Source organism: Pinus tabuliformis, chromosome 8 (assembly GCF_031772625.1).
Source record: "Pinus tabuliformis cultivar Carrire ecotype Pingquan chromosome 8, CPIR1, whole genome shotgun sequence".
Classification (NCBI taxonomy): Eukaryota; Viridiplantae; Streptophyta; class Pinopsida; order Pinales; family Pinaceae; genus Pinus; species Pinus tabuliformis.
In genome coordinates, this window is record NC_142294.1 from 1,723,935,929 (window position 1) to 1,724,080,107 (window position 144,179).

The 144,179-nt window shown below is 40.6% G+C and overlaps 1 protein-coding gene across 1 annotated transcript; it reads left to right on the forward strand.

Annotated features, from left to right (window-relative positions):
* The first annotated feature begins 57,052 nt into the window (after nucleotides 1-57,052).
* On the forward strand, nucleotides 57,053-117,765 carry LOC149242970 (Thioredoxin z). Its single transcript, XM_089374391.1, has 4 exons — nucleotides 57,053-57,521; nucleotides 59,084-59,206; nucleotides 117,106-117,186; nucleotides 117,392-117,765. Exons 1-4 carry the CDS (start codon nucleotides 57,303-57,305, stop codon nucleotides 117,506-117,508), a joined length of 540 nt encoding a protein of 179 aa, XP_089230517.1. The 5' UTR covers nucleotides 57,053-57,302; the 3' UTR covers nucleotides 117,509-117,765.
* Nucleotides 117,766-144,179: the final 26,414 nt, after the last annotated feature.

Below are 144,179 nucleotides of genomic sequence, written 5' to 3' on the forward strand. Positions count from 1 at the left end.
ATAACCAACAATTAGAAAACACACTTACCTCATCATGATGACCTCCTCATACCATCAATATCCTCATCAACCATCTCCACTTGAAACTTCCTTCATGCATCAGAGTGCCCAAGGATCGAACTTGATTACCAAGTTACAACTTTTCTTCTGGCGATTTATACTGTATGTTAATCATTATTTCCACACTCTAGAGAAAGTCTTAATCTTTTTTTCATCCTAATGTAAGTAAAATTCTATCCTTTTCAAGCATCATATATCCATATACTTAAGCATATTTTATGATCAACTTTATTTTCACAAGATTCTATACATATGAATATTATCCAAAGTTTTTGTTGAAATTTGGTACCGGAGGACAGGTGGTTCCCTTAGGCTTTGATCTTTGGCCTAGAGAAAAGTGTCCAAAAGAATTTAATTTTTTCTCCTAAAGTAACTTTATATAAATCTAACTTAAAAGTGACTTTAAGTGATAAAGTTACTAAGTCTAATTTTAAAGTGACTTTTATAAAGTCAATGAAAAATTAGAAAGGAAAAGTGACTTTGGAAATAAATGACTAAGTGGGTCTTTATTAAAGTGGGGTGAATTAAAAAAATAGAAAGTGAGATTTAAATGAGCATTTAATCTCAGCCATTGATCTAAATCTATTTCAGCCATTGGATTTAGGGATCACCCAAAAGTCACTTAGGGTTGGGTTAAGGGAGGAAAAGGAGGAAAAGATCATTCATTATTTCATGAGCAGATTGAGAGAAGGAGAGCAAGAGAGCAAGGGAGATTTCTGGACAGCTGAAAGCGGAGTTTTAGCAACTGAAGGCGGAGTAACAGCAAAGCTGAAAGCGGTGTAACAGCAAAGCTGAAAGCGGAGTAACAGCAAAGCTGAAAGCGGTGTAACAGCAAAGCTGAAAGCGAAGTAACAGCAAAGCTGAAAGCGGTGTAACAGCAAAGCTGAAAGCGGAGTAACAGCAACAGCCACGATGTAACAGCAACAGCAGCGGTGTAACAGCAATAGCCGCGGTGTAACGGCAATAGCTGCGGAGTATCAGCAGTGGTGTATCAGCAAGGCTGAGATAAGTTGTAAAAGTCTGTTTGTTGATTTTTGCTGAACATTTTCTCTCACTGTAAAAAGGCATTTTCCAAAAATAAAGAAGAGCTCTCAAACTGGTTTTCCCCAAGAGTTGTAGGGGGTTTTTCCAGGGTCACATTGACCAAAAATCTCAGTGTTTAAATGTGTTTTAATGGCTGTTTATTACTGCTGATTTTTATTTCTGCAATTTCCAGCATTCTGTAAAATTTCCAGAATTTTTGTTTTCAGCAAATTTATTTTTTCCAGCTTGTTAAATGTATGGTTATGGGAAAGGGCATTTAACTATATGGGAGAAATAAGGAGAAACTGAAAACCGGGGTGGAAAATGAGAAATTTCTACATGGTATCAGAGCTTGAGTGTTGAAGGGCAGTTTGGGACAGCAAAAGGAAAAATTACAGTTGCTGATTTTTCACTCAGAAAATTCCAGCAAGCTGATTTTTCATAGACAACAGTTTTATCTTTACCACAGCAGTGCTATTTTTCAGTTTTAGGACAACAGGATGTCATTGGGATTGAGGGTGGAAGATAGGTTGGATGGGCATACGAATTACAGCGTTTGGAAGGAGAGAATGCAGAGTATCTTTGAGGAGGCAGAAGTCTGGGATATCATGGTGCATACAGCACAGCACCTTGTTGTTGTGCCTACTGATGCAACTCAGTTGACAGCTTATAATAGAAAGAACAACAAGGGTAAGAGGCAGATTCTAGACGGAATCAAAGACCATTGCATTCCTCATGTGAGAAGAAAGAGCAATGCCCATGAGATGTGGACAACATTGTCCAATCTCTACCAGAGTACCAATGAGAACCGAAAAATGGTCCTGAAGGAGAAGTTGAAGAACATTAAGATGGGTAATGATAGTGCAGCTGGATATCTCACAAAGATTACTAATGTGAGAGATGAGTTGGCAGCAATTGGAGAGGCCATTCCACCCACTAAGTTGGTGCGGATTGCAGTGAATGGCCTCCCCCGTTCATGGTTGAACTTTGCTGATGGGGTTTGTGCACGTGAGACCCTTCCCACATGGGAGAGGTTTTGGGATGAATGCATTCAGACAGAGATCAGGAAAGGACAGCTTGGGGTAGCCAAGCCAGTTGAGCAGGATGAGGACGTAGCACTGGTGGCAGGAGGCAAGAAAGGCAAAGGGAAGAAGCAGGCTTCCACAAGCGGTGGTGGGGGCAAAGGCAAAGGTAAAGGTAAACAGGGGAACACACAGAAGGACTATTCCAAGGTGAAGTGTTGCAATTGTCAGAAGATGGGACACTATGCAGTTGTGTGTCCGGAGAAGAAGAAGAAGAAGGGGAAGAACCAGGACGTGGCAGCTTCAGCAGAGATTGAGGACTTTGCAGGTCGGTTTGACCGGGAGTTTGCGTTCACTACATGTGAGTCCTCTAGTGCAAGATCACCTGCCACACAGGTTCAGAGGGAGCATGCTTTTCCCTCGATTAGTGGAGCATCTTCAGGTATCTGGTATGTGGACAGTGGGGCTTCACGTCGTATGATAGGAGTCCGTGAGTACTTCTCAGAGCTTTCAGAGAGTGGCACTGATATTGAGGTAGTAATCGGTGATGACAGAGTTGTTAGAGCAGTTGGGGTGGGGACAGTGACATTTCAGAGGGAGTCCAAACCTCCCTTGAAGGTGTCAAAGGTTCTTTATGTGCCAGGGATGAGGAAGAACCTCATATCCGTCTCAGCTTTGGAGGACAGAGGATATGAGGCACTGTTCAGGGGAGGACAGGTGTTGATGTATCCCAGGGGCACTCCAGCTGATTCAGCTAGAGTGATAGGTGTACGCCATGAAAAGGTGTACAAGTTTGCATTCCAGCCCCTTTTGGCATTGAGCAGTAGTACCGACAGCAGAGCTAGCAGTTCTGAGCTGTGTGAGATTTGGCACCGCAGGATGGGACACATGTATCATGGAGCCTTGAGGACATTGCAGGAGATCACTACAGGTGTGCCAGATTTCAGTACTGATCACTTTGATACTTGCAGAGGTTGTGCGATGGGCAAGTTTGCCAAATCCCCTTTTCCCAGCAAAGCAACGAGGATACTTGATTTGATTCATTCCGATGTGAGCGGTCAGATGTCTCATGTTTCATTGAGTGGATATGAGTACTATGTTTTATTCATTGATGATCACTCCAGGAGGACCTGGATTTATTTTTTGAAGACCAAGAGTGAGGTCTTCAAGCGGTTTCAGGAGTTTAGAGCTCTTGTGGAGACACAGACAGGTCAGAAGATCAAGTCCCTGAGGTCGGACAATGGATTAGAGTACACCCTTAGAGAGTTTGTTGACTATTGTGCGGAGGTAGGCATTAGGAGGGAGTTCACTGTTCCTTACAACCCCCAGCAGAACGGGGTTGCGGAGAGGAAGAACAGATCCATCATAGGGGCTGCCAAAGCCATGTTACATGATCAGGGGTTGCCATTGTTCTTGTGGGCAGAGGCCTGCAACACAGCTGTTTACTTGCAGAACAGGAGTCCGCATCGTGCCTTGGGGCACATGACTCCGGAGGAGGCTTTCTCTAGGAAGAAGCCTGATATTGGTCATCTTCATATCTTTGGATGCATTACATACTCCTATATACCCAAGGAGAAGAGGACCAAACTAGAGCCCACCGCAGAGAAGGGTATCTTTGTGGGCTACAGTGAGACCTCAAAGGCCTTTCGGATTTACATTCCTGCACAGAGGAGAGTTGTTGTCAGACGGGATGTGAAGTTCGAGGAGGACAGGGCCTTTAGGAGGTCACGGGAGTTAGAGTATCTGGATCAGCCAGACCCTCAGCAGCAGTTGAGTCAGTCGCAAGGATCCAGTGGGCAGGGATCAGGAGGATCCGGAGGTACATATATGAGGATGTCAAGTCCATCAGTGAGCAGTGGCTCGCCGAGCCAGAGGGGTGGTGCTCTAGGCAGCATGCAGAGCAGTTCACAGAGCAGTTCACTAGGGAGTCCACTGATGGACAGTTCACACGGTACCTCAGCTTCTACAGGTTCAGGTGCAGGCAGGAGGACAGCAGACAGACAGTCAGGAGTTCAGGCTACTGATGGTGATGAGGAGGAGGAGTTTCATTCTCCTATGGGAGAAGCATGCTCAGGGAAGAGGAAGCCCAAGTGGCTTCAGGACACCTTGAGAGATGCCACATCTGTTGCTGAGCCGAAGAGGCCGGTCAGAGAGAGTAGACCACCTGAGAGGTTTTGTAGTTATATGGCGATGGTTACCAGCATCCTTGACTCTGAGCCTTCTAGCTATAAGGAGGCAGCTAGCCAGCAGGTCTGGAGAGAGGCCATGCAGGAGGAGTATTCTTCTATCATGAAGAATGATGTTAGGGAGGTGGTGCCGAGGCCTGAGGGCAAATCCATGGTTACTTCCATATGGCTTTACAAGGTAAAGCATGCTGCAGATGGCAGCATTGAGAAATTCAAAGAAAGGTTTGTGGCTAGAGGGTTCTCCCAGGTAGAGGGAGTTGATTATGAGGAGACCTTCGCTCCCGTGGCTCGATATACTTCGATACGCTCCATTATATCGATAGCAGCAGAGATGGGTTGGAAGATCCACCAGATGGATGTGAAGACCGCATTTCTCAATGGCTTCATATAGGAGGAGGTGTACATTGAGCAGCCACAGGGCTTTGAGGTGCATGGGAAGGAGTCCCATGTGTGCAGACTGAAGAAGGCCCTTTATGGCCTGAAGCAAGCTCCCAGAGCTTGGTACTCCAGGATAGATACATATTTGCAGGGGATGGGTTTCACAAAGAGTGAGGCAGATCCGAACCTTTACTTTATTGTGATTGGTGAGGAGCCTCTCATTCTGGTGTTGTATGTGGATGACTTGGTCATTACAGGTGCAGAGAGACTCATAGAGCACTGCAAGAGAGATCTTGCGGCGGAGTTTGAGATGAAGGACATCGGCTTGATGCATTACTTTTTGGGTTTGGAGGTGTGGCAGGAGGAGGGGCATTTCTTCCTGGGGAAGGGGAAGTATATTGTGGACATCCTTAGCAGATTCCACATGGAGAATTGTAGACCCATGTCAACACCGATGATCACCAACTGGAAGAAGCTTCATGCTTCGGATTCCGAGTTGGTGGATCCCACATTGTACAGGCAGCTGATTGGTTCCTTGATGTATTTGGTCAACACTAGACCAGATATCTGTTTTGCAGTCAACACGATGAGTCAGTTTATGTGTGAGCCTAGGAAGGTTCACTGGGTGGCTGCAAAACACATTTTGCGGTATTTGCAGGGCACAGTGGATTATGGTCTGGACTACAGGCAGGGAGATGGAGTGAGATTGGCAGGATACACTGATTCTGATTGGGCAGGTTGTGCTTCTAATAGGAAGAGCACTTCAGGGTGTTGTTTTGGGTTGGGTTCAGAAGTAGTGTCATGGTTCAGCCGGAAGCAGCAGTCAGTAGCACTGAGTTCAGCGGAAGCAGAGTATATGGCAGCCAGTCTAGCTAGTTGTGAGGCCATCTAGCTTCGCAAGATGTTGTTTGGCTTATTTGGTCAGCCGTTGAGACCTTCAGTGATTTACTGTGATAATCAGAGTTGCATTAAACTCACGGAGAATCCAGTATTTCATGACAGGTCAAAGCATATCGGGATCAAATATCATTTCATCAGAGACTATGTTCAGAAGGGAATTGTGAAGCTTGAGTATATTTCCACTGATGAGCAGGTTGCAGATATTCTTAACAAAGCCTTACCACGGGGCAAGCATGTCTATTTCAGAGACAAGATGGGTGTGGTGAGGAACACCTTCCTCGGTAAGAGGGAGTGTTGAAATTTGGTACCGGAGGATAGGTGGTTCCCTTAGGCTTTGATCTTTGGCCTAGAGAAAAGTGTCCAAAAGAATTTAATTTTTTCTCCTAAAGTAACTTTATAATTTTTATAAAGTTAAATCTAACTTAAAATTGACTTTAAGTGATAAAGTTACTAAGTCTAATTTTAAAGTGACTTTTATAATGTCAATGAAAAATTAGAAAGGAAAAGTGACTTTGGAAATAAATGACTAAGTGGGTCTTTATTAAAGTGGGGTGAATTAAAAAAATAGAAAGTGAGATTTAAATGAGCATTTAATCTCAGCCATTGATCTAAATCTATTTCAGCCATTGGATTTAGGGATCACCCAAAAGTCACTTAGGGTTGGGTTAAGGGAGGAAAAGGAGGAAAAGATCATTCATTCTTTCATGAGCAGATTGAGAGAAGGAGAGCAAGAGAGCAAGGGAGATTTCTGTACAGCTGAAAGCGGAGTTTGAGCAGCTGAAGGCAGAGTAACAACAAAGCTGAAAGCGGTGTAACAGCAAAGCTGAAAGCGGTGTAACAGCAAAGCTGAAAGCGGTGTAACAGCAAAGCTGAAAGCGAAGTAACAGCAACAGCCGCGGTGTAACAGCAATAGCCGCAGTGTAACAGCAACAGCAGCGGTGTAATAGCAATAGCCGCAGTGTAACAGCAACAGCTGCGGAGTATCAGCAGTGGTGTATCAGCAAGGCTGAGATAAGTTGTAAAAGTCTGTTTGTTGATTTTTGCTGAACATTTTCTCTCACTGTAAAATGGCATTTTCCATAAATAAAGAAGAGCTCTCAAACTGGTTTTCCCCAAGAGTTGTAGGGGGTTTTTCCAGGGTCACATTGACCAAAAATCTCAGTGTTTAAATGTGTTTTAATGGCTGTTTATTACTGCTGATTTTTATTTCTGCAATTTCCAGCATTCTGTAAAATTTCCAGAATTTGTGTTTTCAGCAAATTTATTTTTTCCAGCTTGTTAAATGTATGGTTATGGGAAAGGGCATTTAACTATATGGGAGAAATAAGGAGAAACTGAAAATCGGGGTGGGAAATAAGAAATTTCTACAGTTTTATATCCGGCATGAATTCCTATGCTTTCACCTGATCATCTCGCTCTATGTTCTGAAGTAAGCTTGCAACATGACCCATTGCATTCTTTCATCCCTTTACTAGTATTGATTCCACATTACATGGAATGAATACTAACCTTGTCATGATGCTTTTCCCAAGGACCTTCCAAAATGATGGTCCTTCCTGAACCATGATGATTCAACTAAGCAATATGACAACTTCTAACATGAAGTTAGATAATACTTGGATGAACATTATGCAACAATGGTCTATCTATCTATCTAGATGATCTTTACAAAGTGACTTAATCATGTAAATTCTAGACCTGTTACTATCATATGCTTCTCTATATGATGATTTACATTATCATATTATTTAAAGGAAAGAACATATAAAGAACTTGCCAAAAATAGTGACTTCTTTAATGGTAAAGATCCTTCACTTCTTCCTTCTTCGACTTCTTTTCAATTTGTCCCACTTCCTCGACTACAAGAGCTTCACTTCTTTCCTTTCTCTTGTTGTTCTGCTGACTTGGAAAGTCCCTCTTAAAGTGTCCAAACTCATTGCACTTGAAGCATTGAACCTTGGACATGTCTTTCTTCTTAAACTTTCCAAACTTTCCTTTCTTTAGCTTCTTGACTCGGGCTAGAAAGGCTTGAGACTACTCATCTGATTCGATGTCATCCTTGACCTTGATTCTTCGTTATTCCAATATGCATTGAGCCCAAAACTCGTCAAAGGGAGTTGAATCTTTCTTGGAGTAGATGCTTGTTGCAAAGCTACTCCATTCTGGTCGCAACACATTTAGTACACAAATTCTCACTTCTTAATCAAAAATTGATTCCCCAGGTCCACGCAAATGGTCTCTTAGCTGAGAGACTTTGAGAAAGGATGTCATAGTATCATCCTTTAATTTCTTCATTCTATATAACTTATTCTGCAAAGACATCTTTTGTCCTTATGTACATACCTAATACAAATTCACTAGCTTGTCATACATAGCCTTGGAATTTTTCAAGTTTGCAATAAATGGAACAAGAGAATCTTTAATGGATTCAACTATGATCCTTTGAGCCTTACTTCCCCTTTCTTGTACTTTTCTAGTTCTTGTCTCTTGTCTTTGTTAAGTTTAATAATTTCCCCAGTAACATTGTCCATTACTTCATATTCAATGAGTATCAAGTCAACCTTTTTCTTCCATGCTAGAAAAGTTGATGCTCCAACGAGCTTATTGCTCTCCATGCAAAAAGTACCCATATGACTTGTAGATTCATACATGAGTTAATAATATGATACTTACTTGATAACCAAGATTATTCTTGAAGATGTCTTCAACCTTTTCTATGCCTTTAAGATTCTTTAAAGAGACTTCCTTGAAAGATGTTTCTCTAGGGTTCCTCCAATAATAACTTCCAAGATCCTTGATGCTTTTTTCAAACATGTCTTCTAGATATATCTTCTTTCAAGAGAGATCAATAACCTTTTTGTAATTTTTCTTTGATGTAGTCTTGATCTTCTTTAGTGTGGAAACCCTCCTTCTAGATTAATAGTTCTTCTACTAGATCCTTAGAGAGACAATCCTTCTTGAAGACTTCTTGATCAAGCTTTCTTTGAGAGTTTATTTTTTCCTTCCCCTTGACAATCAACCTCTTCTAATGTCCTTCCAACTGTCTTCTCTTTTTCACCTTAGCTCTAATACCATGTTGGAAAAATGCAAAGTGGCGACTTATTAATTCATATTTTCCTTAACCTTAACATTTGCTTGTTAACTTATTTAATCTTCTTCTATTATTTAGATAAATATTTTCATCATATAAATATCAAGAGAAAAATAAAGACAAATGGCATAGAAATTAGGCTCCAAGCCAAGGCAAAACCCCTTCAAGGGGAAAACCCAGTAAACTTTTCTCTTCTTATAGAATCTACTTCAATTGAGACACAAATACCCAAACCCTAGACTAAGTCATTCTCCAAGTACCAAGTTATCCCTCCAACAATTATTTCCTTCATTATGCATCAACCAACTTCAACTTGCAACTTGGATCTCCTGCAATTATACGCTTATTCCTGTAATCGTGAAATTCCTACAATCTCACTTAAATTCATATGATCGTGAGTTCCTGCAATCGCAATTGAATTCATATAATCACACTTGAATTCATGTAATCGCACTTGAATTCTTGTAATCGTACATGAATTTCTATAATTTTGAATTCTTGTTATCACACTTGAATTCCTGTAATGGCACTCGATTTCGTGTAATCATGAATTCCTGTAATTGCACCCAAATTCCTATAATCTCAAACTCCTTCTAGAGATTGAACTTGAGATTGAGTGAGTGCTAAATGAGGTTGAAATTATTCTTTATATATCCTTCTCAAGGGGTCAAATTCCTTCCTTTATGATGACTTGTAACTATTAGGGCCAACTTGAACTTTTGGAGTTTCCAAGACTTTCTAGACTAAAAAATAATTCTTTTTACAACTACATTTTGCCCAAAAGGTCTTATAAGCATGTTGTTGACTTCTTCGACTGATGACAACAAATCCTAAGACCTCACAAACCCTAGAAGCACGAAGAACATGATTTTAATTAGAAGACCATCAATAAAGAGCATGAAACCCATGCTTTAATAATAATAATTGTTTATTTTCTTCTCTTGTTTGTTACATATTATATATTTTGAAATGACTAAAACAATTATGAAGACCAAAACTAGTTACATTTTCAATAGGTGGTAATTTAATTGATTTGTTTGAGGGGTTCATATTTTCTTTAGCTTTCTTGATGTCTTTAGAAATGTCTTTATTTTTGTATTCTATCCCTTTGAAGACCTTACTAAGGTGGTCCAATTCTTAATATAAGTGATCATTATCATATATCCTCATAGCCCTTAATGCTAACGTATTGAGGATCCCAAATTTTTGAGTTGGGTAATGGTGACAGTCTGCGTGAAATTAACTTTTAGTATGTCTCTTTTTTTCTGAATACTTGATGCCCTAAGGTCCCATCCTCATTTATAGTAATTAATACATCCAGGAAGGGAATACAATTATTGTCTTCTAGTTCCATAGTGAATTTTATGTCATTTGATATTCCATTTAGATGTTCTAGGAATCTATCAAGTTTTTTTTTACCATGTTGCAATTTTACATTAGTGTCATCAACATACCTTTACCATCTCTTATGTTTCAACGAGTAGGAATCAATTGTTTTTTTTCTCAATTTTTTCCATGTAGAGATTAGCTACAATAGGAGAAGGGGGGAGACATTGCAACGCCTGAGACTTGTTCATAGTATTCTCCTTGAAAGTTAAAGAATGTTGAGCATAGGAAATCCTCTTCAAGCTTAGCAGTCTGTAACATCCTCCGATAAACCTCGTGTAAAAATACATAGGATTATAATTTTTTTACAAAATTTACTAGCATGTAACTTTATGAATTACTTATTCCATATTCCCTCACTAACCATTAGATAAAATCTTCATCATTACATAGATTAAATTTAGAAATGGAATAATAAGTCACATAATATTACAACATATTAACATAAAACTCCCTGTTGTAACCTTGCATTGTTACCATTGTTCGTCAATTAGGCTAGTTAATCATGTATTTGATGTTGTAAGTATTAACGTCATGCAAGAATGCAACATCATTAGAATGACACAATAGACAAACACATCAATGGACACTAATATACCTTGGAAATCCAAACATTTTTTATTATCAAATGTGTTGTGAGGGTGTTCATCCCTCACTCAATGGTTGTAAGGGAATCCATCTGATCATTGACATAAAATTTTATAAAGAAATATCATTTTAAATACAACATGACTATCCAAAAGTTATTACATAAATCGCGATGTCATTTACCCACAAATCCTCAAACATTATGTCATTCTGGCCTAATTGTTTCCATCAGTGGATTATCTTGTAGTTTTCATTCCTTCAATCTACATGGACCACTAGTTCTTTGTCTGCGATAATGTTAAATACAATTCGTCCTTCGAATGAGTTATAATCCTTTCCTACAATTACTATTATCAGCAAACTCCGACATCCAAATAATAAATCTTTCACTAGTTATGCTTCAAGCATCTTTTCATGTGCATAATTAAAATGCATAAAAAATATTGAGACATACCTATTTATTAACATTACACGTGCATTAATTAAAAGTACATAACTACCAAAAATCGTATGTTCATCATTACACATGTATGGTTATGACACATGTCGATCCATCCCCAATTCACATGCACAAGGTAAAGTACATAGAGATTACCAAGGTATGCTCACTTGTCCCTACTTCACATGTATCATAAGAAGGGAAAATAACACAATAATATTTTAAAGAACCTCCATGGTTATCACTGGTGATCTCTTTGTACCAGAAGAGGGCAATCTTTCGGAAGATAAACACCACGCTAACTATCATTCCTTTGCATGAGACACATTATTTTCCTAAAGAACCACCACAACTACCCATATTTGTTTTAAGATAACTTAGCACAATAGTTGTTATTGTTGTGCATGCAAATACGTATTCTTCTCCAAAATAAAGCTAACACAATAGTTATTATTCATGCATGCAACTACATATTCTTTTCCAAGAGAAGCTAACGCAATAGTTATTATTCATACATGCAAATATATGCTCTTTTAAAAAAGAAAGCTAAGATAATAATTATTATTTCTTGCATGAAAATACATGTTCTTTTTCAAAATAAAGCTAACATAATAATTATTATTTATTTCATGCAAACACATGTTATTTTTCAAAATAAATCTAGTATAATAGTTATTATATCATTGCATAGCACTGACATCTAGTATCCATGTTGTGATATTAATTTTAATCGTACAATTTGTTTTACATAAATTTTCCTCGTTTCAATAGTCAACTTTCAAAAACTTTGGGTTTTGAAAGATTATGTATGCACCACTACTACGGTACGGCTCCTGAACCCGATGCATGGCATCATCCTTGGACATCAAGTAGCGTACCATGAGACTTGCTTTATTATTAGACTAGTCTTAAAGCCTTTTACTTATATAGGTGGAAGAATATTGTGTGGCAAGAAACACAAAACTTTTATGTGAAAATATTTGGTTCTTCTTTCCAGACGATGACCCACATGTCACAGGTGCAACTCAATCTTTAAGCCCTTTATTTCTGCAATTCAATGTATTGCTTGGCAACTAGGAATATACATTAACTTTTCTATGACAATATTTGAATCTACTACTTTTTTCTTGCTTTCCATACGGACATATAAGTGATGCAACTTAGTAGCCTTGTCAAATATGAAGAGGTAGATAACAACAGTAACACCAAAAAAAGAAAAACAAATTATGAACATGCTAGTAAATTTAACTTTTAAGTTATTCATTGTGACAAGATCAAATTTTTATAAGGGATGAAATCCTTTTGGAAATATATTTATGAAAGAAAATTTTGATAGGAGGAAGCAATTTAAGAGAATTGAACTTCTCAATAGTAAAGACCTCATGTAGAAGCCATGTCTCATAACAAATGTTTATTACCAATGTGAACGGACTATTTTTTGTTATTAAACTTAAATAATCAATAGATGTGGAAGTGAGATTTCAATATTTGGTTAGGATCTCTCAACATCATAAATGACGAGGCTGATAAATTTCCACTACTCATGTTCTGTAAATGTGATCCTCGTCGAGCAGTTCATTAAAAGGTTGCGAGGAGTGAAGCTCTTTACTTGTAGATGGCTACCTGTAGATAAGGAAGCCCAATCCCTCATATGTCTCTACCATGGCCAACATCACATAAATTTGCAATTCATTGTCCATTATCCACATCATAACAAAACCTTAGTCACGAATCCATAGATATATGAGTTTTTAAATTCATAAAGGGATTCAGGTTTCTATTGTGTAATTTGTTTCCTTCTCATGCCTATAGGCTATGGTATGGAGTGCAACATTTTCACGAAAGGTACTTCTAACTTTTTTCTCAGGAATATAAGTAAATATGACCAAGAGGATGTTCATGAATGAAAAATATTCATTAATGTTTATTTCAAAAATTTCGTATTAATTTAACTCTAAAAGTAATAACCCAACTAAACCTATTATTAGACACAAGAGTGAGGCTCACAAAGGCCGGGTACACAGTGTTTAGTATAAATTATGAAGGACATGGAAAATTTGCTAGAACACGTTATTACATAAAAAACTTTGATGACCTTGTAACGAATTGTACCACTTTTTCATGAGCATCATTGGTATATATTTTTCAAACTTTCTATTGTCACTCACTGCTTTATAAGGTTATCAATTGCCCAGAGTGCGGAAAAGCAGTGTATTTTGAAGCCATTTTCAATGCCACAAAAGTTCTCAAAGATAAATCAAACCCCCTCCATTGCCTAGTGCTCAGAAAGATGTTTCCAACGGTATATGGAAGTCCAAAAATGGACTCTTGGAGCAGAAGTTAGAGCATGTCGAAGTTACCCTTGGGAAAGCTGGAAAACAAAGGGAAAACACCAAAGGAGTAAGGCAAATCACAATCACAATCGGTCATCAGCGGGGTCTTGCGGCACAAACTTAAGGTTATCAGTTGTTATGGTACTGATCACCGATATCACATTCCTGCCCTCACAATCCAGCGTCATCGACACACCGACGTATCGGTGATTGGCAGGGTCCTAACTTTAAAGCCTCGCGATGTTGTGATTTGCGATATAGTGTAACATCACCTAGGGAGACTGAAAGAGTTTATAAATAAAATGTATGAAAAAAATAAGGTAGGTTCTCCCCCTTCTCTCTCCTCCACATGGCGATACGATTTATCCGTGATCGACAATGGGCAGCCCTGCATATCAGCCATATCGCATCTCATAGTCCCGCATCTCGCAAGTCCCGTGTCCCGCATATTAGCAACCCCGCAGTACCGTGATCCAGCATCCCGCATATCAGTGACCCTATAGTATTGCCATCCCGCATATCAGCGACCTCGTAGTCCCGTGGTGGGTCATTCTTAAGGAATTGCGGGGGTGAAACACGCCGATAGTGCAAATCACCGATAATTCGAGCCCTTAGTGTTAAAGTGTCGCAGGAGGTCTAAATCAGTTTACAAAGGAAATGTTTGCAAAAATAGGGTCAGGTAGGCCATATTCTCTCTCCTCTAGGGGGCATGTGGTAGCATATGATTGGTCCTCAGAGATGACATGGAAGCTGACGTCATTACTAATGTGGCAGTACAAGTAGACACATGTCACTTAGTTTCGGCATTTTCAGGGATCTTATGGGGCCATTTCCAGGTGACATGTGTCACCACTCACCGAGTTACACGTGGTAGTGATGACATCACCCCACAGATCGGTGAACGTACAAAGTGTAAGATTCTTTCCCTCGCCGATACTCCTCCCTAGTTGCGATTGCGATAAGGAAACGGGTCCCTGGATGTGATGCTTCATAGGTTATATTTTATAAGGATTTCACGTGTAGGATATCAACCAATGCGATATAAAGAGTTATCAAAGGCGTTCCATGTTACAAAGGAAAAGGTTCCCCAGACAAAAATTGAGAGCCTTAGCCCTCAAGGGCTAAGCGCTTGGTCACATCCCATGGTTAGGTGATATGAATAAGTAGAAAGGGGCTAAAGCAAAGGGGGCCCAACGAGAAATCAGAACATGCATGTTTCATGATATTTCAATGATAGAAGCCCACATCCAAAGGACTGCTTGTTACGTCATAAACGCAACCCCAGGTGTATTAGAGCGCCGAAAGGATTGTGCAAAGCTCTTAAGGTGGATGGGTCGGAAGTTGTGATATTTAATAGAGTATGGGCAACATTAAAGCAATATGGGAGGCTCATGAAAACATAATGACTCGGCATGAAGCCTCACTCCTCTACACAACAAAGGACTGCCGAGACAAGCACTTGTAGCGAGCCACTCCCCATTCCACATAACTAGTCGTTGTTACACAATATTTTTTCATGCATCCTGCACTTCCCTATGACATACCCTGAAGTGCCTAAAACATGATCATTATACAATATACTCATCCATGTATACAGTTCAAATCCCTCCTTTAACTTTGCTTGGAAAATGTCTGGAGCTTTCCATGAAGAAATAGCTCTTAAAAACCTAAAATGAGGGTCATCACTCTTATGAAGCTCAAAACCGCAATGGTCGCCTGTTGCACCGTGTTTGACCCGCGATGGCATCACTCTATTCCCTTCATACCTGCGATGATCCCGAAAAGGTAATTTTCCCAAAGAGGATGAGAAGCTTCGTGATCTAGAAGCTTCCAGAGCAGCGAGCTAGAGGTGGTTTCGCATAGAGGAGGTTGAATCCTCCTAACTTGACCTCTTTGTCTTATGTTATGAAACCAGCTCACAAAAAGATAGAAAAGATAGATCAACACCTTAGAAATAAGCTTCTTCGAGGGGGAAACCTCCTTTACATTACACAAATGAACAATTCTTTGATGATACAAATGACAAGACCTCCTTTCTATATATAGGAATCTGAGGGGTCATAATATAATCACAGTCGACATAACAATAATAATGTAAGGGCACAACCATAACAATAGTGAGCTTCTATGGGGCACAATAATAAAAATATGGGGACTACATGGGCACAACAATATAATAAGGGGGTTGCACTAATAACAATAAGGGGTTACACTAGTAGTATAGGGACCTAACATGCCCCTCTCCTTCAAAAAGTGTTGTCCTCAACGCTTGAGTAGTTCTGGATGATTCCGTATAAAATTATCATCCTCCCATGTGGAATCTTCAACGGGTAAGTTCTTCCACTTTATGAGATAATGTGAAATTGATTGATTTCGTAGCTATATATTTCTTGTTTCTATGACTGCTTCAGGTTCCAATATGATTTTTCCATCCTCATCAAGTTCTAGTAATATTACTCGGATCTTCTACAACTTTCGAATGAGCGGCCGCACTTCTTCATCATTCTTCCATTCATCCCTTTCTTGGTTTATCCAATCTAGCTGGATAATAGAAATGGAACAAAACAATGCTTCCACATCCTCATCCTTTCTTGAGAGTGCATCTGCAACAACATTTTGCTTCCCTATTTTGTAGATGATTTCAAAGTCATAACCCAACATCTTTATGACCCATTTTTTATTTTCTTCTAAAGATAATCTTTGTTCTAAAAAGTATTTAAGACTATCATGATCTGTTTTTACCTTGAAGTGTCTTCCCATTAGGTAAGGTCATGCATGTAGTATTTCCAACATTTCCTTCTCATAAATAGCTTGCTTGAGGAACATTAATTTGTATGGATGTAGCCGTGAAAATACCCAATCGCCTACATCAAAACTTTTTCACAGCGATGTTGATCTGCCTGTTGTTTCATTCGATTCTGCACCAAAATGTCGTTATCCTTTAAAAGTTGGAGAACTTGGTGTTGATGCTCGATGTGATCTTTCACTACTTGAATCTTTTTCTTCCTGATATGTCCTTATATATTGAGAGTTTGAGGAGTGGTAATTTCTTCCAATGCATTACAAGATATGGTCGGATTCATTTCTTAATGCTTGATGTGATCTTTCACTTATTAAACATTTTTCTTCTTTATATGTCCTTCTATCTTGAGAGTTTAAGGAGTGGTAATTCTTACCAATGCTTTACAAGATATGGTCGGATTCATTTCTTCTTTCTCTGGGGTTGATTCCTGGTGTATATACTCTTCTTTTGACGTTTCTTGATCCTTTTCTTCCTCCTCTTCACAATCTATGTAAAATAATTTCTTCTCAGCACACGTATGACCTTTAGAGTATTTGTTATCAAAACTGTAACAAAGCCCTTTTTCTCTTTTTTCTTCCAATTGTTGTCATGTAAACCTTGTAGGTTGTGAAAGGCTAGGGGAAAAAACACTTCATATTTATAGTTGTGAGTGGTAGGATTCCTTGTTTCCGTAATTTTGCTTTCAATATTTCTTGCCAACCTAAATGCCTTCTCTAATGAATCAGGTTCCCAAAGACGAACCTCATGTTGAATGTTATCCTTTAAAGTCCCTATGAAGACATCAATCCTTTGATTCTCTAGAATATCATTTAACCTTATATTCATTTTTTGGAAATCCTATGCTCTGCCATTGAACCCTTTTGTTTGAGATTTATCAATTGGCTAAAGAAGGTGTTACTCTTTGTATCCTCATAATGTGTTATCATTTCTTCCATGAAAATTGACCAAGTGACAAGTGGTTTATGAGAACAAAGCCCTTTATACCATAAAAATTGATTTGGTTCTAAATATAAAGATGCAATATGTACCTTTTGTAACAGTTGTACACCATGTAGATCAAAATATTGCTCCATCTGTAGTATCCAATTTACCGGATCCTTGCCATCAAACTTCCTCATATCGCTTTTTCTTGATTTTAGGAGCTCGATCTTGAATCTGTTGTATCTCTGTAATTTCGGATCTCCAAGGTCTGCAATTGCATCCTGCATGAGTCCTTTGTGTCTTCTTTCCAATGCCACCAGTCTGATCGAAAGTGGATTCTCCAAGAAAGAGTTATGCCCAATCTCCTAAGATGACCTGCTTATATACTTTTTCAGTAGAGCTAACTTGTGCGAAGTGCCACGTGTTACTGTTTCGACCTTCAGACCTGAAAACAATATACAGAAAAGAACAATTTGTCATATTTATGTATATTCTTAGGAAATTTAAATCTGATGCTTAGAGAGAAAGTTATGATTATTTTCCCCAGGTCACCTGTTTGGGATGTAATTCGGGGGCCTGTAGAAACCCTACATTTCGTGGACTATATCTCCGAAAATATAGCTAAACAAGATCTGAAATTCGGGGTCGAGCTTCACCACGATTTTGATTGAAATGGGTTTTAATTTCAGAGTCTGAACCTTTGTAGAAAACAAATTATAGCGAAAATTCCACGATGACCTGTTTGAGATTGAATTTTGGAGCTTGCAAAATCCCTAACTACCTCAGATCATATCTCCAAAAATATAGCAAGATAAGATCTGAAATTCAGACCCGAGGTTCAGAATGATTTTGTCTTAAATGGGTTTTCTTTTTATCTTCTTAAATGGTGCAGAAAAAAATGTTATAGCGAAAATTCCACGAATACCTGTTTGGAGCAGCGAAATCCTAGAATCCAAAGCTTTGATACCAAATGTTATGAAACCAGCTCACAAAAAGATAGAAAATATAGATCAATGCCTTAGAAATAAGCCTCTTTGACGGGGAAACCTCCTTTACATTACACAAATGAACAATTCTTTGATGATACAAATGACAAGACCTCCTTTCTATATATAGGAGTCTAAGGGATCATAATATAATCACAGCCGACATAACAATAATAATGTAAGGGCACAACAATAACAATAGTGGGCTTCTATGGGGCACAATAATAACAATATTGGGACTATATGGGCACAACAATATAATAAGGGGGTTGCACTAATAACAATAAGGGGTTACACTAGTAGTATAGGGACCTAACATCTTATCCCTATGAGCTACCTCCTTGAGATGTGGGCCTCATCCTATATTTGGAGGAGTTCTAACTCCCTTTCCCAACCTATAAATTCCTCCTCTCCCATTCCCAAATGGTCGGTCTGTTTCCATTTGTACCCCTACGTTAAGCTTGTGGTTAGAGGCTATTAATTAGACTTGGAGGAGTGTTTGGAGAGTTTCTTGGCTTGGACATGGATTACCACTCAAGGAGAGCCTTTCAACATCAAGGCTATGGTTGTAAGCTTCCTTGATCAGCTAAGTAGGTTATTATTGTATTTTCTATTAGTTTTGGCATGCTTTGTTGTCTCTTAATCACTTGTGCAGGTACATAAGTGCTGAGAGAAACAAGCACAAGTCCGTGACACAAGCGATTCGAGGATCTCAACAAAGGAAATTGGAATAGCATTAGAACAAAGTAGGTCGTCTCTCTCGTTCTACTTTTCAATTATAACCTAGGAAGATGTCTATTCGATTGTCACTTCAGTTGCTAGAGTGACTCATTGGGCTAGAGGGATACTCTTTGTCTGCAGAGAGGGTTAACCTTGTCAACAAAATGACGACTACATTGGGGAGCCTATGACCCTTTCCTTCCCTTTCTTCACCTTGTCTTTTGACGAGTTTGATCAACCATTCATTTTTAGACTTCATTGCTTGTTTGTAGTCAGTGTCACTTTCTAGTAGATGTCTGAAGGTCGTTAATTTGAGTTGTTCTGGAAGATTTTGAGTTTCTTTTTTGTTTTCCTCAACCATCACGGGTTTGACCCTGACAGTCGTGATGATATTGCGGGTTTGCTAATTACAGTAGCGATGATCGCTACTTTCCTCCTAACAGGTACGATGATTACAGAGGATTACCAAATTTAGGGTTTTTCTTCTCATTTTCAGTTCTGTGTACCTTCTCCCAGTGATTTACTAGAATGATCTTCATTGACTCTTTTATTGTCTGATTGTAATTGTCTTTTAACTTGGTTTGAGTGTGCTTGAAGTTTGATTAGCCTTTTAGGGTTTCTAGATCTTCTAGTTCAACCTTCGTCCACTTGTTGGTCTTCCCATCAACTATCAGAGATTAATTACTTGTGCTAAAGAGCCTTTGTGTGTTCAAACATCCATTGCAGATCACTTTTGGTTCTTATGTCTTAAGTTGTTTTCATGAGTAGATACTGTGGAAGTTTCTTAAGCTCTCTTTGACAAACAACAAATTACAAATTGATTGTCTCATTTGAGTCAAAAGAAAGTGTTTGCTTTGAGTTTTGTGTTTCAAAAAGTGAATGTGAAATTGTTATTCTTTTCATAATTTTAGAAGCATTTTGAGTTGCATTCAAATCATTGATGTGAAAGAGATTTTCATATTTGTTGGCTTGCTTGCATTCTCTTTTACTTTTGCACTAGATTAAGTTAGTTGCATTTTGAAAAAGAGAAAAAGTCATCATTATATCCTAAGGAAATTTTGCTTTAAGGTTTGTTTTGGCATTGCATTTGCTTATCATATGAAAGATATGATTTCATATTTTGCATTTAGCGTTTGAAGATTGTCATGGGTACACATTTGCATTTGGTTTGATGCATGATTTGAGTGATCTTCTTCCCTACATCGATAGCTTTCATCGAATTGAAGGATTTCATTTCATCATCTAGTTTGCATTTTAGGAATAAGTAACATCGTTAAGGCCTTGAAATTGAAACATAATTCGAAGATCAACTTTAAAAGTCTATCAATTAATCTAAGGAGCATTTGAAACATTAACGTTCATATATAGTGGTCTAGGTTAGAGACGTGTTTCGGCGTCTTTAAAACTTAGCAGTTGTTGTTCACTTCAGCATTAGACATCGCTAGCATGGACTTGTGCTACCCATACTGTCGTGTATATAAAAGGATACCCCCATAGGTTGCAAACCTTTATCCATAGGAAGTCGAGTCTACCACCATGTAAACGTGATACACCGAACACAACATTTGGGGAGATTTCCTGCACGTATGTCAAGTCCTTGGTAAATTTATTTGTTGAGGTGTATATTGCAATTCACGGTTACTTGGTACTCCTTTTACCTATTTTTATCTGAGCAGTCATTTCGATATTTTCTGACTCTTTAAATTTGAAAATATCATCGAGCAACTTGTCCTTTCAAGTTCGCTAAACCATTCAAAGCAACTAGAGTCACCTTTTCACCCTTTTCTTGAATCTTAAAAGATGAAAAGGAAAAGTTTTTGTTTCTAAAAATAACTTCCCACGATAAACATGTCGAACCCAAGCAGTTGGTTCTTAGACCAAAATTGAGTAATTCCCTATTAATTTTAAGATTGTTAAAATCCCTAAATGAATCTCCTTCCGTTTTTTTCATTTGAGAGGAAGCCATCGTGAATAAACCATTGAGTTCATCTCATAGGTCCCCTTCCTTGTCTGATACTGAAGCGTCCTCCCAAGGAGTCAATTCAGAACTTCATCAATCACTTGAGGATCAAGGTTTTGAACTTGGAATTATTCTGAGCATCCAACCTTTGTCTTCTCATCCGCCTCCATCAGGTTCTTGGTCATCTCAAGAATCTGATCCTGGTTCCTCTAATAATACTATTCAAACCCCTGAGAGTCCATAGGGCCTGGTTGTCTATTCACCGAATCCATTGTTCGATCATGTTGTGATATCTCCTCAGTGCCCTTATAGTTCGTATGATCGGCCTAGTATTCCTTTGGAGTTATCTCCTCATACATCTCAGGTTCCTTGTCACCAATTGTTTCCATCTATGGAGTCAGAAGGTGAAATTCCAATCTCTTCTCTGGGTCATTCGGAAGTTTCTGCTACCCATACTCCTCACATCGATGATGAGCAAGGATATGAATTTCCTCCAGAAGGATTTCCTTATATAGGAAGAGTCTTGTCTCTCACCTATCCTGAAACTAGTGGACCCATGTTGCCACATGGCTATACCACTCTAGCTCAGTTAGTTTCGGGCACTCCTAGTGCCTCATCATTGTATCAGAACCCCATTTGGTCTTCCAATGCTATGCCTACATCAGGTCTGTTCATTCTGAACATGACCTCTCAAACTATTGTACAAACTGCAGTCACTTCAATTCCTATTCAACCTACCATTCCGTCACAACCTATTTTGTCATTTCAACCAACTCTTCCGATTCAACCAATTGTCTTAGTTCAAGTCTCGGTAAGTTCTTCTACCCCTCCATCAAGTGGATAGAATGTGCCACCTCCTGGGGGCAAGATCTGAATACTCCTCTTGTGTTAAGCGAAACCAATGTGAGTGGATTACAAACTCACATGGTTGGAGTTAATCAACCTTATTATGGTGTTATTCCTAACCCTGTTGGTCCATCTGGGTTAGGTAACGTCCAATATCAGCAGCCTTATATGGCTCAGGTTCCACTCCAGTCGGCTTATGTCCCATATGGTTCGCAAGCCTTGGTTAATTCACCTTACATTCCTCAAGCTGGAGCTTATGTCCAGCCTGGTCAATCCAATATCCTTGGTGGATATGGCTAGATTCAATTCAGGAACTGTCAATACCCTCGGGGTATAACCCAAGGAACTGTCCAGCTATTCTTGTAGCAACAAGGACAACCTTTGCAGCAGTAAGGGCAACCTTTGCTGCAATCGCAACAACCTTTGCAGCCACAAACTCAGTTTGTTCAGCAATATTCCCAACCTTTGTCCTCACAAGGGCAATCGTTGCAGCAGCAAGGTCAACCTTTGCAGCAATAAAGTCAACCTTTGCAGCAACATGTCAGCCTTGGTAGTGTTAGTTCGACTATATAACATCGATGTTCTAAAGGTTGGAGGCAAACTTGGCCCCTAGTCATGCTCGAAGAAGGCCTGTAACAGTTGCCCTCACCTTCTCCTTTACTTCCCTCACCCTCCCTTCATCTCCATTTCTCGAGCTTTTTGGTTAAAAATCATATAAAAGACCCCCACTTTTAAGTCCCGAGCGCTAAAACCTATACCCCATATAATTGCGTACCTTCACAAAATCCCACTGCCGTGACCTCAGCCATTGATCTCCACCACCCCCGATCCAACGTTTCCTTGTCACATCCGACGAAATCCGCGTGATTTAGCCCCCGTCGTCCGATCATCTCCGATGCGATTGGACGGCATCCGCTCTCCCCGCGACCACAATGTAGTGGCACGTTAACGCGCTATGGAGGGCGGTTTTCTCCTCCCCTCCAACGCCACGTGTCACGCACTGAGTGGGATCACGCGCTTTCATCGCTTACCACCCAACCCCAACGCTGGTGCGAACGATACCACTTACCACCCATCCTCCGTCCTCGCCCAATAACGCCCGTATGATTCCAATGATCGTTGGATCTGCCCACTAGAGATCCAATGGCCCACGATCATTCTGCTCCCGCCTCCTCCGATATCCCTGTTGACTCATCTCCACCATCTATCCGCCCAATCCGACGGCCAATATTACTCCTTCATCTGACTATTCCACCTGCTACGCAGTCCACGTACCTTGATTGTTTCGAGCACCCGAAGGACGAAAGTGACCAGTTGTCAGTATTGTTTGCAGTGGATCCTCAACAACCGCATTCAAGGGACAGTATGGATAAGAAGGAAAAGGACAGAGTTTGAGCAGCTACCTGCATTTAACAGTTATGGTATTTTATCTTATACGACACTCCATCCGCCCGAGAGGACAACAGAGTATAGGAAAAGATCATATTCATCCACTACAACAAGAAAATGCACCAGAAACTCCATCAAGCAATTAAAGCGGTTGGTGGTCAATTATGACCCCTCCATACTTAGAATGGTCGAGTGCCTTTGTAATGAAACTCTATATATACCCAGAAACAAGATGTAGTTAGGGTTGATGGTTGTTGTTTTGATGTAAGGTTCAACTTCTAGAGACTATAACTACTTTGATACTTGCAGCGTCACATCTTCATTTTTAGCTAATGCAAGCTTCTTTTGTTGTTAATTGCTCACTTTCCACTCTCCTTCTGTTCCAAGTTGTGCTTGATATGTTGCATTTCTGAACTCTTGATGTTTAGCATTGGAGGAGCTGTCATCCTACCTCTGTGTTAAAATCTTGCATGTATCAGTGAATGAGTTATTCAATTTTCTTTCCACTAGTGCCAGAGAGTTGTCATCATGTCTGTGCATTAGGGAATTAGATTTGTAGACTTCTTTACTGGTTGCAGCCGGCCATCACGGGGTCCTGTGTATCTGCTGGTGTGGTCAGTATTCTCCATATCCACCCAATCCTTAAACTGTGAGTAATTGGTGGTCTAAAGCCTTGTAATCTGGGGGTGTTCACGCATGTCTGGAGTCAAGCAAAGTAGAAGTGGTTATCTGGCTTGAACAAGCATCATCCCTTCCATTCATCCATTTGCAACAATAAGTTGAATTTGTAATGTTCCCGAGCATCTCCGAGCTACAACCTAGGAGAGTTTCTTGGGGTGATAACAGGCAACAGTAAGCTTTATATGTGTATCTGCAAGGTTAGCCTTAGCAAGGCCAAGGTCAACCCCTGCAGCAACAGGGTCAATCTCCTTACGTCCAGGGTCAACAGGTTCAACAACCTTATAACCCGTATGTCATGTACAATGCTTATCAGCGGCCTACGGTAGGGCAATACCAAGCCTACCCTAGAATGAATCCACCTTACGGTCAAGGTAACCCTCTGTGGGGGAAAATTCCTTATCAATAAGGATGGACTTTGCAATTTGGGTCTCCTCAAAGGCCATATATGCCCTTTAACACGCAATTTCCTTTCTTGGCTACGTTAGAACTACCTGATGTCTTAAGGATCATGAATGATCCCATTCTTTATTCGCCTTACTGGCCTCCAGTTCTGACGAAAATTCCAAGCGATTGCCCCAAATTCAAGGGAAAAGCTAAGGAGGATCCGCAAGCCCACGTGATGACATATCACCTATGGTGCTCCTCCAATTCGTATATCGATGATTCTATCCATCTTCGACTCTTTCAGAGAATTATCACAGGTGTTATCACTAAATGGAACATCGAAATTCCTCGAGGTACCTACGGTGACTTCAACTCTCTCGTTATGGCCTTCCTCACTCATTTCCAATTGCCAATTCGATATGAAACTGGCACTCATTTGCTTACATCCCTTAAGCAAGACATTGCAACTCACATTTCTGATCATATCCATAAATGGAGACATCAGCATCACCTCATCAAGTTTGAGATTTCTGATGAGTTGCTGATAGAATGCTTCACAAAATCATTCGTTAGCAAGATTTCTAAGGACATAGCTATGGGCGGATGTGTTACTGAAGAGCAAGCTATTGCCCGTGCCCAGTATTTAGAATTGGTCTATTTTCAATCTAGCACATTGTACGAGTTACGTGATGCTCCGAGACCATCATCGGATCTGACAGCATCAAAGTCTCGGGATGCACCACTTGTCGATGGTATAATGGTTCCATGTCTCAGACTTCTACGAAAGCTTCTTCGAAGCATAAATCTGTCTCGAATACTGGTTCCAATAATCCCTCAAAAAATTCATCCAGTCCTGGTAAAACCTTTGAGGTACATGTTGTCCAGTCTACCACAACAGATAAGGCCTCTAAAGGTAAAAAGAAGGGCAAAGGTAAGGCCAAAGCCGATGCCCCAAAACAGGACCCTCCTAAATCATCTACTGATGATGCTTCTAGAAGAAAGCCGAAATATCCTTGCCTCATCTGTGAGGAGGATCATTACACTAAAGATTGTCCCTGACGATATGAAGTTAGTCGCTTGTTGAAAGGGACTCCGACTGTCTTAAAAGAACCCTTTCCATCCCAACAGACATAGTTGGTAGACCAACTGCAACCCTCTGATTCCTCAGGTTCTCAAGTGTTGATGATGCAAGGTTCATCACCTATCTCGATCGCTACTCGAACTAAGGACTATAAAACCACATCTAAGAAAATGATGGAGAAAGAAGCTATTGATGCTCCTTCTACTTCTACTTCATCCAGTTCTGGTCCACTCCATATCGAGCGCCCTAATAGCGAGTCCGTCATTCGACCACGTCCCAAAGGTGTTCTTCGGAAGTCATCTTTCAATCTGAATGTTAGAGCTGCGCAACATTACAATATTTTTGAGGATTTAGCTCAGGCACCTTCAACGATGTCTGCCTTGGAGGTTCTCCAATCTTGTCCAACGTAGTAGAATTCATTATTGTGTGCCATAGGTGTTATTGATCCTTCTGATTCGAGTCTGATTACTTTCGATCTAGAAAATCATGTGCCTCGTCTTCCTCATCAGATTGCATTTCTGATACAGGTCCTTATCAAAGGAAAGACAATTCATCGAACGGTTATTGATGAAGGTGCCTCTACCTGCATCATGTTAGTTTCGTGTTGGAAAGCCATTGGCTCTCCTTCTCTTAACCAGTCTCCGAACACCCTGGAAGCCTTTGACGACAGAGGTTCACGTCCTTATGGTATTCTCACGAGTTTTTCGATTACATTAGAAGGAAATATTGTTGAATTAAAAGTAGAAGTTGTAGATGCAAATCTCAACTACAACCTTCTTCTCGGGCGAAGCTAGACTCGTGCCATGTTTTGTGTGGTGCCTTATTTGTTCCGCGTACTTCGTTTTCCTCATGAAGAAAAATTATCATGGTTGATCAACTATCCTTCTTTTCTTCTGGCTCATCAAACATCAATGTTCCTTACGTGGGAAATACTAAGATTCCTTACAAGAGCGTGGGGGCAGGTCTCTTCAAAGAATCTGCTTTAATGGGTACTTTCACTCTCCCACCTCTGAATGTTCATTTAGTTAAGATGATCTCGAACTCTACGGATCCTTGGATTATCCCTATCGTAGATCATATTGATTCATTTGATGATGTTATGCCTTTAAGTCCATTGGAGCTAAATTATCAAGAAATTGTCTCACCTTCAATAGTCGCTTCAGAAAGTCATACTATTTTCAATATGAACCTGAATACTTATGTGCCATCTCCTTGGCTTGGTTCTTGGGATTCTCCGGATCCTTTCAATAAAACATTCCCCACCAACGAGAGTATCGTTGAGGTCATGTCTATGGATGAAACTCCATGGAACGATCTACACCATTGTTCTTATTTTCTTCCTAGCCTCAATGAGGTGCCTTCCTATCTTGAAGCATTTGTTTCTCATTATCCTACACCTCCACTTCAGACACTTGTCCTGGTTCATGAAGCCTTATCGGAGGTTAATGTGGGGAATATCACTGCTACAATGCCTCTTGACATTTCCGTTAAACCGGGAATTGTCAAGAACATTCATATTGGGGTTTCCTGTTCTCCAGATGAGATCAGGATTTATACTCAGCTTTTTAAAGAATTCTGAGACATTTTCACTTGGTCATACGAGGAAATGCCTGGTATCGATCCAACAATAGTGGTGCATGAGATTCTGACTTATCCTGGTGCTAAGCCTATTCGACAACAGCTTCGCCCTGTGCACCCTCGAAAGGCTGCTGCTATGAAAGCAGAAGTTGAAAATCTTTTAAAAACGAGGTTTATTTATCCTATTCCATTGACGAATTGGGTGTCCAATATTGTCCCTATTTCCAAGAAGAAGGACACTATATGTGTTTGTTTTGATTACCTCGATATCAATCGCGCGTGTCCTAAGGACAATTATCCTACTCCCTTTATCGATCAAATCATCGACAAATGTGCTAGGAGTGAGATTTTTTCGTTCATGGATGGTTTTTCTGGTTATAACCAGATTAACATTTCACCCGCTGATTAGCATAAAACGACCTTTATCTGTCCCTGGGGTACTTTCGCTTATAAAAAGCTTCCTTTCGGTTTGAAGAATGTTGGTGCTACCTTCCAACGAGCAATGTATTATGCATTTCACAACATTCAACACATTGTTCATCCATACCTCAATGACTTACTAGCTCATTTTGATAAGCGTCATGACCATCTGGATCACTTAAGATCCATCTTTTTACGATGTCGACATTACAATATCCGTCTCAATCCACACAAGTGTGTGTTTTGCGTCGATTCTAACCGGCTCTTGGGTTTTGTGGTGTCTCGTGAAGGTATCAGGATTGATCCCTTGAAAGTTGAGGCCATTGTCAATTTACCCCCCCCCCCCCCCAACCACATCATTATTGCAACTGAAGAGCCTACGAGGAAAGGCTAATTTTCTCCGTCGATTTGTCCCTAATTACTCTGAACTTACCAAGGGCTTCACTCGCTTACTTAAGAAGGGGATCCCTTTTATTTGGGATAAAGTTGCCCAAAAATCTTTCAATGCTTTAAAAGACATGTTGATCAGTGCTCCTTCATTGCATCCCCCTAATTATCGACGTGATTATTTCTTGTACCTAGCTGCAACTGATACTACTATTGCTATGGTATTAGTTCAATACGATGATGATGGAAACGAGCACGCGGTTTATTATTTGAGCTAGAATCTTCTCGTTACTGAGTCTCGATATGCTCATGTCGAGAAGCTTGCCTTGGCAGCAATTCATGTCGTTCAAAGGTTTCAACACTATATCCTTTTATGGAAAAAAATAGTGATTTATGATTGTAACCCCATGACATATATACTGACTCGCCAGTTACTGGGGGGAAAATACTCTAAATGGATCGTAATCCTGCATGAGTTTGATTTGGAATTTACTGCTACCAAATCAAATAAATCGCTTGTCTTTGTTGAGTTAATCTATCCTCTTCCATCTACAAGCACTCCAACTGATTTTACTGAGTAGATACTCGATGAAACTCTGTTTTTGATCAGCACTCTTGACCCATGGTATGGAGATATTATTGTTTATCTCCAAACCTAGACTTTCTGATCTGAGTTGTCTCAATCTGATCGATGCCTCATTCAGCATCGGCCACAACCCTATCAGATCCTTGGTGATACATTGTATTGGGTCGGTGTGGACTCTGTCCTTTGTAGGTGTCTCACCCTATAAGAGGTTGAGCGGGTCTTAAATGATTGCCACTCTGGTGCCTATGGTGGTCATATGTCTGGATATGTCACTACTTAGAAAATCCTCTGTGTCAGTTATTTCTGGCCTTTTATCTTCAAAGATTGCATTCTAGCTATCCAAAAATGCCACGAATGCCAGATTTTCAATCGTAAGCAACGCGCCAAACCCGCACCCCTACACCCAGTAATTACCGTTGGCCCATTTGCCAATTGGGGCATTGATTTCATGACATGTAAACCTCGCTCGACCGGGGAGCATGGTTATATAATCGTCATCGTCAACTATTTTACTAAATGGGCTGAGGCGATGCCTACATACAATGTTGACGGTATTATGCTACTCAATTCCATTTTAACCACGTCATAGCATGTTTTGGTGTCCCTCAAGCTAGCGTGACTAACCATGGATCACATTTTCGTTAGCACATGATGGCGGAGTTGACTACTCAGTTGGGCCTTCGACATGATAGCTCAACTCCTTATTATCCACAGGCCAATGGCCAGGTTGAAGCAATTAATAAAGTTTTGATTATTATGCTTCAGCGTACCATCGGGAAGCACAGAAAGGATTGGCATTTAATGTTATTCTAATCTCTTTGGGCTTACAAAACTTCTACTAAGACAACCACAGGATTCACTCCATTCCAGTTGGTGTATGATTTAGAAGCAACTCTTCCAATCAAATGTGAAATCCCTTCGCTTAAGCTAGCTATCGAACTTCTCCCAAATACATCGTCTAAAGAGGAACGACTACTGTATCTTGAAAGGCTTGATGAGACTCGTCACATTTCTATGATGATCATCAAATCTCAAAAGAAACGACTCAAAGATCATTTTGACTAAATTGTTTCTCCTCCCACTTTTGTTGAAGGCGACTTGGTCCTTCTTTACAATCAAGCCAACGATAAATTGGGAGCAGGAAAGTTCGAACCCATGTGGCATGGGCCCTATATCGTTAAGCGTGTTTTACAAAAAGGTGCCTATGAGCTATGTGATTATGAGGGAAATGCATTATCACAACCCCGTAATGGGTTGTATCTCAAGAAGTATTATGTGTGAAATTCGTGTAATAAATTTTGTACATTAGTCTGTTAATTCATTAGTGTGTGTTTTTTTTTTATTTTTGGCGTGTTTGTTTACTTTGCAGACATGTGTTTTCTGCTTACCCTGTGTTCCACTCGGTTTGCATATGTCATTAGGCCATTACATTGGTTTTGTTGATGGTTCTTGTCGTAGCACACAGAATCTGTCTTCCGCAGCATGGGTACCCTGTGACCCTGATGGCGAGCTGATTAACTTACAAAGTATCTTCCTTGGTTGAACAACCAATAATATTGTTGAATATAGTGCAGTTATTGAACTCTTGTGAGAAGTCGTTGCTCTTGGCATTAGGGATTCAGTTGTCAACTTGGATTCACAACTCGTTGTGTTACAATTAAACAATCATTACTTATTGAGAAATCCTCAAATATTGCGTATGTATCTACGTGTTAGATTGTTGGAAAGAAATTTTGATTTCACTACATATCAACATATTCCACGTAAATTAAATACATTAATAGATGCATTAGCAAATTTTGTTCTTGATAGGAATTTGCGTCATTTATAAATCTGATCATTGTTATGGACACATGAGTGTTTACATCAAAATATCAAAAAATAGAGTGTTCTGAGACACTTGGCTTTCAAAGCCTACAAAATGTGTAAAAGACCTAGATAAACTATCAGCCTGCACGGTGCTCATGATAGCACGAGACCGCTTTGATCACTCGGCCTAACAACCGACGTAGTCTCACAAAGACTCCTACTGTGTGTCTCTGAAAACATAATGGAACATCATCAATAGTGGCATACTCTAGGACTCCACGAGTTATTGCCTCGAGATTATGCTCCATCTCAGCTAAGGGGTCTGCCCCTTCCTCGTAATCTGCACCCACTGCCCAATGTGCAACTCGTCGTGCTATTGGCAACATGCCTGGTGGTATCTCTGGTCCCACATCTGCACATTTATCATAAGTTGAGTCTCAATTTACACTTTTATAAAAATCATAAAACTTGAAAAAATCCAAAAAAAAAAAAGTTTTTACCTGCATCGATCCACTGTTCTCTTGGTGACAGATGCAGATTTGGATCCCACCTGAAATATGTGGCAGCATAAGCATAGTCATCCACCACAGGTAGTTAGCATTCTAACCAAACAAAAAATTGTGGTGGATAATGCATATGTTGACCTGTAACCCCTCGAGGCATGAGGTGACTCCATCGCACGAGTCTCGAATCTCAGGGGGGTGGGGGTGGGGGCAGGATATGGTACTTCTGCCCATTGATACTAGAATAGGGGCACTCACTCCAAAAATAAGGTCACTAGTACAGAACCGAACCCAAATTGCTTCAGGTGTTCGTGCTTCCCCTTGGTCAGTTTTTGTTTCATGTTTGCCAAGAGGCCTCCACACCAATTGAAGACGGTGGGGGTCAAACATGCGATAGCATATTGGAACTGGGATTTTGAAGCCTCATGCAAGGCTTGTGTGCCAAATACACATGCCATGGTGAACAAAATCATTCTCAAAACGAGGTTGTTGGTGATTGTCGCTATCTTCACCTTACCTCCATTGGTTATTTCGGCACCGGGATAATACCTGTGGACTAGACTCCTTGTACTCTCACCTCCTGGGCAAGATCCAAAGAGTTGGATTGCTTCTCCTCATCGGGACAATCTCGTGATGAAGTAGATATCCATCTCTTCTAGTTCTAATTCCTGGCCTTTTATGATGAAGATCTCTCGATCTACATCCCAGAGACTGATCAGATAGGGCAGCAATTCCATTTGAGCCCTTAACCCTATGGTCCTGAAGAATTTTAACAGCCCACAATTCCTCAGAGCGTTTATGCATTCAGGATCTTGAGCTGCTTGATGGTCTTCGGCCTCATGGCCTCTTTCTTTCCACTCCAAGACCATATTCTCCTACAAAACAACATTTAACACTCATTAATGCCTTTTTCATGGATCAAAATCATCAACTTTTGCTTAAAAAAGAGTTTTATTTCGTAAAAATTTGCCCTTGACGTCAGCGCTTGTTTTTACAAATAGTGCGATGGCATCACACGAGCCTTTAGGCTCAAGCACGACCATCATAGGTTTGATGACCATACCCGCGATGGTCATCGACGCCCTAAATTTTTTAAATCCTCCTTTCTAGCATCAAAATTACTGTTTAAAATGCATAAAAAAGTGATAAAATGCAAGCGCAGGGATGAGGCTCTTACCTATTGCAGAAAGTTCGTGAAACGGTACCCTGGATCCCACAACAACCATTGGAAAATTAGGAGAATTAGGGCACAAAATGCACTTTCAGAACTCACTTTGGTAAAATGGTAAAACATAAAATTACTTTTGCCTATTTATAAGTTTTGCAAGTCATTTTTGTCGATATTTTCGTTATATTTTAATATTTTCTCTTGATATCAGTGATGGGTGTGTTTCTTGTGCAGTTACAGGTGCCTTTGATATGAACAATGATCATCATTGACCGATTCTCATGAGTTTTATTTTCTCTTTTTCGGATTCATTAAATAAATGAAAAAGGAACCCCCTTGGAGTCATCTTTCAACTTTTTTCTAATTCTCGAAAAGTGAAAAGATCATCGAGTACTTGTTGTTTTGAACTCGTTAAAGTAAATGAATCGACGTCACCTCAGTATATGTTTACCCCTTTTCAGGCTGATATTGATTATTTATGAAAAAGGTACACCTTGGTCGACATGGTCAAGAGGTTCCCTCGGATATTATTTTCTACCTTTTCGGGTTCGAGGGACAAATTACGAAAAGGGACATGATGGAGTTTTCTTTTCCGTTTCTTTTTCAAACTCTCTAAATATGAAAAAGATACCAAGTTATTCTTACGTCGAACTTGTTAAAACTTTATGACGAAAGACTCGTCAATATAATGAGACCGAGCTTCTCCTTCCTAGGGCTCGTCAAACTTACTAGGATGGATTCATTCGAAGAATGATCTTACATAACAAGCATATGATATCCCCTTCAAGCTTGTGATAAAAATAATTGGGGTACTCGCTAGAAATAGCAAGGGAAAAATGAAGATGGGACATCCTTTGTATAGGAAGCATGTCGCTCTTGAACATGACACTCTTCTGCTCTTGTGTTGGGTTTGGGATATCCTCACTCAGTCACTTGTCCTCCTGGGTTTGGGTGATCCATTTTTCCTCTCATTTGACTATTCCATACTGTCATCATGACCTTTAGTCCTATGTAGAGTTAGATGCTGCCACACTTCGGAGTCGTGTCGACAATGTTCAAGAGAAGTCCAATCTGTAGTTATTTACCTATACATTTTTAAGTCTTTGCTACAGTCCTGAATATTATTCCACTTTATTCCTTGTTTTGTGTCAATGATGGGGGATTCATCATTGCCTCCTTCGATGGGTCACTTCCTATCGACTTCAGCTCATTATCCAGGAAGATGACGTAGGAACTCCCTTTCAGTACCTTAGAGCTGGCATGCCCTAATGGCCAGTTCTTCGCATACGACAACAAGTCTTCATTATTGGCTTTCGATTGGGTGATTCTATGAGTGCTCGACCTAAGCTTCATTATCACATTCATGGATTGTGTTGTTGTACCTTGAGATCCATTGTCATTATTGGTGTTTTCTCTTGTACCTGTTAACGGTCCACATCATTGGCTGATAATCAAGTGGTTTTCTAGCATGTTCGAATTCAACACGTTTATTCGCATGTTAGAATTCGTACATTGATCGAATCAGGATGGAGCACAAGACCATTAGTCTTGTCTGTTATGACTTAGGCTACATGGATTTATATGTCATTCATTATTGTACACATGTTTCTACTATAGGTATGGTTGTGACCATAATGTGAGACTTTATAATTATGATGATCCTTGTTATCTGGATGGCTGCGCCCATACCATGGATCTTTTCGTATAGTCTTCATCATCTAGATGGTTGCGTCCATGCCATGGATTCATGTCTTGATCTCAGATATGTATATGTATATGTGTCCTTGATTTGCAGGTCTCTTCATAGTGCGTGTCCTCATCCTTGCCAAAAGCTCGTAAAGCATCTCAGTCATCACTCCTCGTTCTGCCTTCATGCTTTAGGGGGCATTTGTTACACAATATTTTGTCACGCCTCCTGCACTTCCCTGTGACATACCCTGAAGTGCCTGAAACATGATCATTATACAATATACTCATCCATGTATACAGTTCAAATCCCTCCTTTAACTTTGCTTGGAAAATGTATGGAGCTTTCCCCGAAGAAATAGCTCTTAAAACCCTAAAATGAGGATCATCACTCTTATGAAGCTCAAAACAGTGATGGTCGCCTGTTGCACAGTGTTTGACCCGCGATGGCATCGCTCTGTTCCCTTCCATACCTATGATGATCCCAAAAAGGTAATTTTCCCAAAGAGGATGAGAAGCTTCATGATCTAGAAGCTTCCAAAGTGACGAGTTGGAGGTAGTTTCACATAGATGAGGTCGAATCCTTGTAGGTTTTAACCCCGTACAGAAATTACCTGCATATGAATTCTAAAACACAGAAAATAAACAATGCGAGATCATAACACAAAACACATATACACAAAGATTTTCCCCTAGATCCCAAAACCGGGACTACCAGCTTGATTTTTCATTATGTTCCTTTCAATGTTACAATACATATTTATACATGCCGAAGCATCCAATACCATGGACCGAAAACCATCGCGTCCAATACCATGGACCGAAAACCATCGCGTCCAATACCATGGACTGAAAACCATCGCGTCCAAAAAACATGTGCGAAAATCATGCACAAAACCATAGGTGGGTCCGCCCAACCTAACATAGGGTCCAAAACCAAAATTTTTAAAGTGGGGTTACGGGTGCCCTTCAAACCCCTTGTTAACTACGTGGAAAGAATATAACACAACCCAACAATCCTCCTAACTTGACCTCTTTTTCTGAGATAGCTCCTTGAGATGTGGGCCTTATCCTATCTTTAGAGGAGTTCTAACTCTCACTCCCAGCCTATAAACTCCTCTTCTCCCATTCCCAAATGGTTGGTCTATGTCCATTTGCACTCCTATGCTGAGCTTGTACTTAGAGGCTATTCATTAGACTTGGATAAGGAGCGTTTGGAGAGTTTATTGGCTTGGACTTGGATTACCACTCAAGGAGAGCCTTTCAACATCAAGGCTATGGTTGTAAGCTTCCCTTTATTCTTTAAATAATATACAACTGCTGGTTCATCTTCCCAAAATATATATGTTCATGTATGTATTAGCTTGGCATTCCTTGATCAGCTAAGTAGGTTATTATTGGATTTTCTATTGGTTTTGGCATGCTTTGTTTTCTCTTGATCACTTGTGCACGTACATAAGCACTGAGAGAAGTAGGAACAAGTTTGTGACACAAGCGGTTCGAGGATCTCAACAAAGGAAATTGGAATAACATCAGAACAAGGTAGGTCATCTCTCTCGTTCTACTTTTCAATTATAATCTAGGAAGATGTCTAGTTGATTGTCACTTCAGTTGCTAGACCCACTCATTGGGCTAGAGGGATCGTCTCTGTCCGCAGAGAGGATTAACCTTGTTAATAGTTGTTCACGCAATAAAGGTGACAATGACAGGAAACGACCCCGTAACAAAGGAACGCATCACAACAGGGGTGTGGCTTGATTAGGGGCCTCCACTAGAAAACCAGGGGGACACCTCCTCCTTCATCTTTCCTTTTTCCTCCCTTTTTCTTTAGTTTTGCAATTAGCATTTTTTTCCAAGAAAGGGAGAAGATCCCTATTGTAATCTTTGGGCAATAGGAGCTATCACGAGCCAGGGAAACTAGTACATCAGGCAGTTAGCCTTTGGTTGAGATATTCTGTAACATCTATTCCAGCTCCCACTCTTCTTATAAATAGGGGGACCCATTATTATACATATGTTCTGGAATTTCTCACCAGAGAAGTCTGAATTCTGAGATGCCATTTTGGTTCAATTTGTTTTTTCATGGGGGCTTCACTGATATCGTGTTGAACATATAGACTAGTTTTTTTTCCTCGGAAAAAGCGTAATTTTCATTAAAAAGATAAGAAAATTACATGTTGTATGATACTGCATGTATGAAATGTTGTCACAAAAAAGGAAACAGTCAGAGCTATTATAAGCTTTACAAAATCCATTATGATGCATATTAATAATAAACTTCAGAGAAGTCCAATAAGTTTTAAGAAAAAGTGTTAAAGAGTTCTGTCCAAAAAACTGTAGAAGACAAAATTATGTACATAGAAAAGGATAGTACAGAAAAATTGTTGGATGATCTAGTGATCATTCAGTGAAGAACCATTCATATCCATGAATGGACGATGATAGTAACTGTAGAAAATGCCTTCCCTGAATTCCTATATCTGCCATTGACCTCTGTTCAGCTGCACTGCCTCTTTGGATAGACATTCAGCGATCTCATTCCTTTCCCTATATATATGTGAGCATGCAAATGAATCAAATTGAGACTTTAGAGAAAAGATTTCAGTCAGAATATCTCTAAGTGTGTGCAAGTGACAATGATTAACTTCATTTGTCCAATTAATAGTGAGTTGTGAGTCTCCAAATATCTGAAGTTGTTGGCAATTTTGTTCTTTTGCAAAAAGGAGAAGGTATTTTAGACTGCTCAATTCAGCATAGTTGTTGGTGCCTCTGCCTAGGCCGACCTTGATTCTAAAAGACACTATATTATCAATATGCAACACCGCCCCACCTCCACAGCCTTCGGCTTGTGCTGAACCATCAAAATAACCCCAGGGGGAGTTTATGTCTATAATTTCCTGGGTAATGATCCGAAAGGGTCAATTGTCCAGGTCCTCCAGGAGAAAATTGTAAATTGTAAATGGCCAACAGCGAAACACTGGAGGAATCCCAATCTATTTTGGCATTCATGAATATGGATTTGTTCCTGTTGAGCCAGATTCCCCAACAAATAAGTAGTGGTAGGCATCTAATTTTCTGTGAGTTGGATTTTATCCACCATATTTTCCAGGCCTCTTCGATGTCTTGTCCTGACCAATCAATATGTAGATTCAGTGAAGTGAGGATCCTTAACCAAAATGATTTCGAGGCAGGACAAGTAAGGAAGAGATGAGTAGAATCTTCCTCATGCTACCTACACAGACAACATCTAGATGGACCGCAGATTGCACGACGCATCAACATTAGTTCAGTGGGTACCTTGTCTTTTAAAATGCACCACATGAAAAGCCTGGATTTAGGAGGGGCTTTTAATTTCCAGATGTGACCCCACCACCAAGAAAAATCACCAGTGTGTCTGGCTGCCATTGCGTAAGCATAACCTGTTTTGGGGGAGTATCTGCCATGGGAATCCAATGCCCAGATAAGGTCATCATGATTGTCGCTAATCTACACATTGGCCTCCTCTAGTGAACCAATGAATCTCTGCCAGTCTTCGACCCAAACATCCAGAATATTGAGCATTCTATGATCCTTCCAAGTCTGGTTTTGCCAACTGTCCTGATTTGCAATTGCTATATGCGATAAGTGGGTGATGCCAGAGGCCTGAAGGAAATTGCAAAGAGGTCGAGGAAGTATGTGGCCATTCCCACAACCACTCCAAGCATCCAAACCAATCCTCACTTGAACTCCATTGCCAACTTTCCAAGCCAGACCTCGCTTGATAAGAGAAAGAGACTGTGATATTGCTTTCCAAATTATGGAGGAGCCAATCGTAGGAACTGAAGGTCTACGGATCCATTCCAGAACTGAGAGCAGATATATGTATTTATAAAAAGTAATTTCCTACCAAAGACTTCTGGAGTTTATAAGCTGCCAACCCATTTTTGCAGCCAAAGCTTCAGCGAATAACTGCAAGTTTTTTATGCCCCATCCTCCCAGTTTTTTGGGCTTATCAATGCTATCCCAACGAACCCATGCAAAGGTTCTCCCTGGATTTTGTCCTCGCCAAAGGAAACGACAACATAGTTGTTGAATTCTTTTTAATATGCCTTTGGGAATCCAGGTCAACGACATCCAGTAAACCAGAATAGCTTGTAGGACAGACTTGAGTAGAGTGAGCCTACCTGCTCTAGATAGTCATCGTTGTTGCCAAATGTTGATTCTGCTTTCAATCTTAGCTATAAGCCAAGCCCAATCTACTATGCGATAACCATTTGGTTTCAATCTGAAACCCAAATATTTTATTCCATCATCCAAGTCTTGTCGCTCATATTCAAAAAGTTGGCAGGCTAATCTTGCTTCATTCAGCTGGCAGGAAACTATGATAATAGTTGATTTCACAAAATTTGGCTGCATACCTGTAGCTTTACAAAAAAGGGATAGAATAGCCTTGAAAGCATAAGAGTCTTGAAAAGATCCATTTAAAAAAATAAGAACATCATCTACAAATAAGAGATGGGTTATAGAGGACATATCTGAGATCCTGACACCAACCAAGGAGCCTTCCTCTCTGCCTTTTTTTATCAGCCTGCTAAAACCTTCCATAATGAGGAGAAAGAGCAGCGGGGAGAGAGGGCATCCCTGCCTAAGACCTCGTTCCACATGAAAGAACCCCGAGGCCGCTCCATTGATGAGTATACTGTAGGAGACTGATGTAAGACAACCCATGATCCAGTTGATGAAAGCAAAGGGAAAGCCAATGTGAGTGAGAGTAATCTTGAGATAGGACCAACAAGCTTGATCAAAGGCTTTGGAGAGATCAATTTTTAGAATGACTGATTTTTTTTGGAGCTTCTTAATCGAGTGAAGAGCTTCCTGAGCGGTACCAATTGCTTCGTGGATCTGGCGATGGCTGAGAAAGGCAAATTGTTCCTTGGATATCATTCGGGAGAGAAAGGGCTTAATGCGAAGAGCTATTGTTTTGGAAATGATTTTGTAAATGCTATTGCAGAGGGATATGGGTCTATAATCGTCATAAGAGGAAGGGTTGTCAGTTTTAGGGATAAGGGCCAGGAAAGTCGAATTGAAGGCCCCCAAAATTCTGCCAGTTTTCCGACTTTCTTCAATGGTCTGGATGAGATCATCTCCAATTAATTCAAAAAAGGAACTGTAGAATTCAACTAGCCACCCATCAGGTCCCGGGCTCTTATCCTTATTAAAGCACTTCAGCACTGCTTCAAGCTCTTCTCTAGTAACCTGGGAGTTTAGGTCTTCAATTTCATCCGGCTCGATAAATCTGGGCAGAGCTTTGGCAGTGCGAATGATGCTTGGAAGGGTTATTCCAATGGGGGCTTTGTAAATATCAGAGAAATGTCTAATCCCCATGTCAGCCAATTGCTCGAAATTACCTGCTTTCCTTCCTTTAGTATCTTGTAATTCCCATATTGTGTTAATGGCTTTCCGACCCCTTGCATATTGTTGAAAAAATTTCGAGTTTTCATCACCTACTTTGAGCTAGATTGCTCTACTCTTGAGCCTCCAGGTTTCTTCTTTAGAGCGAAGAAGTTTAATTCTTTCTATTTCCAGCTGAACCAACTACAGCTTTTGTTCAGTCGAGTTTGTGCCATTGGGGACTGATTCTTCGAAAGCTAAGAGAGCCTTTTCAATCCTTTGTAGTTCTTCATCTTCTTTTCTTTGTTTTAATCTAGCCCAGGTTATTGTTTTGCCTTTTAATGCTGCTAGATTCTTTGCAAATACCTCCCCTAGAGAGGAGGTTTCATCTTGAGAGCAATGGATCCATGTAGCTGTGACCAAATTCCGGAAACTCGGCTCCAACAGCCAAGAGGAGTTGAATTTGAAAGGTGAAGGGGGTTTAGAAAAATTACCCTTGAGCTCCAAAAAAATGGGAGAGTGATCAGAGATCCCACCGCTCCCCACCCATTGACAAAACATATTTAAACTTGCCATGAGAGGGGCTTTGATCAAGAATCAGTCCAATCTTCTAGCAAGGGCATCTACCCCCAATCTACGATTCCTCCAAGTTGGCTTGAGCTTAACAGGGTCAATATTTAGAAAGTCATGGGCATCCAACAAGTTTTCAAAAAAAGCCGTGAGATGATCACTTTGACCCCTGAAACCCCAAGATTCTGTTGATCCGAGAGAGAAATTTAAATCTCCACCAATGATTATATTATCTTGATTCATAAAATCAGCCTCCATAAACCTATTCCAGAAGACTTCTCTATTCTGACAAGGGCCATAGATGTTGATAATCCTAAAAGGTCTATTGAGCTCCCCAAACATTGAGGATTTTTGTAGAAAGTTTATTAAACCCCAATGCACAACCACCAGAGCGGCCCTTCACATCCAAAAAGTGAAATTCCCAATCTGGGAGAAAACTTAAAAGGAGCTTATTGATTTGATGACCTTCCCCCAGAGTTTCTTGAAGGAAAATAACATCCAGTTTTTCAGATAGACAGAGCCTCTTAAGAGCCAGCTTTTTGTCTGGGTTGGCTAGACCCCTACAATTAAAAGAAAGACAAATCATGGGGGGGTGGTGAGAGGGTTTCTCTTTGCTCTAAGAACCTAGTCAATTGGGGATTGGACCCCGAAAGCTACTTCAACACTAGCCCTTTTTATTGCCTTAGAAATTTTTGATTGGTGGCCGCGAGGGGGTTTCGAAGTAGTGGTAGGGGGGGGGGGGAGGGGGTTTCTATGTTTAGGCCAAGGACCGATGAGGGTGCAGTAGGAAGGGACCCGAGGAAGTATCGGTGCAACCCACTTGGTAGCGCGCGATCATCGAGCGGGTAGATGGTCCTATCCATAAAGGGGTGGGGAATGGGGGAAGAGCAAGTGGGAGGAGCAGAGGGAATCAAACATACCAAGGAGCACAACTTGTTAACCTCAGCTTGAGAAACAACACAACTCATAGAAGAAGTTAAATTAACAGAACCTTCTATAGTATGAGAAAAATGAGGAAGAGAGGAGAAGGGAGTACCCGCAAAAGCCATATCCTGGGTTCGAGATTTTTCAGGAGGGCGATTTGATGCCCTTGCAGATTGGTGAGCAACGGCCTGCTGTGGAGTCCGACTAGAGGGCGGAGTAATCTCTTGGATGTCCACTGGAGAAGCAAAATCTGAATCCAGAGTTTGAGTGGAGGCTGAGACCAATGCTTTGGCTGGGATTTGATTTTGCCCTGAAATTCTTGGACAGTCTTTATATAGATGCCCCCACTTCATGACATTTGTAAAAATCTCTGTTTTCCCACCCCGGTTTTCAGTTTCTCCTTATTTCTCCCATGTAGTTAAATGCCCATTCCCATAACCATACATTTAACATACTGAAAAAATAAATATTGTTGAAAACACAAATTCTGGAGATTTTTCAGAATGCTGGAAATTGCAGAATTAAAAATCAGCAATCAAAAATAGCCATTAAAACACTGATATTTTTGGTCAAATTGACCCTGGAAAAACCCCCTACAACTCTTGGGGAAAACCAGTTTGAGAGCTCTTCTTTATTTCTGAAAATTGCCTTTTTACAGTGAGAATTATTCAGCAAAAAATCAGCAAGCAAATTTACAACTTATCTCCTTTCCCGTGCCTCACAGCAATCTGGAAATTACAGCAAACAGGACAGCAATAAATGCTATACGACCTCCGTTTTGTGTGCAGAAAAATCAACAAACTGCTCCTCGATTTTTGTGCAAAAATCTGCCTTTCATTATGTGCTGAATCAGTTGTACAAATCTGCTCAACTGCTGCCTTGGAATGTGTGCCAAGCTGCTGTCTCCTTCTCCTCCCTACTCAGAAATCTCTCTTGCTCTCCTGCTCTCCTTCTCCCAATCTACTCATGAAAGAATGAATGACCTTTTCCTCCTTTTCCTCCTTTAATATAACTCCAAGTGACTTTTGGGTGATCTCTAAATCCAATGGCTGAAATAGATTTAGATCAATGGCTGAGATTAAATGCTCATTTAAATCTCACTTTCTATTTTTTAATTCACCCTACTTTAATAAGGACCCACTTAGTCATTTATTTCCAAAGTCACTTTTCCTTTCTAATTTTTCATTTACTTTATAAAAGTTACTTTAAAATTAGACTTAGTAACTTTATCACTTAAAGTAACTTTTAAATTAGATTTAACTTTATAAAATTATTAAGTCACTTTAGGAGAAAAAAATAAATTCTTTTGGACACTTTTCCCTAGGCCAAAGATCAAAGCCTTAGGGAACCACCTGTCCTCCGGTACCAAATTTCAACACTCCCTCTTACCGAGGAAGGTGTTCCTCACCACACCCATCTTGTCTCTGAAGTAGACATGCTTGCCCCATGGTAAGGCTTTGGTAAGGATATCTGCAACCTGCTCATCAGTGGAAATATACTCAAGCTTCACAGCTCCCTTCTGAACATAGTCTCTGATGAAATGATATCTGATCCCGATATGCTTTGACCTGTCATGAAATACTGGATTCTCCGTGAGTTTAATGCAACTATGATTATCGCAGTAAATCACTGAAGGTCTCAACAGCTGACCAAATAAGCCAAACAACATCTTGCGAAGCCAGATAGCCTCACAACTAGCTAGACTGGCTGCCATATACTCTGCTTCCGCTGAACTCAGTGCTACTGACTGCTGCTTCCGGCTGAACCATGACACTACTGCTGAACACAACCCAAAACAACACCCTGAAGTGCTCTTCCTATCAGAAGCACAACCTGCCCAATCAGAATCAGTGTATCCTGCCAATCTCACTCCATCTCCTTGCCTGTAGTCCAGACCATAATCCACTGTCCCCTGCAAGTACTGCAAAATGTGTTTTGCAGCCACCCAGTGAACCTTCCTAGGCTCACACATAAACTGACTCATCGTGTTGACTGCAAAACAGATATCTGGTCTAGTGTTGACCAAATACATCAAGGAACCAATCAGCTGCCTGTACAATGTGGGATCCACCAACTCGGAATCCGAAGCATGAAGCTTCTTCCAGTTGGTGATCATCGGTGTCGACATGGGTCTACAATCCTCCATGTGGAATCTGCTAAGGATGTCCACAATATACTTCCCCTGCCCCAGGAAGAAATGCCCCTCCTCCTGCCACACCTCCAAACCGAAAAAGTAATGCATCAAGCCGATGTCCTTCATCTCAAAATCCGCCGCAAGATCTCTCTTGCAGTGCTCTATGAGTCTCTCTGCACCTGTAATGATCAAGTCATCCACATACAGCACCAGAATGAGAGGCTCCTCACCAATCACAATAAAGTAAAGGTTCGGATCTGCCTCACTCTTTGTGAAACCCATCCCCTGCAAGTATGCATCTATCCTGGAGTACCAAGCTCTGGGAGCTTGCTTCAGGCCATAAAGGGCCTTCTTCAATCTGCACACATGGAACTCCTTCCCATGCACCTCAAAGCCCTGTGGCTGCTCAATGTACACCTCCTCCTGTATGAAGCCATTGAGAAATGTGGTCTTCACATCCATCTGGTGGATCTTCCAACCCATCTCTGCTGCTATCAATATAATGGAGTGGATCGAAGTATATCGAGCCACGGGAGCGAAGGTCTCCTCATAATCAACTCCCTCTACCTGGGAGAACCCTCTAGCCACAAACCTCGCTTTGAATTTCTCAATGCTGCCATCTGCAGCATGCTTTTCCTTGTAAAGCCATCTGGAAGTAACCACGGATTTGCCCTCAGGCCTCGGCACCACCTCCCAAACATCATTCTTCATGATAGAAGAATACTCCTCCTGCATGGCCTCTCTCCAGACCTGCTGGCTAGCTGCCTCCCCATAGCTAGAAGGCTCAGAGTCAAGGATGCTGGTAACCATCGCCATATAGCTACAAAACCTCTCAAGTGGTCTACTCTCTCTGACCGGCCTCTTCGGCTCAGCAACAGATGTGGCATCTCTCAAGGTGTCCTGAAGCCACTTGGGCTTCCTCTTCCCTGAGCGCACTTCTCCCACTGGAGAATGAAACTCCTCCTCCTCATCACCATCAGTAGCCTGAACTCCTGACTATCTGTCTGCTGTCCTCCTGCCTGCACCTGAACCTGTAGAAGCTGAGGTACCGTGTGAACTGTCCACCAGTGGACTCCCTAGTGAACTGCTCTGTGAACTGCTCTGCATGCTGCCCGGAGCACCACCCCTCTGGCTCGGCAAGCCACTGCTCACTGACGGACCTGACATCCTCATAGATGTACCGCCTGATCCTTCTGATCCCTGCCCACTGGATCCCTGCGACTGACTCAACTGCTGCTGAGGGTTTGGCTGATCCAGATACTCTAACTCCTGTGACCTCCTAAAGGCCCTGTCCTCCTCGAACTTCACATCCCGTCTGACAACAACTCTCCTCTGTGCAGGAATGTAAATCCGAAAGGCCTTTGAGGTCTCACTGTAGCCCACAAAGATACCCTTCTCTGCGGTGGGCTCTAGTTTGGTCCTCTTCTCCTTGGGTATATAGGAGTATGTTATGCATCCAAAGATATGAAGATGACCAATATCAGGCTTCTTCCCAGAGAAAGCCTCCTCTGGAGTCATGTGCCCCAAGGCACGATGCGGACTCCTGTTCTGCAAGTAAACAGCTGTGTTGCAGGCCTCTACCCACAAGAACAATGGCAACCCCTGATCATGTATCATGGCTTTGACAGCCCCTATGATGGATCTGTTCTTCCTCTCCGCAACCCCGTTCTGCTGGGGGTTGTAAGGAACAGTGAACTCCCTCCTAATGCCTGCCTCCGCACAATAATCAACAAACTCTCCAAGGGTGTACTCTCCTCCATTGTCCGACCTCAGGGACTTGATCTTTCGACCTGTCTGAGTCTCCACAAGAGCTCTGAACTCCTGAAACCGCTTGAAGACCTCACTCTTGGTCTTCAAGAAATAAATCCAGGTCCTCCTGGAGTGATCATCAATGAATAAGACATAGTACTCATATCCACTCAAGGAAACATGAGACATCTGACCGCTCACATCGGAATGAATCAAATCAAGTATCCCCGTCGCTCTGCTGTCACTGCTGGGAAAAGGGGATTTGGCAAACTTGCCCATTGCACAACCTCTGCAAGTATCAAAGTGATCAGTACTGAAATTTGGCACACCTGTGGTGATCTCCCGCAATGTCCTCAAGGCTCCATGATACATGTGTCCCATCCTGCGGTGCCAAATCTCACACAGCTCAGAACTGCTAGCTCTGCTGTCGGTACTACTGCTCAATGCCAAAAGGGACTGAAATGCAAACTTGTACACCTTTGCATGGCGTACACCTATCACTCTAGTTGAATCAGCTGGAGCGCCCCTGGGATACATCAACACCTGTCCTCCCCTGAATAGTACCTCATATCCTCTGTCCTCCAAAGCTGAGACGGATATGAGGTTCTTCCTCAACCCTGGCACATAAAGAACATCTGACACTTTCAAGGGAGGTTTGGACTCCCTCTGAAATGTCACTGTCCCCACCCCGACTGCTCTAACAACTCTGTCATCACCGAGTACTACCTCAATATCAGTGCCACTCTCTGAAAGCTCTGAGAAGTACTCACGGACTCCTGTCATATGACGTGAAGCCCCACTGTCCACATACCAGATACCTGAAGATGCTCCGCTAATCGAGGGAAAAGCATGCTCCCTCTGAACCTGTGTGGCAGGTGATCCTACACTAGAGGACTCACACGTAGTGAACGCAAACTCCCGGTCAAACCGACCTGCAAAGTCCTCAATCTCTGCTGAAGCTGCCACATCCTGGTTCTTCCCCTTCTTCTTCTTCTTCTCCGGACACACAACTGCATAGTGTCCCATCTTTTGACAATTCCAACACTTCACCTTGGAATAGTCCTTCTGTGTGTTCCCCTGTTTACCTTTACCTTTGCCTTTGCCCCCACCACCGCTTGTGGAAGCCTGCTTCTTCCCTTTGCCTTTCTTGCCTCCTGCCACCAGTGCTACGTCCTCATCCTGCTCAACTGGCTTGGCTGCCCCAAGCTGTCCTTTCCTGATCTTTGTCTGAATACAATCATCCCAAAACCTTTCCCATGTGGGAAGGGTCTCACGTGCACAAACCCCATCAGCAAAGTTCAACCATGAACGGGGGAGGCCATTCACTGCAATACGCACCAACTCAGTGGATGGAATGGCCTCTCCAATCGTTGCCAACTCATCTCTCACATTGGTAATCTTTGTGAGATATCCAGCTGCACTATCATTACCCATCTTAATGTTCTTCAGCTTCTCCTTCAAGACCATCTTCAAGTTCTCATTGGTACTCTGGTAGAGATTGGACAATGTTGTCCACATCTCATGGGCATTGCTCTTTCCTCTCACATGAGGAATGCAATGGTCTTTGATTCCGTCTAGAATCAGCCTCTTACCCTTATTGTTCTTCTTTTTATACTCAGCCAACTAAGTAACATCAGTGGGCACAACAACAGGGTTCTGTGCGGTATGCACCATGATATCCCAGACTTCTGCCTCCTCAAAGATACTCTGCATTCTCTCCTTCCAAACGTTGTAATTTATATGCCCATCCAGCCTATCCTCCACCCTCAATCCCAATGACATCCTGCTGTCCTAAAACTGAAAAATAGCACTGCTGTAGTAAAGATAAAACTGTTGTTTATGAAAAAATCAGCTTGCTGTAATTTTCTGAGTGAAAAATCAGCAACTGTAATTTTTCCTTTTGCTGTCCCAAACTGCCCTTCAGCACTCAAGCTCTGATACCATGTAAAAATCTTTGTTTTCCCACCCCGGTTTTTAGTTTCTCCTTATTTATCCCATGTAGTTAAATGCCCATTCCCATAACCATACATTTAACAGACTGAAAAAATAAATATTGTTGAAAACACAAATTCTGGAAATTTTTCATAATGCTGGAAATTGCAGAATTAAAAATCAGCAATCAAAGACAACCATTAAAACATATTAAAACACTGATATTTTTGGTCAACTTGACCCTAGAAAAACCTCCTACAACTCTTGGGGAAAACCAGTTTGAGAGCTCTTCTTTATTTCTGAAAATTGCCTTTTTACAGTGAGAATTATTCAGCAAAAAATCAGCAAGCAAATTTACAACTTATCTCATTTCCCGTGCTTCACAGCAATCTGGAAATTACAGCAAACAGGACAACAATAAATGTTGTACGGCCTCCATTTTGTGTGCAGAAAAATCAGCAAACTGCTCCTCGATTTTTGTTCAAAAATCTACCTTTCACTATGTGCTGAATCAGCTGTACAAATCTGCTCAACTGTTGCCTTGGAATGTGTGCCAAGCTGCTGTCTCCTTCTCCTCCCTGCTCAGAAATCTCTCTTGCTCTCTTGCTCTTCTTCTCCCAATCTGCTCATGAAAGAATGAATGACCTTTTCCTCCTTTTCCTCCTTTTCCTCCTTTAATATAACTCCAAGTGACTTTTGGGTGATCTCTAAATCCAATGGCTAAAATAGATTTAGATCAATGGCTGAGATTAAATGCTCATTTAAATCTCACTTTCTATTTTTTAATTCACCCTACTTTAATAAAGACCCACTTAGTCATTTATTTCCAAAGTCACTTTTCCTTTCTAATTTTTCATTTACTTTATAAAAGTTGCTTTAAAATTAGACTTAGTAACTTTATCACTTAAAGTCACTTTTAAATTAGATTTATATAAAGTCACTTTAGGAGAAAAAATTAAATTCTTTTGGACACTTTTCCCTAGGCCAAAGATCAAAGCCTTAGGGAACCACCTGTCCTCCGGTACCAAATTTCAACAACATTTTTGGCAACGAAAGGGAATGCCTTCGTAATCCAAAATTTTCCTCCGAGTAATGTCACCCATCTGTAGCAAGTAGCTCTCAACCAAACCTTCTCTGGTATCTAGGTGCACTAGTATACGAGCCATCGCTAGACAACCTGTGTCTTGATAGGTTCTATCATGATCCAGATAGACACCCAAATCATCGCCTATTACCTTGAAGATCTCTTCCCCACAAAATTGTAATGGGAGAGCAGGCAATCGAACCCAGATTGGCCCAGCTCCATGGTTTTCCTTTTTTAGATCAAACATTGGCGACCATCATTTCAATAGAACTGGGGTCATCTCAATGTGCCAATACCGAGTGAGAACCCAGTCTACCTGATCCGGATGGGAAAAAATCAGAGCAAACCAGCCCCGGGAGAGCGAGAGGATACCTGGAAGCTGAATGAGGAGGTTCCCCCAAATTTCCGCTGTCCACTTTCGAAGGCGCATCGGAGTGTAATTTCGGCCTCTTACCCTTCCAACTAACACAGTGCTCTCTATGAGAGCCGCTTGTGCCATAGTGATTCCTTCTCTGAAGATTAAACGCCTGTCCCTTTCTCTGATTTTTGAATTCCTTGATTTTTTTGGTCGCTTTGGTAGCGTCTTGGCGGCCTGCTCACCTTCCGCTAGGCCAATGTCTTCTGAATCAACAAAACGATTTTCCTCCGATGCTTGATCCTTCCCAGGAATGCCTATGAAGTAGCCTGAAGGAGGGGTTGAGCCGACAGGTTGGAAGGCCGTATAAAATGGGGCAGTCCCGAGGATGCCTAATTGTTCAGGCAATAGTCCTTGTGTTGTTTGTCGAAGACCACTCGGTCCTTCTCCTGAAGCACCCACACCACCTTGGGCATTTTTCCCTGCCAGAAAAGCCTGCGACCATGTGTTTAGATCCGACAGAGAAGGGATGGGAAGGAAAGGTAACTCCGGGCCCTCTTCCGTGATAAAAATTCCTTCCGAAACTGCTGGGAGCGGAATCGAATCTAGGGTTTGTGGTGTAACCTCCATATCTTCCATTTGTGATATAACTGCCTCAACCCCTGTGACTGGTAAACTGGCTGTCACCGGCGTAATCAAAGCTGGAACCGGTCGGGTGAAATTGACCCAGATATCCTCAGCAGCAAGGGAGTCAGAAGTATAGTCTAGTAGTTGTTCGTCCATCCGGGAGCCAGCTGCCCAAGAAAATAGTGCGTCGTTCCTAGAATAGAGAATAGAAAACTGTTGACCAAAGGTAAGGAGGCAGTGAAGATGTCTTCATTCCATATTAACCCGCAACTGTCTTTGCCACCGCGTCTTCTTGTGAGGGTTACACTCTCCCGAGACCATCGGGCCTTGACGAAACCTCCCTTGTAATCTGCTTCAACCCTCTTACAAACGGTTGTTGTTTTGACACAAAAAAAACAAGGGTTTTATTTTAATGAGCCTGCCAAACTAACCCACAGTCCCGTAAACGTCCAGCAGAATGCTCGTGACCACAGATGTCCACACTTTGGTTAGCAAAATGAAACTGTAGTTAGAGTGGGATGGCAGGTGGTATCAATAGTGGTTTTTATCCTTCACGCTTCAACCATAGCCAATATTGTGCATCACCATAAGCTATAGAAACACTAAATCGTACAGAGCATATCCACCTAACTGAGAGCACCCGAGACAAGAAACTGTTTATCTCTTGGAGCTCGAGTCCCGCTCTCGATTGTTGCCATGTATGAACTAGTTATTTGGATCCTTTAAGATAAATGGCATTTCCCTGTTGATTCCAAGCATGACCAATGTGCAGTATGTTTTCCCTTCTGTAACCTCATTTCATATGTTGTTTTTCCTTTTCTGAAATAGTGTAATGAGATTGTTGGTTTCTCCTTGGTTCATGGATTTACCCTGGCTACTAAATAGAGAACAGTGCATGTGTGTATTACAGATTTACTTGTGTTGTTCAATAGCCTACAATACATGTAGTAACTATATATTTACTTGTGTTATTAGATTAGCCTACAGTACCTATATGAGCACAACCTTTCTCACACTATTTGGTGATAGAGGTACCCATGTCATAGGCATGAAACCTCAATAAGTACTCCATTGTTTCTATCACTCCACCTCCTCCCTCTTCCATATTTCTATTGGAAAATATTTGCTTAGGATTCTGTGTTGTTTACAACCCTATACATCAAATTCCATATTTCTACTAGAACATTGTTGCTTAGGATTCTGTTTGTTACAACCCTATGCATCTACTTCCCTCCTTCCTTTCCTCCTCTCCACCATTTCTACAACTTCAGTTTTAAGTTGTCTCATTGTTGTGTGTCGGCCACCAGAAGAAGAGGCCATTTCTCTTTGAGATTTCCCCAAATATACCCCCAGCATTTGGATCCATGTGTTGGCTTGAAACTACCTCAGTGAAGGCTTATTGAACCAAGCCCATCCTATTACCTTTTACGTGACAACTGGAGTGCTGAAAACCCCTCATAGATAATCTCTTAAGCACTCCTCTCTTTAAGATGTCTTAAACACTAGTCTACAATCAACCCAGAGGCTGTCTCTAGGAGGCTTTTTATCTCTCTTGCAGCACTTGTGTTGCTGGTGCGATTTGAAGCGACAACACTTTCCATGCATGTGATACATTTAGATGTTAGGGTAATTAATGTCCATTGAAAGAATTAAGTTGTGTAGTTACTCATGGTAATAATAAAGTATGATAATTATTGCAAAACACGCTTAGTATAAGAAGAAAACAAGGTTCCTTTATGGAGACTCAATGGGAGGAGGCAATGACACTTCTCATCCATAGAAATCAGTCTAATTACTAGAGTTGAGTTGTTCTTGTTGGACCTATGTGCAAGGTATCATTTATATAGTATTCCACATTGCATGATTGAATCTTTATATACCCACTCACCTTGTTCATACTTATTACAGATAACAAAAGAATTAAAGCTTCACCCTTTGTTTATAAGCATATTGAAGAAGTTAACTACAATAATCCCAACGCGGAAGCTTGTACCTAATGAGGATATTGTAGACATTAGCTTCAACGGACCAATAAAGAGGCAAAAGGTAATGAATTGTATTGCTGATTTGGTTCTTGTTTATGATTTGTACGCAATTTGTAGGAATTCTAATTAATTTTCATTGTTTGTTGTTTTATTTAATATCTACACCTAATCACGCATCTAATCACATATTCGGGCAAATCATTATGTTTGTTAAGGTTGACCTCATCTAAAACAACTTACAAGCTTCTCGTGATCAGTCCGGACATAGAGAAATAACTAGACAAGGTACCATATTCAAACATTTAATTTAATCTGCAACATTTTGTATTTGCCATTGTTTAAGTCCCTTTAACTACATGGGTTATCACAGTCATAATGAATTATATGATATAGGCGAGCTTGCCCTTTTTGATTGTTCATGATGAAGATAATAAAGTGACAAATCCATCTGTGAGCAAATTATTATATGCTTTGAGAATACGTTGAAACTATACCATGATATGTGGCATTGCTTGACTAGTGGCGAACCTATTGGGCACATTGAGTTAGTATTCTTAGACATCATTGCATGGTTGGGCAAGAGAAGTGAAGTAGTAGGGTTCCCCGAAAACACCCATGTAGAGAATAATATTGATTCTGTAGAGTCTGAGACGATGAGAGCAGAACGAGAATGGAAGGTTGCCAACGACAACTTATCCTCGTCACTTATTAGGTTCAAGTAAATGAATGACATCTAGCAAGGGGAATCAGGCAGGAGTGGTAGTGTGATAAAATTGTAGAATCAACGGTAAAGGAATGTGTCATGGAGTCCGTTGTAAAAATATTTTTGAATCCCAAAACCAATCATCTGCTGTGAATGACAACGAGTTGTCTACCATTGTCAGGGTTGAAATAACAAAACATATGCGCGTGGAAGTTATTTTAGGTGGTTTAATGCATTGAAGAGGTGTAATATTTATGTCTTGATGTTAGCAACTTCAATGAAAATAATAATGGGGTAATATTTTTATTATATCATATTAAAATGAAAAATTAAACAATATTAATGAAGTGTTTTTGTGAACCAGACCTAGTGGCAGTAATGTCATTGCCTTTGTATTTTTTGCATGTAGTATATATGCAAAAAATACATTTACATAATAAAAACAAAAACAGTGACATTGCCAACATGCGGCTCTTGTTATTTCTTGCATGCAAATACATGTTCTTTTCAAAAGAAAACTAACATAATACTTATTATTTCTTGCATGCAAATCAATGTTTTGTCCAAAGGAAAGCTAACATAATAGTTATTATTTCTGTATATAAAACACATTTTCTCCTTCTAGAAACTACTTTATTATCTATTACTTTTTTTATGCATAAACACTTATTTTTTTAATGGAAATTAGGAAAATGACCATTATTTATGTGCATGTGCAGATATTCTTTTTCAAGCAAACTAACACAGTACCTATGATTTTGTGCATAAACACATTATTCTTCAAGCAAAATAACTATTATCATTGTGCATATAAACACATCCTCTTTTCCTTCCAGGAACTAACAAAATAAACACCTATTCATTTTCAAGAAAATTGTCATAGATACTCATCTTTTTAGTGCAACTTCTTCTCTAGGCAAGGACTGCAACACAATGACTCCTTATCATCGTCGCCTGTCGAAGTCTATAGCGGAGTCTCCACGACATCCACATCCTCAACCCCGTGGTAATAATTGTAAATGATGCCTCATCCAACAGTTCTTTGACTACAAACTATCATTATCGCCATGGTAGACATTGACCTTGCAAATATTCACCTACTCTTACAATAGGTTCCCATTCTAGGTTTGCGCGTATTAGTTCTCTCCTAACCTTATCCTGCCTGCAATATATCGGTTCTATGATTCCCCTTTCATTCCATAGGGCATGCCAATGGGTTCTCTATATGGATCAACTCCCTCATGAATATTCCCATTGGTTCTCTAAATCCATCAAGACATTGTTGCCTCACCATCTCCTGAATGCATTCCCAAACACGTTAATGCCAAGGAAACTAAAGTTATCTTGTGAAGGCCTGCTAGTTCCTTAGCTTAGTTTTTATGCTTCTGCGATCGAAAGAACCCCAAAAACAAACATAGGGTAGAAGGAGAATATATACTAGAACTCCCATCCCCTCGATATTTGACTACCTTCTTGGATCGACGAGCGATATAGTTACAAACAATTTTGTAATTGTTTTAAAAAACCCTAATAAGTCCTTGATAACAAGGAATTCATACCACATCAATAATATACTTTATGTTAATTAGATATGCTACACAAATATGCTAGCTGGGGATATTACACAGTCTCTACGTCAGTTACCTCATAAAGAACTTGTATAACATCTTTTAAGGGAATCTTTGTGAATAATGAAACCACATCAAAACTAATGATTAAGTCATCCTTGTCCACTTTTTCATCCTTGATGAGTTTAACAAAGTCGTACGAATCATTGATGAAGGAGTCAATGTGGCCAACAAGGGGGCTTAATTTTCCTGTGCTTTGATTATTATTATTATTATTATTTATGTAATTTGACCAAATATGCTTAGATAAAATAACACAGCAATAACATGACAAAACATTACAACATCTCTTCCATACTAGGCTGGAAAGTGCCTCTCAACCCAATAATAATAAAAATAAAAAAATGATCCATGGTGATTTTACGGGAAGATTTATTTGAACAATATGACCCATAGTATTCATGTGGAATATAGCTTATTTAAAGGGGGGAATTAAACTAGCCTTAAGAGACGCTCTCCAACCCAAGATGACATAGATGTTGCAATGTAACGTCCTGTAAACATTTTGACTTGGATATAACAAAAATAAAAATAAAATATATATAGATGTCTTTCAGATTAAGCACATAATCATGAATTGGTCGACGTTTCGAACCAGCTAATGTGGTCCATTCTTAGGACAAGGTGAATAATCAATCGATCTTAAGGAATAAATAGTAAGGATGCATCATTGCCCAGAATTCGCTATTGAAAACTAGCCGTTGGCAAAGTAGTTAAATTAGTTAAAAAGGGTAAATAAAATAATAATATATTTATTAAAAACTAGCCGTTAGAAATAAACTAAATATAATTTATTAAAATATTATAAATTAGTTTAAAAACTAGCAGTTAGGATTAAATAAATATTATATTGATTTTAAACATTAATTAAGGTGTTAAAATAATATATATGTTTAAAATCAATATAATGCAATGACCCTCACCTCTTCAATGCATATGTGATGTTTTTTCTTTTTCGCATATTCTACCAAAGCAAAGGAGCGAGACCTTCCATGTTTGATATTAGTTGCATGCTCATGAATCCTCTGATTAATTGAGCAACGAGTTTCACCAAAGTATGAAGTCCCACATGAACAAGGGATGACATAAACACATTTCCCATATTTAGGGTTCACAGGGTCCTTCATTGATCTTAGGGAGCTTCGGATGGTGTTTAGGGCCTAAATGTCAAAGGAACCTTATGCTTCTTCAGGATCTTAGCAATCTTGTTTGTGGTTCCTTGGATAAACGGAAGATGCAAACTTCAAAACTGATCCTTAAGATCTTTTTTAATCCTAAGACCTTTTTTTCAGCCATAAGGAAGGCTCTAAAACATTGACACTTACTATAGCCATTCTTATTAAAACACTAAGGAGATGGGTTTTTTCATCGTTGAGTGGTTTTTATCAAAAACTTGTAACACCCGAGTGGCTAAGGTGTTGAGAACACCTAGCTTTTGAGAGGGGAAATGATGCAAATTTGCATGAAGATATTATTTGGTGTGAGTTTTCTTCTGGAAAACTTGGTGGGAGAAAGAACTATCATCTCTTTTTGAAATAAGAACGTCGAGGAAAGGGATGTTGCCATCAATTTCACATTCCATTGTAAACTTTATGGAACTAGATTGGTTGTTAAGATGTTGGAAAAAGAGCTCCAACTTTTCCTGACCATGAGACTAGATGGCGCAAGTGTCATCCACAAACCTTTTCCAAAGCTTAGGCTGGAATAGAGTTGAGGACAAGGCCTTGGATTCAAAGTCCCCTATAAACAGATTAGCCACTACTGGGGAAAGGGGGGAACCCATGGCAACACCATAAGTTTGTTCATAAAATTCACCTTCAAAATTGAAGAAAGTAGAAGTAAGATATATTTCAACCAAATAAGTTGTATCTAGGTCTGTAATGCACTTGATGACTTCAATGGCCTCGTTAATGGGGATATTAGTGTACAAGGAGACCACATCGAAACTCACCAAATTATCACCAAGATCTAGCCTTATACCCTTTAATTCATTGACAAACAAAGATGAATCTTTGACAAAGGATTCAGTCCGACCAACAAGAGGTTTTAGCTTATTGGCTAAAAAATTAGCAAGAAGATAGGTCGACCCTCCAATGGTGTTGACAATGGGACGCAGGGGAGCCCCTTCCTTATGTATCTTGGAAGACCATCAATCCTAGGAGTGAGAGGGCTACTCTCAATCAGCTTATGGCTAAGGGAGCTAACAACGCTACTAGATCTTATGGCTAGAGCAATTGTTTTAGAAATCTTCTTTAAAGGATTCTTATTAAGTTTTCTATAGCTCCCGCTATTACAAGGACGATTCTCTGGTAATCTTCCTTATCTAAGGTAGCGACAACTCCCCCTTTGTCAGCTTTACGAACAACAATGTCTTTGATATCATTTAAAGCTTTGAGAGCCTCAAACTCAGGTTTGCTAAGGTTGTTCTTAGGGACTTAGCCTTTCTCAGGACAACCACACAGTCTGTCTTTGATATCCTTTGTAGAGTCCGGTAAGTCCCTTATCCTAGAGAAAAATGTTAGATCACCTTTGTAATAGCGGAGCTATAGAAAACTTAATAAGAAACCCTTAAAGAAGATTTCTAAAACAATTGCTCTAGCCATAAAATCTAGTACCACTGTTAGCTACCTTAACAAGAAGATGATTGAGAGTAGCCCTCTCACTCCTAGGATTTATGGTCTTCCAAAGATACATAAGGAAGGGGCTCTGTTGCGTCCCATTTTCAATGCAATTGGAGGGCCGACATATCTTCTTGCTAAGGTTTTAGCCAATAAGCTAAAACCTCTTGTTGGTCGGACTGAATCCTTTGTCAAAGATTCGTCTTTGTTTATCAATAAATTAAAGGGTATAAGGCTAGATCCTAGTGATAATTTGGTGAGTTTTGATGTGGTCTCCTTGTACACTAATATCCCCATTAATGAGGCCATTGAAGTCATCAAGCACATTACGGACCCAGATACAACTTATTTGGTTGAAATTTGTCTTACTTATACTTTCTTCATTTTTGAAGGTGAATTTTATGAACAAAATTATGGCGTTTCCATGGGTTCCCCCCTTTCTCCAATAGTGACTAATATGTTTATGGAGGACTTTAAATCTAAGGCCTCGTCCGCAGCTCTATTCTAGCCTAAACTTTGGAAAAGGTTTGTGGATGACACTTGCATCATCTGGTCTCATGGTTAGGAAAAGTTGGAGCTCTTTTTCCAACATCTTAACAATCAATCTAGTTCCATAAAGTTTACTATGGAATGTGAAATCTATGGCAACCTCCCTTTCCTCAACGTTCTTATTTCAAAGAGAGATGATGGTTCTTTCTCCCACTAGGTTTTTCAGAAGAAAACTCACACCAAACAATATCTTCATGCAAATTCGTATCATTTCCTCGTTCAATAGCTAGGTGTTCTCAACACCTTAGCCACTTGGGTGTTATGAGTTTCTGATGAAAACCACCTCAACAATGAAAATCCCCATCTCCTCAGTGTTTTTAATAAGAATGGTTATAGTAAGTGCTAATGTCTTAGAGTCTTCCTTAAGGCTGAAAAATGTCCTAGGATTAAAAAAGATCTTAAGGATCGGTTTTTAAGGGTGCATCTTCTGTTTATCCAAGGAACCACAGATAAGATTGCTAAGATCCTAAAGAAACAAAAGGTTTCTTCGACATTTTGGCTCCTAAACACTATCCGAAGCTTTCTAAGATCAATGAAGGACCCTGTGAACCCTAAAGATGGGAAAGGTGTTTATGTCATCCCTTGTTCATGTGAGACTCCGTACATTGGTGAAATTGACCGCTCAATTAATTAGAGGATTCATGAGCACGCAACTGACATCAAACATGGAAGGTCCTGCTCCTCCACTTTGGCAGAACATGCGAAAAGGATGAAACATCACATCTGCATTCAAGAGGCGAGGGTCATTGCAAGGATTGATCATTTTCATCACTGTAAGTTTAGGGAGGCCTTGGAAATTGAAAAGAGGCCTATCAATCTAGTTGGAGTATTGAGTATTAAGAGGTGTTGGTTACCTTGTATTCCTAAGTTTTTATAGTATATATATATATATATATATTTAATTATTCATTTGTGTATTTATTTATTTTAATCAGAATTTCTGATATTCCTTTATTTCTTATTTATTTACTATTCATTTTTTTGGATTTAAATAATAAAATTGAGTTTATTCATTATTTTAATTTATTTTATTTTTTCATTTTCTTATTATTTAGTTTTATTGTTCAAAATAGTTAAATTTGATCTTATTATTTTTATTTTTTCATTTTCTTATTACTATTTTTCAGTTTTATTGTTTAGAATAATTAAGTTTGATCTTCGTTTTGATTAAAATTATAATAATAATAAAATTAATTTAATTTTTTATTTACAACTAATTTCTATCATTATTTTATTTTAATTAAAAAATTATTTATTCATTAATGATAGTTCTTAAATCAAAATTAACCATTATATTCTTCATAACACTAAATAATTCCAAACTAAAAATTCTTTTATGTAACTTTTAAGAAAAAAATTCCTCAACATTCCTAATAGAATTTATTTTAAATAGAAAATATCAACAAATTGTAAATTAAACCCCCCAAAAAAAATCTGCATGGAGAGCGCGTATTAACAATTTCTATGTCACGGTTATCCCACATGCAAGATCATTCCCAGCTCAGAAACATGAAACATTTGCTCTCTTCCCATACAAAATCGTTTGAGTCCAAAACATTTCGACACCACAACCTTATCTACAGTGGACATAAAACATTTGGTGTACGTTTTCCTTTGTATGGATGACAAATACCAAGCTTTTGCTCAATTAGCCCTCTGGTTAAACCAATATCCTCCAGTATAATACCAGCACAGACAAAAGGCACGGCGGACACGGTTCTACGCGTATACCTTTTCGCACAGAAGGGAAGCCACAGAAAATGGCTTCCATATCTGCCTCTCTGCACATACAGGCGCGTCCATACATGGCTCTGCAATCCATTTCTCCATTGAAAGTTCGTTTTTATTCCAAGGCTGCATTATCACTTCCCATTTCCCCATTCAAGGGGGCGATCCTCAAGCCTCTGGTGCCTCAGAAGAAACAACAACTGGAAAAATTCAAGATATCTGCAGTAAAAGCATCGCCGGATTATCTAGTTGTAAGCTTTCATTATTTCCTGAACCGCTAGACTAAATTGGTATTGCTGTAATACAGAGTTTGATATACATAATACACTGTGTTATGTGAGTTTAAGGTTCATCTGCACTTTTGGGGACGAGGGTGTTTTTATACGGTTCGGGATGGGATGCCCTCTTGGTTAATTTTGGATTTGTAATTTAATGGTTAATGTTTGAAGGAATTGGTTAAGTGGTTAAATGAAATATGTTTTTACCGAGGTTTGAGTTCAGGAGTCCAGTCCATATATAGTAATCTTGTCCACAAGTGGGTACGACCTTCAAGTTTATTTATTTAGGAACCTGTGCATCAATCACCTCTGAGATCTAGGTTCATGGTTAATTTGGCTGATTGATAGTTATACTTGTTCAATTTCACGTTAATGTTTTTGTTGGGCATTTGTGCCCTACCTGATGATAGTGTGCCCTGTTGCCTAAGTGGGGTTTTGTACGTTAAATTTGAATGGAATTCTTCTTTGGTTAAGTTATATTGCTGTTCTCCGTATTAGCTGAGTGTAGAAATGGTTGAAATGACTAGGCTTTTGTCAATCGGTGATTATCAGCTCAAGGGTTATGGGATTTGAATATGAAATCCCAATGTGATTCCCCTTTAATATGGTGGGCTGTATCTAAATGCAGGGGAAAATTAACCTCAATCATCTGTGGAGCTTGGCTTGGCATGGCAGGGTTTCCTTTAGTTTATGTTAAGTTGGCACCCATGACCGAATTTAATATATGTGTATCACTCAAGTTCATCTGTCCTACTCTCTTAGTCGGCTTATCTCATACAGGTTAGTACATAGAACTTTTAGGCTCTCCCCAAAGGCCTGGGAAAATTAACCTCAGCCGTCTGTGGAGCTTGGCCTGGTAGGGTTTCCTTTAGCTTTTGTAAAATTGGCAACCATGTTGCAATTTAATATATGTGCGTCACTCAATTTCATCTGTCCTATTCTCTCAGTAGGCTTATCTCATACAGGTTAGTACATAGAACTTTTTATCTGTGGGTGTGCCTGATTGAATCTAGGCGATAATGTTGGTCTCATAGTTATTGGTTGAATTCGTACTGTTATAACGCACACACTGGTTACTGGTTAGTTTGTTTCAATGGCAGTGGTTGTCTCTGAATACTAAAGAGCATTATGTTCCTTAGACACCCAAGGAACTCATTGCACCACAGCTTCCTTTGAAGCCATCATAATGGGCACTTATGCTTCTCAAGTAAATTTAGTTTAAAAATATATTTAAGCAGGGACATGAGCTTCAAGTTCCAATATAATATCTATTGCAGTCATTCAGTTTAATATCTCATATTGGTTAAATTGGCATTTTGGCAATTGTGTGCAATCAGAATATAGTATAAAATGATAATGGCAGATTTTAAATTGTTACAATGGAATTTTAGCCCCCAAGCACCCCTCACATATGATTTGTTAAATGGTCACTTTGTTTTCTAATAATCTATTGGAGAACCAGGGAGAGTTCATTTTATAATTCATAGTTCGTTCATAGTGGAAATGGCTTTGATTTATGTTGCTTTTTGGAATAGGAAAAGTTGAAATCTGAGGATTTAGACAAGCTACTGGAATCCAAAAGAACGACTCCTGTAGTGGTGGACTTTTATGCAACATGGTGCGGTCCTTGTATTTTGCTTGCACAACAGTTGGAGATGGTACGTAGTATTGCCAACAAGGCTTATTTGCATATAAATTGTAGTGTCCTTTTCTTGGGGAACACCGTGAATCAGGTCTCTTGGTCTACAACTCGACTAACAGTTTAACTCAACCAAGGAAAATAGTTGAAAAACTTGTAAAGAACTTGTGCAGTCAATTGCAAATTGTAAAGATGTCATCAATCAATGTATTCCGGTAAGGTGTTCTTGGGGATTAAGTGAATTGTTAGGTGTCAAGCTTATATCTTATATCGATCATCATTCGTTGACTGGTGGGTATACCTATCCAAGCATGTGCATTAGCACCTGTTGAAAAGTTGTTATGAATTCTTTTGAGGTCTATATGTGAAATCATTCGGTTTACACCAGTTATGTTTGGTCAAGTAGGCTTTAGTCATCAACCTAGTTTCCCACTTATGATCATCATAACTTCAATTGTTCTTTGTTATGGCATCTTTAATTAATTTCGAAGTATAGAACAAGCTGAATGAAGGTGGCCGATCTTGAACTGTGCAATTTCTTTTACTTGGGATTTGGGAAACTTGCAATAATTGAATAATCTGTATCTTTTCTATATGCGAACAAAGTGCTTGTCCAGATACAACACATGTCAATATTCTGGGCAGTTGGGTTCAAGATACTTCAAGATGGAATACCAAAGATGAGTGTGATCATCTTGAGCAGTACTAGGATGGGTGACTTATTGGGAAGAAGTGTTGATCTCTGATGAGTGATAATTTGTTATCCTAGAGAAGTCTTCTAGTTGAGAAGAGAAGTAGACTGAGACTAATCGATCATACTTTAGAGGCGCTATGGTGATATTACTCAAGGTGTTGAAACACAGGAATACTTCTCTTAGAGCTTGGGTCTCCTGGTTAATACTTTCCATAAGTGACCTAAACTGAAGAATAGGAATGAGATATAATCAATTGCTATTGGACAACCATCCTTCATCTTGAAGATGGACTGCAATTGTGAGTTCCAAAACTGTTAAGTTTCCAAATACTAGCCAGATTTATTTTCTCACGACAATTAATTTTATTCCCAACAATTTATTTATTTATCAAAATAAATTTTGAATCACCGAAAAAATAAAATCACTAGTATTTTTAACATCTAGAAATAGATATGCAGTAGAATTTAAATTAGAGAGATCAATCACACTTTGCAAAAATAATTCACTCACAACAATTCTCCGTCATCTATTAATCTGGAAAATTTGGATTTTTCGACCCACAGAGATACAAGGAAAAATATAATAATCGAAACTTGTAACTCAGCCCCCATAGGATGAATTCGGACCAAGGAATTCAACCACCTGGAAATCAGCCTCAGAAGTAATTCTGCCTGAAGGAAATTGGTCCCATTGATCACTAGAAATCGGCCTCTGACCCAGCAACTCAGCCCTATTAATTTGGCCTCCCTAGCAATTGCACCACACTTCAACAACTCGGCCCTGCGATCTCCACAACTTGGCTTGCTGAATTCAGCCTCAATTCTGCTCCAATCTACTAAGCCACTCGCACTAGAGAAAATCACTCTCTTTGTTACAACTCGCTCACTTGAGTTCTTATATGTGTATCTTCACCTCTTCACTAGGCTTCTTTTATAATCTTCATTAAGCCCAAATCCCTAACCCTAATCTCCCTTCTAGAAGATCTTGGAGATCAATGGTTGAGATTATTTCTAAGTCACTTAAATAATTAAATTATTTATCCTTAGAAAATGACTTAATAGTCCACAATAATTAATTGACTTTAATTATTGTACTTTTCCTAAGTTAGACTTAGGAAAGAAGACATAAATCACTTACTCCACCAAGCAAGCACCTAGAGAGGCAATAAATCATCTTCCACATGCTAAGACACCAAGCTTATGCAAAAGACCTTCTGAAGCTACCACAAGCTTCAACAAAAAACAGCGAAGATTAAACAGGGTGAACCATAAAGTGTCTGCTCCGAACAAGAACAAATTTTCTTTTAGGCCTCGCGATTGCAATAAAAATTGCTGTATCTAATACATAGCACACTATTAATCGAATACAACACCTTTAGGGATTTGGGGAATTGGTTTAAGATACTTCAAGATGAACTCCATAGTTTAGTAATCTCACATTGGAGTATTTCTAGGATAGGTGACCTTTTGGGGAGTAATGTTGATGTGTGGCACATGACCAAGCCTAATTCTTGTGCTGCATTATATATTTGTGCATGCATATCACTAATATTTAATGTTTATGATTTGACTATATGACTTGTTTTTGTGATTGCATCTTATATTTCATTAATGAACATACGAGAATACATCAAATAATCATACATGAATAGGACAAGGCATGAACAGGTGGATTACCCATCCCTACGTATTGAAGGACCACTAGCATGTCACTTTGGCACCAATTTCAAGAGATCTGATGTCTTTAATGAATAACCCTATTCTAGTTGAAAATCATATTGGCAGATCATATTTGAATATTGTGAATGCACCCATGTGAAGCAGAATCGATTATCCTTTAAATGTTGCCTAATATTACCTTTATCACAAGAAGGAAATCCCAGTCAATCTTAAGGTGCCCTAGATATTTCTATCTGCCTACCTAATCATCGATTTGTGTCAATCGAATTAAGAGGGGCAACAAACAGAATGTGATATTTTGTAGAAACCCATCTCCAGAATGTTTGGGCCATCTTATATTCAATTTTTGACTGCTTTTGCTTTTTGACAGATCACAAATCAGCCGTCCCAAAAGTCCTTTGTAGTGATGCCTATATTTTGACTACTAGGATGTAATGAAGGACCAACCACCCAGGCAAGCCTGGATTTAAGGGACAAGAAGGATTTCTAGGTACCATGATATCTCTGAACCCATTTGACTTCTTATATGTGGATATTTCAAAAATCTGTACTTAATGTAAATTCAGAATTTTCACCTCAACCTTGAGGTTCCCTAGGTCTATTTCCTGTGAACTTTCAACCTTAGGGCTGAATCTGAAACATAATTATAGTAGCATCTTTTTTACTTCTGTCAAACCAAAATGCTGAACAAATGTACTTCAAGGTAATTATATTTTCAACCTCAAGGGCAGAATCTGCAACATGTAACAAATATGAAAATAACTTATAAACAACATAGTTGTTACAGCCACAAATCCGCCCTCTTAGCTTCTATTTGTCAAATTACTCAACAAATTTTGCTTCTTGTTATGTAAAATCAGCATACATAAACAATGTTAGGTTCATATACCAATAAGAGTCATAATTTTTGAATGACTGAAATTAAAACTGTAATATGTACATACTTTTGCTTTCTGCAAATGTTTTCCATATTAAAAAAATTAGAAAACGTGAAGAGGGTATGTCTTAAAACAACAATCAAAGGACAAAAACAACAAAAAGGTCAAAAAAAGATGAAAAATATGAATCCCAAGAAAAGAAAAAGACCATGAAAGTGAGCAAGGCAAAATGCCACTACTGTTCACTGCTGTGTATAATAAATGATTGTGTGCAGCTTGTACTCTTTGCCACAATCCATGATACTCAAAATGTTTAAACTGGACTATTTCATGTTATCAATTTCATGTCTATAAATAAGGAATAAATATCTGACCAAACTGTTTAACCTTGGCAGATAAGTAGATAGGTAGAGTAAATAAAATGAGCTCAGCTGTTTAATTTGAGCCCTTGGATGTAATAAGGTTAGATTTAGATAGTTTACTATTGTAAAGAAAAATAAAAATGTTTGACAAGGGTTTGCTAGCTTAAATGCACCCTAATAGAAAGAAATGAAAATGGTAGGATGAGTAGACGGATAAGTAGAAGAAAGGTTGCAGAAGTATGGTGATTGATTAGTCAAGAGCATGTTTATTATCTTTTCCATCATGAAAGTTCTATAGATAAGTGGACAATCAAGCATGAGATTGAATATCAAAGGCAATTAATTAACTTTCCTCATTCATTTCACTTTTTATTTAACTAATTTTCCACAATAAAGTTTAGAGTACTTAAAAAACCTTAAGTCAAAAAGGCTCAAAGCATTTCTTTGACTTTTGGAGGGACTAGACCCTCGACTCAATGACTTATAAGCAATAAGTATTAAAACCCTTTCATAAACATTCATTCCCCCCTTCAGTTCATTCATTTTTCCTAATAATACTCTATCCTAGGAAAGATTAAATTACTTTTACTTAGAAAAGGTGTTCATTCCCCCACATAAATCATTTTCATATCGCAAAACCCACAAAACACTATATCCTAAGTCTTGTTATCATCGGAAAAGCAATAAAACATGAAATATCAAATACTTAGGGTATTGTGCCCCTTCCGCTCATTCGACTAATTATTAATTAATTTATTAAATCCCTAGTAAAAACCCGTTTCCCGTATACATATTAACTCCCGCAATATTAATTAATCCCACCCTAGTTTAATTATATAAACCAAGGTTTTCTACTCCGGACCCACTAACTAATAGATCCTGGATTAAGTTAGTTAAAAGAACCCAATTAAATCCCACCCGATACCTTAACCCCCACTTTAATATCGCATTAAACCAAAACTGTCGCGCTTAAACACCTGCCGGGCCCCACCATTACCTTCTGTGCAACACCATTGCCCGACCATCGCACGATCTCTCCCCTCTTCATCTGACGGCCCGTGTTGATTTCGGAAGGGCCCGAAATCCGAACGTTACTAGCCCGAAAAGGGCTGTTTTCCGCTGGGTCCCCAAGGCGATGTGGCACTCAATGAATGGAATCGGGCGACCACCCCCCAATACTGCTAAGTGCCCAAAAGCTGCGCGAAGCAAACCACTTACCGCCAACTCGCTACACGCTAAAACAACTACTGTTCACCCCGCTACGCGACAAACGACCACTGTTCACCCGTACCCGCCAAATTGATTTTCGCGCATAAAGCCAAAAAGGCCCAAAATTATTATTTTTATCGTTTTTTAACTGTAAACTTCCATGCACGCACCTGTGAACGTCGAAGCTGTCAACCCACGTACAATTGCACCCTGAAGACGCCACAAAGCTCCCAGATTGCCTTCCAGCCTGCTCGAAGCCCTTTCAACCGTTCACAGTTGCCAGTCACCTGGTTCAGACCCAGTTTTCTTCAAATTCCAGGTATTTAAACCATAATTCACTGAAAACCCTGTCAATTTCAGAGCCAATTGCTGAGTGTTCTTAATTGAAATTAAAGAGAAACTCTAGTAACTTAAACCCACTTGGAATTGAACCACCTTTGCTCTAAAAAGACTGAAAATTTGCCCCCCCCCCCATTCTCAAATCCACAAGAACTGAGAATGGCTGCCCCAATTGCCATGGATGTCAGACCAATTTCCACTCCTCACTTGGACCTGGACCACCTTCCCCTTGCTGATAAAGATTTCCAAATCAAGGACACCTCTGTCCATGAATCCCCTCTCAAATTATATTGCTGATACAGAGACCAATACCTAAACCATGCTGATAAAATAGGTCTTTGGGAGTCTAATTTGCCCAAGTATCAATTCCCTGAAGTACACATCTTTCCAGAAATCGTCCATTATTGCCATGCAAACTACATTCCCAGTCAAAGAGCAGTGATGTCCCCTGACCAAACCATACTTTTAACCATCACTGCTGAGTCAATCGATGAAATGCTGCAACTACAACCAGGGCAAAACCTAACCCCTATTTCTATTGGAGACCTCTTGGACCGATTCCAAGCTAACCACTGTAAAGCTTGCTGAAATGTTCCAAACATTTATTGTAGAAGTGAAGCACATTCCAAAAGATCCTCCCCCATATGTATATACCATATTTTCCAAATTTGGCCAGGACATTGTAGCAATGATATCTAGTATCCTAGGCTATACCATCAGTGAGTATATAGATGAAATCATCTTAGCCTTCATGTCCATTTTCATTCCAGGACAGCGTCCTGCTATCATGTATGATTATGCCAAGTTCATAGCTGATAGGATGCATGACCAATTTCTTAGGATGAGTAATGAGAGAGTATTCAAGTATTACTCAGTTTTGTACCACCTTTTTCTATATTACCAAGCTGACAAGTTCCCCTTCACTCTCCAAAAGCTTGATACAAAGGGTCACCCTAGGTCAGTGATTTTCTGGACTCCATTGTTCCATAAATGTGATTCTCCATATCCATATACAGACTTCATAGACATGTTTGTACATCCCATTGTGACAATGCTGCTTGGAAGCCCTCCTCCAAGAATCAGTTTAGATATAAGGAGGATCCTGCATCTTTCAAAACAGTACAAAGTGGGTGATTGGTACTTGTACCAAAACGACACTGAAATTAGGATTTATGGCTGTGAGCTGGCCCTATATAAACTACCCAGATACCTCCCAATGAGGTTATTTGCTCTGGAGTACTACAGGCAGATAATCAATTCAGATGAGGTACATTTTGTCAAAGCCAAAAAGAAGGCCCAACTCAGAATCAAAGATCAACTAGGCCCCTTTGTGTGTAATAGCCGAGAAGTTGGAAAGGAAGCAGAGCAAATCCTTCAGAGACTAAATCTAAAACAGAGCTTCATATGGAGATATGATCCCTTGGACTTCATCTGCAATAGAAGACAGAAAAACAAGATGGCTCCTTATATCCATTACAGAATCCCTTAAATAGAAAAATATGCCAACCAATTGGAGTGGGTGGAAAACACTTTAGAGGACAGGGATAGTACAAAAGGTGTGTGGGAAATACACTGATTGATCGAGAGAAACAACTTGATGAAGGTTTTTTCTGGCAGGTACCAGGTGAATCACAAGCACAAGGAGAATCACAGGCATAAAGTGAATCACATATAGAAGAAGAATCCCAGGTACAAGAAGAGTCAGAACAACCAGACCTATCAGAGGAGCTAACTCAAACAGGTATACTAGAGCCCATCATGAGTACTCCCCCAGCCTTGCAAACTCCTCTAAATGAGGAGAACAACCTCAAAAGAAACAGGGAAGAGGCCACTACTTCAGGCAAAGCCACATCACAGGCTTATGCAGAGACCAGCCTGGTTAAAAGAGAAAGGATAAATCTTGTCTCTGAACAGGAATTCATAGAAGAAATAGTTGGGGCCACTAGCATAGAAAGAGAAGGAAGCAGACATGCCACTCCCTCTGGAGGCACCAGAACCTTCCACATCACACACTCAGATGTTGGAAAGGCAACAGAGTGTTGAAGTGTCCTCATTCAGGATGCCAGTGGACCGAAACCAAGACATCAGAGAAAGATACAAGGATATAAAAGCCAAAAATGAGAGGCTAAAAGCCCAAACTTATGCACAATACTTAAAGATGACCCCTACCAATCAAACAAGGCTTATGTTAGCCTTTGATGTTAAAGAAGGCAAAATGCAAATGACATTTATGAAACCCACTACTCAGCAACTAAGAATAGTAGCAGACTTAAAAAAGATAGACTTCTGTTAAAATTGGCAACTAGGGCCAAACTCCATGTGGGTCATCTTATTCATGGATGATAATATTTTTATTAGATTCCTCTCGTCGAGAGGTGTAGGATTGATCTAAAGATCATCTGATTCCGATAAGTATTTATGGAGATATGAATTTATTTTGATTATGGAATTATTATCTAGCCGACCTACAACTCATGCAGGCTCAGAAGCCCAATAGTCGCATTTATTCAAACATCAACAATTGTGTATAAATATAGGAAGACTTTCGCTTATTTGTACTCACTCATCTCATCACATTTCTCTCTCTCTCCTGCGCAAAAAAGAGATTCTTCTCTACTGCGCAAAAAAGAGACTCTCTCTCACACGTGGAAGGAAGGACGCAGTTTTGGGGCAGCAACTGTAGAACCAAAGTTTGACCAGTGTTGACCAGAAGACTCCCTCCTCAGAACTGCGTTGTAGGTCCATCTGGATCTCCTCTAAAGGCCACATTCTTTGGTGGTGGAATCAAGCCAATCTGATGGTCAGTTTGCGAGATATTGTTTGCCCTAGTTTGGGACTGATCTAGGGTTTGCTGCTGCTAATGTAAATCTGATTTATGTACTATTTCTCTCTACTGGATTATTGAAGATAAAGGAAGATTTGATCAAAGGGTTTCCCCACATTGGGGTTTGTCCCTGGCTAGCCGCCACATCTTGTGTCTCTTGTCTTGGCTTGTTTTCTGTCGATCGTTTAATGTTCTATTTGCACTTTACTTTATGTACATGTGATTGCTAATTTGTGGATAATAATAAGAAAGATAAGTAAACTGCTATAAGCATAGAACATACCATAACTTAACATGGTATCAGAGCTGAGGTGAAGACAAAGCCCGAGCAAGAGCAAGAGCAATCATCGAAGAGAAGATTGGCAAGGCTATCCTAAAAAGAACGATGGGGTCCTCATCACTCTTTCCTGGATAGAACGCTGACTATCACAGATGGAAGATGTCTATTGATCTAACCCTAGAAGATCAAGAAGTGTTAGACCATGTGAGAGGCAATATTGTTGAGCCTCCATCAAATACATCCGCTGCTACCAGGAACAAATGGAAAACCAGAGAAGTCAAAGCAAAGAAGATCATCCACACTCTATTGACAAGCACTTGGTGGCCTACATCTCCGACCTAAACACCACCAAGGAAATCTACGAGACTGGTGAGTTTATTTAAAGTTAATGATGCAAATCAAGTTTTGTTTCTTAGAAATAAGTTGAAGGAAATTAAGAAGGGTAAAGATGAGAGCATGCAAGCATACTTCTTAAGAATCACCGAGATTAGGAACGATCTCCTATCTATTGGGGAGACTATTACTGATAGGGAAATGGCACTCACGACTCTTGGAGGATTACCATCCGAATGGTACGTGTTCAGGACTACTCTTCTGAACAATAATGTAATTCCTGGTTTCGAGGAATTAATGGCTAGATGCATCCAAGAAGAAACAAGGGTAGAAGAGCAAGAAATGCCCATGCCTAAAGGTCCTCCTGTTGCCTTTTCTTCTCATGCTAAGAAAAGAAACACTTCCGGGACTAAATCAAAAAGAAAGGCTGGACCTAAGGGTGGAAGAAAAGGACGATGTTACATTTGCAACAATGCAGGTCACTATGCAAGGGAGTGCCTTGATAGAAAGGACTCACACCGAGACGATGATCAAAATCTCTCTCATGGCAATCAAAGGAATGGCAAATTCAATGGCAAAGTTAAAAGGAGTGCTGGAAGTCAAAGAAGAGGACAACCATTCAAGAAGGCTAGAAATTCCAGGTATGAATCCAACATTGTTGAAAATAAGTAGGATGAATATTATCTACTAGCTGCTCTATCTCCCTTTGCTCCTTTGGACTCAATGGGAATTTGGCTCATTGATAGTGGTGCCTCAAGGCACTTCACTGGTTACAAAGATGTTCTCCATAATTTGATAGAGAAAGAAACTAACCTGGAAATTGTCCTTGGAGATAATATGAAATATCTCGTGAAAGGTGTAGGCAATGTCTCTCTTAAATTGAATCAAGGTAATACGATCCACTTACAGGATGTATTATATGTACCTGACCTAAAAAAGAACCTGGTGTCCATCTCGGCAATGGAAGACAAAGGCTACAAGGTGACCTTAAGTAATGGCAAGGTACGTGTATAGAAAAATAATGTTAAAGATGCCTTTACTCTTGGGTTTCGTGTTGATTCATTATATTAGGTCGGTGGAAGTCCGCTATGTGTCATGTCTTATGACACATCTCTTCAGTCCGAACTTTGGTGTCGGAGGTTTGCCCACCTTCATTATAAAGCTCTACCCAATGTAAGACAAATGGTGACAAGGATGCCCAAATTTCGAGTAGAGAAAGAAGGTGTATGTCCAGGATGTGCCGAAGGAAAGCTCAAAAGGGGACCATTCCCCTCAAGTCAAAGCAAGACCTCCAATATATTACAGTTGGTTCACTCAGGCATATCTGAGGCTGGTATTAAGAGGGAGACTACTACACCACATACTCCTGAGCAAAATGGTGTGGCGGAAAGGAAGAACCGTACGATTGTGGAAGTTGTCTGTGCCATGCCCCATGATCAAAGACTTCCGAAGTTTCTATGAGCAGATGATGTAACAATGCCTGATGTGGAGGAACCCATGGATCCTATTTATCCACTTGAGCCTTCGTCTTCTAGGAAGAGGCCTTCATGGCTTAGGGGGCCACTTGATGATGCTGAAGGACATGCTGCACCTCGAGGAACCTTCCATGAAAGGAAGAAACCTAACAGGTATTAGGGATACCTGACCATCATGAGCACGATCATACAAAATGAGCCTTCATCATTCTCAGATGCCATCAAGCATCAAGTATGGAAGGATGCTATGACCAAAGATAATGAGTCTATTATGAAGAATGATGTCTGGGAAGTAGTTCCCAGACCCCAGGACAAGCATTTGTCACTTCTAAATGGCTTTACAAGATAAAGCATGCAGTAGATGGAAGTACGGAAAAGTATAAGGCACGTTTTGTTGCTCGTGGTTTTTCCCAGAAGGAAGGTATAGACTATGATGAGATATTTGCACTTGTTGACAGATATACGACCATCTGCTCGATCATAGCCCTTGCGGTTTCACAAGGATGGAACCTACATCAGATGGATGTCAAGACTGCGTTCTTGCATGGTTCGATTAAATAAGAGGTCTACGTGAAGCAACCTGAAGGATTTGAGGTTTATGATAAAAAATCTCATGTATGCAGGTTGAAGAAAGCTCTCTATGGGCTGAAGCAAGCACCCCGAGCATGGTATGAGAGGATCGATAGCTACTTGATGAAGTTGGGATTCACTAGGAGTGAAGCCGATCCTAACCTTTACATTAAGGTTGAAGATGACAAACCTCTCATACTGGTGCTGTATGAGGATGACCTCTTCCTAACAGGTGCAGACCCTCTCATTCACAAATGTAAGAGGGAGTTGGCTTCTAAATTTGAAGCGAAGGACCTAGGACTTGAAGTGTGGTAGAAGCAAGGGGAAATTTTCCTATCTCAAGGAAAATATGTGGTGAAGATATTGGAAAAATTCGGTATGGTGGACTGCAAGCCTGCAACTACCCAGATGGAGCTTGACTTTAAGAAGCTAAGCGGTAGTGCTGCTGGACCTATTTTACAAAATGCTACCGAGTATCGGCAACTCGTCGGAGCATTAATGTTCTTAGTGAACTCCCGTCTAGACATATGCTTTGCAGTCAACACATTGAGTCAACATATGAACCTCACCACATACATTGGATTAGTGCAAAGAATATGTTGAGATATCTTTGTGGCACAATCACTTATGGGTTAAGATACATTGCCGGAGATGTGAGACTACTTGGATATATTGATGTTGATTGGACAGGTAGTGTGGTGGACCATAAGAGCACTTCCGGGTGCTGTTTCACCTTAGGATCTGCTTCGATATCCTGGATGAGTAAGAAGCAGAAGTCGGTTGCTTTGAGCACTGCCGACGCAGAGTATATTGCTGCTAGCATGGCCTCCTGTGAGGCAGTCTGGTTGCGAAAGCTCTTCAGTGAGCTATTTGGATTTACATTGGATACCACCGTGATCCTATGTGACAACTAGAGAGGGATTCGTCTGTTAGAGAATCTCGTATTTCATGATCGCTCCAAGCCTATCGATATCAGGTACCACTATATTAAAGATATGGTGTAGCGGGGAGCTATAAGGCTCCAATATATTGGTACAGATGAATAGGTCGCCGACATTCTGACAAAGCCCCTAGGAAAGGTCAAATTTTTGACTTTCCGAGAATGACTTGGTGTCGTTCAAAGACCCTCCGATGAGGGTCCTGTATGATGCATTGAGCTCTGGGAGCTCCGGGGGAGTGCGGGGTACTTCTTGGAGTGACATATGACCACAGGGTGATTCACCATCCCCTGGTGGTATACATGTACATCCCGTGGCGACTATGTAGCAGGATGATTGGTTCTCCTGTGAGGTCTGGATGATGTGTTCTCCATGACAACTATGTAGCAGGATGATTAGTTCTCCTGTGAGGCCTGGATGATGTGTTCTCCATGGCGACTATGTAGCAGGATGATTAGTTCTCCTGTGAGGCCTCGATGATGTGTTCTCCATGGCGTTTATGTAGCAGGATGATTAGTTCTCTTGTGAGGATAGGATTGATTAAGTTCTCCTGTCAAGGCATCCTACCCATGCAGTCTGGGACTCATGGGAAGTACCTCTCATCTAATCAATGAGCAGGGAAATGAGGATAGGGACCATAGTAGTACCGATGGACGCATCACTGTATCTACCGTACTCCCTATGCTAGGATGACCTTCATTGATTTGGGATCAATGATACTGGTCTGGGACCAGTGGTAGGAGTTGTACCCACTATGACGCTGACTTCGGGTCGGTTGAGACTGGTCTGGGACCAGTGGTACATACTCTGAGACTGACTTCGGGTCAGTGATACTGGTTTGGGACCAGTGGAAGGAGTGGTACATACTATGACGCTGACTTCGGGTCGGTTGAGACTGGTCTGGGACTAGTGGTACACACTCTGAGACTGACTTTGAGTTAGTGGAGGATGATACTGGTCTGGGACCAGTGGTAGGAGTTGTACCCACTATGACGCTGACTTCGGGTCGGTTGAGACTGGTCTGGGACCAGTGGTACATACTCTGAGACTGACTTTGAGTCAGTATGATACATCCTCGATCATTTCTTCCTCTTCATAATTCAGACAAAGCAGAGCAGAGCAGAATAGAGCAGAGCAGAGCAGATCAGAACAGGGCAGAACAGAACAGAGCAGAGCAAGCAGAACAGAGCAGAGCAGGCAGGATAGAGCAGAGCAGAGTAGGGGTCAAGCTGTACAGGGCAGTGCATTTGATGGATGAATAGTAGCGATCGATAGATAGATTGCAAATGGAGTTCTCCCTAGTTGAGAGGGAGTGTTAAAATTGGCAACTAGGGCCAAATTCCATGTGGGTCATCTTATTCATGGTTGATAATATTTTTATTAGATTCCTCTCATCAAGAGGTGTAGGATTGATCTAAAGATCATCCGATTTCGATAAGTATTTATGGAGATATGAATTTATTTTGATTATGGAATTATTATCAAGTCGACTTACAACTCATGTAGGCTCAGAAGCCCAACAATCGCATCTATTCAAACATCAACAGTTGTGTATAAATACAGGAAGACTTTTCCTCATTTGTACTCACTCATTTCATCACTTCTCTCTCTCTCTTGCGCAGAAAAGAGTCTCTTCTCTATTGCGCAGAAAAGAGGCTCTTCTCTACTGCGCAGAAAAGAGACTCTCTCACACATGTGGAAGGAAGGACACAGTTTTGGTGCAGCAACTGTAGAACCAAAGTTTGACCAGCGTTGACCAGAAGACTCCCTCCTCAGAACTGCGCTGTAGGTCCATCTGGTTCTCCTCTGAAGTCCACATTTTTGGTGGTGGAATCAAGCCGATCCGATGGTCGGTTTGCGAGATATTGTTTGCCCTAGTTTGGGACTAATCTAGGGTTTGCTACTGCTAACGTAAATCTGATTTATGTACCATTTCTCTCTGCTGGATTATTGAAGATAAAGGAAGATTTGATCAAAGGGTTTCTCCACATTGGGGTTTGTCCCTGGCTAGCCGCCACATCTTGTGTCTCTTGTCTTGGCTTCTTTTCTGTTTATCGTTTAATATTCTATCTGCACTTTACTTTATGTACACGTGATTGCTAATTTGTGGATAATAATAAGAAAGATAAGTAAACTGCTATAAGCATTGAACATACCATAACTTAACAACTTCGAAGTACTGGCAAAGGACATACATCTTATTGACCAGATTGAGCTGCACAAACAGACAGGGGAGATGATTTACTCCACCTTGACAGGGAAAGCCATCGCAGCCCACCAATTGCAAAACTCCCTTAATAACATATCAACTTAGTTCCAATTGGAGAAGGCCTCTTCACAGGCAAAAGACACTAGAATCAAGTCCTCAGAGGACTTAGTCATTGAGTTGGGACATGTTAGGTCCCTATACTACTAGTGTAACCCCTTATTGTTATTAGTACAACTCCCTTATTATATTGTTGTGCCCATGTAGTCCCCATATTGTTATTATTGTGCCCCATAGAAGCCCACTATTGTTATTATTGTGCCCTCATATTATTATTGTTATGTCGGCTCTGATTATATTATGACCCCTTAGACTCCTATATATAGAAAGGAGGTCTTGTCATTTGTATCATCTGAGAATTGTTCATTTGTGTAATGTAAAGGAGGTTGCCCCCTCGAAGAGGCTTATTTCTAAGGCGTTCATCTATCTTTTCTATCTTTTTGTGAGCTGGTTTCATAACATTTGGTATCAGAGCTTTGGATTCTAGGGTTTTGCTGCTCCAAATAGGCCATCATGGCATTTTCTCTCTAATGTTTTCGCTACGAAGTTTCAGAAGCTAAAAAAAAACCCATTTGAGATGAAATTGCGCTGAACCCAGGGTCTGAATTTCAGAGCTTATCTCGCTATATTTGTGGAGATATGATCTGAGGAAGTTAGGGTTGTTGCAAGCTCCAGAATTTCAACTAAAACAGGTCATCGTGGGATTTTCGCTATAACGCTTTCTCTATGAAGTTTCAAAAGCTAAAACAAAAATCCATTTGAGAAGAAATTGGTCTAAACTTTAGCTCTGAATTTCAGATCTTGTCTCTCTATATTTTCAGAGATATAGTCTGAGGAAGTTAGGGTGTTTGCAGACCCCTGAATTACATTCCAAATAGGTAACCTTGGAAAAATCGTCATAGCTGTCTCTCTGAGCATCAGATTGAAATTTCGTAAGAAGTTATAGAAAGAGGACGGGCTGTAGTTTCCTGTGTATATTTTTTAGAACCAAAGGTCAAAACAGTTAGACGTGGCACTTCATACAAGTTCGCTCTTCTGAAAAGGTATATAATCAGGCCATCTTGAGAGATTGTGCATAACTCTTTCTTGGAGAACCCAATTTTGATCAAACTGGTGGCATTGGAAAGAGGACACAGGGGGCTATTGCAATTCGCAATTTTAGAACCGGAAGAGCCGAAAATACAGAGTTATAGTCGTTTCAAGATTGAGCTCCTAAAATCAAGAAAAGGCGATATGAGGAAGTTTGATGGCAAGGATCCGATAAATTGGATACTATAGATGGAGCAATATTTTGATCTACATGAGGTGCAATTATTACAAAAGGTACGTATTACATCTTCATATTTAGAACCGAATCAATTTTTATGGTATAAAGGGTTGTGTTCTCGTAAAGCAGTTGTCACTTGGTCAATTTTTACGGAAGAAATGATAGCACATTATGAGGATACAAAGAGTAGCACCTTCTTTAGCCAATTGATAAATCTCAAACAAAAGGGTTCAATCGCAGAGCACATTGAGGATTTCAAAAAATTGATTATAAGGGTAAATGATATTCCAGAGAAGAAAAGGATTGATGTCTTCATAGAGACTTTAAAGAATAACATTCAACATGAAGTTTGTCTTTGAGACCCTGATTCATTGGAGAAGGCATTCAGGTTGGCAAGAAAAATTGAAAGCGGAATTATGGAAACAAGGAATCCTACCACTCACAACTATAAATATGGAAGTGTTTTTTCTTCTAGCCTTCCACAACTTACAAGGTTTACACGACAACAATTGGAAAAAAAAAGAGAAAAATGACTGTTATATTTGTGATAGCAAATATGCTAAAGGTCATAAGTGTGCTGAGAAGAAATTATTTTACATAGATTGTGAAGAAGAGGAAGAAAATGATCAAGAAACATCAAAAGAAGAGGATATACAGTAGGAAACAACCCCAGAGAAAGAAGAAATGAATCCGACCATATCTTGTAAAGCATTGGAAAGAATTACAACTCCTCAAACGCTCAAGATAGAAGGACATATCAAGAAGAAAAAGGTTCAAGAAGTGAAAAATCACATCGAGAAAGAAGAAATGAATCCGACCATATCTTGTAATGCATTGGCCGGAATTAACACTCCTCAAAACTATCAAGATAGAAGGACATATCAAGAAGAAAAATATTCAAGAAGTGAAAGATCACATCGAGCATCAAGAAATGAATTTGACCATATCTTGTAATGCATTGGAAGAAATTACCACTCCTCAAACTCTCAATATAGAAGGACATATCAATAAAAAAAATGTTCAAAAAGTGAAACATCACATCGAGCATCAAGAAATGAATCCAGCCATATCTTGTAATGCATTGGAAGAAATTACCACTCCTCAAACTCTCAAGATAGAAGGACATATCAAGAAGAAAACGATTCAAGCAGTGAAAGATTACATCGAGCATCGACAACAAGTTCTCCAACTTTTAAAGGATAATGCCACTTTGGTGCAGAATCGAATGAAACAACAAGCATATCAACATCGCAGTGACATAAGTTTTAATGTAGGCGATTGGTTATTTTTACAGCTACATCTCAAGCAAGCTATTTATGAGAAGGAAATGTTGGCAATACTACATGAACTTAAGAAATGGCAACCTTACCTAATGGGAAGACACTTCAAGGTAAAAATGGATCATGATAGTCTTCAATACTTTTTAGAACAAAGATTATCTTTAGAAGAACAAAAAAAATGGGTCATAAATATGTTGGGTTATGACTTTGAAATCATCTACAAAAAATGGAAGCAAAATGTTGTTGCAGATGCACTCTGAAGAAAGGATGAGGATGTTGAAGCATTGTTTTATGCTATTTCTATTATCCAACCAAATTGGATAAACAAAGCAATGGATGAATGGAAGAAGGATGAAGAAGTGTGGCCGCTCATTCAAAAGTTGTAGAAGATCCCTGTTCAAACAATATTGCTAGAACATGACGAGGAAGGAAAATCATATTGGAACCTGGAGCAGTCACAAAAACAAGAACTCGAGAGCTACGAAATCGATCAATTTCAGAGTATCTCATCAAGTGGAAGAACTTACCCGCTGAAGATTCCACATGGGAGGACAATAATTTTATACAGAAGCATCAAGAACTACTCAAGTGTTGAGGACAACACTTTTTGAAGGGGAGGGGCATGTTAGGTCCCTATACTACTAGTGTAACCCCTTATTGTTATTAGTGCAACCCCCTTATTATATTGTTGTGCCCATGTAGTCCCCATATTGTTATTATTGTGCCCCATAAAAGCCCACTATTGTTATTATTGTGCCCTTACATTATTATTGTTATGTCGGCTCTGATTATATTATGACCCCTTAGACTCCTATATATAGAAAGGAGGTCTTGTCATTTGTATCATCCAAGAATTGCTCATTTGTGTAATGTAAAGGAGGTTGCCCCCTCGAAGAGGCTTATTTCTAAGGCGTTCATCTATTTTTTTGTGAGCTAGTTTCATAACAGGACACGATTCCAAAGATGTAAAGGCCACTGAAAAATTGATAAAGAAGAAGAATGATGACATAACTGCTTTGAAGAAGCAACTTAAGATTCCACAATTACATCACCCACAAACAACAGAAGTCCTGGAGGCACAAAAAGGACATGAAGAGCTCATGGACTTGGTCCTAAAGCTAAATGACCAATTAAAAGAGACAGAGAAGGAGTTGACATTTTGATTCAGTCCAAATAAACTGACCTGGCAACAACTTCCACAACTGCCATTCCCACAATAACAACAACAGTTCCTTCTACGTTGGCAACATCATTGGCACCTACAACTCCACCTGCCACAGCACTGCCAATCACCACTGAATCTACAGCAACAGGTACTTCAGCAGAGAAAACAACAGAGCTCAAAAGGCTAAAAGAGAAAGTGGCGAGCCTAGAAACTGATTGTAAGCTTGCCCAAATTCAACAAAGAGAAGAAACATAGAAAGCCCTAAGGATGGGTGAGAAAATTAAGGTCCTAGAGAAAGATTTGACATTGTAGAAGCCACTAGGACAGACTAAAGAAATGCTTTGGGCCAATATCATTGACTCTGTCAATGATATTTGGCCATCAATTCAAGTTATATTTGAGCAAACAGAACTAGTAAAGGTAGCTACTGGAGCTATCCAAAAAGTAAAGGAAGAGTTGGGTGATATGCCTGAGGATGCCAATTGACTCATCCACTTCCTGAATAGTAAGAACAGACATGAGCTAAATGAGCTTGGTATAGAGGATAGGACTGAAGCCATCCTAGAAGTCAAAAAGGTTCTTTCCAAAAGAATCTTCATGGCCAACTTAGAAGAAAAATGCCATAACATGCAGGTAGCCATTGACAGGTTCATGGCTAAATTTCAAATTTTGAGGGACAAAGGCCTTCCCAATCTTATGGTCATCCATGATAAACTCATGACCCAATTGGACTACACTGACAGACTCAGGAAATTGGCAAAGGAACAAGCAAGCACTTCAGGTATCAAAGCCTTGCCAACTAGAAAAGTATTGTATGATACTTTGGAGAATCTGTTTTTTCTAGAGCATGAGGTGAAACATTTGTTTGTCACCAAGCCCAATTTTGCAAAATACATAGAGGCAGATGAAATTTACAGAAGAATGTTAAAAGCAAAATTACCTGAGGATGAATGGTGGGAAAAAATGACAGATTTACTATAAGTTTTGCATCAGAAAGTTACCACAGTAAATCTGAATTCAGCTAGATAAAACAGGTAAAGACAGATCAGTAGGGTCAAAGAGTAGTAGGTCAAAGAGTATCAGTAAAAGATTAAAGAAAAAGAAGATTCCAGCGTAGAAATGCTACAAATATCAACCAACTTAAAGGGCTACAACTCAACTGCAACAACCAACACAACCATAATAAAAGGGACAACATGATGCAGTTTTCCATCTGTCTCTATCTTCATGCTTGAAGATATTTTGATTTCCTAGATTAAATCTCAGATTGTTATGAGATATTTTGTAAATATTTTTTGTATAAATACTTCACATTTCGAAGTATTTAGGTGGATTCAAAGACATTTCTATAGACTTTTCTTTCAAATCAAAGTCCTATTGTATCAAAAAACTGGATTGACTTGCTGGATCATGGAATAAAGCTCAGACATTTTACCGGATTCTTGTGTAAAGTGAAAATCAAATATGTATTCTCTCATTTGTATTATTGTTTTTCCTTATGTTTCTTAATAATCATATGTGTTCTATGAAATCTGAATGTTAAACTAGGAATGCTATTTCAGAACTTGCTTCAATGCACTCTGTCTTGACTGTTTACATTCTTAATGTTTTATGCTAAACTATCTTAGCTAGGGAATTCTTAGATGCTCCTTAGCTTTTGTAGTTTTTCTTTTGGTCTTATGTAGCAAAGGATTTTTAATTGCCCTTTGTTGATGATCACCCTCTGTTCCTCATTCTGATCTCGGTCTAAGGATTCTTAAGTGCCCTTTCACCCTGGTTAGAATCATTCCATCCATCAGCCCTTGAAGATTTGCCTTTTGCTTTGTTAGCCTGCCCTGTGAACATTCCCTTTAATGATCTGCTCCAGTTATGCTATCCTTTTACTGACTCCATAGCCAAATGGCTTGAAGAATCTAGCTCTATCCATCTGTTCCTAGAATTCCACCACCCAACCAAAATCAAAACCTTATGAACACTAAGAACTAGCCTAAAATCCCACCCAAACAAAGTTAAATTATAAAGAGAGAGCCCTCTTTGGACTTAGGTTGGCTAGAACCTAAGTCTGAAGATTGGTTTGTGGTTACCTCGGATTATTCCTTCTAGAGAAAACTTCTGTGTGATAACATAGTGGCGACCATACTGGGGAACTCAAACCCTCAGTCTTAATAAACCTTTGAGAAATTTCAAATCTTTATTTCAAGCTTCTTGAAGGGTTTATTAGAAGTTATCTATAAAATTTCACAAAAAAGAAATAGAAAAAGCTTGAAATCTGGGTTCAAGAAGAACTCACTATACTAGGGCTAATCCAGATCCAAACCCTGCCCTTGTAGTGGATAATCCCAACCTGATTTCGAGAAGATCCAGAAGACAAGAAAGTTTAGTAAGTCCAACACCTTCAATCAAAGCAGATTCCTGTCCTAATGAGTGGTTGTTCCTAGAAGACCTCCCTTTTGACGAGTCATTTGACCTTTCCCTATTTAGAACCAGGTCTGAAAGTGCACTTGATGACATAGTTCTAGATCCAGAGTTTATTGCAGATCTCAAAGTCCAAAGGGCAAACCAGTCAATTAATGAGTATATTCTGAATTCGCCTCAGTCATCCCTTACTACTATTAAGATCCCTGAGCTTTCTGAACCAATTTCAACTCCCTTTAGTTCGCCATTATTTCCTTCCACCTCTGAAGTTCATTCCTCACCTCCATTCATACCCTCACTTCCCTACCAACCTATCGTTACCCATCAAACACCTATTGTTCCTAGTTCTCCATCAACTACTGTATCATCCCGTGGTACTCCAACCCCACTTCTTAGCCCTGCCCAACTTAGAGCCATGGCAAATAGATATGCCCCTCTTGTGTTACCTGCTCCACTGGGTGCCATGCCACAAGACTACCAGAACAAAATTGTCCAATTTGATGGCATAGGACCTTATACAGCACAACAACATGCAAACAAGATGACAAATTATTTTGAATTGCATGAAATTGATATTGGAGATGTTCAAATGAGACTTTTTGCTCAGACTCTAGTTGGTGATGTTAGGAAATGGTTTAGAGCCTTGCCTGCTAATAGTATAGATAGTTTAGAAGTATTTTATCAACAATTTTTATATAGATGGGAAAGGAAAAAGAATCCTCTGCAGATCCTTTTAGAATACAAAAACATTAAAATAGGACCAAATGAAACAATCCAGGATTACTGTACTAAATTTAACAATGCAATACCAGTCAATCTAAGTCCCCCACCTGACCTAGCACTGATAAAGTTTCTTGACGGGTTTGATACTGATATGGCATTCCAACTTAGAGAGAAATCCTCCAACTTTAGAAGACATGCAGAGTGTAGCAGTTAGTGTAGAAGCCAACTTGCTAGCAAAAAGAGCTAGGTCTAGGAATGAAAGGAGAGGACCTGTGAAAGATGAAGCCTCACTCTTTGACATTAAAATAGATGTCCTAACCAAAGGAATGGAAAAACTGATGGATAGGATAGAGAATATTGAGAGGAAGCCTCAATGGGATAATCAACAGGCACCTCCTGTCAGAAACCCAAACTTTAGAAAGAATCAGAATCAAAATACTGGAAAGAATGGACTTGATCAGAATATTAGGCCTCCCTTTCAAGAAAACTATACTGAAACATCCCATTCAGATGATCCTGAACAAGACACACACATAAACTTGATGGGATTAGATGATGAGGAAATTGTCTTCTTAACCCAGGATGAGCAGGAACTGCATATGTTGCAGACCCAGTCCGAAGAATCATTCGATTATAAGCAAGGGTATGATTCTGCTATCTTCGAAGTGCACAAACAGTACAACTTGAGGAGTAAAAAGAACACTGATACTCCTGACCAAACCAAGAAAACAGTGCCCAATCAGCCTAAGAAAATCAAAGCAGCTCCAGTTACTAAAACTCTCCAAATCCTCCCTAGACCAAACCAGAACCCTCCTGGTCCCACCATTGTAGATATAACCCCCAATCAACCCCCTAATGATCAACCTTCCACTTCAGTCCCCTCCAAGGAAGCAGTGGAACAATGTCCCAACATTATATTAGAAAATCCAAACGAAAAGACTCCAAACACAGAAAAAGAAGAGCAATCTACCCAAACCAGTCCTCTAGTGACCCGAAGTCAGTGTCATAGTAGGTACAACTCCTACCACTGGTCCCAGACCAGTACTCTACTGACTCGAAGTCAGTCTCAGAGTATGTACCACTGGTCCCAGACCAGTCCTCTACTGACCCGAAGTCAGTGTCATAGTAGGTACAACTCCTACCACTGGTCCCAGACCAGTATCATTGATCCCAGATCAATGAAGGTCATCCTAGCTTAGGGAGTACGGTAGATACAATGATGCGTCCATCGGTACTACTATGGTCTCTATTCTCATTTCCCTGCTCATTGATCAGATGAGAGGTACTTCCCATGAGTCCCGAATTGCATGGGTAGGATGCCTTGACAGGAGAACTAATCATCCTGTCCACAGGAGAGTGAATCATCCTATCTAGTGGATGCCACGGAGAACTAATCATCCTGGCCCACAGGAGAGCGAATCATCCTGTTCCACAAACGCCATGGAGAACACATCATTCAGGCCTCACAGGAGAACTAATCATCCTGCTACAAAATTGTCATGGAGAACACATCATCCAGACCTCACAGGAGAACTAATCATCCTGCTACACAAAAGAGCGAATCATCTTGTCCCACAAGAGAGCGAATCATCTTGTCCAGTGTGCACCACCAGGGGAGGGTGAGTCACCCTGTGGTCGTATGTTGCTCCAGTAAGAACCGCAAGCCCCCAAAGCTCCCAGAGCTCAATGTATACAACATGCAGGACCCTTTTACAAGGGTCTCTCGACGACTCCAAGTCGTTCGGGAAAATCACAAATTTGATCTTTCCCCGGGGCTTTGACAAAGTGTAGCGACCTGTACATCATCTCAATGTGATGGAGCCTCCTTGCTCATCGACTTACCATATCCCAGATATGTTAGTATCTAATGTCTATCTGTTGGAGCAATCATCGAATACGAGATTCCTCAATAATCGAATCCTACCTCAGGTTGTCACAGAGAATCACAGTGGTATTCATCATGTGTACAAATAGCTCATTGAAGAGCTTCCACAACCATGCAGCAACCGACTTCTGCTTCCTGCTTATCCATGATATTGAAGCAGAATCCAAAGAGAACCAGCACTGAGAAGTGCTCTAGTGATCCGCCACACAGCCTGCCCACTTAGCATTCGAATAATCATGTAGTTTCATATTTTCGGCAGCGTATCTCAATCCATGAGAGATTGTGCCCCGAAGATATCTCAGAGGATTCTTGGCACCAATCCAGTGAGGCTCAACCAAATATGAGCTCACCATGCTAACTGTAAAACATATGTTCGGACGGAAGTTCACTAAGAACATCAACGCGAATGAGTTTATGAAACTCAGAGGCATTTCCCAAATTTGGTCCGACATCACTACCATGTAACTTCTAAAAATTAAAATCCTCGAGGTAGTCACAGGCTTGCAGTTTATCATTCCACATTCGAATCCAACTCCCTCTTACTTCTGCAAGTGAGAGGGTCTGCACCTGTTTGAAATAGGTTGTCCTCAAAAGGTGCCAGTGTGAGAGGTCTATCATCCACAACCTTCGGGTAATGGTTTGGATCGGTTTCACTCCTAGTGAATCTCAGCTTCATCCGACAGCTATTAATCCTTTCATACTATGCTTGGGGAGTTTTGCTTCAAGCCATAGAGGGCTTTTTTCCACCTGTATACATGAAATTCCTGATCATGAATCTCAAAACTCCTCGGGTTGTTCCAAACACGAGGACCTGCTACATGAGGGGAATAGTCCTCTTGTAAGATTTTCCTTCGGTACATCTCAGACATGTACTTTCATGCTTCTTTTGAATTCAGGCATCCTTATTACCATCTGATTCACAGACCTTCGGTGCTATGTATCAATAGACATGGTCCCCAGTGGACTTCCTGCAACTTGATACAACCTTGAACTCAAAAGCATCTTTGAAAAATCTATTTTCAAACACATACCTTTCCATCGATGAGTGCCACCCTGTAACCTTTGACTTCCATTGCTGAAATGGACACTAGGTTCTTCTCGCGATCAGGTACATAAAAGAGATTTTGTAAATGAATTGAGTTACCCTCATTCAATTGAGGGGTAACATTCCCTACACCCTTTCCAGGATAGGTGGCATCAGCTCCAAGTATAATCCCATGATTGTTTCCATCTCTACCAAATTAGGGAGTGCACCCTTCTATTCGATGAAGCGCCTTGAAGCACTGGGGTTCCTTGCTTTCTTTGAAGAGTTGACCATTTCCTTGATGACCTGCATTATCAGTCATTCCTTTGATCATTGAAGATGTCCCTGGAAAGATTGTTATCTTCATCAAGAGACGTGTCTCTGCCATTCAGACACTCCTTCGCATTCGCCTTTCCTTCCACCCTTCGATCCAAACTTCCCAATGAAGTGATCTTTAGGTAGGCCATCAGAAACCTCCGCTACGCTATTTTGATAATATTCTCTGCATCGACTTCACCCTCGGTGAATTTGAAGAGGGATGAGGAACCCATTGATCCTTTTGTCTTGTCCCATTTGTCTTTGGAGATTGCTCTTTCACTCTTGCTTGGGCATTGTATTCACCTCTGCTTTGATACCATGTTAATTTTAGGTATGTTCTATGCTAGAGCAATTTATTTCAATTTCTTTTCCAGATTAGCAATCACATCAGCATAAAGTAAACTGCAGATAGAACATAAATATAAATCGCAAAAGACAAGCCAAGACAAGAGGACACAAGATGTGGCGCTAGCCAGGGACAAACCCCAATGTGGGGAAACCCTTGATCAATTCTTCTTTTATGTTCTTCAAAGTGCAGCAGAGAAAGAGAGAGAGATAGTACATTTACAACAGAAGTCAACACTTTGACTCTCTCTATCTATATGAGATCAGTTGAAGACATGTTGCTTCAACTGATTCTCCAAGGTGACTCTTTCACCTATCACTATGCTGCATCTCGTCCATATCATGACCATGTTATGCACTTCATGTTGCTGCCCCTGTCATTGAGCTGCTCCAATCATTGAGTTGCTCCAATCATGGATCTGTACCCAATATTGCTGATTTGCATTCACTGATTGCTATGTTGTACTCATCATACAACATCACTTTGCTTCTCCCATTAGGCTACAACCATCAACATGCTGCATTCTTGTTACAACATCAAACTATGGTCCTGAGCTGCATCATGCTGCTTTACTGCTGAGTTGTTGCACACAACTTTACTGCTCTCCATCATCATGCTGCACACATTTTGCTGCTATCATCATGATGACTGGTTAGGGTACCAAGCACTATTGAAACAGTCCTTCAAACAACCTAGGACACCTCTTTGGTTATGCTGTTGATCTGGGCATATATACAAGTCCTCAAATACTCATACACAATCCTTGACTGTGGTGTTATGGCCTGCGGCCTAACACACAATCTTTCTGTAGCTTCCAGGCAGCATAAACCTTGCTCCTTGTCTTTCCAACGAGATCCCAACAGATCTATCCCTTAGCTCCTCTAACTCGGTTCTCCTACAAGAAGAGAACAACTTCATGCAGTCACAAAAGGATACGCAAACAGTCCTGTCTCTATGACGGTGCTGTCACCTACAGCAACTCGAACTTTCCTTCTTCTTTTATGCTGTCAACAGGCTTCGTTTAGCTGTGATAGTGTCTATCCTTGGAGTGCGTATTAGGCCTCTCTTATCTGTGGTTAGGGCCTCCTTTGGTCAGCGAAGATGGACTGCATTAGACTGCGTATGAGGGCTTGCATATAAGGCTTCTTTGGACAGCGTATTAGGGCCTGCGTATAAGGCTTCTGGACAACGTATTAGGGCCTGCGTATAAGGCTTCTGGACAGCGTATTAGGGCCTCCGTATAAGGCTTCTGGACAACGTATTTAGGGCATCACTTGACTGTGTAATGGAGCTCCTTTAGACAGTGGATAGGAGCCTTCCCTTGACTGCGGCTAGGGTTCATCTGAACTGCGGCTAGGGCATCATACACTTAGCCCAGCATATTCTTTTGTGTCTCTCCTTCACCAAAAACCCAAGACGTGGAGAGGAGGAGATCACATAAAGAATGTATGTAAAATGACTTCAAATCCTCTTATATTTATACTAAAACGTCGCTAATGAATAGACATGTCTATTGGGCTTCTGAGCCTACTCAAGTTGCTGGCCGACTTGACAATTTGTCTTATGACATAAATAAATTCGTAACTCAATGAATACTTATCGGAATCGGATGATCTTTAGATCAATCCTACACCTCACGATGAGAGGGATCCAATAAAAATATCAGCTGCCATAAATAAGATGACCCACATGGAGTTTGGTCCTAGTTGCCAATTTTAACAAATAGGGAGGTCCCACATGCCACGTCACAATCGCAATTGCAATCACAGCGTTTAGGAGGTCTTTTATAAGTCATGTCTATAACATCGCCGATGGTCGATTAACGATTGCCCCTACTGGATGCGATATGATTATAAACTGTTGTTAATAACTCCGTCGGGTCCATAGCTCCATCGCAATCAGCAGATTTAACATCCCTTAGAGACTAGCGACACAGCGGATGTGATATTACATTAGGGCAGTTTATAATGGAGCCACGGGTCCGCATATATTATCGCAATCGGAGGTTTCGGGGGTGACAACCCTTTATAACTTGCGCTATGAGAGTTCCGATAGGTGGATGCGATAATATATTAAATCATATTGCAATGGTGTAGTCGGGTCCGCAATTATATCGCAATCGACATTTTAATGTGGCAAGGCTTTAAAGAGGCTTGCGATATGGCGGATGCGATGTAACTTTAATGTGTATTACAATGGAATCCTCGGACCTGTGTATTGTATCACATCTATATAATATATATATATACACTCTGTTCTTATCTTTGGTTAATGTGGACTTAACCCATAACCCTTTATCCCCTTTAATTCTATTATAACCCTCGTATAATGGGAATATACACAAACACACGAGAACTTGCATTTTCCGCTTTTCCATAGCCTTGGCACGTTTATCGATGCTTACCTTTATCAGGCTCATTCTCCACCATAGATTAACTCGCGCTAGATCCAACGGTTATCAGAGATTTCGGGTGGACAAATAGCACGGAGAATACCCGCCCGATAAAGCGGTTTTCTCTCTCCACCCTTGTGCTATGTGTCGCTCGGTTAATGGAATTGGGCGCTCTCCTCTAAATACCACTTACCGCCTAGCGTCCGCCCGAAAACCACTGCCACTGTTACAAATCCGCCTTTTGGAATATAACCACGTGCATTCACTTTGACTTTAACCCGATATTATATACTTTAACCCGATATATGTGGTTATATACTTTAACTCGATATATACTTCGCTTTTTTTTGGTCTGATATGACTCCGCGATGGCTTCCGATGCACTGCTCCAATAGCTCTTCTATGATATTCCTCCGATATTGCATGATATGGCTCCTTTGTTAACTGTTGCTCTGCTTGCTTCTCCTCCTGATGCGTGTTCCTCTTTGTTCCTTCTCTTTTGATGACTTCTTCCTCTTTGCGAGACTTCTTGGGCATATAATACATGCGATGCTCTCGATATGGCTCCTCTTGCTCCAATAGGTCTTCCTTTGGCTTTGCAATGTTTTTCAATGAACTTCTCTGCTACCTTCATACCTTGATGGCTTCTAATATCTTTTCCGATATGCCTCTCTTGCTCTAATATTCTGCAATACTCCTCTGATGTGTTAACTCCTCTGATACTCTGCAATACTCTTAAGCATAAGCGATAGCTTTGATATGCCTCCTTTGTTAACTCCTCCATTAACAAACTCTTACTCATGGCTTGGCTTTCCTGATGGCCTTGCTCCTTGGCTTCTTGCTCATGTTTCTTCATGGATCTACTCTGCTTCTCCTTGGCTTCATATCATCATTTAGTATCCTAGAATATTGCCATATTGATATACTCCTGTTGCTTCATGGATCTGCTCTACTTGGCTTCACATCATTGTTTACTGTCCAGAATATTGCCATATTGACATCAATGACAACCTAGATTAACAAGAGTTAAGTTATAACTTATAAGTACATACCAAGAGCTTATTGCAAGCTGGTACAAGATGGTCCTCAAGCTTATCACAAGCTAGGGCTTTCCAATGTATCCAAACACTTGCCAGGGCACCAACCATTAATAGAAAACCCGAACCAACAAACATGGTCAAGAAAGGAATTGCACCAGGTGACTCCTAGGCGTTCAAAAGGCTTTAATGACAAGGTAGCATCAACACTAACAAGTCCACCCTTTATCTGCCACTTGCATCACACAAGTCTTCTAGTTGATTCTCCAAGCTTTCATCACACAAGTTCTTGGTCTTCTTCACTCCTTTGGCACTCATGTCTTATTGTAGGGATTACATTACTTAAATCCTAGGCCTATTTGCATCACACAAGTACAAAAGTTTCAAGATAAACCCTAGTGCTAACCTTCCAAGCTTCTTATCTATTGTAGGGCATGCATCCCACAAACCTAAACTTTTCTTTTCTTGCTTCACACAAGCACCAAGCCCACTTGACAATCTTACAATGGAGTATCAAGAGTACCTCTACATAACCTCAAGTCTTCTTCAAGTTAAGCATCACACCAAGTTTCAAGATTTCTCGACTCCTCTAGTACTGGATGCTCTTAATGTAGGATTTAGATCACACAAATCTAAGGTCTTCTTCTCTCGTGTCACACAAAATCTTAATACTTGTTACCACAAAATCTAGTAGGCCCTAAGGAGGGAAAACCTATGGGACAAAGGCTAGACTAAGTGATTACAATGACCCACTGTCACCACAGTGAAAGTCCCCTGCGCTTTACGGACTTTCACGGATGGGAGGAGTCCCGATAGATAGATAATCACATTTGATTGATGTTCTAGGGTTTATGGTGCTAGGTGATAAGATCAGACCTCTCAAGGGAAGCTTTATTTGATATCTTGACACATCCAATTGCTCTTCGCTCCCTCTAAGATACCTAGAAAGAACTTGCACAAGACCCAGGGTTTTGTGAATTATTGTGGTCAAAGGTACTCCCGAGATCGAGACAAGTATGAGAAATGGATTCTTATGATTTACCCCAATGAGTACTATGTTCATACAACCCTCAAAGAAGTCCCCAAGTCAAGGAAATACAAGCTAGGGTTTCCGTCCTAGGGCAGACCTAGGACAAGAGATTTTATGGCTGGAAACTTATGGGATGCTTGTCAAACTTTGAGGTCTTGTAGATAAGACCCTTAGCTTAAAGTCTATGCTCTTGGAATCCACCAATTCTTTGTCTAATGCAATTTGCTCTATGCCCTAGCCTAACCGTCCAATTCAAGGGTACCGAAGTTTGGAAGAGGAAAATTATGGAGAAAATTTGAAGTTGATCACCAAAGGCTTGGACCAATGCCTTGTCCTTTAGGCATATGGAGTCCTAGATGCTTTAGATTAGGCAAACTTGTCCTTAAGGAGGTCAAGAATCGATGCCCTAGGTACCAACCCTCAACAATTGCTGACTCAAAATTTATGGAGTTTATGGAGGAAAGACAATATTTCATCCACTAGGAACATTCATCACATGTTAAACAATGAATAACATATGCAATTGTCAAGCAGATAGCTTTCAAAATAGATTTTCACAAATTAGGGCATAATATTGCATTAATCTACTTGTAGCAATTCCATACATTAGACATTATCAACAGCGAAATATGAACAAGAGACTTACAAGATTGACATGCAATATATCCATCCACAAATCAAGAGATAGCTCCAAAGAAGATCAAAATTTCAGCTCCAAATATCGAAATGCGTCCAAGATCATCCAATCCCCAATCCAAGAACAAGTGTGAATTTGCCAAGAAAACCGAAATTCCCAAGTGATGATGATCCAATACAAATGAAGTTGAGTTCTATTTATATGAGTCCTACTAGGTCGAATTTAGCCTATAAGCCCCCAAACATTATAAAAATGGGCAAGATACATCCCTTGGTCACAAGTTGACCAAGTAGCTTTTACAAATTATGAATTAACCATCCAAATGCTAGCCGAATTGATGATGTCATGCTGATGTAGGGCCATTGGAGGGCCACATTGAGTCCTATTGGTGCCAAAAATGTGTGAGAGGGCTCCATAAATCACGAACTAGGGGATGACCCCTAATTCTCCATGCAAGTCATCATGTGGGGCCCCAAATTGAGTTTGGGGCACAAAAATTGGTCTCATGGGTCTCTTGATGATAGAATAGCCTGTAATGCTCCAATACTGAGGGCTCTGACGATGTTGCTTGCCCTCCCATGTCTCTAAGGGTCGTGACAAAACTCTTTTGGGCCTCTGATCAACTGCCACACCATATGGTAAGTGTTAAGTCAACTGGGGCACATTGGTCCGAGTGCATCATCTCGTGAATAATGTGGGACAATGAGCAGATTGTCGAGGGCGCTGAAGGTACCCATGGTGTGAAATGGGGCTCTGAACATGATTGGAAGTCCCATGGCTCTCAACACTTCTACTGGGGGTGTCAATATAATGTCCATGATGAAACCACCTACCAATTACATATAATGTCTAGTGCTGCATCCTCACCATTAGGTACAATAATCTAAGTGAAACAAGCTTGTTAGTCAAGGGCATAGTGAGACTTCATATGGGGTTTTCCTTCTAGACTTGGGGCTTTGAACTTGAAGTAGTGTTACCTCCCTAGGTAGGAGTGGTTAACAAACAACCCTATTAGTTGTTCCCTACCCTTAAGGTGAAAGATAGGTCCTAGGTATGCCTTCAATTGGTAGGTTTCGTGTGAATGATGATGGATGGATGGGGCTCAAGGCCAAATGCGATGGGTTCAAGGGTGGCAATAATGAGGAATGTCCACACATTGGGTATATAGATGCAGGATGGACCAATCATGGGTTACCCCGACCTTTGTTTTTCCACCCTTCTTTCTTTGCTTATTGCCTTTCCTTGATTTTTCTTTGTGTTACTCCTTGGGGCTCCAGGTTATAAGAGCATGCAATGAATGATATGTAGCAACTGTTATCCCCTTAAGGTGGGGCACTTCATCGCTCAAATAGGGTTGGGATGTGCATGGGTTTCTCAATGATGTGGGGGCACTCATGGGCCCTAGGGATGAGGGTCATGGCCATAATGATAGGGTGGAGCTCATGCTTGGCTTTTGCCCACATGCTTATATTGAATGTTCATGCCATCTTTTGCATTTTATGATATTCTTTTCTTTGGTTTGTTGCTTGTGGCCATGATTATGCTCTTAAATTTCTTTTAGTTGCATCAACCTCCGAGGCAACATTTCCAAGCCCGCCCTAGACATTGGGACAAGGGGATGGGGTGGACCTAGTGGTCATGTGGACCCAGAGAGGGAAAATGATGAAATAGGGTTTGTAATGTGTAGAGAGGAGTGAAAAATGTGGAATGAGAAAATGAAACCGCGCTACCAAAATCGGGGTTTCCCAAGTAATGTCCTTCCTAAAGCCATAGGCCAGTAGGGGAGATCCCACAGGACTAAGATTGAGGATTGACCCCCCAATTTAAGGTGAGAGAACAAAACCCCGATCAAAACCCTTCTTCCTTCCAAGTCACCAAATAATCCACATCCAAATCGCCCAAGAAAAACAAATGTAAGCACTCGATTGCACAATTAAAAACATACCTTTTGGGTTGGATTGCCCACCTTTTAACACATGCTCTCGACAGATGGGCGAGGGGACACATCGCTGATGCAGGGAGTGAAGATCAAATGGCACAATACATCGACTACATCGATGGTTGTCATGGGTTGCTGATTGCCGGATGAAGAGATATCTAGGAGAAAAATTCTCCGATGTGGTCACCCACTTTTGGTGGGTAACAATATCCAAGCCCATCCTTAGCACTGACATTCATCTCCATGACTCCTCTAGGGTTCACAACAAAATGATAGGTCTTGCTTTCTACAAAACATCTCCAAGACAACTGTAGAGATAGAATAATAAGTACACCAATAGTGATTGATGACAAAAGTCCTCTCCTTCCTTTATATAGAACAAGTGAGGGAAGAGAACTTGAAACATGCACTAGATCCACACAACTAACCCTAGACCTGAATCAAGAAGGCAACCAGCATGGAGCACTCCACTACAAGAATGACAAATGTCACATTGCTTGCTACTTTACCTAACCCTAAGGTGGTGAACTCTCCATGCGTGATGGTCCTCCTCCTAAATGGTGTGATATCCAACAAGTTATTAGCCTATCCTCCCTCTTACATGGTGGTTCATTCTCCAATTGTTTGCATTCAAGGTTCTCCTTCTTTGATTGTGTCCCACATGCCCTCTTGTGCCCAATGCTCCTCAACAAGTGTGCCAAGGTAGTTATTTACTCCCATGCTTCTCTTCAACATATGTGCATAGGTCCACAACCAACTTCCATGAAGTATGCCCCTTATCTCTAACATCCTCAAGTCAAGTATCCAACCTCCAAGGTGTTTGTCAAATGGTCCGATGCTTTTAGCGCTAAGTGCCTTCCTCCAATGCCTAACACTTATCCTCCTAGGTAGGTACCTCTCCTTATCAAGCAACCGAATCTCACATTGTGTGTTTCTAATGTGTTAGTCATTACGCTGTTGAATTTCTACAAGGTGCACAGTAGAATTCAATTTTTTGTTAGATAATTACTTCCTAATTAGTTTCACACAATTTTCTTTTGCCACTGATATCATTGAGCAATTACACTTAAGAAAATATCAACAGTAAATGCAACAAAATTTGTAAAGATGATAAAAAGACAACCATGCACAATAGAGAGAATAATTTACCCTGGGAAACCTAACCTTGGGAGAAAACCCAACAACTTTTCTTTAAGAGAAGTTATTCTTCATCAAGGTTTACAAATCAATTTGTCTAGAAATCTGTGTCAATATCTTAAGTCAAAATGCTACTCAAACATGGTGAAATAGGCAATTGGTCAATGTTGGTCAAAGGCAATCATAAGTCAAATCTATAGTCAAACTTCAACTTGGTCAAATTTGGCCTTGTGGTCAACGATCAACAAGCCTGTGGTTAGATCCATAGGTGTGGCCTATGGTCAACCTCCAGTAAGCTCACACGTGTGTGTCCATATTGCAGTCAAAACAACTCGGTCAAACAATCAAACTTCAGTTAATCTTGCTGCAGTCAAACTCAGTCAATGTCTCACTTGTGCACCCTCCAAGAAAGATAAACCTCAGAAAATATTAGATCAGACTTGTTCTTTGTTGATGGAGAAAATGAGGCATCACATCATCTAGTTATACTTGTTGAATGGGGTGAAATAACCCAAGGGACACACCCATTCATGCGCTGGCTGACTTGACTTTTCTGGGCCGACTTGTCGTTCCAAATATCAAATCTTTATATAAATCTTCTACAATGACATGAAGACCATTTAGCCATACGAGAATACCACTTGATGCTACACAAAAATCAACATATGCCACAAAAGATAATGACCTCCTATGTAATTTCACTATGGTAGCACTCTATCTAAGGTCAAGCATCCATTGAATTTAATCTATCCATATGTCCATTAAGCATCACGAAGGGACTAGGAGACCTAGCGTTAAATTTCCATGAAACTCTGTAACTACTTAATGGATCACTAATAACAAGGCAACTGAAAACTAAAATCAAATTTACTTTCACCAAGACACAAAATTATTTAACAAAATAGAAGTAGTGGAATGAAAACACAGAGATAAAAACACATCACACAAATTGACACACTTTTTTTTTCAGGAAACCCAACATGGAAAACTTGCTTTCTTGATGTGGTATTTTATTGATTGTCTCTCAGCAATTGAATCTTTTACAAAGCACTTAGTCTCTCTTGAGAAAGCATTCTATGTCTCTCACAAATCTTAGTTGATACAATTCATCTCGACCTGCCTTGATCATTACTTGACCTCGACCCTCTAGCTCACAACCAATCCTCTACTGCCTCCTTGACTTGCTCTGGAAATTCATTGATCTCTTGCTCGACCCTGCTCCTCTTTGCGCACTGGAGGCCCTAAAACCTTGCGCACTTCAAGTCCTATTTTCTAGTGCACTTGTGCCCTATTTCTTACCGCACTTCCTACCTCTTATTCTTTAGGACCCCAACTCCTCAACACTATGCACAATCACCTCCTAAATCCTTGCGCACTTGTTCCTCCTATTTCTTAGGACACAATTCATGCGCTCTCCACAATCAAGGATCTTCTCACAAACTCGTGAGTTATCTTGTCTCACAAACCTTTGTGCACAAAACTATGAATTCCTTGTGCCTTTGTCCTCCTCTTTATAGACCCAATTTGAACATGCAAGGAGGCCCATTTCAAATTTATAAATTGAGTTTTGATTGATGAGTTAATTGAGATTTCTTCTCGTCCTTTTTCCAATCAGCATTGGAGCTCTTGACTCATTCTCTCTCCAAGTTCCAACGGTTAACCAACATTGGAGACTAACTCGCTCTAACTGAACTTGTAACTGCCACCTTGTTTTGTAGTCAAACTGATGAAGACTCCTCTTTAACTGAAGCTCCAACCCTACGCATGCTAACTTGATGATTATTCCAGTAAATTGGAAATAATTCATCCTAACTAAAGTCTAACTCATGAGGATAATTCAAGGTCTTCATTGGCTAAGGCACAAGCTAGAAGACCTTGCTCGCTACATTTTCAACACTCCCTCTTAGTGAGGAAGGTACTTTTGGAAGAACCTCGTCCACCTAGATCTGTCTTTAACACCACCACGTTATCTGCTGCTACAGTTGCTCCCTCTGAACTAGAAGACTTCCTTGATTCTTGCTGCAGAATTTGATCTAAAGACTTGTTCCTTCCAACCATTCTCTTATGATCTGAGTTTATCACCTTAATCATAAGTGCCATGTTCCCCATGTATCTTTGTGGTGGTTTACTCTGCTTGAATGTGGTACTGGGAGGTCCAACTCTCTCTTGATCCCCTTTAAACAACTCGTCTGCCCACCTAGCTCGAACTTTCCTTGTACTGGGAGTCACTGACTGAGTGGCTGCGTCGGCTTGGTCCCTTCTCCTCATCATCCTATTGGTTGGCCCACTTGCCAACTAGCCGAGACTCAAACTGTGATACTGGTTGAGGCTCCTTCTCGGGAGCTTTAATATTCTCATGCTCTAAGGACTCCCTTAGAGCTTTGCTTAGCACACTTCCTGCCTTGCTGCTTAAGGTTGTGCCTGTCTCAACCTATAACAGATAGAGATTCTTCATCCTCACACCTATCTACTTCTTATATCCAAAAAGTAAGTGTTGAAGGTAAGCCTTACCTCTGCTAAAAATATCATCATAACCCTTGTCCTTAAGGGTAGCTACTGAAACAAGGTTCTGCTTTAGGCCTAGAACATAGATGACATCTTTAAGATGGAGAGAGCTACTTGACTCCCTCTCAAAACTGACAGTATCAACTCCCCTAGTTGCATGCTTTCCATCATCTCCTAACTCAATCTGAAACTACATGTCTTTCTCCTTCAGGTAGCTACAATACTCCTTGTTCCCAGTCATGTGGAAGGATGCTCCAGAATCAATATACCATACTCTGCTGTCTTCTGAGCTTGCCATGCAAGCTATCAATGAGAAATCTTTCTTGAACTAAGTAGAAAATACATCTACCTCAACTATTGCAGCCACATGATCCTTACTTGACTCCTTCCAATTAGGACACTTAGTAGCATAGTGTCCAAACTCATGGCAATGGAAGCACTTGATCTTGGTCATATTCTTCTTCTTCTCACCCTTTTGACTGGACTCAGCTTCTTCGTGGCCCTTCTTGCCCTTGGCTCTGGTACCTTTGCTTGCCAAGGCAAAGTTCTCCTCGTCCTCTGCTAGAGTTCCTCTGCCAGCTCTTGTACCTCGCCATATTTCTTCTTGAACACAATCACTCCATAACCTTTCCCAACTGGGAATATTCTCTCTACCACTTACTGCATCTTGGAAACTAGACCAAGACTTATGAAGTCCTAAATGTGCAAGATTCACAAGGTCACTGTCTGCTACAATCAAACCCACTCTACCTAGCTCATATTGAACCTGAGTGAACTTTGAAAGATACATGATGATGGGCTCTCCTTTGCTCATTTGGATACTTCTCAGCTTCTCCTTGAGAGTAAGTTTCTTGACATCACTGGAACCCTGATATAGAGCTAAGATAGCTTTAAACATTCATATGTTGTCTTCTTCTCATGGTGACAAGGAATAATATAATCTTTGATCCCCTCAAGAATGATCCTCCTCACTTTGGTGTTATTCTTGTGATGTTGGATCAATTGTTGGGTACCTTGAGGTGGAACTATTGCCTTCTTCCCAAACTTGAGCACTCCATTATCTCCCAACACCACTGAAATCCACTCCTATGAGCAAAAATTTGAGGCTCCCTCTACACTGTGATCTGACCTTGGTCCTTGGAACACCACACTTCTATCTAAAGAACCACTATGCTCTTCAAATTCTAGTGCAAGCCTTTTGCTTGATTCGTGTTGTTCACTAACTAGTCGATTTGGCGCTGGTCTTTATGGTAATCTCTGCTCTAATACCAAGTTAAATTTCCACAAAATTCTGCAACTACATAGTGAATCACTGAAAACAAGGCTACTCAAAACTGAAACCAAAGTTACTTTCACCAAGATATAAAATTACTTAACCAATTAGATGGAGTGGAATAAAAACACAGAGATAAAAACACATCACACTAATTGACACTCTTGTTTTTCTCAAGAAATCCAACAAGGAAAACTTGCTTCCTTAATGTGGTATTTTATTGATTGCCTTGGAGCAATTGAATTTATTACAAAGCAATTTGTCCCTCTTGAGAAGGCGTTATTGTTAATTTTTGATAACAATGGTATGTTCTATGCTTAAACACAATTTACTTCAATGTTCCTTAAGCAACCCAATGACAATTTCCAATTATATCCAGTAGCAATCAGACTAATTTATAAACATTGACAATAAATGTAGATAGAACATAAAATCATATGCAAAAGACAAGCCAAGACAAGAGGACACAAATGTGGCAGATGCCAGGGACAAACTCCAAGGTGGGGAAACCCTTTGAGCTCCTTGGGGAAACTTCAAGGAGCTCCCAGAGCTTTGTGTCCAATTCATATGGGATCCTCATAAGAGGGTCGTTCCACGACTCCAAGTCTGTCTCGAAAGGTTAAGAATTTGACCTTCCCGAGAGGCTTCGTGAGAATCTCAACAACTTGCTCATCTGTCCTGATGTGTTGGAGCCTAACTGCTCCCCGTAGTACCATATCCCAGATAAAGTGGTACTTGATATCAATGTGCTTGGAGCGGTCGTGGAACACGAGATTCTTTGATAGACGAATCCCACTCTGGTTGTCGTAGAAGATCACGTTGGTATCCAACACATGCTCAAATAGCTTACTGAAGAGATTTCTCAACCAAACTGCTTCACAACAGGCCATACTTGCTGCAATGTATTCGGCCTCGACAGTGCTTAGTGCAACCGATTTCTACTTCCTGCTTATCCAAGATATAGAAGCAAACCACAAAGAGAAGCAACACCCAAATGTGCTCTTATGATCCACCACACTAGCAGGCTCCAGCCCAATCAACATCTCTATAGCCATGTAGTCTCAAATCCTTGATAGTGTATCTCAGTCCATAGTGGATTATGCCCTAGAGATATCTCAAGAGATTCTTGGCAGCAATCCAATGAATGTGATGAGGTTTGACCATATATTGACTCATCACCTTCATAGCGAAGCATATGTCAGGACGAGAGTTGACCAAAAGCATCAGTGCCCCCACAAGTTGATGATACTCGGTAGGGTTCGCCAATCCGAGCCCAACAACACTTCCACATAGCTTCTTGCAGTTGAGTTCCATCGGAGTAGTGACGGACTTGCAATCCACCATCCCTCATCTCTCAAGTAGCTTCACAATATATTTTCCTTGAGAAAGGAAAATCTCACCTGGCTTTTCCCAGACCTTCAACCCTAGGAAATAATGCATCAGTCCTAAGTCTTTCATCTTGAACTCGGAAGCAAACTCCCTCTTGCATTGATGAATGAGAGGGTCACCACCTATCAGAAAGAGATCATCCACATAAAGGACCAGAATGAGAGGTCTATCCTTTTCGACCTTGAAGTATAGGTTTGGGTCAGCATTGATTCTTGTAAATCCCAACTTCATAAGATGGCTATCGATCCTCTCATATCAAGCCCTAGGGGCTTGCTTCAACCCATAGAGGGATTTCTTCAACCTGCATACATGTGTCTCACGATCTTGAACCTCGAATCCTTCGGGTTGTTCCACATACACTTCCTCCTTAAGTGAACCATGCAGGAAGGTAGTTTTGACATCCATCTAGTGAAGGTTTCATCCTTGTGAAGCAGCAAGGTCTATGATTGAACAAATGGTGGTATATGAGGCAATTGGTGTAAATATCTCATCGTAGTCTACTCCTTCCTTTTGAGAGAAGCCTCGAGCTACAAATTTGGCCTTGAATTTCTCAACATTCCCATCAGCTCCATGTTTGATCTTGTAGAGCCATTTCGAAGTGACTATAGACTTATCCTTGGGTCTAGGAACCACATTCCAGACATCATTCTTCATGATCGACTCATACTCTTCGTTCATCGCATCCTTCCAAACTTGTTGCTTCACGACTTCTTCGAATGTACAAGGCTCGGATTGTACAATAGTACTCATGGCAGCTAAGTACCCTTAGTATCTATTCGACTTTTTGCTATCACGAAATGTGCCCCTCGGTGCAATGTGTTTCTCGACATCTTCAAGAGTATCTTTAAGCCACAAAGGCCTCTTCCTTGTAGTAGAGGGTTCACTAGGATGTGGATCAATAAGATCCATCGGACCTTCAACATGGGCCATCGGTTCATCGGACGAAGGTTCATTCTGATTTTCTGCATCATTACCATCATTGTTCTTCCTAGGAATAGGAAGATCTCGAATCTTTCTAAGTGCAAAATCTTCATCAAAAGTGACATCGTGACTTAATTCCACTTCCCTTTGACCAAGCACATAGATTCTATATGCCTTCGAAATTTCACTATAGCCCACAAATGTTCCTTTCTTCCCAGATGCATCTAGTTTGTTTCTTTTCTCTTTTGGCACATGAAAGCATATGGGACAACCAAAATTTCTAAAATGAGAAACATCAAGATTCTTACTAGTGAATACTTCTTGGGTGTCTTGAAGTCCAAAGCTTGATGTGGGCATTGGTTTTGGACATACACAACGATGTTGACAACTTCTCCCCATAAGAACTTTGGCAGACCTTGATCATGAAGCATAGCCTGAGTGGCTTCAATGATAGTACGATTCTTCCTTTCGGCAACACCATTTTGTTCAGGAGTATAAGCGGTTGTAGTCTCCCTCTTAATCCCTGCAATAGTCTTTGAATTCATTAGATTCATATTTGGTCCCATTATCGGTCTTCAGAATTTTGATCTTCTTTCCTGTTTGATTCTTGACCAAGGCTTTGAAGGCGAGGAACCATTTGAATACTTCATTCTTCTTCTTTAAGAAATAGATCCATGCCTTGTGAGAGAAGTCATCCACAAAAATAACACAATACAAATATCCACCCAAAGATGTTACGGGCAACATACTTGATAATTCAAAATGGACCAATTGAAGAATATCAGTAGTTTGAGTCTCACTTGAGGGGAATGGTCCCCTTGTATGTTTTCCAGCTTCACATCCCTAATAAATAACTTCATGATTCAAGTTGAATTCGGGCATCCTTGTGACCATCTTCCTTACATCGGGTAAGGCTTTAAAATGAAGGTGAGCAAATCTTCGGTGCCATAATTCAGATTGAAGAGAGGTGTCACAAATCATTGCTCCCAACGAACTTCCTCCAACCTGATAGAGACCTTCAACCCTGAATCCTAGAGTGAATGCATCTCTTGGATTCCTTTGCCAAAGACGAACCTTCCCATCAATGAATGACACCTTAAAACCTTTGTCTTCCATTGCAGAAATAGAAACCAAGTTCTTTTTCAAGTCAGGTACATATAACACTTCTTGTAGGTGAAGGGTTTGACCTTGATTTAAGTGAAGAGTAATGGTCCCAATTCCTTTCATGGGATAAGTGGCATTATCCCCAAGTATAATCTCCATATTTGTCTTCTTTTCAACCAAGTTAGAGAGGGTCTCCTTGTACCCAGTGAAGTGCCTTGAGGCACCATTATCAATCAACCAATTGTCCAATGTATTCGGAGGAGAGGCGGTGGAGAGGGAAGAAATAAGATAAAATTCTTTTTGCTTTACAACATTAACTTCATCATACCTGGAGTTTCTCGATTTCTTGGGAGGACAACCACCTCCATTTCGAGCAGCAGGAGCATTCCTCTTTTCTTTTTTATTGAACCTGTTGTTCCTTTGATTGCCATTGCCATTGAAGTTGTTGTTATTATTGTTGTCATCATCTCTTGGAGTATCCTTCTTGTGAGGACTGTTAAAATTGGCAACTATGGCCAAACTCCATATGGGTCATCTTATTTATGACAATTGATATTTTTCTTAGATTCCTCTCATCAAGAGGTGTAGGATTGATCTAAAGATCATCCAATTCTGACATGTATTCATGGAGATATGAATTTGTTTGTGTTATGGGACAATTCGTCAAGGTCGGCCAGCGAACAAATTGCTCCCACTTGTGCTCAACGTTTTAGTATAAAAAGAGGTGGCTTGCTAGTCATTTGCACACATGCTCTTCTTGTGATCTCTTCATCTCCACTTGTCTTTGGGTTTTGGTGGGAGGAGAGATCCGAAGAGATTACACATCCCTAAGAAGAAGATGCCCTAGCTCTATGTTGTCATGGAGAAGATATGCCCTAGATCTAGATGCAGTCAAGGGAGAGAAGGCTCTATGCTGTCCTAATATGGTAGAAGCATAACATGGAGGACAACTCTTATGTTGGATCTACTCAAGGTTCTACATTGTCCTAAATGGGACCTTTCTACACAACAATAAGAAGCCTAAGTACACTGCCCTAAATGATGTCATACCCTAATCGCAGAGATACTAAGACGTTGCCTAAATTCCCTATGGAGATGACCCTAAGGCCTAACGCAGTCATGAAGGAGGACAACCCTAACGCAATTAAAGAGAGGTCTACACGCTGGTCTAAAAGAGACCTCACAACAGTTCTGTGTATGCCCTGGTCACAGTCCGAATGCACTCTAAATGCTGGTCGTATTCCACAGCAAAAGAAGGGCTCCATGCTGCCCTAACCAAGGAGATATAATCCGCAACAAGAAGAGGATTCCTATAAGCTGGAAAGAGGACAGCCATATGATGCCTAATTTGACTGTTGTTTTGGACAGGGACAGTCTCCAACTTTAAGCATATGACGTGAAGTACAGTGCTGAAAGATGTGTGTTCAACAAGGCGTGATTGGACAACATATGATTAGCACTGTGTTGACATAAATGCAAGTGCACAAATTGTTGTATGTTGCAGACTTTGATTCAGAGGGATGGAGAAAGGGGTAAAGGCAATAAACAGTGAATGTAATCACTGCATTGAAAACCAGTTGAAGGGATTTGTAACTATAGCCTAGCTCCTCTACTAGGCTGCAATCCATAGGAAACAGCTAAGGTTGGTGAGTGTAAATGGTGCAACATAGTGCATAGTGATGGAGTGTAGCATGATGATGAGGTACAACACAATGAGGTGCAACATGGTGATGGAGTCACCTTGGAGGATCAGTTGAAGCAGTATGCTTTCACCTGAGTCCAGATTAACTACCACATGTGACATCTTCTTTGAGAAGATCTCTGCTCTTATTTTGATAAGTCAAAATGTTGACTTTTGATGTATATGTACTATCTCTCTCTCTGCTGAACTATTGAAGAACATATAAGAAGAATTAATCAAGGGTTTCCCCACATTGGGGTTTGTCCCTGGCTGGTGCCACATCTTGTGTCCTCTTGTCTTGGCTTGTCTTTTGCGATTTATGTTTATGTTCTATCTGCATTTTACTATCATGCTAAATGTGATTGCTAATATGGAATTGATATTGAGCTAATATGGAAAATTGAAGTAAATTTTCTCTAAGCATAGAACATACCTAAATTTAACAAGGACACTCTCTAGCGAAGTGGCCAAACCTATTACAATTGAAACACCTTCCTTTTCTTCTTTCTTCTTCCTTCTTTGAATCCTGACTTGAACCCTTGGCCTTGATTCCTTGGACCAACATTGTTCCTTCTCTTAGAATGAGCGGAGAAGGTAGTAGGATTGTTTCTATTGGAGGGCTTGTCTCTTTCCATCATCCTTATTTCTTCTTGAGTGCATCTGGCCAATAGTTCATCAAATCCTGGAATCCTATCATTATTGAGAATGGTAGTGTTGAACACATCCCAATCTCTTGTAAGGCCCCCAAGTGCAATAAGAGAGAGTTCCCGGTCACCAGTAATTTCACCAATAGATAGGAGATCATTCTTGATCTTGGTAATCCTCATGAAGTAGGATTGGATGGATTCTCCTCTATCCATCTTGATATCTTTCAGCTTGTTCTTGAGAAAAAGAATTTGATTTGCATTGTTCACTTTGAACATCCCAACCAGCTTTTCATACATCTCCTTAGATGTTTCCAAATTAGAAATATATGCAACCAAAGGCTTATGAATGGAATCAACAATAATCTTCTTAGCTTTTACCTCACCTTTCTTGTACTTGGTTTGAGCAACAATGGATGCATTTGAAGGAGGCTCTGCTATTCTTCCTTTGACATAGTCCATGGCATCATTCTCTTCCAAAGTCAAATCCAAAGTCATCTTCCATGCATGATAGTCAGATTTGTCCTTAAGCTTGTCCTCAGATTTGAAGAAAGATGTAGTCATCATTGGGACTAATTCCAAGTCCTTGTCCAACTTCTCTTAGTGATTGCTTTGTTTCACTCTTTCTTGGGCTTTGTCTTCACCTGAGCTCTGATACCATGTTAATTTTGATAACAATGGTATGTTCTATGCTTAAGCACAATTTACTTCAATGTTCCTTTAGTAGCCTAATGACAATTTCCAATTATATCTAGTAGCAATCACATTAATTTATAAACATTGACAGTAAATGCAGATAGAACATAAAATCATATGTAGAAGACAAACCAAGACAAGAGGACACAAGATGTGGCAGATGCCAGGGACAAACTCCAATGTGGGGAAATCCTTTGATCAAATCTTCTTATTATTCTTCAATAATTCAGTAGAGAGAGAGAGAGTACAAATATCATAAATGCGAGCCCAAAACAGATATGCCAAATCAACATTTAAACCAGTAGTCAATGCAACCCTAACCAGAAAGTCAACGGTGGTCAAAGTCGCCCCAAAACATCCTCCAATCATCTTGGTCAACAACTTTCCGATTTGGCCTTCAGGAGAGTCAAAGTCAACCCAAAACAATTTGGTCAAACCTAGTAAAAGGAGAGAAACATTGCTGTAATTTTCAGCAGTCAAATCTGAAGTCAACCTAAAGTCAATGCAGGTCAACTTGTCCCAAACTCCTCGATTGTTGTGCCAATAAATGTGGTCTAGAGAAATCGGAATTTTGGCCCAAAAATTGAGGTCAACATTGGTCAAATCCCCCTCAGTGAATGCTGGTCAACACTCTGAAACTTTGACCTGTTTTGATCGAGAAAAACTCGGCCTCCTTCCACATATGTGAAGAAGAGAAGCTGCCTCCAATAGCTGTACAAACGAAATAAGAGAAGAGAGAGATGATGTGCTGTGTGATGAGTGAGTGTCCAAATGAGGGAAGGGTCACTCCTATTTATACAATTCGTTGAGGGTGAGGAGACCCATCTATTGGGCTTCATGAGCCTACATTTGACTGACGCTGACCTTGACAATTTGTCCATAAGAGAAATAAATTCATAATTTCATTTTTTCTTGTTAGAATGAAATGATCTTTCTATCAAAATTGTACCTCTTCGAAAGAGGAATCCAATGCAATAATCATCTCCATCATATGAGCTGTCCTAAGGTGGAAGATGGTCCAAATTTAACAGATATGCTTCTCTCACAAATCTCAGCGGATATAGTTGACCTCGACCTACTTTTATCACTGCTTGATCTTGGGCCTCTAGCTCGCAACCAATCCTCTACTGCCTCCTTGGCTTGCTCTGCAAATTCACTAATCTCTTGCTCGATCCTGCTTCTCCTTCCTTGCGTACTGGAGGCCCCAAAACCTTGCGCACTTCTCCTATTTTCTTGTGCACTTCAGGTCCTATTTTGTAGCGCACTTGTGCCCTATTTCTTAGTGCACTTTCTGCCTCCTATTCTTTAGGACCCCAACTTCCCAACACTGCACACAACGACCTCCTATATTTTTGCGCACTTGTTCCTCCAATTTCTTAGGATACAATTCTTGCGTTCTCCACAGATCTTTTTGTCCTTTCTCCAATCAACATTGAAGCTCTTAACTCGTTCTCTCTTGTTAATTTATGTTATGTTCTATGCTTAAGAGCAATTTACTTCAAATCTTCTTGTTATCCCAATATCAATTTCCAGAATTGCAATCACATTAACATGATAGTAAAATGCAGATAGAACATAAATGTAAACAACATAAGACAAGCCAAGACAAGAGACACAAGATTTGGCCAGGGACAAACCCTAATGCTGGGAAACCCTTTGATCAATTCTTCTATATTCTTCAATAATTCAGTAGAGAGAGAGAGATATAGTACAATATCACAAATTTGTTATTTACAACAATAGCAATGTAGTTTTGATCAGCAAGGTCAAAGCTGGTCAAACAACGCCCAAAAGACATCAAGACAACCTAGGAGAACTCAGCCTCCAGAGAACCTAGGAGAATTCGGCCTCCGACAACAATAGATAGCAACCCAAAACAATCCTCAAAACATGGTCAAAACAACATTCAACATATCAGCTCCTGCAGTCAACCCTAACAAGTCAACGATGTCCCAAAATGATGGTCAAACAAAGGTCAACAAGGCTGATTTGAACTGTGGCTAGCAAGATGGAGGCTCCCTACACAAATCCGCAGTCAAGGGTGTCTACATGCTGGTCAGCGCACTCCTCTAGCACCTCAGTCAACCCAAAACAATGTTGTTGCACCTTCCTGCGTCGCCCTGCACCCACGTCACAACTGCTGCCCTAGCTATGTCCTCTTTCTTCCCCCGTGAGAGAGAGAAGCTTCTCCTACGCATACCCAAACAAGGTAGGAGAGAGAAGAGACATGGAGATGAGATGAGTGTGATAATGCCTCAAGGTCTCCTCTACTTATATGCCACGCTGAGGTTTAGCTGGGGGTGTGCAACACTACTTTACTTGCTGGCCGACCTTGACAAATTGTCAAGAAATACAAATAAATTTATATCTCCATGAATACATGTCGGAATCGGATGATCGTTAGATCAATCCTACAACTATCGATGAGAGGAATCCAAGAAAAATATCAGCTGCCATAAATAAGATGACCCACATGGAGTTTGGCCCTAGTTGCCAATTTTAACACTCCCTCTCAACTAGGGAGAACTCCATCTGCTAATCCATCTATCAGTTGGTACTATCATTGCCATCAAATGCACTGCCTTGCATTGCTCTGTTGAACTATGAAAAAGAAGAAATGACGAATGTATCATACCATCCTCTACTGATCTGATGTCAGTCCCAGATAATAGAGAGTGTCTAATGGCACTCTTACAGACCCGAAGTCAGTCCCAATGAAGAGAGTGTGTCATAACACTCTTACTGACCTGAAGTCAGTTCCAAAAGAGAGTGAGTTATATCACTCTTACTGACCCCAAGTCAGATCCAGTTGATCCCATGTCAATGTCATCCTAGCATAGGGAGTACAGTAGATACATGATGTATCCATCGGTACTACTATGGTCCCTATCCTCATTTCCCTACTCATTGGCCAGATGAGAGGTACTTCCCATGAGTCTCAGACTGCATGGGTAGGATGTCTCGGCAGGAGAAGGATGAACCACTCATCCTGCCTACATGTCGCCACGGGGTATCACAGGGGAAGGCTGAATCATTCACCCTGTACATAACGCACCACTAGGGGAGGGTGAGTCACCCTATGGTCACTCGTCACTCCAAGAAGTACCACAAGCCCCCCAGAGCTCCTAGAGTGCAATTTATGCATCATACGTGACCCTCATAAGAGGGTCTTTCCACAACTCTTAGTCGTTCTTGGAATGTCAAGAATTTGACCTTTCCCAAGGGCTTCATCAGGATGTTGGCGACCTGCTCATCAGTGCCAATATGATGGAGCCTTATTGCTCCTTGTTGTACCATATCCCGTATCAAGTGGTACTTGATATCGATGTGCTTGGAGCGATCATGAAATATAGGATTCTCTGATAAACGAATCCCACTCTGGTTGTCGCAGAGGATCGCGGTAGTATCCAGCATATGTCCAAACAGGTCATTGAAGAGCTTCCTCAACAAGACAGCCTCACAGGAGGCCATACTCGCAACAATGTACTTTTTCCTCAGCAGTGCTCAAAGCCACCGACTTCTGCTTCCTGCTCATCCAAGATATCGAGGTCAGAACCCAAAGAGAAACAGCACCTGGAAGTGCTCTTTTGGTCCACCACGCTGCTTCCCCAATCAACATCGAAATATCCATGTAGCCTCACATCTCTGCCAGCGTATCTCAACCCATGAGTGATTGTGCCCTAAAGATATCTCAGAAGATTCTTGGCACCAATCCAATTTGAGTGATGAGGCTCAACCACATATTGGCTCAACGTGTTGACTGCAAAACATATATCTGGACGGGTTTCACCAAGAACATCAGTGCTACTATGAGTTGATGATACTCATAGGCATTATCCAATATAGGTCCGGCAACACCACTGCATAACTTATTGAAGTTAAGCTCCATTGGGTTAGTCACGGGCTTGCAGTCCACCATACCAAATCTCTCCAAAATCTTCACCACGTATTTTCTTTGAGATAGGATAATTTCTTCTTGCTTTTGCCAGACTTCCAGCGCTAGGAAATAGTGGATCAGTCCTAGGTCCTTCATCTCAAATTCGGAAGCCAACTCCCGCTTCCATTTGTGAATGAGAGGGTCTGCACCTGTCAGAAAGAGGTCGCCAACATACAACACCAGTATGAGAGGCTTATCATCCTCAACCTTAAAGTAAAAGTTTGGATCGACTTCACTCCTAGTGAATCCCAACTTCATCAAGTAGTTATCGATCCTCTCATACCAAGCTCAGGGTGCTTGCTTCAGTCCATAGAGAACTTTCTTCAATCTTCATACGTGGGATTCCCAATTATGAATCTCAAACCCCTCGGGTTGTTCCACATAGACTTCCTCTTTAATCGAACCATGCAAGAATGCGGTCTTGACATCCATCTGATGTAGGTTCCATCCTTGCGAAGCGGAAAGGGCTATGATCGAGCGGATGGTGGTGTATCGGGAAACAGGTGCAAATATATCATCATAATCCACACCTTCCTTTTGAGAGAAGGCTCGAGTGACAAAGCGAGCCTTATACTTTTCAACACTCCCATCATCTCCATGCTTGATTTTGTAAAGCCACTTCGAGGTGACAATTGTTTTGTCTTGGGGTCTAGCGACTACATTCCAGACATCATTCTTCATGATGGACTCATATTCCTCATTCATAACATCCTTCCATACTTGATGCTTCACGACTTCATCGAACGATGAAGGCTCATTTTAATGATGGTGCTCATAATAGTGAAGTATCCTTGATACCTGGTCGACTTCTTACTTTCACGGAAAGTCCCTCTGAGTGCAATATGTCCCTCGCCATCATCATGAGTCCCCCCAAGCCATGAGGGCCTCTTCCTAGAAGAGGAAGGCTCTTGCGGAGGGGGATCAATGGGATCCATAGGTTCTTCCACATCAAGCATCGTCTCATCTTCCTTCTCATCTGGCTTCTTGGTGTTAATTTCTCTATCTTTTCCTAAGGATAGGAAGATTGTCAACCTTGCTAAGAGCCATATCTTCGTCAAAGGTGACATCATGACTTATTTCGACTTCCCTTTGACCAACCACATAGATTCTATAGCCCTTAGAAGTTTCGCTGTAACCCACGAAGATACCCTTCTTACCAGATGCACCCAATTTGCTTCTTTTCTCTTTTGGCACATGAAAATATACGAGACTTCCAAAAATTCTAAAATGAGACACATCAGGTTTCTTACCAATGAACATTTCTTCAGGAGTTTTGGAATCCAATGCTTGATGAGGGCATCGGTTTTGAACATATAGAATGGTATTCACAGCTTGCCCATAGAAACTTTGGAAGCCTTTGATCATGGAGCATAGAATGAACAACTTCCAAAATCGTACCGTTCTTCCTTTCCGCTACACCATTCTGCTTAGGAGTGTATGGTGTTGTGGTCTCCCTCTTAATGCCAACTTTGCAAAAGTCATGGAATTCATTGGATTCATACTTGGTCCCATTATTAGTCCTTAAAATCTTGATCCTTTTCTCGGTTTGATTCTTGATCAAGGCTTTGAAGTGACGGAACCAGGAGAACACTTCATCCTTTTTTTTCAAGAAGTATATCCAAGTCTTGCGAGAATAATCATCTGTAAAAGTGAGATGATATAGATATCCTCCCAAAGAGTTCATGGGCATCATACCAGATATGTCGGAGTGAACCAACTGCAAAATGTCAGAGGTCTTGCTATGGCTTGAGGGGGATGGTCCCCTTTTGAGCATTCCTTCGGCACATCCTGGACATACACCTTCAAGCTCTACTTTAAACTTGGGCATCCCTATCACCATCTGTCTCACATCGGGTAGAGCCCTATAATGAAGGCGGGCAAACCTCCAGTGCCATAGTTCAGACTGAAGAGTTGTGTCGCAAGACATGACTCCAAACAGTCTTCCTCCAACTTGATATAAGGAGTCAACCTGAAACCCAAGAGTGCAAGCATCTTTAAAATTCTTTTTCCACACACGTACCTTGCCATCAATGAAGGCCACCTTGTAGCCTTTGTCTTCCATTGCCGAAATGGACACCAAGTTCTTGTTGAGATCAGGTACATATCTTGCAAGTGAATTGTGTTACCCCGATTTAATTGAAGAGAAATATTCCATACACCCTTTACGGGATAGGTGGAATTGTTTCCTAGAATAATCTCCAAGTTTGTCTACTTCTCTATTAGATTAGAGAGAGCTTCCTTGCAACCAATGAAGTGCCTTGAGGCACCACTATCAATAAGCCAATTGACCAACGAATCCGGAGGAGAGTTAGTGGAGAGGGCCGATATCAAATAATATTCATCTTGCTTATTGTTAACAACATTTGATTCATACCTGGAGTTCCTTGCTTTCTTGGAGGGTTGACCACTACCTTGAATTCCCGCATTCCTCTTTCCTTTGCCATTGAAACTGCCATTCCTTTGATTGTGGTTGGAGTTGCCCCGGGAGTGATTTTGATCATTGTCATGTGATGTGTCCTTTCTATTTGGACACTCCCTCGCATAGTAAGCAAATTTATTGCAAATGAAGCTTCTTCCCTTCCTTCTACCATTCGATCCGGTCTTTCCTTTGAAGTGACCTTTAGACCCATAATTATTTCTCCTTTTGGCATGAGAGGAGAAAGCAGTGGGGTTGCCTTTGCTTGAAGGCATTTCTTGCTCCACCATCCTTGTCTCTTCTTGAATGCATCTCGCCATCAATTCTTCAAATCCTGGAATTCGATCATTGTTGAGAAGAGTGGTTCTAAACACATACCATTCGGATGGGAGCCCTCCAAGGGTAGTGATGGTTAGTTCCTCATTAGAAATGACTTTTCCAATTGATAGGAGATCATTCTTGATCTCACTGATCCTTAAGAAGTAGGATTGAATATCTTCATCCTTGCCCTTCTTAATATCTTTCAACTTATTTTTGAGGAACAAAACTTGATTTGCATCACTAACTTTAAACAAGCTTACCAGATTGTAGATCTCCTTGGAGGTGTTCAACTCGGAAATGTAGGCCACCAGACACTTGTCAATTGAGTCTTGGATGATCTTCTTTGCTTTGACTTCACCCTTAATTTTCTTGTTCCTTGTGGTAGCCAGTGCATTTGATGGAGGCTCCGTAATTCTACCCCTCACATAGTCCAACACTTCCTGCTCTTCCAATGTCAGATCAAGAGACATCTTCCATCCATGATAGTCAGATTTCTCACGGAGCTTGTCTTCGGCTAGGAAGTTTGTTGAGGAACCCGTGAAGCCTTTTGACTTTTTCCAACTGTCTTCGGTGATTTCTCTTGCTCTTGTTTGGGCTCTGCCTCCACCTCAACTTTGATACCATGGTAATTTATGGTATGACCTATGCTTAAGAGCAATTTACTTCAAATCTTCTTATTAGCCCAATATCAATTTCCAGAATTGCAATCACATCAACATGATAGTAAAATGCAGATAGAACATAAATGTAAACAACAGAAGACAAGCCAAGACAAGAGACACAAAATGTGGTACCAAACAGGGACAAACCCCAATGCGGGGAAACCCTTTGATCAATTCCTCTATATTTTTCAATAATTCAGCAGAGAGAGAGAGAGAGTACAATATCACAAATCTGTGATTTACAACAGCGGCAATGTAATTCTGATTAGCAAGGTCAAAGCTGGTCAAACAGCTCCCAAAAGACCTAAAGACAACCTAGGAGAACTTGGCCTCCAACAACAATAGATAGCAGCCCAAAACAGTCCTCAAAACATGGTCAAAATAGCAGTCAACATATCAGCTCCTGCAGTCAGCCCTAACAAGTCAACGCTGTCCCAAAATGGTGGTCAAACAGAGGTCAACAAGGCTGATCTGAACTGCAGCTAGCAAGATGGAGGCTTCCCACACAAATCCGCAGTTAGTGGTGTCTACATGCTGGTCAATGCAGTCCTCTAGCACCTTAGTCAACCCAAAACAATGCTGCCGCACCTTCCTGCATCCTGCACCCATGTCACAGCTGCTGCCCTAACTGCGTCCTCTTTCTTCCCATGTGAGAGAGTGAAGCTCCTCCTACGCATACCCAAACAAGCTAGGAGAGAGAAGAGAACTGGAGATGAGATGAGTGTGATAATGCCTCAAGGTCTCCTCTACTTATATGCCACGTTGAGGTTTAGCTGGGGGTGTGCAACACTACTTTACTTGCTGGCTGACTTTGACAAATTGTCAAGAAATACAAATAAATTTATATCTCCATGAATACATGTCGGAATCGGATGATCGTTAGATCAATCCTACACCTATTGATGAGAGGAATCCAACAAAAATATCAGCTTCCATAAATAAGATGACCCACATGGAGTTTGGTCCTAGTTGCCAATTTTAACATCTCTCCAATCAACATTGGAGACTAACTTTCTCTAACTGAATTTGTAACTGCCACCTCGTCCCGTAGTCAAACTAATGAAGATCCATTTTTAATTGAAACTCCAACTCTATGCATGCTAACTTGATGATTATTCTAATAAACTGGAAATAACTCATCCTAACTGAAGTCTAACTCATGAGGACAATTCAAGGTCTTCACTGGCTTAGGCCAATGTTCCACCAAGGTTCCGGGACGAGGGGGCGAGGGAGCGAGGGGGCATGGGAGCGGCCTATGCAAAAGCTCCCTACCATGTTTTAGGAAACGTGGGGGAGCGTCAGGGTCTTAAAAATTTATAAATATAAAATATAATTTATTAATTGAGTCCACTATGACAATTTGGGTTGAATTGAAAAGCTGCAAAGCATGATCATTGATATGAATTCCTGGAGCAAGAAAGCAATGAATTTGAAAATTTACACAATCCTTCTTAGAAGAAAACTTAAACAAAGAGTGAGTCCTTGTTAGAAGAAAACTTAAACATAGAGAGAACTCAGAACTATAGTGGATTATGTATAATGATTTTGAGAAACTGGACTTCTAAGTTCTTGACATATTAGTTAGGCAGGCCGTAGATTTTCAACTGATAATATTAATATATGAATAGCCTATTTGGCAATGCTTCCATAGGACTTGCCCATAGGTCTGATATACCTTCACAATTCTGTTTTAGATACTGCTAACCTAGAGAAAAAGTCTAAAAGAAATCATTTTTGGAACTTGGACTAAACGAAACTTGGATGCTTTTTCCACAGGTAAAGACCATAGGCCTAATATAGTAATAGGTTGACTGTCTATTCTTTATTCAGTTCCCAGGTAACCATTGCGACAACCATAACCTTGTGCCATAGATTTTTCCATCGGCAATCTCATGCAACAAATGATAGACACGTAAGTGGAAGTTACTTTCTTCTTTTCATGTTGTTAGACTGCTTAGTTAGTTTCCATTTTACAGATCCTGCTGGTTTCTTTCTTTGACCGAATGTTTATTTTGAACCCTTTAAGTTCTCATGGGATCAAAATTAGATGTCAAGGCAGAATTTTGAGAAATCATATAGGAAAGTAGTTGGGTGGTTGGTGGAATATTAACATTCTGTATTTTAATCAGGTCTTATTATATCAACAATATTATATTTCAGTCAGGTCTCATCAGCACAATGCATGGTAGTCAAGGAGGCAGTCTCTTAAGTTTTTACAAGTCGGATTTTTCACCCATACTTGTGGTTAATTGGTTCCTGGAAACAAAATAATCAGATCCACTTTTCAGAACATGTGACAATAGGATCTTTTCTTAAACCTACTATCACCATGAACTGGGAGAGCCCATATTGAACCGATTCAAGGTCTTGGTTTTCCTAGCTTGCACTTTCAACAAATTGTATTAATTCACTGACTTTTTTTAGGTAATTTACCTTTTGTATACAATTCCTAATACAATCAATAATGATACATGCACTGTTTATTAAAATCCGAACAGTGAAATCCAACGCTGTGAGTGGAGCGCTCAACGAACTTGCAAAGGCTGTGAGTGTGTTGTTCATGGTTCAAGGTGCCGTTTTTATAACATGAAACAACGATTTTCCAAAACCCTAAACGTTAATTAACTCTTAATTAAAGATTAAGTTCAACATTTAGTTAATTAAAATGGTTTTTAATGCATTAAAGGTGTGCCACGTCCCCCCTCGTCCCCCCACGTCCCCTCTCGTCCCCCCACGCCCCCCCACGTCCCCTCTCGTCCCCCCACGCCCCCTCACGTCCCCCCACGCCCCCTCAGGGAAGGGAAACGTTTCCCTGGCACGTCCCCTCGAGTTTCCTCCATTTTGGGAGCGTGGGGAAACGTCCCCTACTCGTCCCCAAGTCCCCGGAGCGCGGGGGTGCGAGGAAACTAGACCCCTAGGGGGGGGGGCGAGTCCCCGTGGACCCTTTTTGGAAACGCCCCCTCAGGGAAGGGAAACGTTTCCCTGGCACGTCCCCTCGAGTTTCCTCCATTTTGGGAGCGTGGGGAAACGTCCCCTACTCGTCCCCAAGTCCCCGGAGCACGGGGGTGCGAGGAAACTAGACCCCTAGGGGGGGGGGGCGAGTCCCCGTGGAACACTGGCTTAGGCACAAGGCATAAGACCTTGCTCGCTACGTTTTCAACACCTAGTGCTCTCCTAGCTAGGTGAAAACTCTTTTGGAGTAGCGCCAAAAATTAAACACTATTCCTGTACAACCAATCTTGTGTTGAGCCTATGCGCAAGTGAAAAGCAAGGTCATGTCATATGTTAAAGTTTTTTGGTCCTCTACTTGAAGGATTGCCTATAGGACCGTATGCACTCTTTCTATATGGCCCTCTTCGTGTTCAGATCCATTTTGAACCTACGATTGTCAGGAATGATCTTACAAAGTTGCATAGAAGCTTGTCTGTTTGCTGCCTAGAACCTTTGGATACAACTAAATAATTCATTGCCATGTGCATAGAGCTTTATACTGGAATTCCCCTTTTTCTTTTATATACTTTCTTAACCCACTTTGATAAAACTATTATTGTTTTCATGTGATACTGCAATTCCATTGGTAAATGATATATGTTGTGTGCTTGTGTGTGTGGCAATGATAATTCATTATTAGATGTTGACAATGCTCAAAGCAAGCTCTCCGGTAAACAATAGGGATCACCATGAATTGGGAAATAATTCCATTAATTTAGATAAATGAAGTGAGATTGCATTAATGTCCACTTATGACCAAAACAGGTTAATGGAACTACAACTACAACATGCCAAAATGAGTGATCACAAACACACAATAGGAAACCTTAAGCTAGGACAACAATAAGAAAACCTACACATTGTAGGAAGACAGCTATTAAATTTATCTCAAAATAGTAGAGAGCACAACTGTTTATTGCCCTGAGAGGCGCTCTCCAGCCCAGTATAGTAGAGATGCTGTAATGTCCTGTAAACATTTTTACTTGGTCAAATCAAAATAAAATAAAATTAAAAATAATCCTACTTTAAAATTTTTTATGCAGTCAAATAAAATAAAAATAACTCTTAAAATAAAAATAACTTTAAACTAAAATAATAAGGTAAACTTGACTTGGTCAAGGTTTTGAACTCCAGGTTTATGAGAACACATGGTATTCATATGGAATATAGCCTATTTAAGGGAGGAAATTAAACCAGCCTAGATCCATTTTAACTCCGGATCTACCAAGTGCCGAGAGGGATTAAGTCTCTTGAGATTTGATCCCTCTCGGCACTTGGTAGATCCGGAATTAAGATGGATCTACACTGGTTTAATAAAAGTCCTAAAGTTTTACAAATGCATTACTGTTTTGTGTTCTTATGGAAACTAGTCTATGTGATATTCCCATGGAAAATTTTGCCCTTGGGGTCATTGGAGCAGAAGACAATATTGTACCAGTATCACGACATTCTTTTTCAATTCAACAACGATGACATTGAATGCACAACAATGTAAACAAGTAGATGATCTTCAACAATACCAACAGTACACATCAAATTACAATTTCCACAGATTCACTTCCTAGGGCTGTACACCAGCGGAGTCAGATGTACAACACTCAACAATTAAAAAACTACAGCACTATTTTTACAGGGATTACAAATACAAATTAACTTAATAGCAACACAACTAACTAGCTTACTATTTCTTCCCGTCACTGCTCAGCTTGCCTTCACAACTCTGCTGCCTTACTACTTTGTTGTCATCAAAGAGCCCTGATGGACCCTGTTGCTGTCCTAGAATGGCGACCTGCTTGCCCTATCCACTTATTCCAGCTGGGCCTTCACTACGCTGCCTCAAGTGTGCTTCAGTGAGCAACTGCTGCTCTTACTATTTCTTTCAGCTTGCCTTCACGACTCTGCTGCCTTGCTACTCTGTTATCATCAAAGAGCCCTAACTGCCTTGCTACTCTGTTATCATCAAAGAGCCCTAACGGACCCTGTTGCTGCCCTAGAATGGCAACCTGCTTGCCCTATCCAGTTTCTACAGCCGGGCCTTCACTTCGCTGCCTCAAGTGTGCTTCAGTGAGTAGCTACTGCCACTGCAAAACCCTCAGACATGGCCCACAACCACAGAATAAGCCTCCAGTGCCAGAACAACTAAGATGACCCTGCTGCTACAGGGAAACAACCTCAGAGGCTCTCAATGCCAGAACTACTCGGATGACCCTGCTGCTACAAGAAAATGGCTGCAGATGCCCTTGCTGTATCAGGTAGGAAGCCTTGCTGCAAGAGTTGGCACACAAAAGTCTTTTGTGGGCTTGAAACCCAAGCTTGGGGTTTTGTACCCATCGATGTTGGGGACAAAACCAAGGAGAGAATTGGACATGTGTTGGATGTAGATGATAGAGGACGTTGAGACGAATCCATTACAATGAAAATCATCAAATTTTCGAGTTGTCCTTGTGAAGATATTAATTTTTGAAGTTATGATGTGGGCTAGTGGCACAAAGGACAAGCTGGCCTTGGCTTGTAGAGGTGCACTTTAGGGCTAGACGTTGCCGCATGAGCTTAGTATAAAAAGAGGTTGAGTGGGAGGCTTATTGACACATCCTTGGGCATGAGAAGGAGCTCGCAGCCTGGGCAGACTCCAAACGAAGGGAAAGGAGACTAGATTTTGACATCCTTCATGACTGTTTGGAGGCCGAGAAGATCAGATAGGCAGGCTAGGTTGGTTGATGCATTTCTGGACTGTTTTGGCAGTGTTTTGTGGCTTGTCTACCTCAGATTTGAGGGCTGCAGAGGATCTGAAGTAATTGCAGGTGGTCCGAGCTTGAGATAGGGCATCTTCAAGAGGGCCGAGACCCTTGTTTTGGGAGCAAAACACTGAGATCTGTTGTGGCGACAATGCCACAGTCCAGAGGTAAGATCTTGGGGTTATTTCTGCATGTTTTGTATTTGTGTTTGTCACTGTTCTAGGCCACAGAGAAAGAATGCTACAGCAACACGTTTTGGTGACTGTTTGTGAGGGCCGATAGGGCTAGTGAGACCCTCTCCTAGCCGCAGACATATAGAGGAGGCCACAGCCCAAACTGTGGTGGTTACCTTTGCTAGTACGGCTGGTTTGTATTGCTGTAGCAGGTCTGTATGTTGTTGGGTGGTTTGTGGAGGTTCCAAGGCCTACAACGATACATAAGGATGACTAGAAGGACAAGGAAGAGCAACCTAGTTGGGAAAGGAAGCCGTAGTGAATTGGAGCAGAATTAGGGTTGTTGTGATGCACTAACCAGAGCTCAGAGAATGCACAGATCCCAAGGCAAGATGGAAGCAGCAGGGAGTTGCAAATGTCATCTTGATTGAAGGTTGAATGCTAGAGGATGAGTGTCCTAGGAGAGGAAAGTTTGAGGAGTCTGTGAGCAGCCAAAAGGAACGGTCTTCATAGGTATTAGATGCCCTAACCAGGCGTAGATGCTACAACAAATATTGGTCACAGGAGTCTCGTTGTGTTGATGCATTGATGGATGAAAGATCAACAGGAGAGCAGATTGTTGAGTCGAGATTCTGTGGCCAGATGGACTTGGATCATTGATGAAGGCAATGTTGCAGATCGGGAGCCGATGGACCGGGCAGGTATAGGGTATGATTGGGAGGAGCTGTGATTGCATGCTACATCGGCCAGATGGTCAGAGTATCTTGTTGAGGGTAGATTGGTTGTTGATGGATTGACAACAAGCCCCAGTTTTGTATCCTTGTATCAGTGGATGTATGAGGGCCATTATCCCTGGTACGGGAGCCCTAGACTGTTGTATTATTCAGTTGGATTAATATAATGAAGTTGGGTTATTGTACATAATTTGTGTAAAAAGTTGTGTATATTTTGTGCACTAGTAGATTTACTGTTGTTTATTTTCCGCTGTGCAAAGTAGCTTCATTGTGATTCTTGGTTTGGTAGCATCAGTGATTTAATATTCTATCCTAGACACTAGGATCGTGGAAAAACAACAGAAATCACTTCCAAGAGGGTCACTGCCACAGAGCAAGATATTAGCCCTCAAATAACCTCGCTGTTACAGGGAACCTCCTCCGCATGCCTTAGATTAGGGCTGTTTGGCTGCTGGTAGGCTCTCGCTGCCTTGTAATTGCCTTAACAGGCTCATGCTGCCACAAAAAGGGCTGCCTGCTGCCCAGATAAGGTCATCGCTGCCCTGGGATTGTCTTTAATAGACTCGGTGCCACATAACTGTTCCTCAGACCAATCAATCCATAGAAGTCCTCCCTCGATTGCCAAAATCAGATGAAAGATGCCAAACAGAATATAGAGAAGGGATTGGTTAGGGTGGAATCTTTTACCACTGAAACCAATCAGAGAGAAAGAATTTTTAAAACCCTCCAATAGCTTTATCTCACAAAACAGAAATATCCACAAACCACAATGAGAAAAATGATTCTCCTCTATCTTATTTATAGATTTCCTTTGGGGTCCCCTCTCCTATTTTTAGTTTGAGGGGCTAACAAATTTCCCTCCATTTTGCCCCAAATTTGGTTCTTTCATAAGTTTTCCTACAATAACCCCAATTTACCCAATGTTACCCCAGTAACAATGAACAATGGTTTCCCCCCTTTATAAATGACTATAGCCTATGGGGTTGGATAGACTATTTCGTCCTCCCTTGGGCAATTTAAGTAGAAGAGGACATTGCTGTCTACAGGTTATTTTTCCTTTTTCCTTCGGACAGTCAGGTTTCTGAGTGAGATCTCCATCAGGCTGTAGATCTTCTGATCTAAGTCAAACTGTTGTCATCACTATTATTTGGGATATTCAGTGAAATTGCTTTTGACCACTAAGAGATTTAGTATACAGAATTTTTGGAAAAAATATTTTGTCCTTTTCCTTTTAGGTCATCACCTGCTTCTTCTGCTGTGATCTAACTTATTATTCATTTAAAAATTATACAGCTTGCTGTGGAATATGGACCAGCCGTACAATTTGTCAAGATAGATACCGATGAAGAGTATGCACTAGCCCAACAACTGCAGGTATGTTCACATATCTTTTCCACCTATTTATGGTTTACACTGCAGTTTCAAGTTTCTCTGGTTATGTTTGGGATGAATTTATTAGCTTTTTATTTCAGGAATTAGCAGTTCTGTAGCATTCGGTTTATGAATCTACGTCTCATAATCTAAAGTTATTTGGGATTTATTGTTATTTATTTAACTTTGTCCTCAATTTTGCTTTCAGATCCGTGGACTTCCCACTATGGTCTTTATCAGTCCAGATTCTCAAAAGCCTGCAATTCGAACTGAAGGCCTTCTTCCTAATGAAACAATCAAAACTATAATTGAGACTGAACTGTGACAACATCAGTTATATGAAGTCCAAGGTCAATTTAGATAAAACATATAGAGAATATAACATGTCATTTGATTCTCTCATTATTTTTAAAGTTGTGTACAGTAAGTTTTATACAGATATTACTCAGGCTTCAGCAATATGACTGGATGTTTTGAATTTGTTTCTGAGATGGGCTAGCAATTTTCTTTTGGCATCAAATAATATATCCGCATACTTTTGGTATCAAATTTTTAAGAAAAACAGTGTTTCTTATGATCTTATGTGGGAGGAATTTCATTTCTTGCATGGTTCAACAGGATGATGCATTTTTTATGATAGAAAATCTTAGTTTTGTCAGCAATAGGCACAATTCTCTGAGCTGTGGTCTTAGTCATCATTATAGAGAACAGACAGTATCAGGATGGTTATGAGGTGTAGCAACTGTGAAGACCAATTAAACGTTCAACCCAGTTTCACAAGAACAATGGTGTCTTGCCTTCTTGTTGGCCAGTGATCTAGCCATACAAGCTTTGTTCAGCTCTGATTCTAAATGTTTCATAGTCTCTTCTTTGGCAGCATAATGTAGACCCTCATAGAGGACAAGCTTACTGCTTGAACAAATGCCAACACCTGTAATAGCAGGTGATTTGATAAAGAAATTTAATCGATGTTGCACTTTCACATATGGGGAGTGGGTTTTAGGGATTTACCTTTGAAAGGTACTGTAACGGAGTTCATACTCAGCAGAATATTCAGAATATCTAGAATATGGTAATATCCATAATAAGATAAATAATATATTTGTATATAAATGCTTGAATATACAAGATATATGATATGATATGGTTACAAATGAGGGTCTTGCTTATATACCAGGCAAGGTGCCCTTTCACAAATAGTCATTTCCATTAGGACATGTCTCTTCAATATACTAATTATTTATTAACTATTACTTGTGACACACCCCCTTACCACACAAGGAGGAGTTGGTTACTAGGATTACCCGACTCTCACAGTGCAGTTGAGAGAATGGGGTTTAAATATTTTTGTTGTTGTTTAATATTACATACTATTAACTTCTTCTTCTTCTTTTTTTCTCTCTATATTTAATTTTGATTTTTAAGAATTACACATCTCATCCATTGCAGGCTGTAGAGTGCACCCCTTTCATCTAAGTGCAATTATCACTGAAGAAAAAATCAAACATGATTAAACACACGCATCAAGCAAAAATTGACTGCACAACCTATTCTGAGGCATGCTAACATATCCATGAAAACTAAGTGACATCCTATACCATGAAAAGACAATCTTACTACCACTTTACAATGAGGGCCTCTACACTATGAAGAAAGAATACTGCTAGAAACAACATAAGCACCCCACTCATATAGTGCAACGGGGCTTGCCAGACATTCTCCCATTGATGACCATGCAACAACAGATATATCTAGAACATTTTGGGTGAATTTATAGTTGTGGATGACATGCGGGATAGCTGATACCATTCTTAGCTCTCCTATTTGCAAAAACCTACATCTGCCCCACATCTCTAGGCATTAAATTGTCTCTTTTAGTTAAAGCTAAAACCTGCTTCTAAGAGTGATCTTGTTTAATTTTTCCACCTTTAACATGGAGATGTTTAATGCATTCCTTTAAAATATTGAAAAATATGACCACCTTTTTGTGATGCATGAAATGCAAATCCTCTTGTTGAAGCAATTACCAATGTGCATTTCATAATATGTTCACTTATGTATTTAGGCATTCTTGACAATTGACAGTAGAAACTGACACTACAGTTGTCTCTGTATTCTTATCTCCAATGGAGGAAGAACTTGTAAGATACACAGTTCCTTGAGTAAGCTAAAACCCTAGTAAAAGTTGCAATAGTCACTTGTATCTGAATTTATTCAAAGAAAACATCAGACATGATTTGCTGATGTAATGTATTTCAAAGGTTCGCCACAAGCTTGATGAAACACTAAACGCTTCAACAACACACAAAACTTTTGCTGGTCAGTTAGTAAAAACAACAAAATCCAATGTAAATCCAGAATTTTAACCATTGCATTAAAATCACAAGCACAAACACCTGAAAGTCACATAATATAATGGAAAACTGCTGGTGGGCAGAGTTTCCCCAAATCGAGAAACATTGAATAACCTTTGAGAAGTGCTAACTTGGTTGCGAACATCGAGAAATATATTCCAATCTACATTGCATCTTTTCTTATTATTTTCTTTCAAAACATCATTCATATTTTAATGCCATTGTAAACTTGTTTTATTCAATTTTTTGTTTGTTTTTTCGGGGTGAATACCATGTCAACCAGCATAGCATAATCAAGAAGCAATGACAATGAACTAAAAAAAATTGCAAACTCAATCAAATCCAAACCAAAATTCAAGAGGCATTATAAATATACCCTGTAGCCAAGGAAATGTAAGATCCATGAACACCAAATACCGCACATAACAGCTTACATTGATGTAGTGTCAATACAGGAATGGGCCCAAGAGACAGGTCTTCTGAATTCATGGACTGCAATACAACACTCGTTCTCAATCTTAGCCCTAGACCACGAGAAAATAATGATGTATTTGGAAACAATACCCAGAAATACTCAAATACCCTAAAATTGACACCTGAAAGGGCAGATATCAATACTTGTTGAGTCTAGACTTTCTACAATTAATATTATTGTATGATGATTTGCATCCATTTTCTTTACGTGATGATTATCAGAAGAATCCCCATAAAATCAAGCCTGTTAATTAAATAAGAACTCAAAATTCAAAACCCATCTCCAGTCTCTGACATATATCCTATGCCTTTAAACCTGAGCTGACTTTGCAGACAAGGTGAAGGACGGAAAGGTTACAGTTCTGTGCATGTACTTAAAATCAAACAGGCACCCATATATTAACGTAACGTCTTAAACAAGGTGGCAATGGTTTTTTTCAAGCCTGGACCTGTTACAAGTCAAAAGTCCTCTTCAACTTTGAATTCTTTTGATCCATATGGGTATGAGAAGGTGCAGAAGGTTCCCCCAACGCGTCGGAAGGTAAGTAGAGAAGAAAAACCGGACAAACAAAGAAACTGGACATCTAAAGAAGATGGCAAGTTTGAGGCATTTAATGCTGTGAGAAAGCAACAACATCGATTTATGGAAGATCCTGCTTCAAATAATACTGCTCCTAGACTCGAGGAAAGGGTACAAACTAATTATCATAATGATATAAACACAATACTTCAGGAGGAAGATGATTTAATAGCAGCCCATTGGAAGGAAACTGAGGATACAATGGATTTAGTGGTTGAGATTAAAACCAACTCTGCTGTAATTGCTTCGGATTCAAAGCCCAAGGAAAAGTAACCGCTGCATATATTCAATCATGTGTGCCCATTCAGATAATGCAAACAACAAACTAATCAGGACATATCACTTTGTTCAAATATTCAATCTCCCAATTGCAAGAGGCATTAACCATATGCACTGGATTCCTAGCTTGAAACCCTTGAACAGTGACTGTACGTATTAACACCATTTTTCCTTTGAGGGCTGATGTATGATTGTCTAATATGTCTTGCAAAATGAATCAAGGAAGGAGAATGGCTTCCATCAACGGGGTGCAGGCTACCAATCAATGGTTCCTTGTGACTCAACATTCCACTAATGACTTGAACAACAACTTTGTCAGTGCAATTAGTGATGCCACAGACTAATCATAGAGCTATGGCTCATCAATGAACTGAACAAAGACAGGGAAATTTATAATTCTATGATCAATGTAGTGGCACATAAACGCCCAACCATCCAATCGATTTGAACGATGTTGTTATCATTCACCACTCAAGTAAATTGACAGTTGGAATGTTGTAGGTGTATTAGCAAAACAATAATAGGACCAATATAAGGATTTCGGTGCAGTCATGTGTTGGAATGAACAGGTGATGCTTGCATTCCTAACCAGAACAGAGCATTCAAGCAATTAAACACGCTATACATACAACAGGATCAAGTTCTAATTCATGAGGAACTTGGGTGATTTTATACACATTGCCTTGAATGCAGATACACAATTGAGCTTGGGATTGTGCTCACCTTCCATTAATTTTAGGCAACAATGGTATGTTCTATGCTTTAGAGCAATTTTACTTCAATTTCTTTATGAGCCCAATATCAATTTCAGTTTAGCAATCACATAAACATGTAAGTAAATTGCTGATAGAACATAAACATAAACAGTAGAAGACAAGCCAAGACAAGAGGACACAAGATGTGGCACCAGCTAGAGACAAACCCCAATGTGGGGAAACCCTTGATCAAATCTTCTTTTAGTCTTCAATAGTTCAGCAGAGAGAGATAGCGCAATTTACAAAAGGTTCGGTCAACTTCAGTGAACTTCGCCCTCCAAACAACAAGATGAAACAACCCTCAAAACCGTTGAATTCAGCTTAGTTAAAGTTTGGTCAAACAGTCAACCTGCGACCAGCGCTAACCACAGTGAATGCTGGTCAAACAGAGGTCAAACAACCTTGGATTTTGTGCCCAGAACTGTAGCCTGCCCAAACGAAAATAACTGCAGTCAAAGATGGTCAATGCAGTCAACCTTTTGGAAATTCGGTCAAATCTGGTCAACGCTTAAACATAAAATTTGCTGTCCTTTCCTTTGCATGTGTGGAGAGAGACGCTGCCCATAAATGTGTACCCAATCAGATGAGGAGAGAGAGACGTGTGAAGTGATTGATGTCCAAATGAGGATGAGGCATCATGCATTTATAGGCTAACATTGAGGATGACTAGACGTGATTGTTGGGCTTTTGACCCTACATGATTTCGCTGGCCGACCTTGACAATTTGTCCATAATCAAAATAAATTCATAACTTCATTTGTACATGTCAGAATGGGATGATTTTTAGATCAATCCTACACTTCTCGGAGAAAGGAATCCATGAAAAATATCAGCGGTCATAAATGAAATGACCCATGTGGAGTTTGGCCATAGTTGCCAATTTTAACTCGCCCTCTCAACTAGGGAGAACTCCATTTGCTAATCTGTATTATCTCTACCATCCATGCACTGCTCTGCTGAACTATGAAGAAGAAGAAGTGATCGAGAATGTATCATACCATTCTCTACTGACTCGAAGTCAGTCCCAATCAAAAGAGAGTGTCTTATACCACTCTTATTGACCCGAAGTCAGTGCCAATCAAAAGAAGAGTGTCTCATACCACTCTTACTAACCCAACTCAGTTCCAAAAGGGAGTGTCTCATACCACTCTTACTGACCCGAAGTCAATTCCCATTGATCGCAGATCAATATCGGACATCCTAGCATAGATAGTATGTTAGTACACGATGCATCCATATGTAGTACTATGGTCCCTATCCTCATTTCTCTACTCATTGGCCAGATGAGAGGTACTTCCCATGAATCCCAGACTGCATGGATAGGACGTCTCAACAGGAGAAGGATGAACCACTCTTCCTGCCTACATGTCGCCAAGGGGTATCACATGGGAAGGATGAAGCACTCACCTTGTATCCAAAAAACCACTAGGGGAAGATTGAATCACTCACCCTATGGTTGCTCACCGCTCCAAGAAGTACCCCAAGCCCCTCAGAGCTCCTAGAGCTCAGTGTTCATCTCATACAGGGCCCTCATAAGAGGGTCTCTCCATGACTCCAAGTCGTTCTCGGAAGTCCAAGAATTTGACCTTCCCTAGGGGCTTTGTCAGAATATAGGCGACCTTCTCATCAGTGCTAATGCGATGGAGCCTTATTGCTCCTTGTTGTACATTATCCTGGATAAAGTGGTACCTGATATCTATATGCTTGGAGCGATCATGAAACACGAGATTCTTTGATAATCGTATCCCACTCTGGTTGTTGCAGAAGATCACGGTGGTATCCAACACATGTCCAAATAGTTCACTGAAGAGCTTCCTCAACCATACAACTTCACAAGAGGCCATACTAGTAGCGATGTATTCGGCCTCGACGGTGCTCAAGGCAATCGATTTCTGCTTCCTGCACATCTAGGATATTGAAGCAAAACCCAAAGAAAAACAACACCCAGAAGTGCTCTTGCGATCCACCACACTGCCAATCCAATCAGCATCAAAATAACCATGCAGCCTCACATTTCCAGCAATGTATCTCAATCCATGAGTGATTGTGCCCCGAAGATATCTCAGAAGATTCTTGGCAACAATCTAATGCATATGATGAGGGTCAACCATGTATTGGCTCAATGTGTTAACTGCAAAACATGTCTGGATGAGAGTTCACCAAGAACATCAATGCTCCTATGAGTTGACGATACTTAGAAACATTTTCCAATTCAGGTCCAGCAGCACTACCACATAACTTCTTAAAGTTAAGTCCCATTGAAGTAGTCACAGGCTTGCAGTTCACCATCCCAAATATTTCCAATATCTTCACAACATGTTTTCCTTGAGAGAGGAAAATTTCACTTGGCTTTTTCCAGATCTCCAACCCAAGGAAGTAGTGCATCGGTTCTAGATCCTTCATCTCAAATTCAGAAGCCAACTCCCTCTTACATTTGTGAATGAGAGGGTTTGCACCTGTTAGAAAGAGGTCGTCCACATACAGTACCAGAATCAGAGGTTTATCATTTTCAACCTTAAAGTAAAGGTTCAGATCGACTTCACTTCTAGTGAATCACATCTTCATCAGATAGCTATTGATCCTTTCATACCAAGCTCGGGGTGCTTGCTTCAATCCATAGAGAGCTTTCTTCAACCTGCATACATGAGATTCCCGATCATGTACTTCAAACCCCTCGGGTTGTTCCATATAGACTTCCTCTTTGATTGAACCATGCAAGAAGGCGGTGTTGGCATCCATCTAATGTAGGTTCCATCCTTGCGAGGCAGCAAGGGCTATGATCGAGCGGATGGTGGTGTATTGGGCAACAACTGCAAATATCTCATTATAATCTACACATTCTTTTTGAAAGAAGCCTCGAGCAACAAAGTGAGCCTTGAAATTTTCTGCACTTCCATCAACTCCATGCTTGATTTTGTAGACCCACTTAGAAGTGATAACTGATTTGCCCTTAGGTTAGGGACTACATCTTATACATCATTTTTCATAATTGACTTGTATTCTTCATTCATAGCATCCTTCCATACTTGTTGCTTCACGACTTCTTTAAATGATGAGGGCTCATTTTGAATGATAGTGCTCATGGCGGTCAAATATCCTTGATACCTGTTCGGTTTTTTGCTTTCATGGAAAGTCCCCCTTGGTGCAATGTGCCTCTCAGCATCTTCAAGAGTCTTCCTAAGCCATGAGGGTCTCCTTTTGGAGGAGGAAGGCTCATGAGGGATTGGATCCATAGGTTCATCAACATCAAGCATTGTTCGTCTGCTTTTTCACCCTGATTTCTTGTGTCAACTTCTTTGTCCTTCCTTAGGATAGGAAGGTTGTTGATCTCCCTAAGGGCCATATCTTCGTTGAAGGTGATATCATGACTTATCTCAACTTCCTTTTGACTAGGCACATAAATTTTATATCCCTTAGAATTTTCACTATAGCCTACAAAGATTCCTTTCTTTCCAGATGCACCCAATTTGCTTCTTTTCTCTTTCGGCACATGAAAATATACGGGGTTTCCAAAAATTCTAAAATGAGAGACATCAGGTTTCTTACAAGTAAACATTTCTTCAGGAGTCTTGGAGTCCAATGCTTGATGAGGGAATCGGTTTTGAACACACACGACGGTATTTGCAGCTTCACCCCATAGAAACTTCGAAAGGCCTTGATCATGAAGCATGGCACGGACAACTTCTACCATAGAGTGATTCTTCCTTTCAGCCACACCATTATGCTAGGGAGTGTATGGCGTTGTAGGCTCCTTCTTAATGCCAACTTCTCTGCAATAATCTTGGAATTCATTGGATTCTCTCGGGCATACCTATCACCATTTGTCTCACATCAAGTAGGGCCTTATAATGAAGATGGGTGAACCTCCGGTGCCATAGTTCAGATTGTAGAGACGTGTTGCAAGACATGGCTCCCAATGGACTTCCTCCAACTTGATACAAAGTGTCAACCCTAAACTCAAGAGTAAAAGCATCATTGAAATTTATTTTCCAAACACGTACCTTTCCATTGATAAAAGCCATCTTGAATCCTTTATCTTCCATTGCTAAAATGGACACCAGGTTCTTCTTGAGATCAAATACATATAGTACTTCTCGCAAATGAATAGTGTTACCTTGAATCAATTGAAGGGTAACATTCCCTACTCCCTTCACGAGATAGGTGGCATCGTCTCCAAGGATGATTTCCAAGTTTGTCTCCTTTTCTATCAAATTAGAGAGGGCTTCCTTGTATCCGATCAAGTGCCTTGAGGCACCACTATCAATCAACCAATTTCGGAAAGTGTTCACAGGAGAGGCAGTGGAGAGTGTCGATATAAGATAATACTCTTTTTACTTATGGTTAACAACATTGGATAAATCATATATGGAGTTCCTTTATTTCTTGGAGGGTCAACCATTTTCTTGATGTCCTGCATTCCTTTCTCCTTTGCCATTGGACCTGCCATTCCTTTGATCGTTGTTGTTGAAGTTTCCCTTGGAGTTGTTATGATAGTCATCATCTTGAGGTGTATCCCTTCTATTAGGACACTCCCTTGCATAGTGGCCAAACTTATTGCAAACAAAGCATCTTCCCTTCCTTCCATTTTTGAATCCCGGTCTTCTCGACTTTGCTTCTTTGAACCTGCATTGTTCTTCCTCTTGGAATGAGCAGAGAAAGCAGTGGGGTTGCTTCTATTAGAAGGCATTTCTTGTTTCTTCTTGAATGCATCTCGACATCAATTCTTCAAACCTTGGAATTCGTTCATTGTTGAGTATAGTGGTTCTAAATACATACCACTCAAGTGGGAGTCCTCCAAGGGTGGTGAGAGTAAGTTCCCTGTCAGGAATGACTTCTCCAATCCAGAATAGATCATTTTTGATCTCAATAATCCTCAAGAAATATGATTGAATGTCCTCGTCTTTTCCCTTCTTAATATCCCTCAACTTATTCTTGAGAAATAGAATTTGATTGTCATTAGTAACCTTGAACATGCCGACTAACCTGTCGTATATCTCTTTGGAGGTCTTCAATTCAGAGATATAGGCCACCAGATGCTTCTCAATGGAATCCTTGATTATCTTCTTCGCTTTGACTTCAGCGTTATTGTATTTGGTCTTTGTAGCAGTGGGTGCATTTGAAGGAGGCTCATGGATTTTACCCTGCACATAATCCATCACTTCCTTCTCTTCGAAGGTCAAATCAAGAGACATCTTCCATCCATGATAGTCAAATTTATCATGGAGCTTAGCTTCAGTCGGGAAGTAGGATGAGGATCTCATTGAGTCTTTTGTCCTTGTCCAACTGTCTTTGGTGATTTCTCTTTCACTCTTGCTTGGGCTTTGTCTTCACCTCACCTTTGATACCATGCTAATTTTAGGTAACAATGGTATGTTCTGTGCTTTAGATCAATTTTACTTCAGTTTCTTTATGAGCCCAATATCAATTTTAGTTTAGCAATCACATAAACATGTAAGTAACATGTTGATAGAACATAAACATAAACTATAGAAGACAAGCCAAGACAAAAGGACACAAGATGTGGCACTAGCGAGGGACAAACCCCAATGTGGGAAACACTTGATCAAATCTTCTTTTAGTCTTCAATAGTTCAGCAGAGAGAGATAATACAATTTACAAATTCTGACAATTTATAACAGCGACAAAAGAGCCCTAACCAGAAAAGTCAATGTTGGTCAATAGGGCATATTTGACCCTCAAAGATTCGGTCAAATTCAGTCAACTTCGGCCTTCAAATAGCAAGATGAAACAATCCTCAAAACAATTGAATTCATCCCAGTCAAAGTCTGGTTAAATAGTCAACCTGTGGTCAACCCTAACCGCAGTCAACACTGGTCAAACAGAGGTCAAACACGCTGGTATTTTGTGGCCAGAACTGTGACCTGCCTAAACAAAAATTCCTCACACAAAACCACAGTTAAATATGGTCAACACAGTCAAAACAACCTTTTGGAAATTCAGTCAAACCTGGTCAATGTTGAAACAAAAATTTTGTTGTCCTTTCCTTCGCACGTGTGGAGAGAGATGCTTCACAGATATGTGTACCCAATCAGATGAGGAGAGAGAGAGATGTGTGAAGTGATTGATGTCCAAATGAGGATGAGGCATCATGCATTTATAGGCTAACATTGAGGATGAATAGACGTGACTGTTAGGCTTCAGAGCCTACATGAGTTTGCTGGCCGACCTTGACAATTTGTCCATAATCAAAATAAATTCATAACTTCATTTGTACCTGTCAGCATGGGATGATCTTTAGATCAATCCTACACCTCTCGGAGAGAGGAATCCTTGAAAAATATCAGTTGTCATAAATGAGATGACCCATGTGGAGTTTGGCCCTAGTTGCCAATTTTAACACCTTCACACTTCTTGTGAAGTTGTCTCCCCCAGCCAAACTCCAAGGCTTGAGGAGGCTGCTTAAATGGGGCCAAAATAATGCTACCAATTGGACTAGGAGTCGCAGATTCCAGAGAGGTTATATAGAAAATCAATCCACCTCGTTGTTTGTGTAAATTCTTTGTTAATATTATGCAATTACGGTCAAATTCCACCTTGGACAACTCATATGATGAGGATAATAATTTCAATAGATTCCTTTTTTCCAGATGACCAAAATCGACCTAAAGATCACTTCATTTGGACAAGCAGAAGTTGGTTTTTGAATTTATGTTCCCACTCATGTAAATTGGATCAGGTCAGCCTTATGCATATGTACAATTTGATAGGTCGGCCTCAACATCAAGTGGAAAATCGACCTAAATATCACCTCATTTGGACAAGCGGAAGTTGGTTTTTGAGTTTATGTTCCCACTCATGTATATTGGATTAGGTCATCCTTATGCATATGTACAATTGGATAGGTTGGCCTCAACATCAAGTGGACCCTCATGGAAGCCTATAAATAGAAGAGACCTCAAGCTCATTTGGACACATTGATCAAGCCATATTCTCTTCTCTTCTATTGTCTTGGTTCACACAGGTTTGACGGAGAAAGTTCACACAAGGGTACAAACTATAAGATTGAAGCTCGCATGGATCTAGGGTTTCTTAGTCGCACACACATAACTAAGTATTATCGACCCCAAACACACACACAGAGTGGTCAAGGGTGCGACTGGGAAGTCTCAGTTGCTTGCACATAGGCCTAAAGGGAGTGTCTAGGTATTTTGAAGCAGATTGCATAGTTTGGTCCCCAAACACACAGATAGAATGGTCAAGTGTGTGACTAGGCAACCTCAGTTGCTCGCACAATAGCTTGAAGGGTGCAAATGGGGGTTTGAGGCAGATATGAGTGTATTTTTCCCTAGTTGCATGCATATAGTTCACCAAGGAGCGTCCAAGATTTCCATAGTCGCTCACACAACTCCTCCGTGGTGTGACCAAGACTAAAAGATGAAATTTCAGTATTCTGAAGATTTCGCTCGGTGATAAGCGTGTTCAACAGTTGACTACAGACAATGAAAATACATTACAATCCTCAAAGTTAGGGTTTTTAATATAAGCATGATTAGGTTCATTTCATGGATGTCATAGTTGTTTCACTGGTTAGATGCATAAATGAAGATATGGATCATTGTACTCTCTTTTGCTGAATTATTTGATGACGATCTAAGAAGAAGAAGAATTTGCAAGGGTGTTCCCCATAGTGGGTTTTTCCCTGGTCTCAGACCAATCCTGGTGTCTCTATGTGTGCATGCTTTTCTTTTATTCTTCCTCTATGTTTGCTGCATTGATGATAATGATGTAAATCTGAATAATGTAATGATGATATGGGGTGAAATTAATGTGCTAATGAAGAAATGCAATTATCTAAGAAAAGAACAATATAGCACTAAGAAAAATTAACATGGTATCAGAGCTGGGCTGAAGAAAAGCCATGGAGATCAACCCGATGATGACACCATTGATGGAAGCGAGAAGATGATGGTGGGGACCTAAACAAATTCTAGGGTTTTAAGAAAACCTCAGACAATTTGTATATTAGGGTTTGATGGATATTATTAGGACAAGGTTTGAGATAAAACCTGGATTATGGAAAAATACGAGATATGAAACCTAGTATGGTCAATGTGAAGGTGCTCAAGCACTTGTGAAAGATTTGATGAATCCTTAGATGGGATAATCCCTAGTATGCCTGGTTGGTTGATTAAAGGTAACTTTATTATGTGGATTATGGATGGTTGTTGGGACAGGGTCCCCTGAGGTAAATTTTGTAACTAATCTTGTTAATTATGTAAATTATCTGCATTTTGAGGGAGCGGAGCGCGAAGGTCATAGGAGTCAAAAGGGACCTTAGTCCCTTAGTTTGTTAGAAGATATGATGTTTTGTGACCTGCCCATCATTCACGAACCATGGTATTGTAAAAGAAGAAGCTATATAAAGAAGTCATAACAAGTCATAGGAAGTCAGTTAGCGATTGAAGATCTTTGTATGGGAAAGTACTATGAGGCAGGGAAGTCTGTTTTCTGTACTTAGGCGAAAGGGAAGGCTTTCGCAGTTGTGTGTGTGGAGACCTTGGTAAGTCTGTAGTTGATTGCGCGGACCCCTTCAACTGTGAGTGCAGCGAAAAGTTTTCTGTAACTGAAAGATTATATCTAATAAAGACTATTTTGGAGCAATAATTGTGTATCTCTGCCTTTATATTTACTTATGCAATTTATGTGTATTTGCTCTGTTTAACACTTAATTGGTGTGCGAAAGTAGTAGATGTGATAGTTTACCTAATGTTAGGAATGTTTAAAGTGTTCCACGAAGGGTTAGATTCTGTTTTCTATAAGTTACTGTGATTTCTGCATTTAAAGGGTTAAGGTTCATGTAGGAATTTGCAGGGTAAGTTCCTTAGATAGAACACCAAAGGACATCACTCACAAACATATCATAGATCAATACACCAGTGTTCTTGACGTGGTTAAAACCCTCAAAGAGGGAAACAGTCCACGGCCTGAGCCAACGCGACCACTTTAGGCAATTTATTAATGGAAAAGAAAGAAAATTTACATAAGCTCCTCTCATGAACAGTCACCTTACAAATTACCCTCCATGATCTTTAAATAGAGATCATGGAACAATCAGGTGTTAAGCCACAGATCAAGCGTCGGTAATACCAAGGAGAGAATGAATCGTCAGATCACTTCATGTCTAGAACATATCGTGACTGTCAGATTGTAAATTACAAAAAGTACATACTAAAGAAACACACTTTACCTAAATATACACTAGACCAAGTTATACTTAACTATTTCCTATGTGTCAGAATATCCTAACATCCCCCAGGCTTAAGAAAAACTTGGGATAGGATTGAAGGATGTACAAATATGACACAATAGGAGAAGGACGGAGGCATTAGAGCCTATCCCCTCTTAGTGACAACTTACTGAACTCCAACCATAAATCGAATTTTAGTAAACTTTGCCTCTGTGAGAGCCTTTGCCACAGGGATTCCTTACTAGCTTCTATAGCACCACGATACTCTACTTTTGCTGAAGAAAGAGAAACAAAACTTTGTTTCTTGCAAGCCCATGTAATAGGTCCAGAACCAAGAGTGAAGACATAACCTGCAGTAGACTTTCGATCATCAGCGTCACTAGCCCAATCAGAATCAATGAAACCAACCAATAGAGTAGATGCTTCTGCATTGTAATGAATCCCAAACTGAACTGTACCTCGAACATAAGGAAGTATTATTTTAGCTGCTTTCCAATGAATTTCATGTGGGTTTTGCATAAATCGAGCAATAAGGCCAACAACAAAGGAAAGGTCAGGACATGTATGGGTTAGATACACAAGTTTTCCTACAAGCTGACGGTATAAGGTAGCATCAAATTTAGGGGAAGTACAAGTGACTGAAAGTTTGGCTCCAGACTGAAAGGGAGAAGGGGCTGGATTATAGTCTTCCATGTGAAAGTGGCATTGAAGATCACAAGCATACTTGGATTTGGAAAGGGAAATTCCTTCCTTGGATTGCAAGACTTGAAGACCAAGAAAATAATGCAAGTCATTTCAAACTTCTTTTTAAGGCTGGAATTCACATGGTTTATAAGGTTGGGATCACCACCAATAAGGATAAGATCAACAACATAACAAACAAGAATGATAAGAGACTTTAGAATTATAAGTGACTCACTTTTTGTAATGGGTGAGAACAATTTTACATAAAGTAACTTTAAAACATAAGTTACATGTGCTTTTTGAAAAAGTAACTCAACAAAAAGAAAGACTTGAACCCAAGACCTTTATTCTCATAAAGTAACTTTGGACCAAGTGAGATAGTTTAAAAGGTTAGTAATTTTTGAAAAAAGGAAGGGTTTTTTTTGTCACTGAACTTTAGAGTGCATGCTTACTTGAGAAATCTCTTTTTGCCTACAAAACAAAAAACCACACAACCCAAAATGGACATGCAAAAAAAATAAAACAAACCTTACGGCTTGAAGTTAGATTTCGCCGAAAACCAAATATTTTCTTCAATGTTTTTGATTTTCCGAGATCACACTAAGGCGCGACGTAGAAGAGCATACACATGAGAAAAATCCTTCCTTTATGTTTCTAATTTTCCCAAATCGCACAGAGTCGAGGGGCAAATAGCATTCATCGAAATGAAATGTATGGATCCAATAATAAAAAACAAAGAGATAAATAAACTGAAATAAATAAAGAGAGAAATAACTAAAACTGCAAATAAAAATTGTATACCTCCAGATCTTAAAAATGACGTAGCTAGGGCCACTGGAAACATTTTTGCATGAAATGAAAGGGGTTCCTCACTGGAACAGATGCTCCTAACACAATAGAGAAGCCCTCTCGGCCCGAAAGCGGTCAGAAACAATAGATCTAGGAAACGACAGTCGGATGCAGTTGTACAGACTTTAGATTTGGATCACCAATGGATGCGGCCCTCAAATAGCTCTGACACCATGTAGGAATTTGCAGGGTAAGTTCCTCAGATAGAACACCAAAGGAAACCACTCACAAACAGATCATAGATCAATACACCAATATTCTTGATGTGGTTAAAAGACTCAAAGAGGGAAACAATCCACGACCTGAGCCAACACGACCACTTCAAGTAATTTATTAATGTAAAAGAAATAAAATTTACAGAAGCTTCTCTCATGGACAGTCACCTTACAAATGACCCTCCATGCTCTTTAAATAGAGATCATGGTCCAGTTAGGTGTAAGCCATAGATCAGGTGTTGGTAATATTGAGAAGAGAATGAATTGTCTGATCCAGATTTAAAAAGGAACACAACAAATTACATATATAACCATAAATACATAGATGTAGCATAAATAATACTTCATTTCATTATTGTAAAATACTAAAATATGCTTACAAACAGAAATGGAAATAAACTATCTCGAGCGATGGTAGCTTATCTCTGAGAAGAGATGTGGTGGCTACATGCCTCTAAACTGCGTTACAATGAGGTTCAAGGGCCTTTTTATTATTGAACAATAAGAAAAAACCCTAAACAACCAAAACCCTAACCTGAGGAGATGTAACACCAAGAGTTTATGGGCCCCGTTGGGGTTAGTTGGACAACCAACTTCCCAGGGTCGTGACTGGGTCATATTATCTCCATTTGACGCGCATGATAGCCGTTGGAAAGATCTCTCTGAGGACTACGACGGGAAATACAATTTTATAAAAAAATCGTTGGTAGTAGATTGCCCAAAAAATTTCCTTTAGGGCCTCCAAACAGCTCTGAAAGTTTAGGACCCGAAAAACTGCGAAAAATAGTAAACTGTGCTACAAATAAGGAAACTGAAAAACTGAAAGAAACAATGGTGGGGGTCCAAGTGGAATTGGTGGGTGGCCACCAATATCCACCTGGATCATTCCTCCCCCCTTAGGAGGCAATGGTCCCCATTGCGTTGAGTTCCTCCATGAGATGAGGAAACCTTTGCTAAACTTGGTCCCTGGTGAGCCACTTCCTCGATGAAGGAGTTGGCTTGCTTTGACAACTTGATATAGTTGGATCTTTTGCTGGCGAGTGTGCTTGATTTGCGTGTCCATGATCCAATCAGTGGAAACTTGTTCCATGCAATCTGGATTTAACTCTGTTGGTGTGAGTTGTTCTGCAATGTCAGATGTGTCTAGTAATGGTGAACAGTATGCCCGAAGGCGGTCCACATTGAACACTGGGTGCAGGCCAAGGAATGGGGGAATGTTGAGCTCAAATGCATTGTCTCCCACAACCTTGGTAATGGTGTAAGGACCATATCGGAGTGGTTTGAGCTTCTAATAGGATCCGGTAAGGTGTTCCTTTTGCAAATGCAACTAGACTTTGTCGCCCACCTGAAACTTGTGTGGCACCTGATGTTGATCATGTCACTGATTGTACTTGGCATTTGATTTCCCCAGAATATCGTGGACCTGCTGGCGGATATGTTGGATGTGTTCAATGAAGTTGTTTGCCTTATCGATTTCAAATTGGACATGAGTCGAATATGCCTGAGTAGCTTCAAATGGCATGGCCACATCAATGGGACATAGTGGCTGGAATCCCAAGCCCACCTGAAAAGGGCTGTGGCTAGGTGAGCTGTGGAGAGCCCGGTTATAGCTGTGCTGAACATAGGGAGGCTCTCATCCCATGTGCGTGGATGCTTTGAGTTGTACATGCACAAAATGTGTACAATCATCCTTTTGACGACCTCTGTCTGGCCATCAGTTTGGAGATGGAAAGCTATGGACTTAGTGAGTTTGGTGTCCAACATCGACCAGAGACAGGGCCAAAATGTACTGAGGAACCTGCTGTTCTGATTTGAGATGATAAACTGTGGGATTCCAAAGTGTATCCACACTCGTTCAAAGAAGAGTTTAGCAGTGGCTTTTACTGTAATATTCTTCTTGCAGGCCGCCATAATGACCATCTTCAAGAATCTGTCGACGACCACAAAAACACAGTCGTTTCCATGCTTAGTAGAAGGAAGGCCCGACTTGTAATCCATGGAGATGGATTCCCAAGGTCGACTAGGGGTAGGCATCGAAGTATAGAGGCTTTTCTTCTTGATGGTTGGTTTGGAAATGGCGTAGGCAGTGCAGGATTTGACATACTTCCTGACGTTCTATTGAAGATTCGGCCAATAGAAATACTTTTGTAGTACTGCCACCAATTTCTCGACCCTAAAATGCCCAGCAACTCGACTGTAGTGCGCTTCCTAAATCATCTTGGCACACTCACTTGAAGGAACGGAAAGGTGACCCAAGGGGCATAATAAGGCATCCTAGAGGTGAAAATATGGAACATGTTGACCCTCCAAGAGCGTCTAGTATGTGTGGCCGAATTCTGGGTCGTTTTTGTAGAGAAGTGGCCAATCAGAAGTCTCGTGCCCACAAGAGTTGAGCACGGTGGTTAACGCCATGATCGGTGGTCAACTGAGGCAATCTGCAACATTATTGGTGTTGCTCTTCTTATACTTGATATTCAAATGGAACTGTTGTAGGTATGTGGACCACTTCTGATGGTGATCATTCAGTTGGAATTTTTAAGTCTAACTATTGGAAACCCTTCATGTACTTTCTGATTTATTTATGCCTATTTTTTCTAATTAATTAACAAGTTATTTGCCATGTAAATACTGAAAATAAATACAAGTACATGCTCAACACATTACAGATCATCAATTGAAGGAAACAAAACAAGCACACAAGTGACACTGTTGTTTTTGGACTAATGTACCCAGAAAAACCCAATGCGGGAAAACCGGTGCAACTATCTAAGGGTTTTTTTTTTTTCCTCAGTAAATGATAAATCTATTAATATAAGGTAACCATAAAATTACAAGGAGGACTGAGCCTCGACATAGAGGACCTGCATGCTTTCAAAACTGACCGAACTAACCCATATTTGGGGAGACCATTTACAGGAGACATACATTCAGGATGGGTTAAGATCTTCCCATTTCCAGACCAAAAATTCATAAGCAAGAACAGAGTAATAGAAGCATAACTGTGTCAACAACTCCATAAAAAACGATAGACCCAAAACCAGACAAAAGAGAGCTAAGAAGGCCACCGGGAGTCATCAAGTGAGCTTGTATTAGTCCATAGGCACTTCCTCCACCGGGCATTCGTTGCCATACCATATGTCACCACCGCATATCTCCTCACCCTCCCCGCTACCACTAGGGGGCTTCGGGGCCTGAAGAGAGCTACTTGAGCTGCTGTCGCCTTCCAGTGTTGCCGACGCGCCATGGTGGCTTCCACCCGGCTGCATATCCAGAGGATCACTGCTCGAACTGTCCGCCATTCCTTTGCCCGCTTCCTTCGAACCACCTTGCTTACTTGATTGACCAATGTTGCCCTGTTGTTGCTCTGTGCTGAGGCGACCAACAATTCTGAGACCTTCCTGGGATGAGTCTGCCATGTCATTTGCAGAGGCTTGGATAGAAGACTCCTCTTCCGTGAAGATTATGGAAATATTAGCAGAGATGATTGGCCGATTTAAATTGCTCTGAAACCTGAAATGAAAGTTTTGAAAAGCATGATACGGAAGCGGTCTGCGCGAGGGACTAGCCGGAGGCGTCGTTGCTTGAGGAGCAGGCTGAGAAGTCTGAGAGCGCCTGCTGCCTCCTCCTCCTCGTCTTCCACCACGACGACTCAACAATCTTTGCTGGACCTTGACCATTCTGCCAACCCAAAAAATACTGAGCCAGAAATAAAACTCGGGATAGAGCAGACAACAGTGAATATAGCTGGACCAGTCGGGTGGGGAAGAACAATGTAAATCAGGCGCCTGAATGAACGTAAGCTTTTCCCATTGAGCAAAGGAATTTCCTCGGCGGGGATGCTTCAGAAGGGAAAGGCCATAACCAAAAGACGAACACCAAACCGTAAATAAAGGTGCTGCAAGTTGCCTGTTCAGAACCATCTGGACTGTATAGCTGTCGAGGAGGAACATCAAATCAATCTGCAAGATGAAGTAATTGCACATAAGGTGAACTTGCTTGGGCTTGGCGCTAATCGGGAGAGGAGCGCGTCGCTTGAGGCTGCAGGACGATGTGCCGGTGGTCGTAAATGCTCCCATTAACTTTGATTTATGTCACCTGCATCCAGGTAACTATCTAAGGGTTTTAATTATTAAGCAGTTTCAGAATACTATTTGGGTGCCAAAATCAGCTCACCCAACAGAGAAAAATTTCGGCAGTAGTACCTCTCCTTGGGAGACAGATAGCTCCTCAGCTCCAATCCGCCACACGAAAACCCTAGCGTCAACCTCTAGGGACTGCGTTAGCCCTTTCTGGCCCAACGTCTGGCCAACATCACCCTATCTCTCCTTGTGTCAATCCTTAGAGTCTTTGCATGACCCATGTTAACTCTCTGAGGCATTGCACAACTCTTCGCTACCTCTGCATGAGCCTTGACTGGATCTGCGTGAACCTTTGGCTGGCTCTGCATCCCTCTCTCCCGGCTACTGCGATGATCCTCCTGACACTATCCCTGCCTCTCTGCTTCTGTATTCACTGCCCCTCACTTGCAACTCTGATCACTCTCTCGACTTCCTCAGCAACCCTGCCCCAGAAAGTCGAAACCTTGATCGACCTAGTGTGTTCTCCAAGCGACCCTCAAGCCTCCTCTTATACTTTTCTCGTTGACAAATCAACAGCCAAGATTAAGTCCCTAATCGATGGCTAAGATTAGATCTGGCTTGATCCATGATTTTTGGATCATTCTAACACAGTTTTATATTAATTCACATTAATATTTTAATGTCCCTAAGTCTAAACTTAGGGACTCCATTAAAAATATTAATTATTTTAATATCTCCCAAACTGTTTAGAATCCGCCCAAACCCTTTCTGGGTATTGGATATCTCATGTGCCTTAGCCTCTCCACCAATTTTTATGCCTAGAGCACATCCGATGCTACCTGAAATCAACACATTCTGCAACTTCCCTTATGTCTCTATGAACTGCAGGGGTCGGTGGTCTATGTGGATGATGTTTCCTTCCCCAAAATGTAATGCTTCCATTATCGACAGACCTGCACAATGGAATACATATCTTTGTCATAATTGGGATACTTCTGGATTGTGTCTAAAATTACTTCACTGTGATATGCCACTGGATGCCCGTGTTGAGTAAGGACTACCCCAATAGCATAGTTAGAGGCATCTGCCTCAATCTCAAATGGCTGTTGCAAGTCTGGTACTGCGAGAAATAGTGTTGAGAAAAGGCTATGTTTCAAATGTGTGAATGCATTTTGTTGAGATTCAGACCAATTTTTTTTTTCTTTCGCTCCTCCCTTGGTGACTTGACTCAAGGGCCAAGTGATATGAGAGAATCCCAACAAGAACTTGCGGTAGAAATTGGCGAGACCCAGAAAGATGCAGAGCTCTGTTAGAGTGGTTGGAGATGGCCAATCCTGAATGATTTGGATCTTGGCTGGATCCACATGCACCCCCCGTTCATCAATAATGTATCCTAGATACTTAACTTGGGTCATGCCAAAAGTGCATTTCTCCAAATTGGCACATAGCTTGTATTTCCGCAATGTTTGGAGAACCTGTCAGATGTTGTGGAGGTGCTCTTCCCAACTCTGGCTGAAGATCAGGATGTCATCCAAGTATACCACTGCAAATGAGTTGGTGAATGGGCACAAGATGTCATCCATCAGCCTCATGAAGGTTGCATCAGCATTTGTCAACCCGAAAGGCATAACCAACCATTCGAAAAGGCCCTCCTTGGCTTTGAAGTCAGTCTTCCACACATCGGAGCGTTCGATTGGTACCAAGTGATATCCTGAGTTCAAGTTGATCTTGCTGAAATATTTTCCCCCCTTCAGTTGGTCCAGAAGGTCATCAATCCGTGGGACCGGGTACCTATTTTGGATAGTGATATTGTTCAGTGCCCGATAGTCAATATAGAGTCTCCAAGTCCCATCCTTCTTCTGTACCAACATGATTGGGCTCCCACAGGGCGATGAACTTGGTCGGATGCGACCTTTCTACAGTAGCTCCTGAATTTTCCTCTTGATTTCGTCGTTCTCTAGAACGGAGCGCTAATAGATTGGTCCATTGGGCAGCGACACACCTGGGGTCAGATCGATGGAGTGCTTGACTTGACAATGTAGAGGCACCCCTGTGGGGGAGGTGAAGATGTCCTCGTACTCCTCCATGACCTTATCCATCTGTTTTTGTCGTGCGGAGGGGCCCTGTTTGGAGGTCGTGGCCACCATATTATTCTTTCACTGAGGGTGTATCATCAGAAAAACGAATTTTCCGGTTTTGGAAATGAGCTTACTTCATTGTTTTGCAGTAACCAAAGAGATGGCGGTAGGCGGTGCTACCTCTGGTATCCTGTACAACTTATTTCCCAAAGTAACAAAAACAACACGAGGCCTTGACTCATACACAACATGTCGCTTCCACAAGTATGGTTGGCCTATTAATACATCACAAACATCAAGGGGAACAACGTCACATAATACCTCATCCGTGAAGGGCTTGATGTTGTATGGAAGGCGACACTGCTAGCTCATGCGAAGATCCTGTCCTTGGTGAAGCCACCTGATGGTGTACAATTGGGGATGTGTTGTGGTCGGTAAGCCTAGCCACTTCATGACCTTTGCCGAAATGAGGTTCCTTTGGCTCCCGCTGTCAACAATGAACTGTAGCGGGGGAATCTTTACCCACATCTGGGAGTGGAAGAGGCGCTCTTCCTCCTCTGTATCTTTGGGTTTCTCCTTCTGGATCTTCATGGTGGAAATGGTGGCGTTGGGATCCGCATCGATAATCTGCTTCCCTTTGTCATTCCCTTGTCGAGTTCTAACTCAGAGTTGAAACACGCATGTGATTCTGAAGCCTTTAGCTTGGCCACCAGTGATTGCTTGGCCCAACACTCACTTGTGTTATGAGTGGGGCTCTTATGGAACTCACACCACTTTCCTGTGTCCTTTTCGGCTTCGTAGTGTTTTTCTTTGCTTGCGGCTTTGGCGGGTTGTCCTGAGCCACCTCGCCTTGGCTTTGTCCTTTGTTCTGTAGTTTGGGGGCACCTTTCCCTAGCTTCGGATTCACAGATCCAAAGTATTGCTTCTTCTATTTAAAATTTTGCTCAATCTTGATAGTGTGTCGGTACGCCGTGCCGAGCAAGGAGATGTCTAGGAGCTCCATCTTGTCCTTGATGTACCTATGTAGGAAGCTGTAGTATTTGAGTACCAAATGCTGCTCAAAATCCTTGATACCCAACTTTGTGGGAAGAGTATGAAAATATTCGTAAACTCCGGCATGTCTTGGTCCCTTCCCTGCCGCAGCGTGGTCCACTTTACGTATTTATCCTCATAGCTTTCAACAGGGTAGTATTGCTCCTTGATGGAATCCTGGAATGAATTCCAAGTGGGTGCCACTAGAAGCAGTGAGGTCGTACTTTCATACTTTAGCTCGCAATAGGTTTCCCACTAGTCCTTGACGTGGGGGGCGACTTTGAGAAGAGCGAAAGTAATCTTTTCCCTGCCGGAAAAATCATGAAAAAAAATACCCTTCTAGTAGATTTAACCATTTATCTACAGTGTTTGCATCTATCTGACCCTCAAATATGGGAATGTTAAAGTTAAATTGTACCTTAAAGGGTGTGGCGCTTCCAGAGTAGCTGCCGGAAGTAGATGTGTCACTCCTGTGTAGCCGCTGAAGGATTTGGGCAAAGTTGTCCATCATCGCATTCCTTTGTCGCTAGAGGGCCTCTTCGAGCAAGATTTTGATAGGATTTCCTGCCCCCTCGTCTTTCTTTTCATTTGCCATGGGACGTCGTCGGGATTTGCGAGGCTAGTCTTGCAAAGGTTCGACCAGTTCAAGCCCTAACTCCTTATATCTTGACCTCGTTGGGGGCATGTAAAGAAAAACAGAGAAAGAGCAGATTGCTCTCATACCACTGATCCAGATTTAAACAAGAATGCAACAAATTACATATATAACCATAAATACAGAGGTGCAACAGGGATAATACTTCATTTCATTATTGTAAAATACTAAAATATGCTTACAAATAGAAATAGAAATAAACTAGCTCGGAAGATGGTAGCTTATCTCTGAGAAGAGGTGTGGCGGCTACATCCCTCTGAACTGTGTTACAATGAGACTCAAGGGCCTTTTTATTATTGAACAATAAGAGCAAACCCTAAACAACCAAAACCCTAACCCAAGGAGATGTAACACCAAGAGTTTATGGGCCCCGTTAGGGTTAGTTGGACAACCAACTTACCGGGGTCGTGACTTGGTCATATTATCTCCATTTGACGCGCATGATACCCCATTGGAAAGATCTATCGAAGGACTATGACAAAAAATATGATTTTAATAAAAAATATTTGGTGGTAGATTGCCCAAAAATCGTCGTTTAGGGCCTCAAAACGGCTAAAAATAGTAAACTATGCTACAATTAAGGAAACTGAAAAACTGAAAGAAACAATGGTGGGGGTCCAAGTGGAATTGGTGAGTGACCACCAATGTCCACCTGGATCACCGTCAAATTACTTCATTTCTATAACATATCGTGATCGTCGGATTGTAAGTTACAAAAAATACATACTAAAGAAACACACTTTACCTAACTATACTTAGACCAAGTTTTACTTAACTATTTCCTATGTGTCGGAATATCCTAACAGTTCGTGAAGGTAGGATAAAGCCCTAGAAGTAACATAAATCCATCACAAAGACCTCTGGATGGAGAAACCTGGTTATGTCATCCCCCAATACTGCTTCGGGTGAAACTACAGCCTGCGCTACGCGGGTTGTTTCCAAAAGGGCCAACAATTTAGGGTTTTATTGGTTGGCGCAACTAACTTTGAACCTCGGTCAGGACCCCTCAAGCCAACAAATGGTTCCGTTACTGAGATCGGGAAATTCTGAAGATATCACTACCGCATAGGAGACAAACCCCTCCTTATTAACATCATTTTAAAAATATGTATGAAACTCCTAAGGGATAAGAAGGCAGTATAATGACTGCAAGAATTGAAAGATAGTTGCACTGGTAAGGATAGGCAACTACTAGAACAACATGCAATACATAAGGTGGGAAAAAGTAAGAGGAGAATTGGTCGCGAAATGAGATTAACTACCCATATTGGAGAGTACGAAATGGACCAGGTAATTCTTGATTTAGGATCTGATGCAAATGTTTTGCCAAAACAAACTTGGGAAAGAATGGCAAGACCAATGCTACAATGGTTCCTGATCTAGCTGAGAATGGCGAATCAATAGAATATTATTCCTATGGGGCGCATACATGGAGTGACTGTGGATATTGAAGGGGCGTGCGCCATAACTGACTTCAAAGTGATCGAAATCGGGGGCAACAATAACCCATATCCAACATTGCTAGGAATTGATTGGGCATTTGATATGAACACAATCATCAATCTGAAGAAGTGCAGTATTACATTTGAGAAGAAAGAACTAAGGTTGATTGTGCCATTGGATCCAGCGGAAGGTGCATGATATATTGAACTAGTCAGTGATTATGAGGAAGATGATGACATTGAGAAAATCTATAAGCTGAATGCACGAGGTGAACACTGGATCAATGCTACGGCGGATGGTCCAATCACATGGGAGAAGGTAAAATCCTGTAATTCAAATGCGGACAAGGAGCTCGAACACTGGCAGAACCGATTACATGAAGTATCATTGTTGCGCTACAACAGGCTTACCAAATCGTTATGATGTATATCCACCAAGGTACGCAATTTACCGTATTATGATGGTTTAGAGGATGCCAATTTATTTTTGGATCTATATAAAATAAGATCTGATGAAATAATGCATAGGTATGTTCCGGAGTATGAGCGACGAAGTATCCTTGCAGAAACGCATGGAGGAGTAACAAGAGGACACTATGCAGGAAACACAACTGTGTAGAAGATCCTATGTACAGGAATTTGGTGGCTGACTGTGCATAAGGACTCCAAAATATATTGCAGCGTGTGCGATGTCTGCAAAGGATAGGGAGATTTTCACGAAGAGATGAATTGCCACTAAATCCACAAGTGATGTTGCAGGCATTTGATAAGTGGGCAATAGATTTTGTGGCACCAATATAGCCATTGGGAAAGAAGATAGGGGCTAGATATATCATTTCGACGACTGAATACTTAACCAAGTGGGTGGAGGCACAACTTGTAAAATATTGTAGCGCTGCTACCGCCACGAAGTTTATTTTTAAATATATCTTACCTCTATTCGACTGCCCTAAGATTTTGATGAGTGATAGGGGCACACACTTCTTGAATGAGACAATTGCTACATTGCTTGAGGAATTTCAGACATATCATGAAAAGAGTATGCCTTATCATCCTCAAGCGAATGGAATAGTAGAAGCCTTCAACAAAATTCTGGAAAGCGCTTTGATGAAGATTTGCAATACGAAGTGAAATGACTGGGATGTACGCATACCAGCGGTCCTCTGGGCATACAGGACTACCTGCAAAAAGTTGACAGGACAAACACCGTTCAGACTGGTATATGGGTAGGAGGCTGTAATGCCCATGGAGCACATAGTTCCAAGTTTACGGATTGTGGCAGTTAAGGACATGGTTGATTGCGATACCATGGAAGAATGACTTGTGCAACTCGTTGAATTGGAGGAGGATCGCTTCCTAACTAGATTTCATTAGTAGGTGCAGAAGGACCGTGAAAAGACATGTCATGATCGCCATATCAAACAACGCACCTTCAAGATCAAAGATTTAGTGTTGCTATATGACAGTAAGTTCACAAAGTTCCCGGGAAAATTTCAAATGCATTGGCTAGGGCCATATGTTGTGAAGGAAATTACAGATGGAGTCACAATTCAGCTCGCGATGCTGAATGAAGAATTATTTACGGGAAAATTCAATGGGAGTCGATTGAAGCTATACAAGGGTGATCTTGCCCCTGCGCATGCACTCACTTGATCATTTCTATGATATCATTGAATCTACTTTCCATCATTTTCATCCAGAACCTATTGACAAAAAACTATTAGAGCAATGGAAGGCTCCGTAAATATTACCTAATGATTTTTGGCAGTGCTTCTGTGTTTTTCCGTTTCAAGCTCTGAAGAGTCAGATGGAATTTCAGTATCTCATTAACAGATATGAATATTGTCTTATCAAATCTGTCAATCCCAAGAAGAATTTCAAGCTTAAGCCCCACTCAGCATACTTCGGTGATGGAGCTGCACAATCACAGACGGACACAGTCGCTATCACAGGTGACTGTCCATCATTCCCTCATCAAGAAACTCCACCACCACAGAGTGATGTGGGACAACATTCACACACATTTGTTGAATTTGCACGTCCTCCTAACATCACTCCTAATTTTTGCGCAGAATTGGTTGTGAATCCCATAGGTTATCACATATATTTCATACCTCAACCTTCGTCCTCGTATTTTGATCATCCTCCAGATTTCACTGTCTTGTGTTCTTCTATTCCGGACTCTACACCTCTTTTGAACAAGGATTGATCTATCGATGGAGTTGGTGTTGCACAACCAACTTGTGCTGTCATCCACGAAGAGTATGACTAGGAGCTTGAACATCCACTGGCAACATAAGACCATCCATGTC

What these genes read in the sequence shown, in the direction of transcription:
- LOC149242970 (XM_089374391.1), top strand. Translation starts at nt 57,303, where the DNA reads ATGGCTTCCATATCTGCCTCTCTGCACATACAGGCGCGTCCATACATG. An exon ending in CATCGCCGGATTATCTAGTT is followed by an intron (nt 57,522 to 59,083) that starts GTAAGCTTTCAT and finishes TTTTTGGAATAG; the next exon opens with GAAAAGTTGAAATCTGAGGA. An exon ending in CACTAGCCCAACAACTGCAG is followed by an intron (nt 117,187 to 117,391) that starts GTATGTTCACAT and finishes TTTTGCTTTCAG; the next exon opens with ATCCGTGGACTTCCCACTAT.